The 121,896-nt window shown below is 43.3% G+C and overlaps 3 protein-coding genes across 3 annotated transcripts; all 3 read right to left on the reverse strand.

Moving 5' to 3' along the window:
* Window positions 1-11,685: 11,685 nt before the first annotated feature.
* Window positions 11,686-44,370, reverse strand: tet3 (tet methylcytosine dioxygenase 3; the record flags this gene model as incomplete). Its single annotated transcript, XM_083903185.1, has 10 exons — window positions 11,686-13,469; window positions 13,615-13,963; window positions 14,051-14,188; window positions 14,304-14,393; window positions 14,487-14,637; window positions 16,526-16,734; window positions 17,162-17,255; window positions 19,383-19,473; window positions 21,983-24,929; window positions 44,002-44,370. 10 exons carry the CDS (start codon window positions 44,368-44,370, stop codon window positions 11,686-11,688), a joined length of 6,222 nt encoding a protein of 2,073 aa, XP_083759311.1.
* Window positions 44,371-48,404: 4,034 nt separating this feature from the next.
* On the reverse strand, window positions 48,405-55,318 carry ap3m2 (adaptor related protein complex 3 subunit mu 2). Its single transcript, XM_083902935.1, has 9 exons — window positions 55,221-55,318; window positions 53,641-53,925; window positions 53,373-53,544; window positions 52,301-52,438; window positions 52,064-52,149; window positions 51,694-51,827; window positions 51,367-51,574; window positions 50,753-50,897; window positions 48,405-49,541 (listed from the first exon to the last, which is right to left on the reverse strand). The coding sequence occupies exons 2-9, from the start codon at window positions 53,911-53,913 to the stop codon at window positions 49,441-49,443; spliced, it is 1,257 nt and encodes a 418-aa protein (XP_083759061.1). The 5' UTR covers window positions 53,914-53,925; window positions 55,221-55,318; the 3' UTR covers window positions 48,405-49,440.
* An 11,583-nt stretch (window positions 55,319-66,901) lies between these two features.
* On the reverse strand, window positions 66,902-103,791 carry kat6a (K(lysine) acetyltransferase 6A). The gene is made up of 16 exons (XM_083903243.1): window positions 102,811-103,791; window positions 85,812-85,920; window positions 83,719-83,834; window positions 83,133-83,214; window positions 82,789-82,903; window positions 81,387-81,703; window positions 80,746-80,858; window positions 79,292-79,407; window positions 78,518-78,659; window positions 77,278-77,439; window positions 76,770-76,863; window positions 76,428-76,659; window positions 74,540-74,738; window positions 73,713-74,438; window positions 72,646-72,907; window positions 66,902-72,400 (listed from the first exon to the last, which is right to left on the reverse strand). The coding sequence occupies exons 1-16, from the start codon at window positions 103,531-103,533 to the stop codon at window positions 68,973-68,975; spliced, it is 6,936 nt and encodes a 2,311-aa protein (XP_083759369.1). The 5' UTR covers window positions 103,534-103,791; the 3' UTR covers window positions 66,902-68,972.
* Between the last annotated feature and the right edge of the window lie 18,105 nt (window positions 103,792-121,896).

The following is a 121,896-nucleotide window of genomic DNA, read 5'->3' on the forward strand; positions in this document are numbered from 1 at the left end:
TAACGTCATACTATACTATGTAGTACGTTATACTATACTATGTCTCCAAAATGTGACCATTTTTGGAGAAAAAATAATTTGGTCCAAAATTGGACAAAAACGACATACTATACTATGTCGTCCAAAATCTGAAATTTTTTGAGAAAAACAATTTGGTCCAAAATTGGACAAAACGACATACTATACTATGTCGTCCAAAATCTGACAATTTTTTTGAAAAACGTTTTTTTGGTCCAAAACTTGACAATAACGTCATACTTTACTATGTAGTACGTTATACTATACTATGTCTCCAAAATGTGACCATTTTTGGAGAAAAAATAATTTGGTCCAAAATTGGAGAAAAAAGACATACTATACTATGTCGTCCAAAATCTGAAATTTTTTGAGAAAAACAATTTGGTCCAAAATTGGACAAAACGACATACTATACTATGTCGTCCAAAATCTGACAATTTTTTTGAAAAGCGTTTTTTTGGTCCAAAACTTGACAATAACGTCATACTATACTATGTAGTACGTTATACTATACTATGTCTCCAAAATGTGACCATTTTTGGAGAAAAAATAATTTGGTCCAAAATTGGACAAAAACGACATACTATAGTATGTCGTCCAAAATCTGAAATTTTTTGAGAAAAACAATTTGGTCCAAAATTGGACAAAACGACATACTATACTATGTCAACCAAAATCTGACAATTTTTTTGAAAAACGTTTTTTTGGTCCAAAACTTGACAATAACGTCATGCTATAGTATGTAGTACGTTATACTATACTATGTCTCCAAAACGTGACCATTTTTGGAGAAAAAATAATTTGGTCCAAAATTGGAGAAAAAAGACATACTATACTATGTCGTCCAAAATCTGATTTATTTATTTTTAAACGTTTTTTTGGTCCAAAACTTGACAAAAACGTCATACTATACTATGTAGTACGTTATACTATACTATGTCTCCAAAATGTGACCATTTTTGGAGAAAAAATAATTTGGTCCAAAATTGGACAAAAACGACATACTATACTATGTCGTCCAAAATCTGACATTTTTTGAGAAAAACAATTTGGTCCAAAACTTGACAATAACGTCATACTATACTATGTAGTACGTTATACTATACCATGTCTCCAAAATGTGACCATTTTTGGAGAAAAAAAATTTGGTCCAAAATTGGACAAAAACGACATACAATACTATGTCGTCCAAAATCTGAATTTTTTTTTGAAAAACGTTGTTTTGGTCCAAAACTTGACAATAACGTCATACTATACTATGTAGTACGTTATACTATACTATGTCTCCAAAATGTGACCATTTTTGGAGAAAAAAAATTTGGTCCAAAATTTGACAAAAACGACATACTATAGTATGTCGTCCAAAATCGGACAATTTTTTTGAAAAACGTTTTTTTGGTCCAAAACTTGACAATAACGTCATACTATACTATGTAGTACGTCATACTATACTATGTCTCCAAAATGTGACCATTTTTGGAGAAAAAAAGATTTGGTCCAAAATTGGACAAAAACGACATACTATACTATGTCGTCCAAAATCTGAATTTTTTTTTTAAAACGTTTTTTTGGTCCAAAACTTGACAAAAACGTCATACTATACTATGTCGTCCAAAATCTGATTTTTTTTTTGAAAAACGTTGTTTTGGTCCAAAACTTGACAATAACGTCATAATATACTATGTAGTACGTTATACTTTTATATGACATTTTTTGACCAATTTTGATGATATTTGGACGACATACTATAATGTCGTCCAAATATCATCAAAATTGGTCAAAAAATGTCATATAAAAGTATGTAATCCAAAAATGGCCTAAAACGTCATAGTATAGTATGTCGTCCAGAAATGGTCAAAATTGGTCAAAAACATCATGATATATAGTATGTTGTCCAAAAATGGCAAAAAACATTATAGTATAGTATGTCCTCCAAATATCGTCAACATTGGTCAAAAAAGTCATACAAAAGTATGTCCTCCAAAAATGGCCAACAACGTCGGTGTATAGTATGTCGTCCAAATATCGTCATAACTGGTCCAAAATTTGCCTAACCCACCAAGTCAAAATAACAAAGTGGCAAGGTCGTAACACCTGCGCAGCGGCTTACTCGGGTGCTCAAAATATAACCACACTAATACAGTCTAATAAAAAGCTACTAAATGTTAACACTAAACACACTTAATTCACCTCATGGATGTTCAGATCTGGACCAATCTCCGGGAGCCCCGAAATGTTACATCCAGGCCTAGGGGAAAAATCTGATCACAACAAGAATAAAGAGACTTTTTTTTCAATTTATTTATTTATTTTTAATTAATTTAATTTAATTTTAAACATCAGTTGATTGACATTTAAATTTCAAATCACAACTCAAGAGTGAGTCTCTTATTGTTATTATTTACAACCAGGCTTAGGGGAAAAACGTGATGACAACAAGAATATAAGAGACTCCCTCTTCCAAACTCCCAAGAAACCACCAGCAACACATCAAACAAACCATTTTAAAGGTGTATTAAAACACAATATGTCTGCTGACAATCTGGCTGTGAGAGGCTTGAGGTAGTCCGCTGCAGCTGGGATGTTAATGCCATTCAGTTTCCTCCTGTGCAGGACCAATCAGCTCCCAGGATCCACCTCGACTCACACACGCAACTCATTCACTCAACCACACACACCTGCAACCCATCTTACTCACATGCAGACACATACACACAAGGAAAAAGCAGTGACAACCCTGGGGACGTAACGATGACATACTATACTTCACAGTTCAAAGTTTTCTTGGCACTCTAATTTTGTTAATTTTTGATATAACATGAATCATAACTTTGACTGTACAACACATGAGAATATGGGGAAACAAATGCATTTTTTAAAGCCTGAATATGTGACCTATAAACGCACACCCCCAGGATATCCATTAAACAAAGAAGTAATATTAAATCAAAATATAGGTTTAGGTATCCACAATTGATTCAATCTACAGTCTTAAATACGGTGGCCCAGAGGTGTCAGGCCAAATACAAACGCCACAACACAAATACAAACGCCACAACACAAATATAAACACCATAACACAAATACAAACGCCACAACACAAGTACAAAAGCCACAACACAAATACAAACGCCACAACACAAGTAGTGGCCACCATATTTGTGTTGTGGACATTTTAAAATATGCAGCAGTACTTCAAGCAGACTGACTGTTGATATCTGGATTTTGAGCATTTAAACATTTTGCAGACTTTTATCCATAGCGACTTACAAAAGCTACATAGAAGTAGTCTTGGAAAGAACTCCACTAGAAAGGAACAGTGGACTGATGGAGCGTGCCGAGGTGGACCCTAGTAAAGGTGGGGGGGTAATCAATCGATTGACGTGAAGTTATCCCCTACTCTCTTTGCTCAGTTTACGTATGATGCAAGTACGTCTGTGCATGCCCAAAGATCCTCAGTGAAAATGCATTGGAGGGTATGTTTTCCGGAAAAAATTTTTTTAACATGAGACTCAATGGGAGAAGGATGGGGCGATTCTCCATGTCAATCAAATTGCCCCAAAAGAGGCGGGACCATAAAGCATGACTTGAATCTGACGATTCTGATTGGACAATGACAGATAATTATGTCTAGAACACAATAACTGAGTAGAGTACTAAGGCTCTGGAATTGGTTAGGAAAAAAAAAATTCTTTCTCCACCTAGTTGGTAAGGTGTCTCCTAAATTCCCCATATAAAGTTTCCACCCATGGTCCAGAGGTATAGAGGTGGTGGAACACATTCTCAGTTAAGAGGATATCTATCCATTCTCTGAGACTCCACTTTCTGAGAATCCTCAGAAGAAATAAAATCAACCAGAGACAGCTTGTGTCCTTCACCACGAAGAGCATCCTCACCTACTGCCTCTGTGCGTGGTTTTCCACAGCTGCACCCTGCAGCCACCCTGGCTAACAGGACGGCGGAGCTCCAGAGGGTCACCAAAGTGGCTGAGAAGGTCATCGGGTGCCCCCTAACCCCACACTGGTGGACCTCCATGGTTCTGGCTGCCTCAGGAGAGCCGACACCATCCTAAGACTCACTCACACCCTGGTCATTCGCTGTTTGAGCCACTACTGTCAGGGCCATCAAATCCAGGGTAAATAGACTGAAAAGGAGAGGAGAAAAATGAAAATCTTCTATCCACCCACCATTAGAGCTGTGAATGCTACTTCGTCGTAATTGTGTACATCAGGGTCATTGTAAACAGATAAATGCAGCTTTTTCCACACACATTATATTTAACTCTAACTGACGTTCTGTATGCTGTTTTTAAATAGCTTTGAATTGTTCTATTATTTTTCATGCACTGAATATGGTTGCACTCACCGTTTCGTTGAACTTCATTGATTTTCTGATTCTGACAGCCGAGGTCAGTTTCAGAGCAGCGAGCCCCAGCAACATGGCAACGTGGCCCCCCGTCCTTGGTAGGTCCACGAGAGCATATAAGAAGGCAGCAGCAGCAGCAGCAGCATGTGGTCACAGCGTTCAAGCACTCAACCCCGGTTCCTCTTCAGGGTTCTGTGCTCAATCTGCACCTGAACACACTGCAGACACATGCAGACGCAAATACTGCCCACAGACAACAGACTGGCCCAGAGATAAACATTTTTACTCCGTCTGGGACATGCTTTCGTGTGCAGCTGCAGATCTGTCAAAGTCAATGTGGACACGCGTCTTCTCCACAGCAGGTGAGACACGTGATGACTGAGTCAATCACGTCTTTATAAACTAGTTTGCAACAGCATACCGTCACAGCAAAAAGGCAATACGCTCTCAAGGCCATGGAAACGGTCACAACAGCCTTTCTGAAGGAAAAGCTGCCACAAAGAGCATGCTTCATCTGCTACTTTTTTTTAAAGCATTTCAGCTGCATTTTTCCATTATTAAAGACTAAAGACATACAAAGACTGCAAGAATGTGTTAATGAGTATTTTATATCTATTTTTCAGCACAATCTAGGCAAATCTGATAAAAAAAATTGTTTTTAAAATCTCCAACTATAGAAACACACCTCAGCAAAAAGTAATTTAAATGTTTAAAATCAGATTGAATTTGTGGAATTTTGAAATATTTCACAGTTCAAAGCCCAAATATCCCAAGGCCCAAAAGAAAAAGGGTCTAATTTTGTTCCTTCTGCACAATTATTGCTGCTTTGTATCGCAACTAAAAATGCGATATGAGATGAATCAGAACTTTGACTCAACATCACATAAGAATATGAAAGAAAAGGATTTTTTTAAAGCCTGAATGTGTGACCTATAAACACACACGCACACACACACACATAGAATTGTTAAAGGTCACATAGAGTGGTCCTGTTGCACATATATGTTAGTTATGGAGGTCTACTTACATACATTAACTTGTTTTTATGGTCAAAAATTTCCTAGTTGCTGTAAATGAGCCGATAGAAATCTCTCCTTACTGACGCTCTCCTCAGCCGCGATATTTCAGACTGAAATCTCACCCCCAAAAGACAGACTGTGTTGTGATTGGCCAGCCAGTGTAGAGGCTTCCCAGCTGTCATGTGATTGGCCAGTACCCGGAAGTGACATAATTAGTACACCTGCTCTCAGAAGCGCAGCTCCCCCCTCTGGAACGGTGGATGCACTGCTGCTCATTATCAAAACATTGTTTTAATAGTGTTTAAAAATAGATTCTTCACGACTCCCCGCCGCAGTCCCTTTTATGACTTTGACCCAGAGTCAGAAGACACTGTCGCTCGTGAAACACCTCCACAAAGGACGTTATTCTTCTTCTGCGGTTCAATGTACGCAACCGGATGTGCCCGGACTAGTGCCCAGAGCAGGAGGATCTGCTGTTCAGGAGAACCGCTGTTTACGTAACCGGACCAGGTTTTTTCAGAGATCTCACTGAGCCCGAGATAACAATAAAACACAGCGTTCTCAGCAGTGGCTGAACTGTTTGTTTTGAACCTTCAGGGCTTCAAGGTAATGACACAGATACACACTAAAAAACAGCGTTAATTCTAACTTCCGGTCTAGGTCCGCTTTAATTGGTCACAGCTTGACCAGAAAATGCAGCCAAGTCCATTTTCACTTCAATGTTTTTATTTATCGTGTGACATAAAACAATATTGTGGCCTGTTCACCACATACACTATGTATTCACATAATACACCATACAGCTACAAATAGAGAGAGGCTGAACAAAAACACTTTTTTTTTTTTTTTTACATACTGCATCTTTGACATGAAAAATAAAGAACCGAGAACAATCCCAAAACTCAAAAAGGAATGTAGCTGCCAGTTGTGTTGGTTCTTCTTTTTTTTTCTTTTTCTTTTTTTTGTATGGGCCAGGGTCCAAGTCTCAATTCCAAATGTGTTAATCAAATGAAGTGTTGGTAGACTTTTAAAAGTGGGCCATACACAGTAAGATGCATGTGTATATCTATGTGTGTGTGTGTGTAAGTGAGAGAAAATATACAAGGTGTAAAGAGAAAGAGAGGAGTCGAGTAAAGGAAGTGCATGACCAGGAGGAGGAAGAGGGAGGCAGCGCACGACTGCTATTGTTGTATTGTTCCAATATCTTAGCATTCAGTTAACATGAACATATTACAACATACTCAAAACATCATTTCCATACACTTTGGTACTTGCGCTGTACCAAATGTCAACCCCAGATAACAGTCTTCATATAATATGACTCTATAGCTCGTCCTATTTTAAATGACTTCAAGTACAAAATGGAATGAATATTAATAGAGAGTGTGATTGACAGTCGGAGCGCCCCCTACCCTCAAAAAAGAGATGTCAATTTGTAGCGTTGTAACAAGACTTTTTCAGAAAGTCAGCACCAGGTGCAGCAAAACTGCTGTAATCAACAGGTATAGTTCTCTTGACATTCAGGGAACGCAGAAAAGAAATATTTGTGGTGGTCATCATTGATCAGATGTTTTTAACACACAGTGAATTCAAAGTGTAGCATCATAACAGCACCAGCTGACCAACCCCTTCCCCGTCTGCCAAACCTGACAGTCAGAAATGTACAGATATTAAGTTATCAGGACACTGTACACTGTATCCTCAGCACCCTTTATTATGCAAGTGTGTAATAAGGGCCATGCATCATGATTAAAGAGTAAAACATATCCAGTCTGCACCACTCAAACTACTGTTGCCCATAATATATGTGTGTAATTATCTTCCATTCTCTCCACACGCTTCAAACTCTGTATGTTCTCCCACAAGGGGGCACAATGATTAGTATGCTAAGTGCGTACTTAGTATATTACTGAGAAACAGATTCGATCACGGCTCCATGTCTATCACAACAGTGGCTGTTTTGCCAAAAAACGTGGCCCACTGATTGACTTCTCGACAGGCTCGGCCAGTGCGTTCCCACACGTGGCTCCGCTGCTGGTTTCACACGAAACGAACATGTGTGTAACATGTTGGGTAGAAGAGAAGATTGACAGCGCTTTCATGCACGTTTTGCTAAATGTCAGGAAAAAAACAGAGGCACACAGCTGTAGCTCCCATCTGTCCAGAGGTTTAAAGAAAATGACATGTTAGGTTATGAGCTGAACTAGCCTTAGCTCCGTATCACTAGAATAGGGGTAGTATTTTAGGAAAATTGCGCTTCTCAACCTCAGTTACCGCAGTTTTCGTTTTTTTTTTTGTTACATGACACTTGGTCACTTGAAAGTGCAATGCTAATTCTGCACATTTTAGGCCCACAGGACTGCATTCCCAGAATGTAAACAGTGTCCGCCATCTTTGCTAACAGTTATGCTAACAGGAGTGTCTCTGGTGGGCACGTAACAAAAAAAAGAATGAAGATGTTTCTCAACTCAGGGAAAACTGAGGTTGGGAATCACACATTTTTAAAAAATGTGCTCGACTTTTTTTTTTTTTTTTTACATGCCCACCAGTTACACTTTGTTACTTGAAACGGCAACGCTAATGCTGCACATTTTGGGCCCACAGGACTGCATTTCCAGAATGTAAACAGTGTCCGCCATCTTTGCTAACAGTTATGCTAACAGGAGTGTCTCTGGTGGGCACGTAACAAAAAAAAGAATGAAGATGTTTCTCAACTCAGGGAAAACTGAGGTTGGGAATCACACATTTTTAAAAAATGTGCTCGACTTTTTTTCTTTTTTTTTTACATGCCCACCAGTTACACTTTGTTACTTGAAACGGCAACGCTAATGCTGCACATTTTGGGCCCACAGGACTGCATTTCCAGAATGTAAACAGTGTCCGCCATCTTTGCTAACAGTTATGCTAACAGGAGTGTCTCTGGTGGGCACGTAACAAAAAAAAGAATGAAGATGTTTCTCAACTCAGGGAAAACTGAGGTTGGGAATCACGCATTTTTAAAAAATACTGCCCCTATTGTAGTATTACAAAGCTTAATGCAAATTGAAGTATTCCTTTTAATAGGTGTTACCCCCAAAGCTAAGATAACCAGCTGCTAGCACTAGCTTCACATGCAGACATGACAAGAGCTTCAATCTTCTCCGCTCAGGCTGTGCATCTTCATGATTTCCTAAAACAACACATACACATCGGCTCAAATTAAAAGTGAGCTTTAAAAGTGATATTTCTGTGCATACGTGATCGGAGAGTTACTGCTGTAAAATGTATAGAAAAAAGTTAATTGTCAATCGAAAAAGACTCAAACATTTGTTATCTTCCTTAGAGGTTTTGGTCAGACAGGTGTGACACGAGTCATGTTAGATGAGCGGGCAGAGGACTTGTCTTACGTGGGGTACAGTACTAAACAAAGCAAAAACAACAGTGTTACAAAGCACACAATTACACTCAACACACTGGGTTCAAGTGTTGTTTACTGTCGTTAAGGGCTCTCAGAGACTTCAAAATACCCCCCGTGTCATTTATGGTTCAGTTACTATCCTCACCAGTTAAATAATCTTACCTAAATATTTTAATATTTACATTTTTTCATCTCTCTCTTGAGGAAAAAACAAAAAAACAAAAACAAAACAAAACAAAAACCTAAGCTTCAAGTTGTCAATATTCGGCTCTTTCTTTTTGTCATTAAAATCAAGATTGAAAGTGCTTTTATAAAACATTTCTTCTGTATGTACAATTTGTATTAGCTATATAAAAAAAAAGAAAAAAAAAGATGAAAAACAAAAATAAAAACATTCAAGACAATCATTATTATCACCATGTAGTAATAAATAACAGTGAAAAGGGGCTGGGTTAAAACGAGTGAGGAGATCTAGAGCACAAAACGGGACATTATGCATGATTCTTTGCCCTCAGTAGCAAGTTGTAATAGTGACCAGTGTCTCTACAGCGTGAGGTAGAGAGCTGGAGACCCTCTGGAGAGGCAACAGGGTCTTTCACAGATGATGATGATGATGATGATGATGACCAGGGCCTTGACCCAAACAAACACAGCATCCGAGAGTTGGCATGTATTTCTTTTGTTTTGTTTCGTCAGCCGCTCATGTTCGTTTTTCATTTCCATCACAAAATGAAAACGAGTGATTTCACGGGGGCTTTGTCAAATAAGTCTCTCTCTTTGGTTCTTTCTCTTTTACAGGCCCATGCATTACGTCATTCTCTCTCACACTCACTCACACACACACACACACTCTCACACACTCAGAATGAGAGATCCAGTGACTGAATGCATTTGATGCCAACTCCTACAAGCTACAGTAATCTCTCTTCACCTCTCGGGACTATTGTTCTCTCTGTGACTGAGTTACCAAGAAGACATTGAATGACTGTGCTTTCTCCGCCCTGTACAGTGTACTTTACGCGTGACGCAAAAACCAGCGATTAACTGCAAAAAACACACACTCAAAAGAAATCAGGTCTTACGCCCAGTGACGAGAGCTGCAGCCACAAGGCAGGTGGACACACTGATTGGCTGGTTCTGTGGTGCCTGCAGAAGGGAAGGACACGCGTCACTCTGTTTGAGAGACGTCAGCACCGTGCAGAGGAAGGAGCTGGCCCTTCGCAGGAAATCAAGTGTCATTAGGAGAGCACCACAGTGAGTATACGAGCACCAAAAGCACCGTTTCCCTCTGCTCTGACCGAGGATGGAACGTGAATCACATTTGTGCCTCGATGGGTCAAAGATCAGCTTTACCTTGAGCTGCTTCGGTGAGGCCAGGCAGGGTGTGAGAGCCCCCTCCACAGGCCATAGATGGTCAAGGCAGCAATGCAAGGCTCCACTGGTTTCTGAATGGAACACAAGTGCGTCTAGATTTGTTTCGTATACACTAATAGGAAACGGCAGTCACCGCTGCCCTCTAGAGTTTACATTGGGAAGTGCTCAAACCGACTTGAACGTGATTGGAAGATTAAGAGTGCCACCTGTTGTATATCTGTGGTAATTGCTGATCTGTGTCAAATGGCATTTGCAATGTGATTCATTTGGTGGAATCTTTCCACACAGGGAAAACAATGCATGTAGGATCATTCTGTACATGTTTGCATGATATGTGTTTCCTGCATTCATGAACTGCAGAAATAATCCCAAACATGTTGTTGTTACACTCCGACTTGCAAATACTATTTGATCCAGATCTGAGCTGGAGCACCAGAACAAGTACGGCATCGAGTGCCACGAGGAGTGTTGGAATGAAAAATGATCCGAGCTAAAAGTTGAGCACCATTTGAAAGCTGGGGGTGAAGAGGAGGAGGAGGAGGAGCACATCATCTGAAGCCAAGACGAGCAGTAATGTGAGGTCAAAGGGCGGCTGCTTTTCCAACCATTTGCACCAGAATGATTGCACTTGTTTCACTTGAGTCATAAAGTCTGTGCAATTGAACGAAACATTGCTCTTCTGTTGTCTGTGTGGAGATTTAAGGAAGCAGAGTTTAATTTTGCTTTCACTATTTATAGTAATAGAAAAGTAGACTCGTGTCTTTGCAGACTGTGTCTGCGACATTGGCCATGAATCATTTTGGAATTATCCTTCAAATGATGCATTCACTGGCGTCAATACAATAACATTAAAGATATATATCATACTATTGCCGGTATGAAGAAATATATCTAAGGCAAGCCTGCTGCGAGGCAGTCATGTGATCACTGTAATATTGATTTGCTGTCTTGTCAGTCAGATAACGGCTCCTCCTTTAAGCACACGGTTGACAAAGAAAAGCAAACAGAAAACAGGGCATACATTGTCCAAACATGGAAAACCGAGTCCGACTGATTCAGACTGATTGCTTAAAAAAAAAAAAAAAAAAAATCACATCATTAATAACATTAATGAAAACAGTAATAATAAAAAGAAAGTCTTCATTATAATAATACCTGTAATGACAACATTGACAGTAACAATAGCAATCATAATAATATTGATAATAATAGCAATAATTAGAACCATTAAAATTCTATAAACAAGAAAAAGCAACAGAGTTCCTCTCCAGGGAAGAGAGAGGAAGAGCACCACAGGCAGTGTGTCTGAAGCCCAAACCACTGCCTGACATGAGGTAAAAAACAATAAAAATGTCCCCTCCTCCATGTAGACTGTGGAGGGGGGGGTGGGCAGGATGGAGAGACGCCAGATTGCGAGACAGCGGAGAGACATTCATCGTGTTCATCGCTCTCTCCAGCCTGCACTTCACTGCACCACTCTGTAGCCATCAGTCCATTTTTGTCTGTCTGACCTTAGACAAAGTGGCTGTAGGGCCCAGTGAGGCGGGTGAAGGCATAAGGAGACACAGTAACTGTAGAGGTGGTGTGGAAAGTGGGGGCTAACCGCGTTATTGGGCCCTCCCTCTTGTCTTTAGATTGTCCAGGTCCTGGACTGGCACCCGCTGCCGTAGCCCCCCACTTGCGTTTCTTCCCAAGGGCCTTGATTTCTTCCTGGGAAAGACCAAGCAGAGCCGCTTCCTGCTGCCTCTGCAGCGCTCGCTCTGCCAGAATCTTCATTTTGGCCTCCCACATTGCCAGGCCGTGCATGGGCTGGCTGAGGTTCTTGTGCTGGTAGAAGACCAGTGAGATACGCGAGGGATGGGAGCGATCGGGTCTTCTGAGCGGCGTGGTTGCATGTAGTTCACGACGGGCACATTCAAACAGAATGGAGCCATGAGCTGGTGCTACAGCTACTCCCCCAATATTGGGATCTAGGAAGTTGTGCTCACTGTCAGACCACACCTCATCGTCATCGTCTTCCCGACCCTTGTTGCTCTCAATATCACTGTCCATTCCCCTTGAATCCCACACCTGATCTGGCTGCTGCAGGGCATCAGGGAAGAGGCGGCCCTCAGGTGCAGGGGAAGGGGTACTGCCCGCCACTGATCCTCCACAAGACTTCCAAGCCTTCTCCTGGAGACCGAGAGGAGTGGAACACCGGCTTTCCCCAGTTTTGGACCAGATTTTGTCAGGGTAAGCTCCGGCAGGATTGCTGTGCTTCAACCCAGGGCTATAAGCAGCAGGACCCATGGCCCATGCATTTGGTTGAGGACTAGGAGCAGGACTGGGCCAGTGCCTCGGCGTGCCAGGGCCTGGGGTTCTTGGCTGTGGTGTTACGGAGCCTGAGTGAGAGGTGCCAGGCTGCGGTGTCCCAGGGGTGTTTGGGCGTGAGGTGGTAGAGCGTTGGGGGCCTTGGTACATGTTACCTGGGAGTGATGTGCCTGGGTGAGGGGAGTGAGATGGAGAGAGAGGTACCTGGAGAGATGTTGCAGCAGAAACCATAGCATTTAAACCAGGGTAGCCTGTTGACTGCTGGAGGAAAGAGGGGTGCTGCTGGTGAAGCTGCTTTTCCAGATCTAACGATGACACATCGGGACTTTGTTTATGGTTTAGATGGCTTTCCCAGTTTGTGGGGACCGTACTTCCATTAAGTCGGTGTCCTGGCCAAGCAGCAGGCTGGATGGTGCTGGGTGTGTGAGCCCTACCCTGGCTTGGAACTGTGCCTTCAAAGACTGGCACATCCATTGGCTCCTGCTTGATTATTGGAGTGCCTCTGTTGGAGGACTCAGAGGAGACAGAGGAAGGACGGCTCTGGTTGTACTCTGGTTGTACAGGCTGGCTATAAGCGCTAAGGTGTGATTGGTTGCTATGCTCTCGGTGGCTGGGGTAGGGCTGGGCTAGTTTGGCCTGAAGGCTCTGAATATCAGGCTTTCTGTCTTCTTGGACAACCTTACCACCTGCTTTGGGCGAAGAGCTATTTCGACCCTCGTAGGTCCTCAGTTTGGGGCGAAAAAGTGCATTGGGAGGGTAGTTGTAGTATCCATAGTGCACTGGGGGCAGATTGGACGGATGATGGTAACCATTCAATGGATCTGGTATAGAAGGCTGGCCAGTATGGGGGAGGCCTCCCCTTGCATAGTAGGGAGGTTGTGAATAAATGTTGTTGAATAGGTCTGCTGCCTGCACTGGGTACCCATCCACTGATCCGTTGAAGGGCTCCCTCTTCACACTGGGCTTCATCTCTTGTTTTATAATTGCTGAAATGTTTGAAAGAAAATAAAATACAAATTAAAGACTAAACCAGAATCAGCTTATTTAAGACATTTAGTTTTGTTGTTTTTTTTCTGTTAGTGGCTGGTTGCTGGTTAGGCTACAGAAGTTGATCACAAAACAATAACCCACCTCCATTGCTTTGGGGTTGAGGTGAACTGCAGACCTCAGCCTTCACCACTGGTTTTTCTGGAGTTTCCCCCGACTGCTGCAAGAGTTTGTTTTTCTTCTTCTCTGAGGCAGCTTTCTTAGCCTCTAAACGACGCTGTCGGCAAGACTTGGCAGGTTCAGGCAACGTGCGCACTTCACGCCGGAAAGCTTCAAGCACCTGGATGACTCCTGTCTTCATCTTGAGACGCTGGCCCTCCTCACTACCAAACTCATCTGTTGTAGAGACCTTGTACAGAGGCAGCACATGAAGCTGCTCATCGTCAGGGATCTCCCCCACCATACGGTTGTCTTCCTTAGTTAAAGTGCACACCTAAAAGAGAGAATCAAAATTCATAACATTATAGCCAGTATTCACTTCAAATAAGCCCACAAAACACATTTAAGTGGGGGATCTTACCACTGTGCAACCATTACTGAGGTTGTGCTGGTCCTTATGAGCGTGGGCGCAGAAATCCAAGCAAGCGGTGACTCCTGAGAACGGCCGGCCCTCCTTCAAGCCCAGTCTGCATTCTGAGGCTGAGGACTCTGTCTGGCACTGTGGAAGACGACAGAAACGAGAGGGAATTCATGCTTTAACGTTGGGGTAAAATGTAGGACAATCTATAACATTACAGCTGTAGTTAGTGGCAACATGAATTTATTCTACAAACCTGGTTACTGTACGCCTTTGGGGCCAGCTGTTTGTACACAGGAGCCACCCTGGTTGCGAGAGTCTGAAAGTTATCCCTGAGTTTGTCCTCCTGGCAAGAAAAAAAATGGACCCCTTGTCAGTTGTTGCTAAGGTATCAAACGGTAAATGAATTTATTACAAATGACTTAGTTGTGGTAAATACCTCTTCAGGGTGATCTCCTTGTAGCCTGAACTTGCGTGGCATTTTGCTTCGAGCGTACTTACAACCATTAAAGTACATACTCCAGGAGCAGCCGAAGGAGAATGAAGCACCGTTTTTTTCAGAATCTTTGCCTTGACATGCACAGGTACGACTGCAGGGGGAGACAGAGGGCATGCAAACGATGATTGTACATTGTGTGTGGACACTCAACTGTAAGTGGGATGAAGAAAACTGGGGCAGGAAATTTGGGCATTTCATTTGAAGCATTAATATAACACTATATTATAATAGTCTCCTGAATGTCAGGATATTCTCTTACACTTGTGATCCACATTATTCAGCGAGTCATTTGGCTAATACAGATTTAATTACACATGCAAACATCTGGTGAGGGAGATGTACAGTTCAGATATTTCACAAACAAAATGGTTTGTTGATTTGGCCGGACTTTGTGTTTTGATTTCTTACACTTTTTGTACAGCGCCAAATGACAACATACTTCATTTCAAAAATAGTAGATAGAGAGAAAACGTTTTAACAGGAAGAAATCTCCGGCAGAACCAGACTCGACGATGTGAAAAGGAAAAAAGGGGGACAAAAAGTGTGGGTATACGCTCATTTCCACATAAAGATCAGCATTTAGGGTGATGGTAGCACAGTGGTAGAGAGAGTCGTCTTTTAATTCGAATGTTGTGGCTTTTCGCTTATTTTTACATTTCCACAAAACATCTTTCTACTTCCTTTAAACAAATCAAAAATAAACTCAAAACCTGAGCACAGCAGAAAACTGTTTGCCTGTGTCAGCCTCAGGCAGAAAATAAGAAATTAAATAAAATGATAACGAAAACGAAAAATAAATAAAAATGAGACATGGCTCCTACAGTGTGGATAACTGTTATTAGATCATACTAATACGATGTCCGTTCACACAGAGGTTCCCAAACAAACTCAACTTTAAGTTTGTATCTCAGCAAAATGTTGAAATACAATGATGATTATGACCATTATAATTATCTACAGCCATATATTCAGCAATGAAGCATGCAGGTGACAGTGGAGCTGCATCGGACTGCTGAAGGGCAGAGGCCTGTGTCTGTGAGCAGAGGGAAGAAACCTGCTGTGAACTCCTGAGAAGGTGTGACATCATTTTAGCCTGAGATATTCACCGTTATCTGTCTCAGACACAGGTTGGGACTGCATTTTGGTGGTGATTGTGAGGTTTATCAAGTGGTGAATTCTCTCCACATTGTTGCCTTCTGACTTCCTTTGGTTCCACTTTTCAGGCTGACAAACAGAATCACCTTTGAAGTTTTGAAATTCCAACATTGCGATGCTTGCGGTATTATCTTCCAAAGTTTATCTTTTCGCTCGATTTCCACATCTCAGTGTTGTAAACTCATGAATATATGGGGACGTATAGGTATTCAAATTACAATCATTTTGCATTTATCAAAGGCTGGGGGTCACATAGTTGGCACTCTTGCCTTTGCAGCAAGAAGACCCGGGAACAACTGCTGTGGGTTTTCTCCGGGTTCTCCGGCTTCCTCCAAAAACATGCAATATGGCGATTAGGTAAATTGGACACTCCAATTGACCGTATGTGTGTGAGTGAATGGTTGTTTGTCTCTATGTGGCTCTGCAATGGCCTAGGGATCTGTCCAGGTGTGACCCCGCCTATTGCCCTATGTCAGCTGAGATTTGCCCCTGCAACCCTCATGTGCAGGATAAAGTAGTAGTCAATGGATGGTGGATGGATGATCAGGTGTACACCAGGATTAGGGTGGCATACGCACGTTTCATGAATCACACATGAGACTTGGCGTACGGTGATATTTACGCCTGAATCTGCACCAGTTTCTATGCAAGTTTGATCAATTAGGGCCAGGCACATTCCTTGGTGACACTGGTCCTCCTCACACACTTGATAAAGATTACTTGAGATAAAATAGTGGAGCACATGCTACAAAATTGATCAAATGACCAGGAATAATGCAGTGCACAAACACAACATCATGTCACACGCGTGCTTGGCTACTCACTCGTCATTCAGGCCACAGCGTCGGCTGGTGGGGTTGCCAAATTTGGTGATGGTGCTGCTGAGCTCACTGTACAGCTTGTCGGCCAGTGACCTCTGGACTCCTTCCCAGGCCATAATGAGGATGATGATGACAGCGTTTTCACAGTGGTGGCCCGCACGCTCACGCACCAGACAGAGCAGCTTCTCTGTTTCATTTTGACGGCGAATCACCTGGTGGGAAATAGAGCTTGGCGTCATTTCAGCACCGGCAGAGGTGGAAAAAGTACTGAAATATTGTACTCAAGTAAAAGTAGTAGAAGTAAAAGTAGTCATCTGAAAATGTACTCAAGTAGAGGTAAAAAGTAGTTCATTTGAAATGTACTTTAAGTAAAAGTTACTTAGTTACTTTGCGTGGGGTGTGAGGGCAGTAGAAATATGACAGAAGAGCTCAGAAATTCAAAACTGTATTTCGTTACTTTCCACCTCTGGACACCGGCTATATATATATTAATACATTCAGTCCTTGAGAGGAACTATTGTGTCACAAACACACACATGTAGATCTTGTCATTGGCAGTAATAGTCACGTTTAACTGTGAGTTTCACGTGCAACTCTCCTCTCCGTGTCATCTGCCAGGTGTGATGTGATAGTGCTTACCCATTTTGCAATAGGACATCCTCGTGAGCTCTTTCCCTCCCTGCCTGTGTACACCACCTTCTCAATCCGGACTGCTTCCCCTTTCTCTCCAAACCTAGACAGGAGACAAACGGTAGTTAGTTTAGGAGCTGAGTTCAGCTGAAAAACAGACGTACAATCAAACAGATAAGCAACGGCATCTTGAGAGTCTTTAATATAGTTTGAATTGAATAATAATGTGTTGAGAAACTGACACTGGCATCATGTGATCGACATATGTCCACAGTAAATAATCCAGAAGCACCTCAGCAGCTGCTGACTGTGGTGCAGCAGCGTTGTAATAGGAGACACGGTCTGCTTGTACAAGAGTTTATCAATGATTTATTTGTGTCATGACTGACCTCATTAAGAGGATTTCTTATTTTTTTTCCCTAGGTAATGCTAAGCTCAGCAGGTTGAGGCTGGAAAAGGAGCGTTCGCACGGCTCTGCCGAGATTCACACAGGCTTGTGAGAGTAAATCAGAAGCCACTATAGCCTGCACAACGCCAGCCACAGGGCTTCTGTTGGACATATTATTGTTGTAGTGTCTGCATGTGTTTACAAGAAAAGGTTTTATGAACGCATTTTTGTGCAGTTTATCATTTTACAATTATATTAGAGTGCACACAAGTAAGTATTTGCTTCTACAGACTTTTACTGGCCTTGACAGCTCGTTAGTTTTACCTGGGATTTGTTTTCCTGTTAATGAACACATTATCTGTAGCTCACAGAAGATAATCTAAGTGTATATTGTGGACTGTCCACATCCCTGATGGGATCAGACTTATAACTGCTGATAAAACCAGATCTGCACCGGGTCAAAGAGCTTAGACGGGCATGCGTCTTTTGGTGGCGTGCGGAGGTGTGCGGTAAAAGGGAGGGGTCAGAGGTTGCATTTAAAGTAGGGGTGGACCCTCACGACCTGTCAGAAGCCATATCACGTCCCCTGGCTGCCCACTACCTGCCATTGTGAGAGTTCCAGCTCTGACCAGATTTGGAATGACAGCGGACACAAGGGGCTACGACTGAATAGGACTCACCCTGGAGGGGGGTGAGGGAGAGTGGGAGGGGAGTAGGCTCTAGCACCACAGGGGTGACCTGCCTGGGTCAGGGGTCGGTCAAAGGTCAGCGACGATCTATGGGGTCTTAACATCTTACATCATCTCTCAAACAACAAAAAAGGGGGTCTCGAGCCTAACATCCTCTGCGCCCTGTCCTCTTTGGAGACTAATGACGATCAGCATTTCAGTAAATAACAGCCAAATATGCGCCAATGTGTACATTTCCATTAAGAGGCTGTAGCTGCACTGTGGTTATTGCAATCTTTCTGGTGTTAAAGTGAAACTGAAACATACTTTTTGTCCACTGATGCATTCTGGATCTACATTGCACATTGCAGAAATAGTGGATTGTTTACCGAGGCTGTATTTTCCACACTGTGTAGATTATAGAGTATTTGATTAACCAGAATGTCGTGTTTATCTTGTGCTTTGTCGTCCATGTGACTTTAAGATTGCTGAGATCGAGGTTAACTTTATGTGAACATGTAAAACTAAAGTGTTTTTCTCAAATCTGATCATTTATCTGCATGTGTATAAGTGAACAAATCACATTTGTGTGCCCAGACATTAACATGGCCTACCTTGCATGGGTTGTTTTGGAAACAGTGACGGTATAACCACATTTGCAATGCGGCTTTCAAACATGGATACAAGGAAAATGAATCATCATCCTGTGCTCAAAACTGCCTTGGAGGATTTCATGCTTTTGTTTTGCTGTCAAGTCCTTCAAAGCCTAACTTGATAGAATGCAAAACTATCTGAAGCCTGAACAAAGCCTAATACCAAGCTTCAGTCATCAAAGTAGAAGGTTATACACCTCAGCTTGAAAGTAGTGCCCAAAAATACACTTTATTATTTACATAAACTACATTTTATACTTTCTCCTACAATTAGGTTTTCTCCTCTGTTCTGCGCCTTCCTTCCAACGTTCCTCTCCAAGCCTCTTTGTCTTCTTGTCTCTCATTTGATTTCTAACTTTCCTTCCTCCCTCTGGTATGCTGATGAAGCTCTTCCTGCTACTACTGGATTGTGGGTTACAGTTTCCCCTGAGAGACAAATGTGAGGAAGAGGGAAGCTTGAGCTAGAGGAGGAGGACGAGGAAAAGCAAGGACAGCGGAGAGGAGAAGGAGGAGGCGCTCACCTTGTCTCCATCAACGTTCGTAGGGAGGCTACAGTTGGTCCAGATCCCAGGTGATTGTAGTAGGGCCCTTCATCTTTCTCCAGGATTTGTTCTAAAAAAAAGAAATTAGACAAAAACACAGTATAATAAGAACAATGTTGGCATTGACATGTACTCACACTCTTACAAGTGTACTCTTATTTGATATCAGTTTATGATTCATTTTCCACTTCTCTGTCTCACCCACAGAGGCAGTATGGCAACATTTGACTAAATTCGCCAGGGCGTGTTTTTCATGTGACTGAGTTTATTGTGAGTGTTGCTGACAGATAAAAGACCAGCGCAGTTAATGGTCACAGTCATTTACATAAACAGCTTTTGGTCACTATTTCTTCACTACAGAGACAATTTGGCATCTATATTCCCTTTGACGTGATTTAAAGACAATAAAATATATCACTTCAATTATGTGACTTTTTTTGGACTCTGCAGTCATCAAATCAATCATTTCTTTGCTGTGTTACTCGTGATTTTACTAGTAATAAAAACCTTAATGTGCCTCCTTCATCTGAGTCATATCTTGCTCATATTACAAACAACCAGTCAACCAGTAAGAGCTGATGTGGCTGACTGTTAAATGTATTTTGATTTATCTAAAAACCAGACACCCTGTTTAAGGAGAAGCCAAATCATAATATATGTGAGAAGCGTGGGAATGTTCCAGTGATTGCAACATCTAGGTCCCTGAATTCCAGTGGGCTGGGATTGCAGGGTGGTGCATGAGTGGAGATCAAGGGGAGGAGGATGTTTGAGGTAGCATCAGTGACTTAGAATATGTCAGTGTTAAAAGGGTCTGTGGGTGTGTCTGAGTGCACACTGTGTGCATCTGTGTTTGTGTTGTGTGTGTGCAGCTGCATGCATCCGACATGGACTATAATTGCAGTGTAATGCATTGCAGAGATACGCGAACAACTTCTGTCATCTCTAGTAGATACAATACGTTAAGACTTGTTTACCTGTGATTAATGTAAGTTTACACATGTTTTGTTTACAGATAAATGCTCCTAAGGATAGAACAACATTATGTTGTCATCCAAAGGTATATTTCTTTCTTTGATTAACGGTTTAATAACCTTTAACACTCCAGTGCACGGCTTCTGAGCAATTACCAAAACACTGGCAGTGTCTACGTGATCTTCCAAGTTAGCAGAAGCATTTATTCACACTATCATCCACTTCTTCATGTTTTTAGTGACAGTCCAACCGGTTTGTTGATGCCATCTTGCATTACTGGCACAATTTTACTGTTGTGCTTCCTCCTTTGCTGCCATCGGCCGTGATGTAAAACTAATTACTTGGTAGTGCCATTGGGAGACATGACATTCAAAACATTACTTAACCGAGCAGCGCAGAGAGAGACTATTATTATTTGCAATACTATTTGATGTACAATATGCCTACATATATGTACATATATGTGTTGTTGTTGTGTTGTGTGATCTGATTCAGCTGTGCAGGGAGGCACCAGGGTGTGGCTCAGGGCAGGAAGTGGAGGAGTGATACTAAATTCTTTTTGAGTGTGTATGTGTGTGACTGTACTGATTGCATCTGTGTGTGTTGAAGGCATTTTCATTCCACTGTACTAGGAGGATTAGACAGTACTATGTGTAACCATACATTACTGTGAAAACTTGTAGCAGCAAACAACTAGCAAGTGTTGCGCTGCAGCTGCTTTCTGCCTGCTGTTCACTGTGTGTTCAGTGTTTAGGGACAGCTATGCAACTATTCATTGTCCTATAGTTAAAACCCAACAGCAGCGTGAACTTCTTTGTTATATTATTAATATAAGATGTGGGTCATCAATGAATGACTTAATGGACAAAGACCTGCTGGGTCTTGTTAGGTAGGTGTACTGAAGAGGTGAATCCAGCTGGACTTGTTTTATCAAGCAGTAATTTGACTGATCACTTACAAAAATTGTAGTATTCCCTCTTTTATTTTTAATATTTAGTATAAAGTCGAGGTAACACTTAATATTAGGGAGCACGTATTCACCATTAACTAGGTGCTTACTAACATGCATATAAGTAGCCTAAATATTAAGCACCTTGTTTAGGAAAAATCTTAAATCATGTCATAACGAAGGTAGAATCAGGTTATGTAGAGTCAGGTGTTAATATGCGGTTAATAATTACTAATAAAGGGCTATTATGCTACTTATATGTAAGTAGGCACCTAGGATCATCTACATGTTTACACATCTGAGCAGGATTCTGCCAAAACCACAACACTAAACCCGTTTTCTGCTCTGTTCTGCTCTGTTCTGCCAGACTCAAAGCCACTTTTATGTCTGGCACAACTGCCGTCATTGCCTCAATGTCGCAGTATGGACGGCCAAAAGTCCGACAAATGCTAGATTGAAAACATATGACCTGTGCGGATCAACTAGTGGAATAGATTTTGTGAAATGAAGTAATTGTTGAAGTTTAGCTCTTGCTGCAGTGGAGCACTTCATTATAAACCTAAAATACTGACCGGTGATCAGATACTGATACTGAACTAACATTTTCTCCATGCAGCGAGATAATGCAGTCATTTTTGGAATGCTGTAACCGACTTACCCACACAGTTACAGACAGGGAATTCTGACTGTAGATCCTTGGAAGGAGTGTTCAGCAAGTTCTTGGTGGGGGTGTCAAGGTAGCGCAGAGGAGACTCGAGGAAGCCTCTGAGGGATGGGGAACAGGGCAGGCTGTCTTTAGTGGGCGTGTCCTCCTCAGAATAGCATGTGGTGGACAGTACTGCTATATCCCCTGAGGTTTCAATCTTCATCCGTTTAGGCAGCGGGAAAGGTGGGATGCTGAACTTGTCCTCAAACATGCTTGGCTGCTGCTGCCTGTCTAGGATAGACTCCTGGTGCAAAGAGACATGGTCTGGTCTCTCAGCCTGCTTCTCCATGGGGCTTTCTGTGGATGCCTGCTTTAACATTGCTTCACTCTGGGTACCGGACACATAATTTTTAACCTCCATCTCCTGATCATTTGCATGAGGTGTGGCGCTGGCTTGAGTTGTGAGACTTAAGGGAGCCGATTGAGGCATGGACGATGATGTGGTACTGAGGTCTTGTGGATTGCTTTTGGGCTGAGCACCAAGATGTGAGGCTGTAGTAGTTTCTTCCATGGGTCGACCAGAAGATAGATCGGGGCCAGAGTCCCCAAATTCAGCCTCAAACTGGCGTATCAGTTCTTCATACTTCGGGTCTATGTTGATAAGACTCTGTAATTGTGAGGTGTTGGATGGACATGTGGAGGTCAGAGGTATGGAGGTGCTGGTGATACTGGAGGCCATGGTGCCCACTCCTTTTGACTTCTCATTGGCTACAGGGGCCACAGGTGGGGGCAGCTCATTCATGAAGGCCGGAGTGTTTTCTGACACAGCAGAAACAGCGGAAGAGTGAGTCATTGAGAAACTGGAAATGGATACCTGAGATTGGGATGGGGCAGGGAGGCTTACAGCAGCAGCCTGAGTGGAGTTACCGTGGAAGGGTAGAGAAGGAAAACAACCTCCTTTCAGGCTGGTCAGGGCCGGGGCTCTGTCCGTCATGAGGACTGGTGGTTTTTGTACGCTGATCTGAGTTTGAGGCAGGAAGGTTGGCATGGAGGCTTTCTGCTTAGTCTTCTTGATAACTATCTGTTTGGGTTTGAGCAGGGGAGAGCCTGTAAGCATCCCACTCATAGCCTTTATGACAGGAGATCCCTGGTTGCTTCTTTTCTTCTTGGGTTCCTTAGGTTCCTGTTTGATGGCCAGATGTGGAAAACCTTCTCCCTCCATCTGTGGCCACCATTTTTTCAAGTTTTGGCATGTTGTAGGAGCATGTGGGACAGGTATTCCAAAACCAGAGGAGTGGTTAGAGAAGAGGTTCCTCTTGTAATGAAGGTGATGTTGCAGAGCTGCCTGAGTGGAGTGGCTGATGGTTGCTTGGCCAGGTGACAGCGGGCTGCCAGGGTAGTGCTGACCTTGCTGCTGACCATTAGCCATACCGTAATGTCCCATAGATGCAGTGTGATGATAGTGATCACCAGAGTCTTGCCCTTGCTTTAACCTGGATAGTGCTTGGTTATCCTGGGCCTGGATACTTTCATTTTGATTCAAGTTGGGCTGCTGTGTGACTGGAAGCTTGAAATGAGCACTGTTGAACTTGCCACTGGTGTCACCAAGCAGCTGTTTGAGCTCTGACATGGGGTCTGAGCTACTGTGAGGTGCGGCAGCAAAGTGAGACTTTGACTCAGACTTTGTACACATCCATGGGTTCCTCTGTTCAGAGCCTCTGCCTGAGCTCTGTTGCCATTTCTGGGGATTGGGGTTGAATCCTGGAGGCTTTCCCTCACCTGGAAAGGGAGAGGTAGAGGGAGGGAGAGGAGTAGCATGGAGCGGCTGACCCTGGGACTGGGGCCTTTGGTTGTCACAGGACATTGGGGGCTGCTTATTGATGTGTATTGGAGGAGGGACGGACTGAGAGCGTGAGGAAGATGGTAGGATTATGTTAGAACCGCTGAGGAGCTGGGGTGGTAGATTCTGGGTATGGTGGTGGTGGTGGTGGTGGTGGAGGTTATTATTGTAGTGGGTGTGACCTGTAGAGCCGGTAGCTTGTGGACTGGTACCAGATAACTGGGTCAGGGCTTCTATGGCAATGGCTGTCTGAAGACTTACGTTCTTTTCCTTAGCGATGGAGAGCACCTGGGGAGAGCAAGGAATCGGGGGTTTGGAGCAGGGCACTTTTTCTGGGTGAAGGCCTTGAGATCCCTGTAGCTGCTGAGAGTGTGAAGTATGGCGGCCACCATTCACCTGCGCATATGACTGAGAGGAATGCTGCAAAAGGGGTTGCTGTTGATGAGGCTGTAATTGTGGGGTGGCATTAGTGATCTTGTGGGCACTTTGATCCTCGTTGGTTGCTAACTTAATCTTCTTCTCCAGCCACTCAAGGTAGTCTGGACAGTCAGACCCATCGCAGTTACAGTTAGGGGGCTTGTGTCCATGCTTAGCTTGGTTTAGTGCTGTCTGTAGGGTGTTCAGGTCCCCTGGAGGTTGGCCGCTCACCTCCGGAGCTCGTGCAGCGTGTCGGACCTGAGCCCCCTCAGCGCCCATCTCCTGGATGAACTGCTCATATAACTGGGCTGTGTTAGGCTGCACACGAGGGCAGGAAGAGGAGGAGGAAGGAGGCAGGGAGCCAGCGATAGCAGAAAAAGCCACCAGGTTGTGGGCGTCCTCCATGTTTGCATGATGGAGAGGCTCACTGGGATTTGCACCACTGCTTTTATTCCAACATGGCTGCTGCTGTTGTTGGGTGTCACCGGCTTTGCCATGCCCTGCCGCCCAGCTTTGCCCTGGTGGCACACCTCCTGCCCTCTGCTGCTCTGTTTCTATAGATGCCTCATCATCAGTACTGTAGCGATTCACCCCATTGGCCAGTTCCAGGCTCAGCGCGCCTTCCTGGAGGCGGTCATGTGACCCAATTTCCATCTGGCCTCCACTTCTGAGGCCATCCACTGAAGTGACTTTGTGAACAATCTGGAAGAAAAGCATATAACAAGGTCAGTGAGGTTATAAGAAGCCTATAAATGCACATAGACTGTACTGTGATCACCCAGAGATGAATGAATATCACTGTAAATTAGAATCTGAGCAAAAGGTTTTCTCTTGAGTGTTGAAAAACGATTGTAGCAACAAACTGCAGCGAAACGCTCATTCACAGGACAATAAACAAATGATTTTCATCCAAAATAGACCTTTAAATGAAAACCAAAAATAAACATAACATAGAGTCATTAAGTGATTATATGAAGATCGACATAAATCATAAATCAACCACAGCCCCGGTTGCTAACAGTAGAGTCATAAGATGTTTCAGTGAAACCTGCTGACCCTAGAGTAGAGCTAGAAATACTGAAAAAGTACAACATAAAAAGTGAAAGAAAGTTTTGTTTGAAGATGACCTCATTACATTACTGACATTACAGTTATTTGGTCATGACACAACATTTGTAACACTGACTTTGTGTCATATTATTTCATATAATTATGTTAATTCTAGTACGCTGGAAGTGTGGGGTGAGTAAAACCACAATGATTGACAAAAGGCGTAGGGAGTCTACTCATTGTCTAAACAATCACTAATCTGAGTTTTCTGTTTAAGGCAGATCCCCTGAATTCTACTCGCAAACAGTATCCAGCCCAAGTCAGTTCCTCATAGATTACAGTTAAATGGATCTGGAGAAGAACAGAAAACAGAGATAAACCAAGGGCAGGCTGAGGAATCATTGACAGAGTTCATGTTGTGGCTGAGCAGTGGATTCTAACTGCTCTGGTGAAACAAAAACAATGGCAGACTGACAATACCAATGCATTTTAGCAATATTGAAAGGAGTCAGTGTACCAGTAATGAAAATGTTTGATCCCCTTTGTAAACATGTAGATGTTCCTAGGTGCTTACTAACATATATAAGTAGCATACTAGCCCGTTATTAGTATTAAGCACATATTAACACCTTACTCGACATAACATGACATGAAGATTGTTCCTAAACAAGCTGTTATTATGTGCTTAATGTTTACTAATAAAGGGCATAATAGTATGCTACTTATATGCATGTTAGTAAGAGTTTACTATAAAGAGAACAAAAAAAATATCCAACAAACAATCACCTTCTGTGTGCTTCACTCTACAATATAATATTACATTTAAACTGTACACACATGCCCTCAATCCGGCCAGTAGACAACTACTTCCTGATTCAGATCAATGCAAACTGCCCAGTATTCTATTATCTCCAGCCAGAAAGAAGAAAGGTGCATTCTGTTTGTAGATCCATCAGTGTATGACAGTAGAAGTGAGCCTGGCGTCGAGCTTCCACATCATTTGAATATGACTGAAATAAGCTTTTGAAGTGGTTAATTACTGGACAGGCTTTATGCTCAGCTCTTTTCAATCCACCTTCTGCGCCGGGTGTCTGATGGGGGATCCCGGGGGGGCAGCTATACTATTGGAGAGAGGTGGTGTGGGGTTGGGGGTAGCAGTGAACAGCCGGCATGCAATACGTGAGAGGCCTCATGTCTGCACTATCAGTGGCATCAGACGGGAAAGAGGAAGGAGGGGAGGGGAGGGGAGGGGGGGGTTGCTGTGCACGGCAGTTATGAGAACTGCAGTGTTGAAACAGAGCGACTGCAACACTGCACAACCAAACATCCCACAGTCATGTAGTGTCAGTCACACACTGACACTCTCTTTTCCTCTTTTTCTCACAGTTACATGTACAAAACAAATACCACAGCCTGAAGTCACATGGGTTTAGAGGACTTCTTGCAGAATATTTAAGAACGATGATGTTTTCCCGCTTGCGCCGGTGCAGAGGACGAATGTGACACCACGCATAACCTTTACTGACTTTTTTTTTAAATGAGTATATCCTGATCTTAGGTGAAAACGATATACATAATGATTACACCTTACCGGCTGCCTGCTACTGAACAGATCACGTGCTTGGACCAATATTTACTCTATGTCTGCCTTCCCTTTAACTGTGTCGTGCGCAAATGGACAAACATGCACATATTTGTCCAGGCTTGACGCACTAGATCCAAAAGCATCAACACAACAAACCAGATCAGCTCTCGCAGAACCTGGTAGACAAGGTCCTCGTGTCTGGGAGCCCTTTAAACAAGAGACGTCTTCAAAGCTCCATGTGAAGGCAAAGTGAGTTCTGTTTCACAGTGACCCTGACAACACTAGAAAAACACACACAGCTGGAGGGAGGCGGTAAAGTGTGTAAAGATACTAGCGGCGGTAGCGAGGGGGTTAAGTTCAACTCGTGAATAGACAGCTGAACCTAAATCCTAGATACACAACAACCCCTTATCCTCCCGCTTGTGCCTCTACCCCCTCCCCTTCCGTTGCCGCCGTGCTGAGCAGAAACATGAAACAGAGACGCTGACAATATGAAGCCGGCAAAGAGCCTGAGGACCAGCGGCGCATACTTACATGGTCCTAGACGTCCAGTCGGAGTCGGTTGTACAGCAGAGAGCAGAGGCGCACACAGAGAGGAGCATGAGACTCGTGTGCCGACATAGCAGCCTACAGGCAGTATGGCCTTAGATTAGATTGTTCCTTTTAATTTCTTCCAGTCTGTGCAGCGCACAGACAGCGAGAGAGCCGAAAGGCACATGCATGCACACACACACACACAGCCAAATACACACAGCACACCTTCCCTCTGCACAGCACATACGTTTCTTATTCCCTTGCTTCCTTATGTCCAGTGCTTTATGTTCTCTCCTTTTTCCTTTCTCATTATCTCTGTCTGCTCCTCCCTTCCTTTTTTCAATATCCTCTTTCTTTCTCTCGGCAACACATGCAGTCGGCTTCTCTTCGCAGTCCCCCCCCTCCAACCACCCCGGGCCCCCCTCCCTCCATTCTCCTCCCTCCCTCCATTCCCCTCCCTCTCACACAGCCTCTCCCTCCATCTCCTCTCTCTCTTCAGTGTGTGCAGAGCGAGAGGCCATTATCTGAGCCACAGCGGGCACGTACGATGGAATGGAGTATGCAGTGAGCAGAAACAGACTGAAATGCGAGGGATAGTCACTCGTAGCGGCAGCCTAGGAAACAGCACAGTGCAGCAGAGCTCTTAGCAATGAGAAAGCATCTCTCTTTGTATCTCTCCGTGCCCTTTAACACTACTTACTCTACTGCATGAGATGATGTTACATTTCGATTGTGTTGTGTGTTTGCCGAGGCAACAAAAGCCAAGCACTAGCAATTTCTGCAAAGACAGACCATCGCTGTTGATTCCAGAGGCAAAACCAGCGGCCGACGAGCAAAATTCACACACTCTCAACTCACAACGACATTTCTTCCTTCCTGCAGAAGGTATCTGTTTTCCTTATGGAGATTTCCTTCCTCGCGCGACGTCTAACCCTGGGCAAAAGGAGAAGCCAAACACAAATGGTTCCTCAACATCCGTTATCTTTCCCATCCACATTCACATCAGTCGCCCATTCATTGCGTGGAAAGGGAAGCGTAAATTTAACAAGTGGCGCAAAAATAGATCGTACACCAAGGCTTGCTGGTGGTCTCGCTGGCCCTTCCTCAAAGATCCAAAGGATATGGACAAGGTGGAAGGGTTCTCGCAGATGGAAGCTAAGGGTCGGTTGATATACAAATTAATTCTTCAAAGCTCTCTATTGTCAACTCCATCGCCTAAAAGCAGGCAGAAAAATGGAACATTGATGGCAAAATGATTAGAAAACGAGCAAGGCGGCTATGTTTGTCAGAGGAGAGAACATCGCATCACACTTCGACATCGGCAGGCAAGACCAGCAGGAAGAGGAGAAAAGGAACGGGGAAAGATACCGAGGAGAGGGAAAGTCTGTAGCAATAACATGAATGTCAGAGTCACTCAGTTTTTCGTGTGACTGCTTCTGCGACAGAGAAGAAAATGATGAGAAAGCGGAAGAGGTTACAAACAGAAAGAAGACTGTTTGCTGTTGTCGAAACGCCACCAGCAAACACAAGTGTTCAACCCATCCGTGTTTGCGAGGGACGCAAGACTCTCGTGTTCGACAGCCTGTGGTGACGTCCTGTAGTTCTCTCCTCACCATTGCTCTGCTTTGGTGTCACTGCCTGTATCATCAGCATCATCATCATCAAAGTCGTCATGATCGCTGGATGTTGTCGTCTCATGTCCACTCGCTAGATGACCGGACTTTACGGTACCTCCTCCTCGCTTCTCTCCAACACTGCTGTTGGGTTTTTTTCCGAGCAGATTTTTTTACGAGGAGGATGAGGGGAGAAAAAAAACATGGCTGTTTCCTCCATCTCAGAGTATTTTTTTTATGTTCCAGAGCTTACGCTGGCTACACTGCGCTCTGGCTGGATTAACTTCAGCAGCCTTTTCCCTGCTTTTTCTTTTAACATTTGCTTACCCTGTCTCATTTTCTCAATCTGCCTCCCTCTCCCTCTCTCGATGTGCCTCTCTGTTTTGTTTCCTGAGCCTTTTTTTCCCTCTAGCATTACCGTACGAACACTTCCTAACGCAGCCGCTCTCTGGCCCTGTAAATTGTGCACCGTCTGCCTCGCGATTGCCACACATTCGTATATGTACGCGCACACACACAGATGAGCGTCAATCCCCGAGGGGAAACGCGGCGCAGCCGAAGCCGTCTAAGAGAAGGAGAGAAGTAGAACGTTTGGGTCACGTGACCACGGGAGAGCCAATGAGCAGTGAGCAAGAGAGGTGGGAAATACATGTGGTGGTGACGTAGCTGCAGCGTCAGCAGCGGCTCCCACCAGGATCCTCGCCTCCACCACTTGGGTGGGCACACGTTTCATCTGACATACTGTATATTATGCCCACTCTTAAAAACCACCAACACCACACACCTACATGCACTCCAAAAATCACCCTCGCCTGCGGTGACACTGCGTTTCTCGCTCAAAGCTCGACTTAACCCCTGAGTCACATGCTGTCCACGCACAGATCATAACAAAGACCTACTGAGCACAACACGCCGTTTCACACAGTTAGTCCGCTCTGTGCAGGGGGGGGGGGGGGGGGGATCTTGAAATATGTTTGCTACACAGCATTTCCCCGAATAAATGATTTTATCAAACCCTGCTACAATGAAAACATGGTTATCACACTTTCATAGCTTTTAAAAGACCATAAAGAAACAGAGGTCAACCACAATTCACACATCAGAGCAGCCCGTCACTGTCCTTGTACACAGCTGAGTCAAGCGGTGTTCAATTAGACTGAAACGTCACAACGTTAAAAGGAAGCTCCACCGCAGCACGTGACGTACCGTAGATACTCGGCGTGTAAATACGGTGTAAATGACAAAATTTGTCTCATTAGAAGACTGAGCAGCTTGACTGCCACATGAAGCTCATTGTAAATGTGACTTCAGAGGCGTTCCTGCCTTCAAGATGTCATTGTTTAATCAAACAGAAGCAAAATCCCAAAGCTGAAATTCAGGTTTGCCAGAAAGAGCTGTCCTGAAATGAACCGTGACACACAACAGGTTGCATCTCCACTCGATAACATGAGACCGGCTACATCATAACCTCAAGGGGGAAAAGCAGTCTCCCATGTCCTAGTTAACTAACACAAGACTGAGATTCAGCAATTCTGAAATGACTACAATTAACAACCTGAACACCTTTAACCCTTGAGAGAAAATGAAATAAAAAAAAAAACACTTACAGTGAACCTGTTGTAACCGGGCATTGAGATGGAGAGGACGGTGCAGTCAGAGAGAAACAAATCGATCACTTCATCTCACAATGTAGTCAAAATGATCAGTGAAGGGAGTTGATTCACGCCCTCATCTGCCTCTCTCTCTCTCTCTCTCTCTCTCTCGCTCTCTCACTTCTCTGTATCTTGCTCATGGTTTCTCAGCAGCATGGAGGAAAGATTTTTTGGTTGTAGGAGGGATGACTGACAACAAAAGTCCAATCCTCAGCAGTGTGTGACTTACATATGACTAAACCTGAGTCATCGTTCTCCTTTCTCCTCAACAAAGCCTCGACATGAAACCCTCATGCTGAAATAAGAGCTTTTGATTTCCTTTTTACCAGAACATCTCACGTGTGTGTGTGTGTGTGTGTGTGTGTGTGTGTGTGTGTGTGTGTGCCTGCATTTATTTGTTACCCCTTTAGAAACTGAAACAGTGACCTTGTCAGAACTTCTTCAGAACTGACTAAGTTAAAGATGCCATACGTAAGAATGTGGCCAAAAACAGTTACTACATTCAAATTCAAAATACAGAGTCTTCTTTTAGGTTTTGTTTTCTGACGTAACTGGCAACCCGTGGTTGCGCCGCAGCTGAGACTCTTCTGACTGCAATGATTGGTAGACGGCGGTAGGTGGCGCCACATGCTAAAAACATGAATTCAAAACATAAACATGATTTGCAGTCTGCAAAAAAACATTATTCCTGAGTCTCTGTGACATATTAGGAGGGTTTTATGGCCGGTTGCTTTAGATTTATTACATAATGCACCTTTAAGATTTGAATTGTCATTAGCTTAAGGTTAGAAAGCTGGGGTTGAGGCTTTGTTTAGGGCTGTCCAATTGAATCGAGTCAATGCAGTGTCCAAAGAAGAGTATCTGTGCAAACCTGTGTGTGTGTGTATACAGTATGATTTGGTGTCACAGGCTCAGCGCGAGAACTGACGTGATTTGACCTCAGCTTGTTTCATTTAGCTCGATGACAAGGAGCCATTAAAGGACTCACATGAGCATCACGGTCATGACATGAGGGTCCTTTCTCCTCCTCCTTTCTCTTCCTGTCAGCTGACTCCACCTCTCTCCACCGTTGCTGCAATAACCCACCCCCCACCCCTCTAGCCTGCAGTCTAATGGCATCAAGGTCATCTGATCTGACACACTTTGTCACTCTCTCTCTCTCCTGCTCCCCCCTCTTCACCGCTCTATCCATCGCCTTCTTTACACACAACAGTCACGCCTGTCCCTTTAAATGCACACGCCAAGACACACGAAAAGCTCCGGCAAATGCCCGAGACATATTTTTGGAGGAATTTCCCACTACACGTACAGTCTGTTGCGAGCATTCATACAGTATTGGATTGTTCAGTAAGGATCACGGGGTTTATTGGTGGGGGCGGGGCAAAGAGGGTACTGGGCTAGAGTGTGTACAACGTTCAAAAGAGCAAAACAAAGAGTTTGAGCCCGGCTGAACACATTAGGGACACATTTCAGTTAAATATCTCATGAGTATTAGCAGTTGCATACTTCGAGTGAGTGCCTCTGTCTCTGTATTCCACTACGCTGTAAACACATTGTTAATATTTAAGGTTTCGTCACCGCGGCCGTTTGTCTGTTTACTTCGCGGCCAGGGATGGTATTAGGTTCAGGGTGTGTTTGGGTGTGCGATGTAGTAACGAGTGTAGCGTATCCAGTCTGAGTAGTCTGAGTCACACCGCCTGACATTTGGCACGTGCAAGTCAGCACGAATCACCCAGCTGGGGAAAGCAGCCCCCCCCCCCCCCCAACAAACACACACACACACACATATATATACACACACGCTTCACAAAGAGAAAGGGAGGAGTGGTTGTAGGAGGGAGGAGGGAAAAAATTAAAAGGTGGTGATGGGCAGTGGGGTGGGCTGTTGGGAAGGGTGGAGCAACAGAGAAATAATAAGGAGGAGGAGAAAGCGTGTGTGTGTGTGCGTGTGTGTGTGTTTGTGTGTGTGTGTGTGTGTGTGTTGGGGGGGGGTAAAAGGCAGCTCTTTGTGCTTCAGGTTTGGCAGATGAAAAGAATGAGAGGGAAGTAATCAATAAACATAATACGTGAGAAAATGCCTGAAACAAAGAGAGTGGACAACAACCAGAAGGAAGCACTACACTACAAGAACACAATGAGTGTGTAGCTTAGCAGTCAAAGCTGAGCGCACGTAGATGTAATGATTAACAGCACGTAGTCTTGGATTATAATGTTCGACAATAATTCAATGTTCAACAACAAACGGCTCGAGAACGAGAGAGAAAGCCAGACAAACCGTCCTCAGCCCTGCGCAGCAGTGGCTGGTTGCCAGTCTTGTCCCACTCAGGTCGTGGGCTAAGATTAGCTTCCCATATGTTCAAGTCAGGCGAAGCCGGGCTTAAAGGGCCAGTCGTCAAAACAGGGGGGAGAAAAAAAGTCAGAATGTAGTTTTCATTGCAGGGGCAGATGGGTTTGTAGACAACGAGACAACAAGTCTTTATTTATGCCTTAATGACATCGCTCCCTCACCTTCTCTGGAGATATCAGCCTCCGCCACATCCTTGTAAACATACTAAAAAAAAACAAATATTCACACACGTATGTGTGACGATCACCTGACACAGCTGTGACTCTGTGTTACATAAAACCTGGTCGAGTCTTGCGGCAGCAGTGGGATTTCGGCTGAATGAACCGCACGTGCCCAGTGGGAGCAGCAGAGGAGCGCTGAGCCAGTGAGGTGAGAGTTAAAGAGCTCCGGCAACAGCTGAGAGCTCCTCCCCCCTTCTCTTTCCATTCATTTTTTATTAACTGCGGCACCGGTGGCGGCTGACATAAAACACACACCGACCACCGATGATGACGCCTACGAGACCCCGAACACAACGTCATCATACCAGGAATCAGTGTAGGTTGAGAGAGACTAATTCCCTGTCGCTGAGTATTGATGATTGCATGTAAATGCATCACCTAATGAGGATCTGCAGCAGCTGTTTTCATGTCCTCCATAATAAACCTCTTTTACATCCATTACAATAAGCCCAGAGCAGCTGATGCAACAGTTGTTCAGTGATAGATATCAGGTGACTCCTCCTGGATTCGCGTGCGGGGTTATAGAGGACAGTTAATGGTTAACGTTTACTTGCTCACAATGATTACACCTAAATGTTATTATCATGCTGAGGGGGAGATAAAGACAGATACAGCTATGACTGGTATCAAGTGAACTTCCTCTGTGTCCTTAAGTTACATGAAGAGTTCATCTCATCAGCATCAGTGAGCCAATAAGCACGCTGCATGCTGTTTGACCAGGATGTTATGCTGGGTCAGGATTAGAGAAGAGTATGTGTGTATTGTGTTTTGCCAACTGCCAACCCTGATGAAGAGTCAAGGCAAAAAATGACAGGTTTATATTTTAATTTACTTGTTTACTTTTGTTTATGAAGCCACTTTGAGTCCGTAAAAAAAAGAAAAATGTGTGTTTCACCGTACTGTATTGTTTAATAAAATCGTTATTGAAAAAGGTATCATTGAGAAAGCTGTATCAAAATCCAGATATCAATATTATATTGACACACAGACATATAATAAGTATGATTATATAGTCATATTATATATTTGTGCCAATGTTGCCAACTTAAGACAACACAGATATATATTTTTTATTATTTTGGATAAGAGTTATGTTATTGTGCCACCTTTATTATTCACTATCTCTGAGTAAGGAGTGACAATTTAGAGCAATTTTAAATCAATTTTAAATCTAAATTACAATTTGGAACACTGTAGTAAGCTGCAGTTGCGTTCTTAAGTCCTCACATTCCATTATAAAAGTTCAGATTTTGATAGTAATGATCCAAACTATAACACAGCAACAGTGAACTGAGTCTTGAATTTAAAAAGTCATATCGCAAACCAAACCACGACACTGTTCAGACAAATCACTGACACATTTTCCCCCAAATCGATAAACCGTAACGTGAATCATTTCAAAACACCGTGACGTCAAGTCAAAACCAAACAAAGCCCAGAACGACATGACGTCAGAACAAAAACACAGTGATACAGCGTGTGCTGCTGCTGCAGTTCTGTACAGACCGAGTGGAAACCTCACAGAGCAGTAAACACAACCAGAGCCAACAGTGAATGGAAGAGGTGATGTCAAACCCTCCACTTCCTGACTCTCTACACTTACTACACACGCACACACACATCTGTGCGCTGCCGACAAGTCGGTCATGTGACCAACCTTGGATGCCGGACTTGAGCTAAAATTAAAACAATGATGTCATCAGACACTCAGTGTTGCCACGGAAACTAGGTCAGTGTTAACCCCTCGTGAGCGAGGGCCGGGGATTCCACGCGCTGCCAAACATATGATTAGCGAATGTTCCGTCGTCTGTCACGTACGCACGCACGGGTACTGAGTGTTTCTACTCTACACGCTCAGCTCTTTCCCACCAAGAGACGTTCACCTCATGTTGAAAGAGGATATCCTGTGCATGGGCGTGGAAAGAAAAAAAAATCACAGGAGTTCAGACTGTCTGTCTGTCTGTCTACGTTGGCAACCTTTAAAGTCAGAGAAATCAGCGTGTAACACTGTGCTGTGAAACTGAAACAGTCTTGTTTTCTATCGTCTACTACTGCACTGCTATGTTACTATGTTATTAACACGTGGATATCTTTAGAGTTAAACATCAACACAACTTTGACTCAACAGTCTTTATCCGTGGTACACGTGTACAAGCAGCTTGTTGGGTTTAAACCAGGTTTGAATTTATGGCTGAAAAGAAAACACACCTTCACACACACAAAGAAGACAGACAATGTCACAACGGCAGAGAACACACGTTTGTATAAGTCAACAGCTTCGCTCACAAACCACACGGGTGTATATATGAAACCTTTGTTGATAAAGAGACAGACTGCACGCGAGTCGGGATTAGAGCGGAGTTACAGAGAGAGCTATGTCACTTAAACCCATTCGTGCCACGCGTCATGAGACCGACTGACCTATATTTCCCGTCACTACAGTAACACAGGTCGACATATCTGGTGTAAATTATCAGCACGTTTGAATCCCGACTCGTGTCTGGGATTTGAAGGACTGAGACTTTCTTTCCTCTGCTCAGAGAGAACAGTCACAGGACTCTAATAACTTCACAGCCTTGCCGTGCTTTTCTCTGTGAATCCTCGCCCGCTCACACTTCCTCTCCACATAAACACACGCGCGTGCCCCGACTCGGCGAGTCGCAGAACAGCAGCTCTCAGAGGCCACGCGCCGCACGTTTACTACGCGTGGCTATCAAACACCTACGCATGCGTGACCCACTAACTTTTACTCCCTTTACCTCATTTGACTCCAGAACCTTGGAGAACAAGGACGGCCCCCTCGCTCCTGAGCCAACACACAGGGTTCCTCCTCCTCCTCCTCCTCCTCCTCCTCCTCCTCCTCCTCCTGCCTCTTCTCTCTGGTCTCTTATATCTACACATGCCTGCCTCTGGCACCAATCAGTGGGCAGCGTGGGACACTTTAAACTGAGGATGCTGCCACTTCATGGCTAAGGCGCTCAGCTCAGCGCCGCGACTTGGAGATAAAGTCAAAGTAGCTGATTTCATGTCGTCAGCTCAGGGCGCGACTCCGATAGACACAACCAGGGGCAGCTGCCACCTCGCGATGATATCAGGGATTATGTAATGAGCTCATGACTTCGCTGGAGAGCGGAAACAAACAACCTTACTAACTTGGCGACGTGGAAAACACCAGCCTTTTCTGTGAAACGGGAATTACTGGATAAACCAATCCATACCAACATTAAAACAAAAGTTCTTAAGGTTAAAAAAAATAGAGGAACTGTGTGGACGAATAGAATCAAAGCAACTGATAATGATATTACACACACACACACATACACAGACAGAGACAGCAGTGAAACATAAACCCAATGCCCTCTCTTACCTCAGCTGCCAGTTTAAGGTTTCCCAAACAGCCTCGATTGTTGTCTTCAAAATATTCCACCTTTACAGCCATTAAACAGAGAGAGAAGAGAGGAAGAGGGAGAGGGAGAGAGAGAGATGGGAGAGAGAGATGGGAGGGGGAGTGAATAACAATCAATAGAATAATGCGACAAAGGCCTGTTCAGACAGACCCATCATTGAGGACAGTTGGACGGCCAGGTACGACGCGCGCGACACTCTACGTCTCGTCAGCGCTGTCAACCTCAGCGACCGCCGAGAAGCAGCCGTGTGCACACAAATCACTTTTCTTTGATTTGCGCTCAGACGGTGAGCCGGCACTTCCCTCTACTGCCGGCACTGAGCTCACAGCGGTGAGAAAGCAGAGCCGAGGGTTCTATTTCATTTATACAATTATGTAATGTCTGTACACTAACCTGGCATGGCCTCTCTGATGAATACCTCAGACAAGTTGGCAGAGCCTGGTTTTTTTTTTATTATTAAAGGGTAACTTTAAAAGAGTGTCTTTTTTTTTAGAAAAGAGTGAGGTGTAATAATAATAATAATAATAATAATGATAATAATAATAATAATGATAATAAGGGGTGGGAAAGGCTTCATCAAACCAAAGCTGAGGCTGATAAAACAAAAGCATCTTCACATTTTGTCTACACGGTTTCTGGCTGGACTCAATGTTAAATAATGTGTTTTGTCTTGAGCCGCCCCCCCCCAGTCCCGCCAATCCCATATCTCACCCCCTCCATCCATCACCCTCCCACCCTCCCACACACACACACACACACACACAAACTATCAATCCTAAAATCGTCTGGACTGATGAATATTTACCCTCCAAGTCTCTGAGCTGCCTCGGTTTGTACTCCTCCGTCCGCTGGCCGTATCCCCATCAGAAGGCTCCAACCCCCTCTCGTCTTCACCTCTATCCCTTTCTTGTGTCGCTCTCTTTCTCTCTTTCCACTCCTCTTTCTTGATCTCTCTTTCTCTCGTCTGTTCCAGCAGCCCATTCAGGAAGCCATCTTGTGTTTTTACTATGGTTTTACATGAGCCCTCGTATGCACGTTCCCCTCTCTCTCTCTTTCTCTCTCTCTCTGTCGCTAACACTCTCGCTCTACCCCCTCCCTCCTTCTCTCTCTCTCTCTCTCTCTCTCTCTCCTGCTAGTATGCCAATAGGTTTACCGCACACACACACACATACTCAACAGCAGTGTTTTTTTTTCTGTGATCACTATCACTCCTTCCTCCCACTCGCTCAGTATTTTTTTTTTTCTTCTCCTTCTGCATACATGATGTGAATGCCCCCCCCCCCTCTCTCTCTCTCTATCTGTCTCTTTAAACATATACACTCATGGACAAATGCACACACACACACACACAAAACACACGCACACAGAGGTCGCCGGGGAGACGTCACACTAGAGATAGCACACAAAGGCAGTCTACTTCCACCAATCAGAGGCCGGGCCGGGCTCTGCTGCTAGGGTGAAACTGAAGGAGAGCCGGGGAGGGCGGCGACAGAGCGCCAGAGAGAGAGAGAGAGAGAAAGAGAGCGAGAGAGATGCTTAAAAGGAGGTTAAATTACAAAAGGGAAAGACGGTGAATTTGTTTGTGAGTGTGTGCAGACCTGCCAAACAGAAAAAGAGAGTAAAGGTGGAAAGAAGGTGGGTGTGTATATGTGTGTGTGTGTGTGTGTGCACGCGCATGTGTCTATAAGGGGGGGGATGGGTCCTCTATATGCCTGTCAATTATCTCCTCGAACTCGCCTTCCCTAAACAATGCCTCTGGTATGTGGTATGGCTGAGCACCATCTGTGTCAGGGCTGCCTGCAATAACTGGACTGGACTGCACAGTGCACGCGCACACACACACACACACACACACACACACACACACACACACACACACACACACACACATCTTGTGACAGGCAGAATATGCTGACTCAAAGTCACGAACTGAAGACAGAAAAATTAGTTAAACGCCACTTTTAGACTCAATATGACCAGCCAAACGCAAAGATCGACCCACTTTTAAGACCTCTGTAATTCACACACGCGAGCACTTCAACCTTTCACCAAAAAGAATCACATTTCCCGATCTGTACGAGAATGACATCCTTCCTAAGCCATACTATTCTGAACGGCCGCCTTCATATCGTTTACATTTTGCTCTCCAGCATGAACATCAGCGCACGTCGATACCAAACGGATCACCTACAAGAGTCGAGTGGGAATGGTTTCGTCCAATCAAGTAAGCGGATATCGCTGAAAAGATGCATTAGTTTTGCTAAAACCGGAGAGGATAAACAGAAGCAAAAGCGCTCCGTTAGGACACGGACGACAGCAGAAACGAGTGAAAAACGGTGGCTGTGGAAAACGAGAGGCGTCTCTGGGAAAAAAGACGAGACAAAGTCAGCGAAAGTTCACGCAGCCATGGCGAAGACGCGAGCACATCGAGGCGGGAAAAAGACTAGACGGTGAGCGGCAGTGAGACAGAGACACAGAGAGGGGGAAAAAAAACGGAAAGAGAGAGCGAGCTGAAAGTGTGGTGTGGGGAGGTGAGGCAGCCACACAGTGACACAGCATTTCTGGTGTCTGTTTGACGCGCTCGTGCAGCATGGGAAATCCCCTCTGATGACGTCTGATGGGCCACGTGTGTGTGTGTGCGTGTGTGAGAGAGTGAATGTGTGTTTACGTGTGAGCAGAGGCGCGTTTTTGTATATCCGGACGGCAAGAGCCGCTGTCCGTTTCAGTGGACTTCGTTACCGGTGGGTTCGAGGCAGCAGTGGTTGAGACACTACAGTCGTTTTCAAGGTAGCCGTGGTTTGTTGTTATCAGAAATGTGAGAGATTGAAAGACCGAGCGTCTACGCGAAACACGGAAGATGCAACGGCGAGCGCGTCAACCAATCAAACCTTCATCTGACTTTCCCAGCCTTCAACACACACACACCTGCCAATTACGAGCACACACGGATGCATATCTGATCCACTCACAGACAGCACCATGCCCTTCATTCAACTTCCTTCTTCCCTCCTTTCATTCACTCGCTTGTCTGTTGTTGCCGTTACCAACCGGCTCACATTCACCAGTCCAGCACATAGACAGAGGGGAGGGAAGCTCATTAAAGCCGCCGTGAGACCCCGTGTTTGTACAATTGTGCATTTGGCTGCAGGAGGATGAATGTGCCGCACTTAAACCTGCTCTAATTAGTGGCATTATCTGTCTGTCACGCTCTCTAAACTGACAAAACATAGCACAGGATGACTCTTTTCCATACATGTGGACAAGCACACGGTACCTGCACGAGACACTTTTGCAGAGAAATGTTAGCACTGCTACATTCTCATTTGAAATGAGCATTTCCAGCTGATTCTGAGAAAACTACACAGATAATTGTGTTCTAGCACAAATACATCTGCAGCCACACTAGCACACACAGATGTGCATTTGTTTCTCTTCATTTCAGAAAGAGCTACTAACGAGGCGCACCAACACTAACACTAACCGCATCAAAGCTCTACATTTCTGTCAGTGCAGATAAAAACGCTGCCTTGAGAGTTTTTGTTTTCGAGGTCTCTAAAACCCCACAGTGTGAGATGCAGAGTGTGATGTGGATGTAGCCGAAGGGTGAAACACACATTCAATTGACTGGATGCAATCGTATTGCATTATATTCTCAACAGGCAGAGGTTAAGAGCTGCTGCTAATGGCAGTGCAACAGTGAGCTGCTGAGCAGTCACAGGAGAAGATGGAGGATGTGGTTACCAGGCAATAAGGGACTAAGCTGCTGCATCTATTCAGAGGTTAGAAGGCACAGATGGAGGGATTGCGGGGGAGGAATATTGATGGATAGATGGAAGGATGCTTGGTTAAAAGCATGTTTATAGAGGAAAAGCTGCAGTATCCCCTGCTGTTCCGAGAGCAGGAAGAATGATGTGTGGGGGGTGATTATCATTCTGTAACAATATCTGTTACAGCCTGGCTCGGTGATGATCTGTGATGTGCTGATGGCAAATTTACAGCTGCATATAATGCTCAGAATTTATTAAGGACAGGTGAGGAAGTGGAAGAAAGGAAAGCAGTCTCATGATTAATTGAAATAAATAATAATGTGACAGTGGCACATCTTGTTCTCACTGACAAATGTATTGCAGTGTTTACACCTGACCTATAAAGGCCCTGGTATATTTCCGCACCTTTAATAAATAAACCGTAAAGGGTCAGGAGACATGCAACGATCATGCCCCTACTCAGTAATGCTTTACATTCCAGTAATGCACACTTTCCATGCAAGTTCCATTTCCTTTAAAGCAGAATTATGCAGGATTTGTACCCTAATGTAACATCTTCAGAGTCATTGTGATGTTAAATGACTTGTTGTGGGGAGACTGAGGGAGGTCTGCACTCCCCCTACTGTCTGTAGGTGGAAAACCAGCCTTGTAAATATCAGGGACGCCGATCCGGAGTCCTCAGAATCACAGAAACACAAATGACTTCACGGCACTACACAAACACATTCACACACACACCTTAGGCCAGGTACCGGCTATAAGATTGAGGCAGTGAAAAAGAAGCAGATAAAATCTTTGCCAGAGGAAGGAAGGACGAGGAGGAAACAACTTTGTAACTTCTGGAGAAAAAGGCAGCTAGTCTAAGCTTTTATTTATGCAAGTTATTTTTTGTACAGTAAGTAAGTTTCTATTTGTTTTGAATTAATAAATGTTAACTTTTGTCTTAGGTTTGCCTTTGTGTGATCACATTATCACATTATCTTACACAAACTCTACTGTTTTGATGCCATAATCTGCCTTAACACACTACGCATTGTATCAATTTTTGAATCGAGAATCGATTTTGAATCGAATCGTGAGCCACACAAAGATTCACATCCCTATGCACAAGCATTTTCAAGGGTTTTCTAATCATCCAATAGCCTTCTAACACGATTAGCAAACACAATGTACCATTAGAACACTGGAAATGGGCCTCTATACACCTATGTACATATTCCATTAAAAACCAGACGTTTGCAGTTAGAATAGTCGTTTACCACATTAACAATGTATAGAGTGTATTTCTGATTCATTTAATGTTATATTCATTGAAAATAGTGACCCCAAACCTTTGAACGGTACTGTATCTTCTACAGTATCTAATACAAAGGGGAGTTGAGGAGGATTTGCTCAAATGTTACTGCTGGTATGAAATGAAAGGTTGATGACAGACACTGGAGGCAGATGCTCAGAGGAGAACAGAGAGGAAAGAGGGGGAAAGTTTGACTGAAAGGAGTAAAAGTTCCCTCAGAGGTCACAGGTTTGGAAACATGGGGGCTATAAATATCTATTATGCACCTCAGCAACAAAATAAAAAAGACAATTTAAAAACCCTCTTTAAACAAGACTGCGTCCCTCAGCTGCTGAACTCACGTGACCGACAGTCAGATTGTACGTCTAAATGTCTCGTCTCTTCTTTTGTGTTTCTACAAAACGAAGCTTCATTTGCAGAAACCCGAGTGCAGACAGGGCAGGGCCGGCCTGCAGAAGTGCTAATGACAACCCTCATTTCCTGTTTGGGACTAAACAAACCCCGGGATCCTTTCCTGCAGACTTTGCCGTTTGTGCTCGTCAACAGTTAACGTGTCCCTGCGTGCAGAGACATACACACCTCTGAAGTGCTGACGCGCTGAGCAGCAAGAAGGTGCAGTTGCTCCGTGGTCTTTAATTACACACATATTATCTTCATAGTAGTTACAGTGTGAGTCAAACAGCAGTTGATGAGTCAGGCTGATAAAAAAAACCTTTCATTTAAGAACTCAAATCTTGCCCAGGTGACTCCATCCTCCAGGAAACGATGATTAGAATGTGTTTTTGCCTTCAAAGATGTGTTAAAAACGTATTCATAAGCCATGTAACAGCTCCTGTGCTTTCTATTTTTTCTCATTTTAATAAAACAATGTTCCACTTTTATGATGAGCGTGGGAATGTTCAGAGCTGACGTTCTTGTTTTGCTGTTTAATGGCCTTTGGAGAGGCCGCACGTGTCCATTGTTTGTTCTCTAAAAGCCTTTTCTTGTTTTTCCTGCTTCTCCTCCTCCGATGTGCTGATCATCTACCGCTTTTTCCCCGTCCTCCTCGACTCCACCGCCCATCCCCCGGCCCCATTTAACTGTGACGCAACACACACACACACACACCGGCATTAACGCAGCACTGCACGCTCTTAAAAGACAAGCACGTGCACACACACGCACACGCGGAGGAAGAGATAGAAAAAACGGCCTAAGGTTAACCCCCGCTCTCACTCACAAGTCGCAGAGGTCAGAGCTCAAAGCTCAGGCAACTGCAGGAATTCTGCAGTGCTGCTGTTGAGTGGCCACGCAAACACACACTCACACACACACACACTGAGTGTCCACTCAGACAAAAGTTTTTCACAGGGTCTTAAAGACTGTGAAACAATTGGCTTTGGATCAGGATTCCCATCTCTATCCTCCTCAGTGAGCATGCGACTGAGTGTGTCCTCCTACTTTTCTGACTTTAAGTTAAAGTGCATCAGTGTTGAGGCTCAGCAGCAAAAGCAGCTGCTTGAATTACAACCATTTCACCAGTGTATGACATGTTCCCTGTCCAAAAGACAGTGATACAGCAGCTATTGGACTTTTCTTGAGGTAAAGATGTTCATAAAACATTGTAGACATAAGATTTTATAAAAATTAGCCGTTGGTTAAATCTAAAATATGTTTTCACACTTTCCCTAATGGCAGCCAAAATGTCTGGGTCGCTGGTTTATAGAAATAGCAGTACTTGAATGCTGATACACTACCATTCAAAAGTTTGGGGTCACATAAATGTTCTTATTTTTGAAGGAAAATCACTTTTTTTTCAATGAATATAACATTGAATTAATCATTAATACACTCTATACATTGTTAAAGTGGTAAACGACTATTCTAGCTGCAAACGTCTGGTTTTTAATGGAATATGTACATAGGTGTATAGAGGCCCATTTCCAGTGTTCTAATGGTGCATTGTGTTTGTTAATCACGTTAGAAGGCTATTGGATGATTAGAAAACCCTTGAAAACCGTTCAAGGGCTGAAAACAGTTTTGCTGCTTCTTTGACGAAAGGGCAAAATGATTATTTCTTAATAAAAATCATTATTTCTAATCTTGTCAATGTCTTGACTATGTTTTCTATTCATTTTGCAACTCTTTTGATGAATAAAAGTGTGACTTTTAATGGAAAACACAAAAAACTTGTATAGGTGACCCCAAACTTTTGAACGGTAGTGTATGTCTAAATCGGAACCAACCATTTTCACCACTACAGTATATCCCAGGCAGCAATGGTAATATTATCACATAACGAACACATATCCTTACCTCGTTCACCTCCCACTCGCCGCGTCTCCTCTTCAGCTCGTCACACTTGCGCAGCTTGCAGATCTGCTTGCCCGTCTTCCGGTTCAGGCAGTTGCCGCAGGTGCCGCAGTTCTTCTTCCGCAGACACGGGGTGCACTCGCCGCATTTCTTCCTCCGCTTCTTCTGCAGGTCAACGGCGGCGTCGTCCGGGGAGCCATCGAAAGGCGAAAGAGAGAAGAGGCCCGCTTGCTGGTGTTCGCTCTCGATGTATTTGCTCAGAGGAGACGTCTCCTCCGTGGGTTTCCTGCAGAGCTGGAGAGACTGAGCCTCCTCTGCGTCCATGGAGAACTCGTAAATGTCCTCAGGTGGAGGATCAGGTCCGGCCCTTGGCCTGGGCATGGTGACTGTGATGCCTGATGTGACCCAGAACTGGTTGAATTTAAAAGAATCGGGAGTTTAATATAATAACTGGCTATACTCGGAGGTCAGATCTGACTTTGTCCATCTATATAATAAAGGTACGCCTCAGTCCCCTTAACCCTCTGTGCTGCAGCCATCAAACGTAGTCTAGTCTGAGCCCTCCAGGGTCAACTCAATCATTACTCTGTGTATATGGTGGTATCCGTGTTGGGGCCCTGGAGAACTCTGGTGGCAACGACCAGGATGGAGTCCATGTTTCCCCTGCTACCCCAAGGGGCGGTCGTTGGACCAGGACAGTGTGGACAGTATAGCTGGCTCCTGGGGACTCATGGCGGGGTGTCTGCCCAGTGTGGGTTTTCGGGTCTAGAGACAAAGACAAAGACGGATTAGAGTTAAAAACACAATACATACACTTCATTTCACCGACATAGGGAACTCTACCCTCGCTCGTTCACATACGGGTGTCATTTAAATGAAAGAAAAGCCCAATTAACCCTGTAAAAACGTCAGGGGAGGAGTATTGTGACACCAAATGAATTCACATTCTGAATTGACCTCCATGATTATTGTCTGGATTCTGTCTGCTCTCGAAACACAGCTGTCAGCGCTGGGTCTGCTTGGCTCATAGGCGCACACACACAAGTGGGTCTGGTGTGTGTGTGTGTGTGGGTCCTAAATTAAAGACGGGGGTTGAAGTCAGGGAAAAGTCTTCTTTGTCTTGTGCTCACACGCTCCAGTCAACATGAAGTGGATTGTGCTCACCCAAACCCAGAGTTTCTGGTCTTTATCCTGATGAAGGAGGGAAAACACAAGACGCTTCCACCACAAAGCCAGTGGATTTAAAATCTACATGGAGTTTTATCTGTGGGTTTTCAAGGTGGGGAACACTAGCTTTACTTACGTTTTTAATAAAGTAGAACAGGAAACAGGCAACTTTCATATCCCTGTAGTTCCTGTTAACCACAACAACCAATGATGTGGTTTCTTCCTCACGTATACTTCACACACTGGTATGGAGTGAGAGATAATGTGACTAATTATTATAATTTAATTTATTATGATCTATATTTGTTCCGTTTTCCACATGATCTGGTCAAAATTCCTCACGCGCCCTGCTCACGTACCAGTTTGAGAACCATGGGGGTGAACGTTATTGTCGCCTATTGTGGATGTGGAATAACACAGCACCACTGTGCCATAAATCAAGTGGTAATTCTCCTGCCAGCGCGCTGACTCAGTGGTAAAAGAAAAGCAAGACTAACAAGAGGACGAATATAAATGTGTGACGTTTTCATTCGGCGAACATCAGAACGCTGTGAAATCAGTTTATCTCGTCACAAAGACAAGGTGAGGACAAACTGTTCTTATTTACATAGTTTGACAATAAGATTACGACAAACTTTCTGTTATTATAAAAAAACACATTTATATGTGAAAAGGAGAACTGCATACTTGCATCCTTGTTATTAATATATTCTGTGTTGTTGTTCTCTTATTATACACAACAGGGTAAGTATCATACTGTATTCATTTGGATGGGATGTAATAATAATAAAAAAAAAATATATGTTTATTAAACTGTAAGTACTTTAATTGCTTATGTTCCTGTCCACTAACAGAAAAAAGCCCACATGAACAATCTGTTCAGTTCCTATATAAGTTAAGACTGTGTGAACAGTTTACATCAGGAAGCAAAATGGAACTCAGCCATCATCCATTTGATTATTTTACACAATGTGATTTTCCTAATCCTAACCTGTCAAAATGGCGGCTGTTCAAAGAACCCATGAACACAAGCTGTAACTGACTCTGTAACAAAGTCATCGCACAAGTATAACGAATGCTGCTTCGCTAACTCGCTAATGTGGACATTTCTGCCCTAAACGTCGGAGATTAATGCAATAAAGTTTTCAGGGATTTTTTTTCAGGACGTTGCGTTCGTGACCCTTCTACTGACAACACTCAGCTCGCTTGGCACATCAACAGAGCGGGTACCAGGTACTGGTGTCACTGATGGAAAAGCAAAAAAAAAAAAAAGCTGTGCCGAGCGAGTTGTGCCTGGACTATGTAGTGGAAAAGTGACATAATACTGTACATGCAGGTATAATGAATGCAAACAAAGTTAGTAGAGGATAAAAGCAAGTCTTACCATACAAGAGGCCATAGGAACTTGGTTGTTTTGATGTATTCAGTTAGCAAAACGACTTTCCACACTTCTGTGTGACGTGAAGTTTGGAGGAAAACTGGAAAAACTATAAGACCAATTGCTGCGCTACGTTTAAAAATGTATTATATGACATATTTGTTGACGTAAACTGCTAAATCAGGTGCAGCGGCGGCAAAAAAAAAAAGCGCCCTGGCGCACGCGCCATAAAAGGCGCGAATGTCTCGAGACGTCGCTGGAGCCAATTTAACTTTAAACATCTGCTCTGAAATGTTTTACAAGTACACTTTTTTATTATTATTATTGAATTCTTACTCGTCAGCGTGAACATTTGATTTCTGGGACAAATGACGTCACTGTTATTATCCATAACTCACCATTTTGGAGATACCTGCAATTTACATAAATAATTGCACTTCGCGCCCCACAGTCACCGTGGATATGATGTGATATGACGTCACACGGCGTCGTTATTACTGTTCACCTACTGCGCGTCCACGTGGTCCCGCGACAGGGAGCTGTTGACGTCACAGCAGGGAGTCCCTCAGTCCACCCACTGTCATTTAACTGATATGAAAGCTGGGATCTGTTAAGGGCTAACTGACATCCTCAGATTTACACTCAGATTAAGCTGCTCGTCAACACTAGAATACACAAACACACACACACACACACACTCACTCACACACTGCATTAATTGCTCTGAGGCGACAAAAGTCGCACTTTCTCCTGGTGCGATTCTGATTTACATCCACGAGACACGAGCCTGCAGCACTTTTATTTCTTACTGTCGCTCATTAATCTGTATGATGTTTACCATAATTTACCATAAATAAGACAAATACACATCTTGTCCGTGACTTGTAATAAGCATGTTTATGTTTTCCTGCTCAATTAACAACAATGAGTGACTTTACACAATGAAAAGCGGAAAAAAAATGTATGTTGTTGCCAAAGTAAGAAAAAGAGACAAACCTCACCTGAGATGAGTGGATCTTCAGAACGCCTCGATGAATGTGCCTTCACATGCGTGTGCAGCAAGCAACGCAATGAAGTCACAAAAACACACTTATTAAAAAAAAAAAAACTGTAACAAAGGTTAATGAGAGTTAAAAATGCACCAACGTTAACTTTTTCCTACATGAAAAAGGCTCGTGCACAAAAAGTGGGTTAGGTTAAAAAAAAAAAAAGTTGGTGCTCATGACAGAACTGTGAAGACTTAACGCTGCTGAGTGTGGTCTACATGCACGAGAGAGAGAGAGAGAGAGAGAGAGATTGTGAAAGGGTTAAAGCCATCAGTAAATTATGGAGTGGACTCCAGCCAGCTGGAGCAAAGGGGGAGGGGTGACGTCACAACGAAAGAGGAGAAGCAGGGGTTAATCTGGTCCACCATGGTGAGGAAGCTCTGAGGAGATAAGTTTTGACATGCAGGTTTTTAATTGAACCTTTTTTTTTAATGAAATGAAGGGTCACAAATAAAAGGTTTTTAAAGAAATCATTATCGTAAATCCCTTCTCTATTACAACATGCATATTATTTACATTTACACACATTACCCAGCTGATAAATTGTATTTCCTGTGTCCATTTCAAACTAAAAGTCTGGCTCTGTTTTACTGGTAACATGCTATTAATGTGAAGGTGCAAAAACCCTCACATACCAAAATAAAAGATGCTATGAAATTATCACTTCTGTGGAATATCGGTGTAATTAGAGCCATCACTCCAGTTATAACACATTGAACCTTTATTTATTTTTATTTTTTAACACCAGTTTAACACTCCACTGGAGGCTGTAAAACAAACACACCGATAAAACTCCGTGAAAACAAAATGCAGATCTTCCCAGAGTTGTTCATCACTCACTGTACAGATACATAGTTGAATATATGAACCTCAAATCCAGTGGATACGATCGTGAGCCGAGCTGCGGTCGCCTTGTTTACTTATCAAACTGACTCTCGGGAAAGGTGTATCCAGATTATTCCAGTTTCCATGGTGACATTCATAAGCTTATAAAGAGATATTAGGGTTGCACATTATACAGTTTCTCTGGCTGCGAGGTTGTTGTGATGCAAATATTCGGCAAACCGTTTGTTTCGTTCAATAAATAATAAGTTAAGTGGAATAAAAACAGGTGGACACAGGCACCCAAAGTTCTCCTTTGGTGCCTCTACGTTAATATCACTTGCATCCATTAGGGAAATGTTAGTACCAGCGTCACAGACGTCAGTGTGCTGAGAGGAAACCGTCGCATCACAGTGACAGAGGGAAAAGCATCGACGTTCACCGTGGGACGCGTTGATGCGTCTCATTATCAGGACACAAATCAAACCGAAGTTTATAGAAAAGTCAAATCTTCAAAGACAACATTTTTACATCCAGCAAATCAACAGACGCCTGCTTCTCCATTGTTAGATCAAATATTCATGTAGCAGAGGTCCGTCGTGGTCACTTGGGGAGCTTTATTAGTAGTCCTACGTATATATCTCTTGTTTGGAGTGGAAAAACAAATGCACACACACATTTATCCAGACAATCACGACAAATAATAATAATAATGAAATGAATGTTGACAAACTTAAGCGTCACACTGCTTGAGTGTGATTGGGGCTCAGGATTTAAAGTATACATGGAAAATAACTAATATACAGTACATGGGGATGAGCGGTGTTCGTCCTGTACTCATCTTAGATTTAAACAAGTGTTTTATGACGTTTGTAAGTGATAATGTCTCCTTTTCCACCTCCACTTTGTGCAGGTAAATCCTGAAATGCATATACACAGGGAATGTACCAACCCCCCCCCCCCTCCTCCCCTCCTTCACATCACCTTCTCAGTCTCATTGTGGCGTGGTTTGGTCCGATGGTCACACAGCAGTAGTATTTATGTCCGGACCTGGAACTTGCCAGCCTTTGTCATGTACTTGATGCCTTTGAAAGGTTTGTATTTCTCACCGTACATGTCCAACCGATTCACCTTCAGCCCTGGTGAAGGACACAGTGACCGTTTGAGTATCAATGCATCAACAATACACAATCATGGAGATGATGGTGGATTTATGGACCTTCAACATGAGAGAGAAAGAGATTTAAATCTCAAAAGTGTAATGCAGAGGAGGGAATATAAGAGGAGTTAACAACAGGAGTTGACGCTTTAACTAAATGTCAAATTTAACCCATGAAAGCTGGGGTTTAAGTAGTTTTTTAACATGCAGTAAATTGTAAATAACTGCCAGATATTGAAAGTTATTCTGGAAAAATGGGCAAAAGCACTTAACTCACAGTACATTTTCTGGCCCTTTTAAAGTTAAACTATAATGTTGAAGGGTTGTTTAAGGGTTAAAGTCATATCTTAAATGATTTAATAAAACATAAAATCAAAAAGCAAATGCTTGTTTTAATGCTGTGGCTAATGTATATAAGGCAAGGTACAGATAGAAGTTAAAAAATATAATCCATAACAACTAAAGAAATCAAAATATTCAGAGGAAGAAAAAGACGAAAGAGTGGTTAAATAAGCAAATTAATTAAACACAGACAGAATCAACATTCAGAACAAAGTCTGCATGAATAAAATTAAAGGTTACAAAGAATAAAACGTTGTTTTCTTACATTTTATTGCATCATCATGTGCCAGTAGTGGCTTTTTTTTATTACAGTTGGCACCATCTAGTGGCTGTCATGTGACCACACACACAGTCAGGTGATAATCAGCTGAGCAGGCCATGAAAACCTCTATTGTACGTAAAGGCTTTAGAGGTTAGAGTTCAAATATTCTCAGTTCAACTGAGTAGAATATAACAGATACACAGAATAATGATACAGTTGTAGTTTAGCAGGATGGTTGTGGGGTTTTTTTTATTTCCCATTTAAAATGTATTCCTGTAAGAAATAATGTGTGTGTGTGCCCATGTATTACTGATGTTGTGGGGACCTAAAACTGTTTACACAGTCACATTATGGGGACTTATCTTCCTTGTGGGGACAAAAAGCAAGTCCCCATAATGTAAATGATTAAATTTTAAGGTGAAGATGTGTTTTAGTGTTATGTAGAGGGTAGGGTTAGGGTAAGGTCAGGGTTAGGATTAGGGCAGTAGTAATTATGGTTAAGGTTAGAGTCTTCAGGAAATGAATGTAAAGCAAAGTCCCCTGAGGTCATGAAAACCTCACATGTATGTGTGTTTGTGTGTGTGTACCTGAGATGGCCATCTGTTGGATCTTTAACTGGATGTTGATGGTCGGGTTCTCATCAGGCTTGGAGGCCCCGGCCTGCAGGCTCATCGTTCCTTTCAGACTAGGCAGCTTCTGTGGGTTGATCTTACCGACTTCCCATGACAGCATCTGGACACGGCAAAATGAAACACGGCAAGTATTAGATCATCACTTTACCAATGATATCATTTGTATCATGACGTAGCTGGGAAAGCTCCGGGAGCCGAGATGACTCATGTCGCTGCAGCCTCACTGAATTAATGCATTTCAACGATGAAAAAATTATAATTTCCCTCACAACAGCTTTGCTGCTCAGTGCCTGTCTGGCAAACAGACAGTGTGTCTGGGTGCATCCTCTCCTGTTGCTCTTTGTCTGGACGATGATGGCAGTTAAAGTGGAGTAAGACCATTTTGACCTACTTCTTTGGCAACAAGTGTCAAAAATATCCTGACAGAAAAACAGGCACGTCACAACAGATGCACGGTGCAAAGGTGGCCCTCTCGTCTGACATCCATCTTTCTCAAACCTGACCTCTAGCTGCAAGACGTACTCACTCTGAAATTCTGTCAAAGTGTATTCTTTTTCTGTGCAAAGTACCTTTGTGACTGGGTCAAAGGTGTACGTCCCCTGGGAGGCGTTGAGGTTGGCGTTGAGGACGCCGCGGGGCAGCTGGCTGGTGACCAGCACCGCCTCCACAGACTTGCCCATGGTCTGTTTGGGCCCCAGGGTCAAGTCGAATCGTCCCTGAGAGCTTCCCTCGCGGAAGGTGATGTTGTGCTTAACGTACACTGGGATGGCCACCAGGCTGAAGAAGCAGCAGCAAACGACAAACAATGCTAAGGTTTTCGTGATGCTTGTATTTTGAAAATATCCAGTTTTATGCATTTTCACCGTAATGTGACATAAAAAAAAGAAAACACTGACTTCTGAGAGCTGACATGATAGGAGAGCAACCGGAAGTTTCCATCTGGTGGAATGAAGGAGAGAATCCTCTCAGCTTCCCAGCGCTTGAACCTCACACAGGGGTGGAAACTGACATCATCCAGCAGCCGGGGATTCTGGGAGAAGAACGCAGTAATAGCAATAGTTTGGTCAAAGAAAAAAACCTAAACACATTTACCTGTATATTTCCAGCCTTAATCTTTTAGACCATATTTGGAGTAGAATGTTTCCATTAAGCTTTATTAATCCACAATTCAATTAAGCTGAGGCAGAGTATTAGAGGGACAGCTGGTGTTTCTGACGCTGTTGTGTTTGTCTGATCCACTCAGAGATAAAAGCTTTGTGAACTCACCATGAATGACAGGGTGAGGTCTGGCATACCCGTCAGTTTTACACATGCGTCAATAACTCCCTGGATTTCTGCTGTAATTGTGGAGCCTGAGGAGAAAAAACAAGTGCTTTGCTAAAAACATTTTTCCAAATGTTTATATACATATACGTGTATACATACATACATATATACAAACACACATACGTGTGTGTGTGTCAAAGTAATCCATGTAAGTCTTTGCAATTACTGAAGTCACACCTGATTTGTCAATGATGGCATCGATCTCCTCCACCACATCAAAATAAGCTTCGTTGTTGGTGTATTTGACCCCAGTGCGTCGCCATGGCACCACTGACAGCTGGCCTGTGGGAAGCTGTTCACCAACATTTGTGCTGCCTGGAAAACACACATTGGTGTGATATGAATTAGTCGACACATTTACTACTATAGAGACTTAATTAACTAATTCAAACCTTTATTTTACTGGGAAGTTACATTGAGATGGAAATCTCTTTGATAAGAGAGACTTATTCTATTATACAGTTCTAGCACTTCACAGTACCTCCTGCCCACGTGGACTGTGTGAGCCGAGCAGTGCCAGAACTGTATAATGGAAAAGCGTTATTATTCTGAGTGAATCTACAGATAAAGTTAAATTATGAATATGAGTTTATTTGTCTGTTTGTTTGTGTTCATCCTTGGGTTTAATACAGAGGTCAAATTCACTATCACTAATTGGTATGTGTGCAAAAATGTATAATTCAGCAAAATTACAGCAGTAATTGTACAACTTGAGCTCTAAAACAAAACACAGCGAGTGGACAGACTTAATCAGCAGTTCGTGAAATTGTGGCGATGGTTTAAAATTAGTGGGAATTTGTTCATATTTTAAAGGCGCCAGATGTAAGAATGTGCCCAAAAACAGTTACTACATTCAAATTCAAAATACCGAGGTCCTTTGGGTTTCGTTTTCTGATGTAACTGCCAACCCGTGGTTGCTCGGCAGACTCTAGACTCTACTGACTGCAATGATTGGTAGACGGCGGTAGGTGGCGCCACATGCCAAAACATGATTTCAAAACATAAACATGACTTGCAGTCTGCAAAATATTTTTTTTAATGCAAATATTTTGGCTGTACTGTTTTGTTGTTGTTGTTATATGAACATTATTCCTGTGTCTCTGTGACATATTAGGAGGATTTTACAGCCAGTTGCTTTAGATTTATTACATAATGCACCTTTAAAGTTACACATGACAGCTTTACTTTTATCATCAGCTGTGGCTTTCACTCTGCACTGTGAGAATCATGTACTGTAAATAGTTAGTACCTGTGATGGTGTTGACCATTGTGCGGAGGATGGTGGGAGGCTTAATGAGCTCTTTGAGGATGTTGGATTCTGTGGCCAGAGGAAAGCCGTTGTCCAGCATCTCCTCCAGCAGCTCATACACCACCACTACATTGTCTTTGATGGCAGCTTCTGTGCACACTCCAAAATAGTCCTGAGGACACAGACAACATCCAGAACACCAGCACGTTAAGTCAGATTGAGTCGTTAAATAAACTGAAAGTGCACCAAAAACAACCTGGAAAGGTACCTGGAAAGTGTCGACAACTCTGTGGAGAAACTCGATGACAAACAGCGGCGGCACCTCGCTCTGGATGACTGCCACAAAGAAGATGCGATGCCTGAGCACGCTGATAAGGTAGTGGTGTGGTGTGGGGATCACTGGCGGGACATTCTCTGGCTCTGTGGCGCGCTCTTGTGCCTCGAAGAAGTAGTCACACACCGAGCGGCTGACCACGCTCTTCCAGTGCTTCTCCAAGAAAATGTCTCCGGAGGCATTGACTAAGAACAGGCTGTGGATCATTTTGGCTGAAGGCTGAGATGCAAATGACAAAAAAAGAGAGAGATTATATTTTAAATTTCTGAGTGAACGACAACACAAATATCTCAATGTCTAAAATATCTAAAATATCAGTTTTTCCCCCAATGCAACTTTCAACTCTGATAAACTGCTGCTTAAGACTTCTAATTTCTTCTAATCTATTGATTACATGTGGCCCCCCACTTAATATCATGTTATAATGAAAACATGGCCCACGACTTCTCCGTCATTTAAACACAGTGTGTAGCTGAGGCACAGCTGCCAGCGAGGTGTTAGAATATATGTTTGCTAGCAATGTTTTTTTTATAACAGTAACAAGACATCCCATTAATAAATGTATCAAATACAACATTCAATTACATATAAATACGCTTGTTAGGGCAGTTACAGTTACTATTATTGATGTAATTGAAAATAAATGTCTGTTTCTGATATTAATACATTCATTTTGCATCATAAATAGTATTATTAAGTATATGTGTGATAGTGTGAACAGTTAGACAGATATTGCGATGAATCGCTATATGATTGTCCTGCAATATATCGAAACACAATCGACAGTATTGTTGTATCGTGATACGATTAGTATCGTGGACCATGTATCGGTACCCTGTGATTCTCACCCCACCTGACGAGTCATAATTGCAGTTCATAATATGTTTGCCCCCAGGAATTCTCAGCCGTCTGAATTAAACTGTAAACATCTCAAACCGGAATAGTAGATAGTTACAATTTAGTTTAGATAGATATCTGCAATGATAAACTCAATACACGTGATTTGGAATAGTGACGTCATTCGTCCTGGACAGAGTAACGGGATATCGGAAATGTTCATTTTAACTAGGAACATTTAAACTATTATATGTTGAACAAAGCAGGGTTTTAATTCATACACTGTACCGTAACCAATTTAAGTAAAACTTGGTTACAGTAACGTGACACCGGAATATTCATGAATTATCTATCCGGTTAGCTATCCGGTTTATAGCGGACTGAGCGCGACGAGACCCCGTACGAAGTGCATCTACGCTTAATTATGACCGTGTTAGAACATAAAACAGGGTGATTGGTTCCTATCACACAGTGGTTGAAGGCCTCCATCTCCTCACAAGATGCTACATCAGTCAGCCCCTGTTCCTCCTCCTCCTCCTCCCTCACGGTCTCATGACCAGAGGAAAAGCCCCGTCACCCGCTTCACGAGATGGAAATACATCAAAATAACCTCGCTGTTGTGAAGGAAATGTCCACAAACAACCACCGAAAATGTCCATAAAGTGCAAATAACTCACCGAAGACTGTTTTATTCCGTGCCAGTCTCGCCTTTAACCGTTTTTACCAAATGAAACACGAAGCTGCAGTCGCTGCTTCCCGTTTGGTGAAGCGGATCCTGACGCGAGGAAACGAGGGGTTCACGTCGAACCAATCACACGCAGAGGCGATATAGTCCCGCCCACTCAAATGAGTCATTGGTCAACAACACGGAAGTGGCCGACTTCGAACACGGCTGTGATTGGACGGCGGAAGGAGAGCGACAGTAAACACCAGCAGAGGTGAGCGCTGATTGGTTACCAGATGGAGCTGGTCTGACATTTTGTTTTCAGTATCAGTTTTCATCTTGTGTAGTTTTTTGTTGTTGTTTTTTTTTCCATTCAGACTTCACAGAGTTGACACTTGACCTTTATATAATATCTGTAGAGAGAATATATAGAATATAGTATAGAACCTGACATCCATGAAGATGTAAAACATTTTTGGAGATATTAATGAATGCGTATACAGAAAATGAGCATATATATATATATATGTTATTTAAACTTGGCAGCAACTTGACCTTATTCTGTACTTGGATCAAGATATACTAAGTATTAGTACTTTGTGGCAGAAAGAAGTAAAAAGTATAAGCTGTAGTATTAAAGTATAAGTGTAAGACTTAGTATTCATGTACTTAGTTTGACTTTTGTTTATACTTTTCAGTATAAGCCAAGTATACTTCACTTATTCACTATAAGTATATAAAATATAGTATATAAGAAGTAAACTTCTCAGTTTTAGTATAAAATAAGTATACTCGTAGTACACTTGAATAAACTACTCTTCTGCTAAGGGAGTATGTGTGCCTTGACATCATTCAGGCTTGTGCCCTCATCTCCAATGAAGGACAATAATAACACTTCAGTATATCAAGACATTTTGGAAAATACTGTAAGAGACATACAGGCTGAAGATGAGCAGCACGGTGTGTTAGAGTGTGTGTGTGTTGCAGAGGGGGTGGTTCACCTGGGAGTGGGCGTGTGTGCGTGCGGAAGTGTGTGTGCGTAAAGGTGGGCACTCACCGGTGACGCAGATGAGAGAGAGAGAGAGAGAGAGTCAGGGTTGGGAGTAGCCGTAATTTTTGTTGACCGCTACCGCTACTCATTCATTCATTTATCACCCTTTTTTCCTGTTTAATCCGCCAGTCTCATTTTCACGTTTATCCATCCTTGCTGCGCTGTGATAGCTCTGTGCTGTTTTGTTACAATAAATGCACCGAAGCATATTTGGATCTCAGCGTATCTTTATCATAATCTATTATAGCGCGTCACAAATCTACGTACCTGAGGACCCAAACCTCATAAACTCTCAGCGGCTAAAAGGTTTGTGTTTGGAAGCCGCAACATTTGTCAACAAAAAAGGCGTTTAATGAAAATCATCAAGCCGCATCAAAGAACCAAGTCGTCCCGCACCGACTAGACCGAGAACAAAGGAGCCACAGCTAAGTGCCACACCACGCCAAACATTTACCTGGGAACAGGTAGGCCTGAACCTGTTAATGTTTGTGGATTAAGGAATCCGCTTCGATTGGAATGCATTGAGTCAAATGAGGACAATGTATTAAATGAATACGCTGGTTGCATTGGCGCATTGATGGTGGCGCATATTCTCCGTGCTTTAATGGATTGTGATGTCGGGACTTTGTGACTGCGGTCACGCCAGCCGTCTTTCGTTTTCCCGTGGTCAAGCCAGCCGCTCCAACATTTCAAGTGCGCCCTTACTGCCAACACTATGGCAAATACTTTGGGACAACTGGGAAAGTCAGCGCGTTGGCTCGCTTACTGCAGCGTATAGAAACTTCCGGTTTTCAAAATAAAACGTGGGTATTGAATGTATGAATATATATATATTTTTATTATATATTTTTTCATTTTTTTTAAAGAAAGAAATAATGTGTCTCATGAAGCAAGTGTGATCCTGCACTGATTTTGGGAGAGCAGCTGAAATAACCTGGAAACTATTGAGCTAAAATGCTCATATTTAAATTATAAAAATTATAAAAAATATAAAATTACTATAATGGAATAAAAAAAAAGGTGTGTCCTGACTAGGCAGTCTAGTACTATGTGTCTGCACTGATTTGGAGTCTTTAGGTCACATGATCTGGAAGCTATTGAGCTAAAATACTAATATTGACATTAAAAAAATTATTAAAAAATATAAAAAGGTCTAAAATGGAATAAAAAAAAGGTGTGTCCTGACTAGGCAGTCTAGTACTATGTTTCTGCACTGATTTAGAGTCTTTAGGTCACATGACCTGGAAGCTATTGAGCTAAGATGCTAATATTTAAATTATAAAAATTATATAAATTATAAAAAGGACTAAAATGGAATAAAAAAAAGGTGTGTCCTGATTAGGCAGTCTAGTACGATGTGTCTGCACTGATTTGGAGTTTTTAAGTCACATGACCTGGAAGCTATTGAGCTAAAATGCTAATATTTACATTAAAAATAATATAAAAAATATAAAAAGGACTAAAATGGAATAAAAAAAAGTGTGTCCTGACTAGGCAGTCCAGTACTATGTTTCTGCACTGATTTGGAGTTTTTAAGTCACATGACCTGGAAGCTATTGAGCTAAAATGCTAATATCTACATTAAAAATATTAGAAAAAATATAAAAAGGTCTTAAATGGAATAAAAAAAGGTGTGTCCTGACTAGGCAGTCTAGTACTATGTTTCTGCACTGATTTGGAGTCTTTAGGTCACATGACCTGGAAGCTATTGAGCTAAAATGCTAATATTGACATTAAAAAAATTATAAAAAATATAAAAAGGACTAAAATGGAATAAAAAAGGGTGTGTCCTGACTAGGCAGTCTAGTACTATGTTTCTGCACTGATTTGGAGTCTTTAGGTCACATGACCTGGAAGCTATTGAGCTAAAATGCTAATATTGACATTAAAAAAATTATAAAAAATATAAAAAGGACTAAAATGGAATAAAAAAGGGTGTGTCCTGACTAGGCAGTCTAGTACTACATGTCTGCACTGATTTGGAGTCTTTAAGTCACATGACCTGGAAGCTATTGAGCTAAAATGCTAATATTTACATTAAAAAAATTATAAAAATTATAAGAAGTACTAAAATGGAATAAAAAAAGGTGTGTCCTGATTAGGCAGTCTATTACTATGTTTCTGCACTGATTTGGAGTTTTTAAGTCACATGACCTGGAAGCTATTGAGCTAAAATGCTAATATTTACATTAAAAATATTATAAAACATTAAATTTGAGGATTGAAGCTCAATAGCTTCCAAGTCAGGTGACTTAAATACTCCAAATCAGTGCAGACACATAGCACTAGACTGCCTAATCAGGACACACCTTTTTTTATTCCATTTAAGACCTTTTTATATTTTTTAATAATATTTTTAATGTAAATATTAGCATTTTAGCTCAATAGCTTCCAGGTCATGTGACTTAAAAACTCCAAATCAGTGCAGAAACATAGTATTAGACTGCCTAAGCATTGTAGCTTCCAGGTTATTTCACCTGCTGGCTCAAAATCAGTGAATGATCACACTTGTTTAATGAGACACACCTCTTAATGTTTTTGTTTATTATTTAGAAATACAAAACAAATCTTAACACTCATATTTAAAAAATAAAGTTTTGGCACATTTAATACTCACTTTTATTTTGAAAACCGGAAGTTTCCACACGCTGCAGTCAGCTCGCAAACGTATTTGACATAAAGTCGGCAGTAAGGGCGCACTTGAAATGTTGGAGCGGCTGGCTTGACCACGGGAAAACGAAAGACGGCTGGCGTGACCGCGGTACTTTACGGCATGTGGCGGCTGATGTTGTCTAAAGACCTACTGCTTGTTGAAATGCTTGGATCGAATCCGCTCTGTCAATGAATTTAAATGCAATGTCTATGGATGGATTTGAATACGCTCTTGAATGAAATGTGATTGTGTTGCTTCATACAAAAATACAATCTAACGAAAATGAGTCAAATAAACGCTGATGCTGAATGTTCAAACATGGAACGTGAAAAGAGGGAAATCAAACTGACGGCCAAAGCAATGGAAAATAAAATCGAACGGTTGCAGCATGAGCGCAAAAGTGCCGTTAATAAAATCAAAGAGCTTATTCCGCAAATAAAAGCGCACATGAAATCAAAAGAAAATGTAACTGAAATCCCCTCACAACTGAATAACTTGAATGCACTGTGTAAAAAGGCCACTGACCTGCACAACGAAGTATTGCAACTTCTTCCTGATGATGAACATAAAAAACAAAAAGAGTGGTTTTCTAGCATTATGGATTACAGTGATGCATTCAAGGAACAAGTGGAAAAATGGATAAAGGAAAATCCGCATGAAAACTCAAATGAATTACCACTACAGACAAATACTTCTGAGCAACCAACAAAGGAAATAAATTATGCAGAACAAATTCCTGTCGAAAAAAGTAAGGATTTGTCTGTTGCTGACCCTCCAGTACCTGTTTCCACTGGACAAGATCCTCAGGATGAACTACAGCCCTGTGACAGCATCTCAAATGCAACCAAGAAATCACGCTCACATCATTCCTCATCCTTGGCTTCACGCTCATCTGCTCGCTTAAAAACTGAAACAAATCTTGCAATTTTGGCAATAAAACAAAAGGCATTAAAGGAAAAACATGCATTGGATGAAGAGGAGTTAAAGCTACGCAAAAGAAGAGAACAGCTTTTACTGGAGAATGAAATCGCTGAGTAAATGGCAAAACTAAGTGTTATAAAATCACAAAGCAGTGTTGGCAGTAAATCAAAGTCAAAGGTTTCAGATGGGATGAACTCATACTATGAAAAGACATGCTCAAAACAACAACTTAACATCAATGTTATGGAATTTGTCCCATCACTGCCAGTTAAACTAAAATCCAACCCAATTGAAACCACACAGACAGTTGTGAAGCCTAAAGTCACTCACTTACCTGACATAAAACATCTCCCAGGTCCTTCTTACCTGCTCCAACGTTATCTAACCACTCCTGAAGATCCTGTGACCAATGTTACACAAATTGATGCATCACAAAATGACAGTGTGCTGGACATAATGAGAAAACAAAATGAAATTTCAACACTCTTGATGCAACAACAATGCCTCTCAGCACTCCCAAAAAGGGAAATTCCCATTTTCGATGGTAACCCACTCAAATACCATTCGTTTATTAAAGCATTTGAAAATGGAGTTGAGCGAAACACCAGTAACAACTGTGACAGACTCTACTTCCTTGAACAATACACCAAAGGGCATGCAAAGGGACTAGTGAGGAGCTGTCAGCACATTGAGTCGAGCAGAGGATATGTGAAAGCGAAGGCTCTATTGAAAGAGCACTATGGCAATGAGCAAAAGGTGGCAGCAGCATACATGGAGAGAGCTTTGTCATGGCCCACTATTAAAACAGAAGATGTGAAAGCCCTCCAGGAGTACGGCCTCTTTCTGCGTGGATGCTGCAACGCTTTGGAGGATGTGCAGTATTTAAGTGATCTGGACACACCCACAAACATGGTGGAAATCATTAAAAAACTGCCGTACAAACTCCGAGACCGCTGGAGGTGCGACGCATGTGACCTGCAGGAAAGGTACAATAGGAGAGCAAGGTTTGTGGATATTGCCAACTTTGTTGAAAAACAGGTAAAAATCTTGACAGACCCTGTGTTTGGAAACATTCAGGACATTGTTATAACAACTAAACAAATGAAACACAAACCTCCCCCTCGCTCCAGCATCAGAGGAACCAGCTTCGCTACCACAGTGAATCGTGTGGAGAGAACAGCTCAACCTGTGAAAGCTACATACATAAAACCACCAGCCAAGAAGATCTGTCCCTGCTGCACCGGAGGACACACATTGGATGTGTGTGCGCGGTTGGGAAAAAATGGCACACAAAGAGAAAATTGACTTCCTGAAGGAAAATGGTGCTTGTTTTCGCTGCCTGTGTATAGGACACATAAGCAAAAATTGCCAAAGGAAGATTTCCTGCTCGAAGTGTGGCCTAAGACATCCAACTGTGCTCCATAAGGATAGTGTGGCAACGGCAGAACCAGCTGAGAGAAGCATCCAGGTTACAGTGGACGACACCTTGGTTTCCAGTGGGCTTACAGGGGCTGGTGAGATGGATTGCAAGCTTCCTATCGTGCCGATCCAAGTGAAGGCGAAGAAGGGCAATAAAATCATTCTCACATACGCCTTTTTGGACCAGGGAAGTACTGCGGTGTTCTGTACTGAGAGTCTGAAGCAGAAGCTCAATTTGTCTGGGAAGAGAGCCAACATTCTTCTCAGGACCATGGGGCAGGAGAAGGTGGTCAGTAGCTACATTGTGCCAGAGCTGGAGGTGGCAGCACTTGAAGATGACAGCTTCATTGAGTTGCCAAAAGCGTATACTCAGTTGTCAATGCCAGTCCACAAAGCAAACATACCCACAAATAAGGATCTGACAAGGTGGCCATATTTAAAACACATCTCCTTACCACAGATTGAGGCTGGAATTGAGTTGCTGATTGGAACGAATGTTCCACGAGCCATGGAACCGCTGGAAGTTATCCGCAGTGAGCACAATGGACCCTACGCTATAAGGACGGCGCTGGGCTGGACGGTAAATGGACCACTGACAGGAAACGGTGGAGAGGCCAATTACTGTGAGCAGCCAGTAACTGTGAACCGTGTGTCCATTGTAAATTTGGATGAACTGTGGCAACAGCAATTTAAGATGGACTTTCCAGAATCTGCTGTGGAGGAACAAGTGGGTCTGTCCAGGGAAGACCTGAGGTTCATGGACATGGTCACAAAGTCAGCCAAACATGTCAATGGTCACTACCAGGTCGCCCTGCCTTTGAAAAATCCAAACGTCAGCATGCCAAATAACAGGAAAGTGGTGGAACAGCGTCAAAACCATCTGAAGAGGAGGCTCCAGAGGGATCCAGTGTTTTACATGGAGTATAACACCTTTATTAACGGTCTACTTGGTAAAGGTTATGCTGAAAAGGTTCCTGATGCAGAGCTGGAAAGAAGTGATGGCAGGGTCTGGTACATACCGCACCATGGTGTCTACCACCCGACAAAGGGAAAGCTCAGAGTTGTTTTTGATTGTGGTGCCAGTTACAAAGGACAATCTCTGAATGAAGAGCTGTTGCAAGGGCCCGATCTAACCAGCTCACTGATTGGAGTTGTGACCAGGTTCAGGAGGGAACCTGTGGTCATCATGGCTGACATAGAAGCTATGTTTCACCAGGTGCAAGTGCCCCCAGATGATGCTGATCTGCTGCGATTCCTCTGGTGGTCACAAGGAGACTTGAACCAAGCACCATGTGAATACAGGATGAAGGTACATCTTTTCGGAGCTACATCCTCCCCTAGCTGCGCCAACTTTTCCCTCAGGAAATGTGCAGAGGATTTTGGACATGAGCATAAGGAGGAGACAGTGGACAAGCTGCAGCACTGCTTTTATGTGGACGATTGTTTGGTGGCAGTTGCAACAGAGGAGGAGGCACTGATCCTCTGTCATGAGCTCATGTCTCTGTGCGCTAAAGGGGGATTCTGTTTGACCAAGTGGCACAGTAACAGATCTGAAGTGCTCAAGACCATCCCAGAGCCCCGCAGAGCTAAAGGCATGGAGCAGTTGGACCTGGACCGGGAGTTTGTGCCCATTGAAAGAGTGCTGGGTGTAGAGTGGTGTATCAAGTCAGACACCTTTAAATTCAAAATTGTATGGAAGGACAGACCACTCAACCGCAGAGGCATCCTTTCTACTGTAAGCTCCATTTATGACCCTCTGGGCATGTTAAGTCCCCTTGTTCTGACAGCAAAAAGGATCTTGAGGGATTTGTGCAGAAGAGGAGTTGGTTGGGATGATCCCATACCAGAGACTGTCTCCAAAGAGTGGCTTAAGTGGGTGCAAGGGCTCCACCTACTGGACAACTTTGAGTTGCCCAGATGTCTAAAACCTCTGGAGTTTGGAGATGTTATTACTGCACAACTACACCATTTCTGCGATGCTTCTGAGGAAGGCTATGGTACAGTCACTTACCTGCTGTTACAGAATGAGCACCTCCAAATGCACAGTGCTTTCATTATGGGAAAGGCTCGTGTTGCTCCACTGAAGACAGTTACAATTCCAAGAATGGAACTGATTGCTGCAACAATGGCCAGTCGCATGGATGTCCTGTGGAAGAAAGAACTACACATGAGTCTTCAGGAATCTGTGTTTTGGACTGATAGTGCTTCTGTGCTGAAATACATTAACAACGAAAGCTCCAGATTTAAGGTGTTTGTTGCCAATCGTGTTTCGGAGATCCTGAAATCATCTCACCCCGCTCAGTGGAGGTACGTGGATACAGCTTCAAATCCAGCAGACGCAGCATCCAGAGGGCTCAAAGTGGAGGCATTTCTGAAGGACAGACTCTGGTTAACAGGACCTCCGTTTCTTTGCCAACCTGAAACAGAATGGCCTGTGAACCCTGAGCCTGTGAGTCATCTCCCCCAGGACGATCCAGAGGTGAAGAAAACTGCTGTTGTCAATGCTGTACAAGCTGAAGAGGATCCCACTACTCACCTGATCCATCATTATTCCTCGTGGATCCGATTAAAGAAAGCTGTGGCGTGGTGGCTGAAATACAAGGAATGGTTGTCGTCCTGTATCAGGAAGAGAAAAAGGCTAATAGCCAATCAGAGTGAAGAGAGCATGCAGCAACAGAGAATGATGGAGCAGGAAAGGTGCACATTTAAAGGTGCAGCTGTTCTGGGAGCTCCTACAGTGGAGGACATTGACAAGGCTGAGCTGGCCATAATTCAGTTTTGCCAGAAGAGAAAGTTTTTTGAGGAGCTCTCGTGTCTGGAAAAGGGACAAAATGTCAAGAAAAATAGTCACCTGCACAAATTGTGTCCAAGGCTGGAGGATGGAGTCTTGCGTGTGGGAGGACGGCTTAGCAAAGCAGCACTGCCTTTGGAGTCTAAGCATCCTATCATTCTGGCAAAAGACCTTCATATTTCTACCCTGCTGCTGAGAAATATACATCAAGAGGTAGGACACAGCGGCCGCAACCACGTTGTCCAAGCTCAGGGAGAAATACTGGATGACAGGAGCAAGTACTGCCATTAGGAGAGTTCTGTCCAAGTGCACCATCTGCAGAAGACTTAATGCCACTCCAGTTTGCCAGCAGATGGCAGACTTGCCCACAGACCGACTCAAGCCTGATGAACCTCCATTCACATGTGTAGGGGTTGATTATTTTGGACCCATCGAAGTGAGGAGCAGGAGGAGTACAGTGAAGAGGTATGGTGTCCTATTTACCTGTCTTGTATTGAGAGCTATTCACATCGAGGTGGCACCTTCTCTGGACACTGACTCCTTCATAAATGCACTAAGGCGTTTTATAGCCAGAAGAGGACAGGTCCGCGAGCTGCGCTCTGATAATGGGACAAATTTTGTGGGTGCAGAACGTGAGCTAAAAACAACGATTGCGCAGTGGAACCAGGCACAGGTGCATGATGTGTTACTTCAAAAGGGCATTAAGTGGACGTTCAACCCCCCTGCTGGATCACATCATGGAGGAGTGTGGGAAAGGCTTATTAGATCGGTGAGGAAAGTCCTGAACTCCACTCTCAAAGTACAACGCTTGGATGAGGAGGGACTCCACACAGTTCTTTGCGAAGTCGAAGCCATTATTAACAGCAGGCCCATCACCAAGGCCTCCACAGATCCTAACGACCTGGAAGCACTGACGCCGAACCATCTGTTACTGCTTAAAAACCAGCCTTCATTACCACCTGGAGAGTTCCAAGCAGCAGACCTGTATGCACAGAGAAGATGGAGACAAGTCCAGTACATATCTGATCTGTTCTGGAAGCGCTGGACAAAGGAGTACCTGCCTCTGTTACAGGAACGACAGAGATGGACTGGAGTCCAGAGAAACCTTGTCGCAGGAGATCTAGTTTTGCTAATGGACAGTACTGCACCTCGTAATTCTTGGATTATGGGACGTGTCTTGCAAACTTTTCCAGATCGCAAGGGATTTGTGCGTCAAATTCGGATTAAGACAAGAACCAGTTGCTTGGACAGACCCATATCCAAGGTGTGTTTGTTGCTGGAGAAGGAGGAGGCAGCATGAGGACGTTGCTGACCTCTATATGGACTTTGTGTTTTCGGACGTCAGATGGACTTTGCACTAATCGGTCATGACGACCAGAGGAAGGAATATTCGTTGTAATGACTTTTCATGGACTTGAGCAATTTATTAGACATTTTTGCATTATCGTTGAAATTGATATGATTTATTATGTCTCCTATTGTGTTTTGAAATGTGAATTATTATGTGGGACCTAATAATTAGGGGCTGGTGTGTAAGAGACATACAGGCTGAAGATGAGCAGCACGGTGTGTAAGAGTGTGTGTGTGTTGCAGAGGGGGTGGTTCACCTGGGAGTGGGCGTGTGTGCGTGCGGAAGTGTGTGTGCGTAAAGGTGGGCACTCACCGGTGACGCAGATGAGAGAGAGAGAGAGAGAGAGTCAGGGTTGGGAGTAGCCGTAATTTTTGTTGACCACTACCGCTACTCATTCATTCATTTATCACCCTTTTTTCCTGTTTAATCCGCCAGTCTCATTTTCACGTTTATCCATCCTTGCTGCGCTGTGATAGCTCTGTGCTGTTTTGTTACAATAAATGCACCTAAGCATATTTGGATCTCAGCGTATCTTTATCATAATCTACTATAGCGCGTCACAAATCTACGTACCTGAGGACCCAAACCTCATAAACTCTCAGCGGCTAAAAGGTTTGTGTTTGGAAGCCGCAACAAATACTATGCTAATATTTCATTCAAAACTACTTTATTGACGTCAATGACTTCAACAGGCTTGAATCTTTCCCATCATAAAGTGTGTGGATGTATTACGGTAAACGTGAAGCTAAGTGAGACAAAAAACATCAACAGGTGAAGAGATGAAACCCGTGTCCCCACTTTAAAGTTTTTCCAAGAACAACATGCTTGCTGATACTCACCTCCTACGGTGACATCTAGTGGCCACAGGTGGTTATAGCAACCCTTTACAAAGACTGGAGGGACAACCAATAAATTATATTTATAATACACAGTATCATGAACACACTTATTTGCTTATCTGCTCAATTCTTTAACTTTTAAAAAAAAAAAAGTTTATGTTTACTACAAGAGACATACAGAACTTAATGGAAGTTTAAGACTAAATCAAACTGTCATAGCTTGGCGCCTTTTAACTTTTGTTATGTTGTACGTGTTCCAGAGACTTGGATACTAAGCGGGAAGAGTTTAGTTTCTTTCCGCACGAGACATCTAACGACAGTCTTGTGTCCTTCCCATTAAATATTAAGCTTATGAAGGAAGGACGTCTGTGTCAGAAAATGAGCTTCATTTAATTAAGCCACAGGTTCAGAGGTAACTCTCGCAGGAGTGAACTGTGACGACTACTGCAATCAAACTGAAATTATAAAAGGCTCGAGGGAAACGTGAATGGCTCAACATAATTTATTTTCATTTTATGTTAAAATGTACAGAGTTCTTTGAAAGTACTTGCTAAGAAAAGGAAAAAATAATAATAAACAAATAAATGGAAATACATACAGGGACAGAATCGAGAGTCGAGGCTGCTGGGTGCAGATCAACCTTCACTGTGTTCCCAGCTGTCCCTCCTCTCTTTATTTTGCGCCATCTCTTAGCATACAACGCAACATGTACAATTACAAAGGATACAAAAAGGGAAGCGATATAAACAGACAGAAATATACTGAGCTCATTTTTACATGCCTCTTAAATGTAAGGAAGTCATCCTATACACACACAAGTAAAAAAAAAAGAAAAGAATGCCAAGTGACCTTTAGATATTTGTCATTTTGTTTAAAATAGCATTAATATACTACACAAAGATAGAAAAATTCTAGAGATGAGATGGAATGGAGAGGTTAAAGGCATCTTAAAGTCACTAAAAGTGAGTGGTAATTTTTTAAATTTTGAATTTCTTAGTAATCATTACCCAAGAGGCGAGCTAAAAAATATGTATTGTATTTTATTTTTTTTCCTGAAACAGAAGTGGAAAAAAATGACAGTACCAATATCAATGTCAGAATTTCCTTTTTATATTATAGAAAAAACATTTTCTCTACAATAGGTTTTTCTAAGTCAAAAAGAGTCAGCTCGTGTCATAAAAGAAAGCTGCCCAGTCTGATAAAATTCAGAACGAAAAAAAAAAACAATACGTACGTACAGAACGCAACAGTACACACAAATAAAGTATGCAATGTCAGGTCTGTAAGAAAAATCAAAACTCCTCTTTTGACTTTGAATACTGGTACATGGAACAACAAGGTCTACCGTTTCACCCGCGAGACTTGGACGCCCAAAGCCAACGGGACGTCGAGCACCGACTCACCTCTGACGCTGCTTCTGTATGTCGAGTGTGCCTTATATGTGAAGGCCAGACCATGCACTAGAGCAGGCATTTAGGCACACGCCTTTTACAAAGGCTAACCGTCTACTGCCTCATTTCTAGCCAACGGGAGTGCAGAACTTTTGGAGAAAGTAAACTAACGTAGAGATTTAACAGAATTCAAAAGCGGACTCCGCCACCTTCTTAGGTCACTAACACTTAAGGGAGGGAGAATCGGCCGTAGTTTCCTTTAAAGCAGCTATGAAGAAGTCTCACCGTTACTTCTGCGTTTCCTAAACTGCTAAAAAAAAAAGGTTGACATTGTTTACACTGTCTGTGAGTGGAGTGTGGGACAGCTGAATGCTTCCCGAGCCAGCCGCCTGTTGGCGACAGCTAGCCCAGGTCTGTGTTCATTTGTGTGTATACATGTGCTGGATATTGGGAAGTACCAGAATATTTACATCTAAAACGTTTCAGAGAGGCGGCAAACTGGAAAATAATGCTACTTGTTTCATTTATGGACATAAAAAAACAAAAAAAAACAAGACAGTAACGCGCTCGTGTCTTTGCCGTGTTTTGGTACAACACTGTCTATTCCAGGAAGACCGAGACCGTGGAAAGCGCTCAACACCTCAAACCCCTGGAACCGGGTGAAAAGCTGCCTCACCAGGTGAGACACAGAGATGGCTGGGTATTTCTGAGAGAGCATGAGGATGTTTCACCGTCACAGAATGACACACATATAAAGACAAAAGCATATAAAAATGTCGGACTGCACACGAGTATAAAAAAAAAAAAAAAAAAAGAACAAAAACGACAACAACAAAAAATAATTCAACATCATGTTGAGCAAAACAAAACAAAAACGTCCACCTACAACGTTTCACTGTCTCTTTTTTTTACGGTAAGGCTTCCTATATCAGTTAAAAGATTGTGTGCATGGTTGACTATGTTCAGTTTTCATTTGCAGTCTGACAAAGCAAGGTTCGCCCTGTGCGCTCCGTCTCTGTGGAACCTTCCCCGTCGTCCCAGTTCTCGTGGACTGTGTAGGCCTGACCTGAGGCAGCGCGGCACAGTCGTGGCCCATGTACACACCATGAATCCTACCGACTTGCCCCCATACACAGCCAGCTGGGAGGGGAGAGGATACGAGTCCAAATTAAAAGGGACAAAATGTCAACACAGAAAAACAGGAACCCCAAAGACCCTCTCTGTTTCCTTCTCCTGCACTCACTGGTGCCTGCTGAGGCACTGGAGAGGGGTGAACAGGAGTTATGGACATTTAGAGTACAGCGAGTATCAACTCTGGCCTCATGTCTCCTTTTTCAGTTCAGGATTGCTCATCTACTCATGTACGGCGACTGCTTTGGGACACCAGCGTAGCTGTGATGGGAGGGGCCGGTGTACATCATGTTGCCATGGTGATTGGGCTGCATAGGCTGCTGTGGATAACCCTGCCCTCCCATCATACCCATCTGCATCTGCATCGGGTACTGAGCGGGCTGGTTCATGTAAGGGGGATTGCCATGATAACCACTGTTCATCATCGGTTGGGGCATCCGATAGCCGGCCGACATGGCGTTCAGGGGCGTCATGTTCATGGAATTATACGGTGCCGGCGTCGGCATGAGGTTTGGCATCATACCGCGCTGCACGGCCAAGGTGCGCGGCGTGCCCTGCATGGCCACAGCCCCTGAGCTGCGACCATAGAGCTGCTGCTGGTGTGGGGCAGGGGCCAGTTGTTGGGTGGCTTTGGACCGGATGGAAATATGGCCTTTGACAGTGGCCATCTGGCCCTGTAGCCTCTGAGTGTGTGGCGGTGGTCCAAGGCCAATATTGGTGGTAGGCATGTTGCACTGCAGCTGCAGCGAGCCCAGATTCATGGAGCCAGAGCTGAGGTTAGGAGGCGGGGTCATGGTGGGCTGGCCCTGAGAGAGGGGGGCATGGGGTGAGGGGGCCAGCCCAGGACTGGACAGAGAAACACTGGTGGCGTAGGACGTGACGGAGGCTGAGTGAGAGTAGGGCATAGCATGGGGGTCCATGATGGTGTTGGTGAGCTGCTGCAGCTTGGCCAGACTGAACGTGGCCGAAGGCTGCGGGTAACCCCCTGTGCCAAAGTCCTGACCCATGCGCTCGTAAAGAGTGCGGCCCCCTCCTCCTCCACTCTCTGGGATCTCCATGATCATGGGAGTGGATGCAAAGCCGTTGCCCATGCTACACTGGGACAAGGCTTGCTGCTGTAGTTGTTGTTGTTGTTGTTGTTGTTGTTGTTGTTGTTGTTGCTGCTGCTGCTGCTGCTGCTGCTGCTGCTGCTGCGGTGCCGAGGGTGGAGGCTGAGGGTTGGAAGTTTGCTGCTGCTGCTGCTGAGAAACCTTTTTTTGTGACTGCTGCTGTTGCTGCTGGTTGGTGCTGGGAGGTCTTTCAATAACACCACAGCTCTGTGGAGACTTAATGCCACAGCTGGGGGTGTTGGATGGCGGTGGAGGTGGTGGGGGTTGAGGTACACCACTGCCTACGTTATTGGAACCAGGCCCAGTGGGACCCGGACCGGTCTGTTGAATGAGGCTGCAGCTTCCCATCGCGATCTGGGATGCTCCAGTGCCTGTGGATGATGCGAGACTGGGGGTTGGCACAAAGGAGCAGCTGTTTGACTGGGATGAGGAGGACGGGGTGGCTGAACTGGAGGAAGAGGAGGCTGATGAGGAAGCTGTGGAAGCTCCTGCAACTACAGCAGCGCTCATTCCCCCTCCGTTGCCCCCACTCCCTGTTCCATTGCCCCCTCCACCCATGGTAGAGTCATAGCTGCTGGGGTTGTCGTAGTTCTCTGTGGTGCTCTCTATGCTGCCAAGGTCACTGAAGCCACTGTCCACCACCTGCTGTGAGTGATCGGACACAGACGGCACGTCCATCATTGGCGATGTCTCCATGTTCTGCTGGGATGGGGCAGACAGAGAACTGGGGTGCTCTGGTGTGATTTGGGTGTAACCCGTTCCAGCACCTCCACCATTGCCCCCTGCTCCTGTGGGTCCAGGAGTCCCTCCCCTCTGCCCTGCTGGTCCTGTGTCCATGATTCCTGATGGTAACCCTGGACTGTTCACTGAGCGTACAGACTGACTGGGCAGGGGTGGCACTGGGGGATTAGGAAGGGGACTGCTGTGTTGGGAGGCCCCACACTCTTCCACTAAAGCCAGGGCTTCCTCCTCTGCCTCCCCCGTGTGGCTGTAACTCTGCAGTGTTCGGCAGGCAGCTAAGGTCTCCTCACAGTCCTGGTATGCCCCGTGGTGTGGTTGGGGCTCCGTCTCTTCATCCTGGGCCTCCCCCTGTGTCAGGGACTGAACAGCCTGCATGGTCTCCAGGTCCAGCTCATTAGAGTGGTGATGGGAGTGGTGCGAGTGATGGTGGCCCAACTCCTCTTTGAAGTCTGAGTGCTGGTGGGAGTGCGAGTGTGGATGCGTGTGCTGGGGTTCCATCAACAGCGTGACGTCCTTGTCATCCGGGTGCAGAGGCTGGAGCTCCATGGGCTCAGAGGGAACAGACATGGCCGTAACTGTTTCCACGGCTGCAGCCGCTGCAGCAGACTCCTCTTGCTCTCTGCGCCGCCTCTCCTCCTGCTGAGGGTCGGCCGAGGAGGGCCGACACTTGGTCTCCTGCACCTCCTCAGCCTCCTCCTCCTCCTCTTCTTCCTCCTCCTGCTTGCTGACATAGTCCCTGGCCACGCTGTTCTCCATGTCTAAAAAAGCCTCTCCACCTTGTGGTTCTTCTTTGACGGGAGGAGAGCTTGCGCGGGAGGCAGGCTCCTCCTCCTCATCTTCGTCGTCGTCGTCATCTTCAGAGTCCTGACTCTTTCTCTTCTTACTGCTGTTGTTGCTGCTGTTGCTTTTCTCCTCTAAGTGCCCATCACCTTCATCGTCCGCATCGTGGTCTTCACTGCGCCTGCTCCCTGAACCTGTTGTGACAGCAGTTCTCCTGTTGATATTCCCACCACCGCTGGCCGTGCTGCCACATTCCTCTTCCTCCCTGTCATCATCGTCATCGTCTTCTTCTCTGTCGCCCATATCTGTGTCCTGAGGCCGTGACTGTGACTGCGGGGGCCGTGGTGCTGATGTGGAAGAGGAGGAAGAAGGGGACAGCAGGGGACGTGACGGTGGACGGCTAGGTTTCTCCTCCTCCCACACTCTTTCATTGTCCTCCTCTTCATCCTCCTCATCCTCCTCCTCTGGCTCAGAGGTGGGAGGTGGTTTGGGGGCAGGCGGAGGTGGCTGACAGAGAGCGCGGTTCTTGGGCGGCCTCCCTCGCCTCCTGGGCACCTTCGTCTCGACAGGCTTTGGGAGATAGTCATCTTCTTCGTCTGAGTCTTTCGGTTTGTTGTCTCTGTCCGTGCTGGTTCTGCAGACTCGCTTGCTGTTACGATCGTCTGTCAGCAGCGACTGGGCATCTTTATCCAGATGCGGCTCCAGCAGTCTTTGTCTTTCCTGCTCCTTCCTTTCTGCCTCCTCTTGCTCCCGCTGCAGGTACCAGCTACGGGGCTTGCGGCCAGGCTTCATCTTGATTTTGGGAGGCGGAGGGTCTCCACTTAAGCCCTGACTATCTGCAGCAGCACTGGGCCCACCACTAGGTGGTTTACCAGGTCCACGTTTCTTCCAGTGCAGTGGCTTGCGGCTCTTTCCTTTGGGCCAGCCTTTCTTCTTCTTGACTGGGACTTCAGAATTGGTTGTTAGGGTATTTGACGGAGTTACAGGCAAAGCAGGCTGCAGCACTGGCGTTAGCTCTGACAGGAGAAAAGAAGAGAAGCCAGTGTTAGACAAAGCTCTCCACCCTTCTCATGCAACAGTCATTAAATATAAGTTTACATCGGTCATTCCACATCAACTCATGGGGAATTCCATAACAAAAACAAGTTCTCTACTTTGAGCTTCATTAAAGCTTTGGTGTCTTTGCTTTACAATGACAGTAAACAAGTGTTGTTTTGGAAAACAAATGGGATGGATGAACTGGTTGGCTGCATATACTCACCATCCTCCTCTGAATCAGACAGTGTGGAGTGTCGCCCCCTTTTGGGCGCTGGGTCCGACAACCTCAGAGCAGAGCGGGCTGGAGGGTAACGGCGCAGTGGGTGGCCCAGAGGCGTCTCCTCTTCCAACCTGGGCATAGGCCTCTCTGAGTCCGAGTCTACGAAGGGCTCATCCAACACCTCTGTGGTCTCAGAAATGGTCTCCGTCACCACGCTGCTGTGAGGGTGGCTGCGCTGGCGAAAACGACGTTTCCTCAGAGGCTTCTGGGAGAAACGGAGAGGAAATTAGGTGTGCTTTCGAATATTAAAGCCTGCAGACATTTAAGTCTACTGGACTAATTGAGATCAAGATGATTATAGTAGATTTAATGGGATGGACATAAATCCTTTTTCAAGTAGGGCTGTCCTCATACTGATCTCAAGTGTCAAATTAGGGCTGATCCAGGGCTGATTAGATATTACCTGTAAAATTTTCATATGATGCCATATTTTGATTAGGGCTGCAACATTTAATCAATTACTTAGTTAACCATTAACAATTTTAATAATCGATTTAACTGGCTTATTTGAGAACGTCATTGTTCAACATTTTCTGACATTTTTTAGAACAAACAAATTGATTATTGATTAATTGATTGTGAAAATAATCGTTAGCTGCAGGCCCAACACACACTCTACTATCAAAGTGATTGTATATAACATACTACAACATACCAACATGTAGAGAAGCAACATTTTCACCATTTTGGCTGCCGTTTAATGAGATGTTGTCGACAAACAGCAATGGTTTAACTAACATAGAGATTGTGACAGACCCACCCCCCCCCTCTCTCTTTTTCTCTGCCAACAGTATAGCAGCAGCAGCACAGGCAGATGGTATAATAGAATAGTTAGTCAGTTCTTCTATCCAAACTTCAGTCAGGAACATTATTTATATTACTGACAGAGACCATATAAAAAAGGTCTACTGTGCAGCTCTGTTATCTGGGCAAATACAAGCATGGGATTGATACTCAACAGTAAAGAGTAACAGAAAAAAGAAAAAATACTCAGTTTAAAATCTTCTTACCTTGCATTTTAACCCCATGGCAGGTTTAGTGAGGATGGGTGGGGAGCATGCCCTCCTGTCGTCGTCGTCATCTTCGTCGTCATCGTCTTCGTCATCATCCTCTTCTTCGCTGCTCTCACTGAAGCAGCTCTTCCGGACAGGTGGAGAGTCAATTAACTTAGAGACCACAGGAAGCTGCGTCAGGCCCTCTCCAGGTCCCTCAGTCAGTCTGGGCTTTGGACCTCTCTTTTTCCTCGGGGGTCGCCCTCTCCGTGTGGGGGTTATGGGGGAATGCCGGGCCAAGTCCAGTGAGCGAAAAGCTGTGGATTCTGTTTGTCTGTCCAGGGAGAAGAGCGAGGGGGGGCAGCTGGCGTTTTTCCCTCCCTCTGTTCTCTCCTCATCTTCCTCGTCCTCGTCCTCCACGGGCCGGATCTTTGGTGGCCTTCCCACCCGTGCGCTGTCTTTCACCTTGCCCCAAGGCCAGTTCTTCGGTGGGCGTCCCCGTGGTCTGCGCTCTCCATTGGTCGGGGGAGTGGGTCGTGGCGGTTCTTGGACAGGGGGTGGACAGCGGAGCGGAGTAGACGTTGGAGAGCTTTGGCTAAGGGGAAACCCTAAGAAGGTCTTCCTTTCCTCTTCCTCATCATCTTCATCGTCGTCGTCATCGTCTTCCTCCTCCTCCTCCTCCTTCTTCTTCCTCCCTTGGCGCATGTGCCAGGAAATGGGTGGGACTTTGTGACTTGGTTTTATCTATTTACAGATAAAGCACACAAAATTGAATTAAAAATCCATAAAAACAAGACCATCAATCTGTAATCTCCAAATAAAGCATGTAAACAGATTAAAGTTACCTCCTTGTGGTTGTCCCTCTCTGGCTCTTCGTCCTCCTCATCGTCGTCGTCATCTCCATCGGCGTCAGAAACCACGGTGTTGGTCACGATGACAGGAGTCCAGCGGAGGCACTCGGGGTCGACGTCCAGCTGTCGCGGCCGGGCCTTCAGACGAGTCATGTGGGTCGACACCAGCTTGTCCCGCCGCACCAGAACGAGTCTGATGAAAGCCGTCACAGAGAGACGACAGCATCACAACTCTGTACATGTTTTACTACACGCTGAATAAGACAGTATGCATGTATTTCCACACCAATGTGAAAAATGTTATGACGTTTAGCTTGCATGAAGATACAGTAACTACATACATGCATGTTTACAGTACAGACTATGTGTATGTCCCGCCTATGCGTACCTACATATGAGGGACGAGTGTATGTGTTTCTAAACAAAGCATCAATGTCACAGTACAGTGACAGGCTGAAACACCCCGTTGCATTGGTAATTGTATTTAGTTAAATGGTGTAATGTCCTATAAACTGAATACTTAAAAGTGCATCAGTGTCACGCCATTACCCAATTTGCATAATTGACAATGTGTATGTAATTGTAATGGACGCTGTAGGAGAGGAATTGATAAAAAAAAGTGAGTACAAACACCCTAAATATGTTCAGAACTACAATCTTCTGAACATTGTTCTTTAGAACGATACATGCTTTCACTTCAGAGTCTCCAAAAGTGTCTAACAACATCAGAAAAGGATGCTAGATTTGTCGTTGGTCGCTTTTTTTGAAAGAGTTAAAGTGATCTGAATACTCGGTAACTTAGCAACTTTGTCACTATATTTAGCAATACTGTTTGCCAGCTCGACAAGCGGAACAGGAAGTCAGCCGCCGTTACAACAAAGCGTTTTATTAAGAATAAAAGCCTTAATCGTCACTCACTACAGTTTACCACATGGCATATTTGTGTGTCATATAAAGTTTATTCTTGTTGGAAATAATTTAAATAAATACAAATGTATATGGAAAATTACAAAAGGGCAACCCTTCAAATTGTGGCGCTGAAGGCAAGACGTTGAAACATTTTGTTGCACCTAGATTTAAGAGCTAAATAAAAAAGTTAGGCGCACCAGTGCAACCAATGCAAAAAGTTTGTTTGGAGCCTTGTCTAAATATTTAAAAACATCTTTGTGAACAGAAATGATGTCTGTGTGTACCTACATGTGTGGGGGTAATAGAAATCACAAGCGGACACAGGAGACACATTCCAGGTGCATTTTAATGCCAGCTATAAACAGACGTACTCAGGCTTCTACTCTGCTTTAATTTCTGATCTGGATGCGCCTCCTGTCCACACTACCCCAGTGTTTTAGAGCTGCCAAAACAGAAGGTTAAAAATGCTGCTGGCTTTGTTTTCATTTGAATACTCAAGGGCTGCATTTCAGACTGGACCGGCAGAAACTGGGACCTTTGGAAACAATGACGCAGTTACCTGCATTCACTCCCTAATTGGTTGCGACAGCTGCGACTGAAAAGCTCTGCTAACATTTAATTTCTGTTTTAGCTCGCCGACAGTCTAACAAAAGAAGTGCCTACGCTTACTATTCATCGTTGACATTTCTCGTTGGTAGTCATTTCTGAAACTAAACAAACAACTGCAGAGGAGAAAATCGATTTCCTGTTTACACCAACATGTACATGCCCAATGTCTGCCTAAATGATCACATGCTATATGTTTTCATGTATGGCTGCAGATGACTTCTAATGCGGAGACGAAAAGCTTGTCTGGATGCGTAGTGTAAGTAGTGTGGATGAAGCTTCACAGATGTCAACTCTCAGGGCTAATGCTAATAATACCAGGTCTGAACGAGGTCATTTGCGGGATAATGAGTGTCCTGTCTCTGACCTGTCTCCTCGCTGCTCCAGCATGTTGAGGCTGTGCAGTGTGGTGGTGATGTCCTGCGGGCAGATCCCCGTCTGTTTGCTGAGCTGTCGTATGGAGAGCTTTTGATCGCGGACCTCGTGGAGACATTCCAGCACCACACTGCGCCAGTAGGCCATGTAGGATAGCCGACCCAGGTCCGACAAAGGCTTCTCTGGAGACCCTGGCTGGCCCTCGTGCTTCGACAGTAAGTAGCCTGCAGACAACCAAGGAAAGACACAATATTCAATGTTGTATACAAGACTATTTCTTTGTTTTCTGAGTTTCAGTTGTCGCCAGTGCTTTGTTTAAGCCTGATGCCCTTACTGAAGTCGATGAGAAAGCGTCCATAGCCCTTGCGCTGGTATTGTGGAAGAATCATGATGCATGATACGTTGTATTTCTGTTGACAGTGTTTCTCCTGGAAAAGAGGCAAAGACACGGGCACACCACAGCATTAGGAAAGAGAACATTGAGTCACAATACAAAGAGCTGTGTGAGTGTGCAGCAGAGATGGTCTTGTATCCGTTCAATAACTGCAGTATTTTGGCAGTGTGGTGGCATTTTAATTAGAACACCTGCAACTGCAAACTGAGCAGAGGAGCAGCATTCACAGCAGTCAGTGTTTATCTGGGACACACGGGCATGAGTGTGTTGGAGAAATGTGTCAGTGTGGGATGATGTCAGTACATTTTTTTTTTGGTTCCTTTAGTTATTTCCGGTACGCTTTTGCAGGATGATTCAAATACAGAAGCTTAGTGGAGTGGACACTTGACTTACAATAGTGAAATTGCTTGACAGCACAGAATTGATACCGGGAGCGTCACACACATACCTTTGAAAAGTAGCCGACGAGGTGACACCCTTTGCCGTCGTTCTGGGTCAGGACATAGAAAAGGAAAGGCTCCACGTCATAGTACAGTGTCTTATGGTCCAGGAACAATTTGGCCAGTAGACACAGGTTCTGACAGTAGATTGTGCTCACATTCCCATCCACCTGTTGTGAGATTAATGAGGAAACACATGAGTGCAACACATACACAGAGAAATGGTCCTAAGCACATCTTTAATCCTCTGTTTGAGATCCGAGGAGCAGAAGTGAAAGTGAATGGTAAAGACGTTAGTGTCAAGCAATGATCTCAGCCGAGTCTCTGGAGAGCCTGACAGATAGATAGGGCAGGGGAGAGAAACAAAGAGCTACAAAGAGAAAGAGCAGGGAGGTTCAGATTGGCAGCTCGCCAGTCATTTCTGCTCGCCTCGGAGCCAAGATGGACTGCAGAGCAGAGACACAGGAGCTGCAGAAGCCATGGCCGGCAGGCTACAGTCCACATTATGAGTCCCAGAGGAAGAGCTTAAGTGGAAATGAGTAATTATGAATTATTCTAATCCTTCCAACTGTGGTAGGTAGGGGATGCCAATTAAAGATCACTAGGCGTTTGACTAATAAACAGTGTATTTTTATAAGGAGGTTGGCAAGTGCCATGCATATCTTTAAACTCTGATGATCTATGGCCCCCTTTACACCTGGCATTAGGATGCATTTTCCCGTGATCGAATGGCGCTTCACTGCATGTATTTACACATGATATTAAGAAGCATCTCCGGCGTTCACATCAAGATCCTCTTGCTATCCCGTCACGTCGTCCAGACAGTTAACTTCCATTGAAGTCGATCTCATTCCTGAGACGAACAACACTGGGAGGCGTCATTGAAGTAGTGACACTTATGTTTCCATGCACAGTTGAGCGCATGGCTGTGGTTGTAGCTCAACTACACCATTTAGAAGAACTGGTGTCCACGTCAATCCTACCATCCATTAACTGAAAAACATCCAATCATTTAAGCTGATAAAATAAGCATAAATTCAGTCTCGCTATCAGTCCAAAACAATGTAACAGTCCGAATGTCACCATATTTTAGTTGCTATTGTCTTATTCTTCAGTAAAAGGCTTCTTTTATTATTTCAGAGTGAGCCTAGGTCAACTCGAGTCTGCCTCTGGTCGAACTGCAAGTATACGTGCATGTGTTTTTGCCATTGTTACTCATTCTGTTCATCTCTCTGAACAGTTCCTCACCTCAAATACAGAGACTTCGTCCTTCCTGTAAATCTCGTTGGCAGGAGGGTGGAACCAGTTGCATTTCTTCATGTGCTGGTAGAGGATGCTGCGACTCTTCATGTAGCGCAGGCAGAACTCACACAAGTAGAGCTTGGGTAGTCTTGAAATGGAAGGAAGACGATGATTAAGGCAAGGCTGGAAAAATTCACAGCTTCAGCTAAAATAAGGACGTAAAGTGTGTAAAGTGAATCACCAGATCAGGTCTCCACAACTAGTTTACCAAAAGATTCATTCTTTATCAGTTCCAGTTTCTTTGGTTGCAGCTTTTCAGATATAAATATTGGGTGATGTCTATAAAAGTTTTATTGAACATGTGTGAGGTCTGGACAGTCGCCCAGGCAAAAACGCATCAGGCATAAATGAATTGTGCATTTTACTTCTGAAATTCTACAGAGCAAACGACTGAATGATTAACTTGAAAGAACAATCAACAGACAAGTTAATAATATAAGTAATAATTCATATTCTATATGATCTGCAGGGCATCGTTCACTCCCTGTATTTTGTATCTTTTACCGTTTTCACATAGAAGACTTGACAAGAATTGTCAAAAGAAAAGCTTAAGAAAATCCATTTGGCTCTGTGGCAGAAGCTGAGCACCAACCTAAGTGATACTGTAAACAACCATATAACTGAGCTCCATTAAACTGGTGTTAAGTTCTGTGGCTACGAGCCGACTGCGAGCTTAACTACATTAACGTTGGTGGGCTTTATTACGGTGCATTAGCTTACCTGCTGTACTCCTGTGGGTACGGAGATGAATACCACGTCTGGATTTCAAACTTGCCAAATTCGATGACCGACGGACATCGCATCTGTGGGTCTGGCGGACCCGTCACCCCGACTTTCTGTTTGGGTGAAGATGGAAGGAAGAAAGTGAGAAGGAGGCAGGGAAGGTCACTTGCAGGTTTACTACAGGAGAGATTAGCTGTTAATTCATCAGGCAGATTGGGCATTAGTGGTTTAAGATCTCACACATCAGTCTGACAGGTAGGAAAATCGATGAAGCTCCATACAGGCAAAGAGCCAAAAGCAACACTTTCTCCTCAATTTCTGATCCATGGAATGTCTGTATCTAGTGAAATTGTCAAAAATGCATGATTGAAGAATGTAAACAGACAGTTGTGGACATCTCGGCCTGCCTTCTATGAACATCATGTACTTGTCTCCACTGTTACTCAGCCTCAATAATCACATCAGCCCTTTTTACACACCATTAATTCTTAGTGCTCTGCCTGCATCAAACACTTAAACACTGGTGTGGATGTTCCAGTCCGGATCTGCGATGGTGTTTTAATAGGACTTCGACGGCCGTGGCCAAACACACACTCGCCGGTCAATCTACTGCTGCAGTGACACCTTGAAACAGGCCACTAATGTGGCTAACTTATGATTCCTCTCTGCCACGTTTGGCTAGACCAGCCAGAGCAGACGCCCTGATCGGTAATCACACCATGAAATATAAGATGTTTTAACACCAATGCTAACTTTATGTCTCAAACTAAGACTTCACAGCAGCCTTATACATTCTAATCTACTGGGTATGATACAGTAATTGATTATGCAAGCGCCAAAACAGGAAGTAGGATTTATATTACAAGTACAATGTGAAATTGGAGTAAAATTCCAATAACAACACTATACTTACATGCCCTCATGTTTAAACTGCTGTCCTTCAGTCACCCAGTGTTACTCACAATTACCGGTCATTTAAAACCAAATCTTTCAACCTCTCAAGACTCCCACAATGATCAGCCAGGTCTGCCTTACGTGCACTGCACCTATGGTAATGGATGATTTTAATATACACGCTATACCTGGCAGCTGTTCCGTGGCAAATTAATTTGTTTCAGAGGTGAAATACAACGGCCTCTCACAGCTCATTGACTTATCCACCCACAACAGCACTGATCTGAGCCATCTCTTACACTTCCAGCTACTGTACACTTCACCGCTAGAATCACCTTCTCCGCACATAGTACATCCACACAATATCACAGCCACTGACTGCAGCCTGGCAGCTTCAGTCATCGTCTGCCAGGCATCGCCCAGGTTCCCCAGCTGGTGCTTTCCCATGTGAATAATTGGTTCCTATTCACCTCCAATCATCCCATTGTCACATATCCACACATGTCCATTCACCACATTTGTAAGACATGTAATATTTTATCTTTTTGTCAGGTTACCTGCAATGCCACCTCTTGGATATGTCTGAAGAGTTCAATGTCTTTTTCTGTCAGGTTCTCATGGCCAGGCAGTTTTTCATCCTCTTCACGCCAGTCACTGCCTTCCTGATTGTCTGAGGATTGAAAAAAAAAAAACAGAGCTGCCGTTAACGCGAAACTAGCAAGAAGATTGTTCAATAGAGTGCCAAGATATTTGTCATGTCATGTTGTTCCTCCCACAGAAAGTAAACTAATGCATTTCAGCCTTTGTGATTTGTCAACTGGACTATCTGAAATTGTAATTTTAATGTGAAAATGATTAATTGCTCAGCAGCACTACTGCTGTTGTTGTTGTGTTTTCCATCAATTCAAAGTGAAGACAGAACTTCAGGTGGTTGCTTCAGGTTACACAGCAATTTGTTGTTTATATCAGCAACAATTTCCATGTGCAGAAAATGTCATGTCACTGTTTTTTTTGCTAACAAAAAGGGCTGGATATTCTATTAGACTTTAAATGGGACAAAGAGACCCAAAGCACAGACTCTGACAAAAGTATTACAAAAGGATTTATTGTTGCTTTTATGCAATGACTTTAGTAACACGTTAATTTTGTCAATGTGCTGTTCCAAACTTTAGCTAAATGCCTCTTTCAGTGAACGTACCCCCCCTGTCATCTCCTTCTCCCTGGCGACCAGATTTCTTACGGATGCGGCACTGCTGCGAGTAGTCCACCACTTCCTGCCGTGCTTTGCGGCCCTCGGGTGACGGCGTGAAGAACTTTGTGAGGGCATCGATGAGGCCCTTGGTCTTGTTGTTGAAGCGAAGGCCGCTCTGTGACATGTCATCATCCTCCCGCATCGAAAAAAGCAGCCGGTCGTCACCAGGGTAACCCTCACAGGAGGAGCTGGAGGAGGAGTTTGCCGAGGCCGAGCGCTTCCGTCGACCACGCCTGCCAAGCTTCTTGAAAGGCCGCCCGGGTCTGTGGAGAAAGACATGAGTGTGGTAAAGCCGAGTACATTCACAGTGTTGTATACAATTGGATTCAATCTGTGGCAGTAGAGGCGTTCAGGTCAATGAGGATTATTTACTGTGGCATCACAGTCTCAGCTACACAGAGAGAGCAGGGGGCATGTGTTATACCAAGGTCTGTCTGCCTGCTGAGAACTGCGTGCCTGTTGCCAAAGTAGAAACTAATGAGTTCTGTTAGGCCACTGAGGAAGGTAAAAACTGTATGGGTTTGTAAAATGACCCCGCCAATGCTAAGGGGATGTCTCACGGTGCAGGAGACGGCCATCCTGACTATGATCAATAGATCACTGCATGTGTAAGAGAGAAGAGAACGCTACTGGCACAGCGACAAGAGTGTGAAACAACAAACCAATCTTCCATAAATATGAAGCTATAGCTTCCACAAATACATTACCAATGGGTACAGATTTTGTTTTCTGTACCCATCTGCTATTGTACCTCTGAAACATCCAATCTAAGACATTCTCTTCCTGCTCTCCTTTCCTTGACATGGTCAACACAAGGTAATAATGGACACTGTGTTGAGTGGACTGTGTATTGTATTCCGTGTATTTACTATAGTTTTACTATATCTACCAATCTTTCAATTGACAAGTGTAAAACTGTGGCAGAGATAAAAAACCAAGACAGGCTACTGTAATCTCATCTTTAAATCTTATTCTTTGTGGGGAAAATCAGCTGCCAATCCCAGCTGACTGAGAGAGGAAGGATTAACCTTGACTGGTCACCAGTCACAGATCTAACAACCGTTCACACTCACACCTCCAGTCATTTTAGAGTCTCCAATTATCCTAACCTCTATCTGCGTGTCTGTGGACTGTGGCAAACTGCACACAGAAAGGCCCATGGACCCCAAACAAGAGGACTCTGCAACCCTTAAATACATCACTATGTTTTAATGATGGATAAATAAATAGAAGAAACTGATATCAAAGGAAAACACAGCTGAAACCTTAGAAGCATGCCATATATCTGCATTTCTCTATTAGGCTGACAGTGAATACAAAAAACCATAAGCTTAAGACAGTTTTTTACCTGTTTTTAGGCCGCCCCAGTGGTGCGCTGTAGCGCCGTTTGATTTGTGCTGCCTTTTCATGTAAAAGCGTCTTTCCCTTTTTCCTGGGTTGGCAGATTTGACAAATCCACATGCCTTTGAGAGGAAAGAGAGGAAAAAAAATTAGATAGATTCAGACAGGACAGGCTTTAGTGCAAATGCTAACACAGCCTGGGATGAATCTTAAGCGCTTTTCCGATGTAGGCAACTAAAATGTCCGCAGAAATTAGTTTTGTTTAGTTTTTTTTTTTAAGTTCACCAATCACATACAAAAGAAAACACATCGGGTGGGTTATTAGTTAAAGGACCAGTCCTGTTCATTTACCTTTCGGCATTCGCGTGAGGGGAGGATCGCAGCACTCCATGTGGAAACCCCGATCACAGGAGTCGCAAAACAACATGTTGTCCTGGAATGCACAAACACACATTTCAATCATTATTAAAGCCTTAAGATGCAATTCTTGACACAGTGATGTCGTCATCAATAATACTACAACTGCAAAATATTAATAATAATTTGGACTTAAATAGGATAGGGGGAGAGTAAGAGCTCATTCTTATGAAATCACCACAGTGAAACAAGACTAAAAACACAATACACTAACAAAAGTACAAAGCATGTAAGGCTTTGTTTCAATTCTATCAACCTTCCTCACAGATTTGTATCACTGTGCATCATTACAATTAGTATATTGTTTATTTTATCTCATGATTAAGCATCTGAATGATAAGGATTCCTTAACAAAATGGGAACAGATTGGAATTGTGCAGAGTCTGACTTAAAATAGCTCAAACTCACGGCCACAGTTACAGTATGACCATCAGCATCTCTATCTGGCACTTAAGCAGCAAAGAGATCGCTCACAGATGCTGTGTGCCTGCCAGGCGGCCATATTCACTCATCCACTCACCGCATTCTTCCCTTGATCCTGACAGCTGCTGCAAGTCTTGCATTCGATGCACTGCCACCAAAGAGCCTTGACACGTGTAGTGAGTTCTGGGGAGAACTTGAGACAGGACGGGTGGCCTGCAGGTACAGAGACAGACATATACAAATGAGTGCATTAATGTCGCACTCCTTTTCTTTATGCCACTGTTGACTGACAGCTGTGACCCACTTGCATCATTGGAGGAGGGAGGAAAAAGCTCCTTTTGGAATTAAAACCCTTACTGAATCAAACCTGGCTGCGAAGAGAGTGTTCAAACATAAATGACAATCTGTCAGAGCTGTGCTTTTGCTCTGTTTGAGGAAGAGCAAACAAGACAGCCTTGTCTGGGAAAGAAACCCAGTGAGGAAAGAACAATCTGTCCTCTGCTTTCACTCAGCAATGTCAGGCTTTGGCAAGATTTCTACAACTCTTGGTGGAGAAAAAGATTTTTATAGAGAATCCATCATATCTCAGCTTTACTCAAAGCATAGGCAAGGACCAGTGTGTGTTCAATCATTGTCTTCATATTTCTTAAAGATAACAGTTTAAGAAAAGTATCCTGGGAATTTAATGAGATGGAGAACAACAGGGGGTCCTTATTGCTAAAAAAAAAAATAGTAAGCTGCAATGACCAAATGGGTCAAAACAAGTGAAATCTAAAAGAGGATTCAAGTTTCCGTTCAAGCAAAAGCCCAGAAAAAAAAGTGCATGTGTTAATTTAAGCCTGGTTCGCACTACATCATTTTTATGTTGGCTGACAAGTTTTGCAACTCGCAGCCAATCCGCCCTCAACAGCGTGGATGTGTGGACTGTTGAAAGACATGATTAAAAACAACAGCTCAGCGGTCAAAATCGAGCTAAATTAAGCCCTGGTTTCTCCCATAATTCCTGGCGCCACGTCACACGTGTTATTTAGAACCACTGGCGTTTTCACGGGGAGAAATACAAGTCAACGGCTCCTCCTTTTGAAAGATCTTTTTTTGCCCTTACAGTTTAAGCACTGAATCGTGGTGTGGTCGATAGTGAGGGTTTATTGATTCACATGCAATGATTATTCAACACATTTATTTGTGTCACTGTTTAAGTGGTCCAGGGTGTCAAACTTAGGGGACAAGTTAATGCGGCAGAAATTGAAGATAGAATAATTATACTGAATTTTGAAGTGCACTTGGTTGTATAAATTGTTATTTTCTGATAACCTAGAATGAGCCTTTCATCGTTTTATCAGGGGTTGGGTCAGCTCTTAGGAGCACCATGTTTTTACATTAGCCCACAATAGACAAACTAAACATTTTGAGATGCCACCGATGGGTACTTATGCAGTTTGCAGTTTTTACATGACATCCGAGACAGGAATCAAACCGAACAATACCGAACTGTAGATCAGTTAAAGACTTACAAATGCAGGAAACACGCATTAATCTCCAACAATTAGCAAGGATTTGACTAAAATCTTAATATTTAACCGAGACGTCTGGTGTGATCACAATCGTGAGCTGAATCACAACCTGCTCCGTTGTATTTTAGTTCAGTGACTGTGTCAGACAGATGCACTGAACTAATCTTTTTAATGAACTGATTAATGATTCAGTACTGCTTTGCCCGACACTAGTTTGTGTCGCATATAAAACAACGTCAGTCACAGCAGTTTCGTGCAGTCGCGCTACAACGACCACGCCCACGTTGAGGAGGTACCGTGAAGTCATGGAAAATGATGTGCAACTTCACCTATAAATGTTGCTTGATTTTTCCCCCCTGTGCACCTGTAAGTGCAGAGTAAGTGCTAAGTGAAGGTGGAGGAAAAGCAACTGTAAAAAAAAAAACATCAGCTGAAGAGTAAATGATGAAGGCAGAGGAAATGACTGTTGACATGTAACCACTAAAAGTAGCTGAATTTTTAAGAGCAAGAGCGAAGGATAAAAGAAATGTCATTTGAAGAGTGAGCTATGAATGTAGCAGCAATGACATTTAAAGACAGGCATAAAGGAATTTCAAAAGGACAACATCAAGTGTGTGACGTTAAAAAGTGAAGCTTCGTGTGTCTTTATAGTCTAGAGTTACAAATTACCACTCACCACTATTGCCACAGTCGGCGCAGGAGATGAGCTCCTCGGGCTTCTTATCGCGATTCTGCTCCTTGGTGCCCAAACAGAAGCTGCAGATGGGGATGGGTTCAGCCACAGGCTGCCAGAGGGAAAGAGCAGAGGGGAGGGAGGGGCGGGGACACAAGTTTAGACTGTCAGTCAGTTTAACAGCTTCATTGTACAAATGAAAACAACACAGTGGCCTTGTCTATCCTGCCACAGCGGACGACTGTTGTAGTGTGTATTAACAAGCTAACAGCAGACTGGAAACGACAATGACACCATGGAAGAGAGGCTCTAGATAATAGAGAGCTACTGTGATGAGTGAGCTTGTATAATTTATGTGACTGTGTCATGTTAGAGGCTGCCATTATGGGCTCGTGCCTCTTTTCCGACTCCTGAGCGGCCTGATCAAAAGTTGTGTTTCATATTGGTTGAGGAGTTGCAGCCATGTCCCACTGTCCCACTTACTAAAACTGACACATTCAGTTCCGTGGCTTCATCAATCTTTTAATGTGTCCCGAAAAAAAAGCTGTGTACGAAACCGAACAGTACCTCCAGTGCACACAAGAAAAAAAAAAAACTTAGTGAGGTTTGGGTGCATGAAAACAAAAAGGCTGTGCAACACTTAACACGTTTTAGAGCTATCAAATGGGATTTGTGTGAAAAATAATCCTGAAAAATAACAACCCTGAAGCAGTGCAGGTGCACTTCACACACTTGACACATACACAACACCAACAGAGGAGGTGTGGCCCCGGGGCTAATCTACTTTAAAGTTTCTCATGCCTGAACACGAGCAAAGTGTTGGCATACTGGTATCTGACAGTGAACAAGTCATTTTTGTTTACTTTTGAGCCGGCTGCAACAAATAGAAGCCAAAGTCAAATTTGTACTGCTGCCACTTTAACCATAAAAATGTTATAGTCTAAGCTGCAGTATTTTACAGCTCACATAAATGTTGTGTGTGCAATAGAGCTGTCACGGTAACCCAAAAAAATTAAACACTGCAGTAGGAACAAGGCCATGAGGAGGTCAAACGAGGATAACGCCACCGCCTCAACTGCACAAGACGTCACCTCGTATTCACACCAGTTCAAACAGAAACAAATGCAAACACACAGATAGCTTTACAGGTGGTGTGGCCTTTTAAGACCAGTAATGAGTCGACTTGCTATAACAAGATATTTGGCGCTTTCCCACTATACAGTTATATACCTGTTTTTTTTTTTTTTTTAGTATGTGCTCTGGTGAGGTTCCAAGCGAGCTGAGCCGATACTAAAATATGATGTCACTGGAAGAGTCATGAGCGTGGCGTCCGACACAAGAATCAAACCGAACAATGCCAAACTGTAGATCAGTTAACAGACTTGAAAATAATCCTGTGTTAATCTCCAATATTCAGCAAGGCAATGTCTAAAATCTCTGTCTGGTGAACACGCCGATCGTGAGCTGAATCACAACACCTTCCGCCATATTTTAGATCAGTGACCGGCAGACGGAGCCTGTGCTCCAGTCGTGCAGGAAGTACTGAACTAATCTTAAACGATTCAAAACAAACACAAGAACAAAACTTAGTGAGGTGTGTGTGCATATAAACAAAAAGGCTGCGCAACACTGAAGTTTTGGAGCAATCGAATTGGATTTGGGTGAAGAATAAACGTGAAAAATCACATCCCTGAAGCAGTGCAAGCGCAATTCACACACTTTACACAGATACAACGTCAAGGGAGGAGGTGTGGCCCTGGGGCTAGTAAACAAGACATTTTGCTTACATTGTTTATTTTTATTATGAAATTCTTGGAAATGGCTCATATTTTAACTCCTACTACTACTGATATTCTATCATTATTTGATTTTAAGCTTAGCAGTGATGACTACTTGCTCTCCCTCTCAGATGTCCATGAAGTCAAACATCGTGACAATGAAAGAGGACATATTAGAAAGTGGGACAGAGGGAGACGGGGGACAGCACACTGCACTGTTAAGCTCCTCTCAGTAATTGCAGTGGAAATTCCTTAAGTGTGACAAGCCTGGTGTACAAACCCATTTTACGAGCAATAAATGCCAGGAAACAAAAAACAATGCTGTAACGGTGTTTGTGTGTGGTAATTTAAGACAAACAGTCAAAACATTGACCTTTTCAAATTCTGTTTAACAGTAATGATATCCTTGAGTGGCATTACGATTTTATGATAAGAGTAATTAAACTCAATAGTTATGCATTTATAATGCAAATGCCGATGGCAAGAGTAACCAGCTGCTTATAGATGGACCTCATCAGACTCATTGAACACTATACGGCACAGTCTTTATGTCTTTGTTTATCCAAGTTGGTATTGCTTTTATTTATGTTTCTCACTAATTTACTCAATATCACTGCAAATGAAAGTCTCCCTTCAGTGATATCTTGAGTATAAATAAAGGTTGTATGTATTTACACATCTGGCCAATCCTGCACTTCTAATTTACAAAAAGTACATGTTCTTCCGATATTTACACAAACACGAGGACGGTGCCACATCGTATAGTTCGCCATAATGCCGGCAACATTCTAATAAGACAACAAGAAAAATCCCATATTGCAAAAAAACACAATATAACTGCATGATGACTTCATTCTTCCTTCCACTCATTATCTCGCTGCGGCACACAGCTGCTGTCCTTTACCAGTGCAGTCTCTCATTTCCCCACCGTGCCTCACTCTGCCCTCTCTCTCTTAAATATCATTATCATAAATTGATAATACAAATATCTTATTTTAAGCACACCGTCAAGCTACTGCTGCTGCTCAACCTGCACCTTGCAACGGTGCATCTCTGAACAAACAACCTGAGGTCAATGAAGAACACACGTGTGTAATCAAGTGTACACAGAGTACGTTCAGTTTAAATACAGTCCACCTGTCTCTGAAACGATATCAATCCAAACAATTCAAAGGAACTTTACTGAAAAGCGCTTCTCAAGACAATATTACAATAAGTTAAACTTGTTACAATATATAAATCACAAATAGCAAAGAAGGACTCACTATCACAATGTCAGTTTGTTCCAAAACGATGCATCTCTGATAAACAGACTCTTAGCAAGTGTCATAAAGATAAACAACACCTGTTGGAAACAGGAAGATGAAGAAGCAGCATGCTTATCTTGAACTGCATTAACAACTGATCAAATTATAAATGTACCTCATCATTTTCAGTACCACTCAAGTCCCACTAAGTGCAAAACATCATGTTCATCAGGAAAAAAAAGGGTCAACATTTACAAATAAATATCTGAGAGAAGTGGTGGAGAAAAGTAAAAAAAGCTACACGTCTGAGAGACAAGTCAATGTGAACACAACACTGCCTCCCACTGCACGACTGCTTTCACATTCACACCTTTACAGCAGAGTGACAAAGAGAAATACTGAGCGAAAACAACTCTCATGGCATCACATCTGGGCTGGTGTTTAGCAGCAGGCGTGAAGAAGCTTCTGTGATCTGATCACAGAAGTCCAGGTTTTTAAACACAGCACTCTTTTTCTATGGACCACAAACACTGCATGGCTGTAGAGCTGTAACAATTACTCCATTACTAAATTTATATCCAATCTACCACAAACAAAATCTCAGATTTTTCTGTCTATTCTTCGCTGCAAAAAAAAATAAAAGAAGTAATTGAAACTGAATACTTTGGTTTTGATCACAAAACAAGATAATTGAGAACGTTAATTGATTAGTTGGTTGCAGTATGGGTGTTTCTCTGCAGCATGCTGCAATGATGATACACTAGTTAAAGGGCTGTGTATTAAATCCAGATACAGGAGTGGCCGTACAATATACTGCGATATATTGGGATACTATGAGCAAGGTGATTTGCTGCAATTATTTTGCCCCATAATGGTTTATTATGAGAAAAACACTCATAGTAAAAATGGCTTTGTTACATACATAAACTATGTTGTGTTTTCCATTTGAACACCAGGCACTTATCTTCACACATTTGTAATGCGTTTAGTCCAGATGCTTGACTTATAAATATTTTATTAGTTTAGCGTTCTCTTAATTTATTTTCCCAATATTTTCATATGTTTTCAAAGAAATGCCACCGCAATTTTGTTGTGATGTAAAATTTGAGAGTGCTCGGCTGCTGGCTTTACATTACAACTAAGCAAACAACTGCAGAATAGACGATCTGTTTTCTTTTTAAGTGTGCATACACCCAGGCTTCATGAATGGTCATGTGATAAACACTTTCAGCTGTGGGATGCAGATTGCCTCTGATGTCGAGATGAAACGCTCATCTGGACACAGATGGCAGTCGTATTGATGCTGCCTTGTCTGTAGCACAACAACGACAATAAGGAATCAAGAGTTGTTTGTGGGCTATTGGTTTTATGTGTATAAAAAATGGATGTAGACTTAGCCAGCAGCCACAAATAACAATTTTCCTGAGGAGTTAATTATAGTAATTGCTAGTTTAAGGTCTTCTCCAATAGGGTTATCAATTTTGCAAATTAAGTTCCCATTGACAGTAAAACAGATGATTTAATATGGCAGATATAAGTGGACCAGTGTGTTTTCCTGTTTGCAAGTGATGTCTCTAAACTGTTTGGAAAACCTCAACACGGCACCGGCCAACTCACGACTCAGGAGGCTTCAAGACAGGAGTTCAAATTCTTATACACAACATCACAACCAGTGGTAACACAAATTGATTAATTAATTTAAAATAAGTGCTCAGGTCAGCCTAATTTCATATACTTACAACTACTCCTTCGCCTGTGGTACCTTACTACTTACTACCACCTTAATACTGGGAGCTGTTATTCAGGAACAGCATTGACATAACATTTAATTGTATTAGAGCTAATGCTCCATGACATACATACCCTTGCACATAACTTTTATCACAACTTGCAATGAATTTCGCAGGCTGAAAGATTAACGAGGGCAAGAGGAAAACCTTCTACTCAAGCACATCTTTGGAATCTGCAATGAATCAGTGGAAAAACACTCATCTGTATGTTTAAGATAATGATGTAATGATCTGCAAACCATGAAAAGGCTTTTCTAACAGCCAAGGTCAATGTCATCCCCCCCAACCCACAATCGACCATCTAATCCTTTATTTAGCCAGTAAGGTTAAAAAAAACAAAAAAAAAAACAATGTGACATTCAGTGAAATTGGTGAGTTTTTTTTTTTGCAGGACAGTGGTGTAAATGCACAGAGCTGCAGAGAGCTGGGTAGGCACCAGGTCCTGGCAGGGAGGAGACAGGGACAAGGGCTTGATTTATTGGGTTCATTTCCTTCTTACTCAGGCGGCTTCCAGCAGCCCCCACTACACCTTGCACACTAACACAACGCAGCACACGGACCGAAAGAGAAACAAAAGGGATGGAGCCAGGAAGCAATGAAAAAGAGAGGTAAACAGAGAGAGAGAGAGAGAGAGAGAGAAGGGTTATATAGGGCCCTATGATTTCCGTGTTAACGGAATCGCGGACGGAATCGCGGAATTGGCCAATAAAAACGGAATCTAATGTTAAACGCGGAATATCGCGGAAATTGACATAATGTGACTGAAATGCTGTCATCGTGAGGAGAAGGAACGTTTGTCTGGAGAAATGTTCCGGGGAACGCTCATTCGTGGCACCACCCGTGCATCTCCTCACAAACACTCACCCGGCCAGGGTTTCCACCAGTGCGTGTTGCTTGTTTATTTACTTTATATACACTTTTTTTTTCTAAACCGCGGAACAAATGCGCTGCGCCCGCATGTAACCGGCGAGCGTCCCCTTATCCAGGTGCCGGTTGAAACTCAAGTCACACCATCAAATACGCCATTATTACGGTTATATTGTTATTGTCAATAAATATTTTATATTTAGGAATGCACCGATAATTCGGCGGCCGAAACACGGCGAGTAAACTGTGGAACATCGCCTATTAAATGCTGGAAAGTCTCTGCACAAAAGTGAAACTTATGAACTCCCCACGACTTTCACTTCACACCAGAGAACATTCTCTCTCTTTGAACAGTTAACTAAAGACATCAGCTCATCTGATGCATCTGTTATTCCCTTAATTGCAGCGTTGTAGGGGTAATATTGCGTGTAGAGAAACGATCCAGTCGGATACGGAGAAGCGCATGGCGCAGGAGAGGGAGAACAGTACAGCGCAGGGGCGGTGCGCAGAAATCCGTCTGCACCAGATGAGGGGGCACTACCACTTTTTTATTTATGTTATGCATGGCTTGTTTTAAGATTCACTGGCATTTACTTAATTAGGATTTAACTTAAGTGAAAGCAATTGAACAATTGAGAAGTCAGTGGATTCAAGAAGAAAGTTGCATTTCAGTGGACATTTTATTCACTGACACAAAAAGCACACATTCTATGGTGGTAAAGTAAGTATAAAAGGTAAAAAAAACAGAATAAAAAATAAATAAAACGGAAAAAACGGAATTCTAAAAAATTAAAACGGAAAAAACGGAATTTGGAAAAAAATAAAACGGAATTTGGAAAAAAATAAAACGGATTTCATAGGGCCCTAGTTATAAAGAGTGAGTGGTGAACGGAGAAGTAGATAGGTAGAGATATGCAGGGTGCAGAGGAGGAGAATGGCTTCTCGCTGGCTCTCCATTTCTCACATTTTCACTGATGAAATCCTGATCATGAAATTAATTAACATTTTTTTAAAAAGTCTACAAAACTAAAAAGTCACTGAAGAGAAATGGGTCTCAGTGGCAAAAAAGAGAGGAGGAGGGGAGTATTAAAACAGCAGAACGGGGAAAGAAATAAGAATTCAGAGGACACGAGAGCAAAGGAAAGTGTTAAGAAAAAGAGAAAATCTGCAGCAGCAGTGCTCATAGCAGCATGCGTGAGACCAGCACCTCAATCATTCTTGACGCTTAACCCCTTCTCTGCCAGAGGAGGTCAGCTGCTTCCTCTCACCCCGAGAACGCTCGAGTAAACACGAGTCGAGTGCGAGCGAGTGAGGGAATGAGCGAGCGAGAGTGTGAGTGAGCGTTGCCGTCAACACAAACAGACACTGTGTGTGTTGAGATGCGTGTTACATTGAAGCTTCCGTTACTGGCTCCCACTGTAAAATGATCCCCAACAGATACTAAAAAAATGAAAGGCTAACCCCTCCCTTCATGACTGAGAAATTGGAACGGTGAAACACAATCTTCAAATTCCTCCTGAGAGCTTTCTTTTCCTCCTTGTTCCGGCCTTTTTTTTTTTTTTTTACCTCAGTCAGCTTCCTCAGCTGCCTGCCCGGGCTGCTCTTTCACCACAACAGCTCTCTGTAAATTTCTCACATTGACTAGCTGTTCCAGTTAAGCGTCATGGCCAACATTTGACTGAAAATGCGCATGTGTGTGGTATGTGTGCGTCTATTTTAAGGCTGCGAGTGTTCATGTGTTCTGTCGGCATGTGGTTTTCTATTTTTTTTTTTTCTCCCCGACATAAGCAGGTTTAAGAAACAAAACGTTGCTCAGTGCTGAGATGACACAACTTACGGCAACTATTAGCATCTGGCTGCCTTATCTGTAAACGTGCCATACAAGTTCCTCAGTCAATGGACGCCTACACTCAAACAACAAGCAGTAGGACCATTCTAACACGCCCATCCATACGGTTATTTTATAGCCGACTAATCTGTTGATAACTTTCCCGATTAATTAAGTACTGTTTTATTTATTTGTTACATGGAGTAAGAAGTTGAGAAATAAGAAACCCATATTCCCTGGCCCTCCTGTTGAGGATGGAGTGGTAGAAAATGGATGGATGGATACAAACAAATTTAGTAATTCATTAACAATCAATTAATAAAACAATCGCTGCAGCCCCACACTCCAAGTAGCACTGTCCTACCTACTTCTTTATTTTGCTTCCTACAAAGGGTTGTAATGATATCATGACCAAACCAGTCCATGGAATAGTATTTATTGCAATATTGTGATGGTATCCACTGTATGAAACGTATTTCTATATTGTGCAAGCAATATAGGTTGGAGTAGTTTGTTAAGTCCACCCAATCATAGAGAGTGAGATGCATTCTGATCATTAGAGGTTCTGTATAATTAAGCTTCCGAATCTTTTGCCGTCAATGACAGAAAAGGGGTGTAAGCATTTGGCTAAATATTCAACAAGACATCTCGAGCTCTTGGGCCTTTATAAAGAAGTGGAGTAAATGGTTCCTTAAGAGTGTTTTGGACTGGCTGGAATTTTTTCTTCGAAATCCTTGTGAGGAGACAATTTGCCAAGTGGCCTCTCAAATTACTCGTATTCCCCAACATGTAGGTCACCACTCTGACACTGTCTGTTTTTTGCTGCTCGTCATCTTTCTCCTTTCTTATTTCCCAATAACATTCCCCTACCTCTTGCCCAACAGGTAGTGGTTAAAAAATGTTATGTATATGAAATGGGACACCGCTATAAGAACATGAAACGTCATCAGGATTTTGCATAAGCAAACAACATGTTAATCCCAGAGATTCAACATGCTGTCAGCTGTTGACATATCACTCACGTGGACTATTGTCATGATTGTTCTCTTGTCTGCAGAGACACGTCACCTGAGAATACTGGAGGACCAGTTTCTGGTACGTACAATAGACTGCAAACCGGTTTCGTTAGGATTAGCCTTGCTACATAACATGGTGACCAATGTCAACTTTACTACGAACAGAAAATATGCAAAAGGCACACACATTTAATCTTAATTAACACTGGGTGGTGGGCGGGACCGACAAAATGACCAACAGCAAAAAGTGAATACACACTAGTTATTCTCACAACCCCGTTTGAATAGTGACCCTGGAAAACCTCAGTTTGAAGGTCCAGTTAGCCTTTAAACTTCACTTTACCCCTCTACTTCAACAAGAATCGAGACACACTACATGTGAATGTCCAAAACATAATTAACTGAAAGAATTACAGGTCATTATAAATTAGTTAGAACTAAGGCGTCAGGATCGAGACCACCACAGAGGATTACATCTTCTGCCACAACTGCACATGGCTTTGACTCCTGTCACTTCCTGTTTCTCTGGTATTGTGCTGTGTTTACGACTGTGCTCAGGGCTAATGTTGACTAAATGTTGCATTGGTGCACTGATGAGCCTAGCTGTTTCACTTCGATGTAGCAGCAAAGAAGTTGTGCCTTCAGCACCACAAATGTAAAAGTTGCTTTTTTGTCACTTTCCATATAAATTCATACTTATTTAAATGATGTGTCGGTAAATGTACATAAACACACACATTAAATGGTGACATAACTTCACTGGTTAGATCAACAGAGAAAATCCTGACCATTTTGTAGTAGTTATATGGTGAACATAGGGGCGACATACAAACACACAATAAACGGCAGACTTAAACCAATTATTACTGACTAAATGTATTTATAATGAATACTAGTATACTATACTGTGGTGTAGTGTGGTCTGTGGTAGCGAGTATGTTGTCAGTCAGAGCCATCAGAGTGATGGCGCTTCACTCCCTATCTAATAAACAGGGAGGAAGATGATGTTGATACTGTGCGGTGTCTCGGTTTACCTATAGAGAGGGTGGTAACAAGCAAACGCCATCTAGCGAACATACAACCGGAGATGCTCGTAGAAGTTTGATTTAGGCTGCAAGCACTGTCTGAGGAGGGGCAGACAAATCAGTTGTTTGTTTGTGTGTGTGTGTGTGTGTGTGTGTGAGAGTTGCCTTCTGGCCACATTAGGTGCACCCTAGAGCTCTGGCTCTCGACAACACACATTTTTAATTGCGACTATCAGTCCACTGGACAAACACTCATTTAGTTCATTTAACTCATAAGAGCCTCATCCTGACACGTTCACTAACAATCACCAACATACATATTCATATAAAGTGGTTACCTTAGGAGCAATGGCCACTCACTTTCCTTCTCAGTGAAGTCAATCTCAACTGGAAAAGGTATTATTATTAGCATTATTGTTGTTGTTGTTGTAATATTAGAAAGAGGGGGCAGAGGGAGTTAAAAAAAGGACTTGTGATGCACAGCAACAACAGAGTAGATATCTGCAGCTGCTGTGCGTGTGTTGTAGAGGTTGTGGTATTAGGGAACGCCGCGCTGTTAAGCCACTTTCATTAACTGCAGAGAAAATTCCTCCATCGTGACATCCCTAGTTTCTCTCTTTTCTCTGCTGTGCTCCACTGCAGCTGAAACAAAAACGACAGATTTGCCGTGAAGATACCTCCATAAGTCTTCATCTATCGTAAAAACCAAAAAATACCTTTACACCCCAATTGTTTTTTTACAGTCAACATTAATATTTGTGTAACATGTAGCATCGTCTGGACCTTGTAAAGGGATATAAAATGTTGTAGGTACAAAACAACCAATGTCACCGCCTCCCTCATATAGAGACAGGAAGGAGAGCACAAAGGCAGAAGGACAAAAGGAGAAGCAGAAATGGAGAAGGAGGAGGGGAGAAAGGATAAAAGGCAACAGAGAGAAAAAAGGGAAAAGCCTTAGTGTTGTCCTTGTCTCATCTCAAGTCAAGGATCTCATTAACATGGGAGCCCAATCTCTGAAACACACCCCACCAACTCCACCACCACCCCACCACAGATCCTTATGGCTGCCCCCACCTCGAACACAAACTCATTGATCACCGTTACAGGACAGGTCACACAACCAGAGACGATACACAAACATGTACGCACTTGTCCCAAAAAAGCCATTACATGCTCTTCAAGTTAGCAGTCATGAGACACAGCTCCATACTTCATACTGTTACACTGTCAGTTAAGAACACACACCCATGGGCATTCGTAGAATTGCAATTGATTTGATATGTGACACTTTAAAACTTCCAAGAATCAAGTTGTCCAAATGTGACATCTCTAAAAAGGCTGTGCAGTGCCAGTGCATCCTCTTTTCAGCCAAGCATCATCCTCCATTAGAATTGAGGCTATCCAGGGAGCACAGAGCTAAATCACTGCATCAAACAGAGCGGAGTTGGCCGCGCTCCAGCCGTCACTTCCTTCCACAGCTGCTCAACACATTGTTGGGCTGGTGAGGTTAGCCGTGCACAAGGCCTCACACAGCTACTCTTCCTGAGCCAAATGTTATTCACATCTTAGCCGCTAGTGAGCTTGAGGTAAATGCTCACCCCAGGCACTGACAACACTGCTAATACTGTTTCTACGAGTGTATGAATATGTCACAACATAATTATTGAGCAAAATTATACCTATCAGCTGAATGGCTTTATTAAAATGTGCTGCAAATGTACCAATTACCATTATTATTATGACGATCATGATCACCATGGTGTTATAACATGATCATTACTATCACTCACAAATTGGGTAAGGAGAAAAAAAAATCAAGTTTCTTCTATGCATCGTTATGTTCCCCAGTCTTAAATGATGATCAATCTGTGTGGGAAAAATCAATAATTGAAAAAACATCTCTGCCACCTGTATTGCCTCTATTTACTTTTGCTGATGCCATGGAATAGTCAAAGAGTTAAATAACATTTTATGAGAGTACTAAGAGAAGAACACGACTACCAGAGCGGTAATTATTGTTTACATTTATTAATAATTTCAATAATGGCTGCTTCTCTCTGCTTTTGTCAGCAGGACAGTGCTGCTCTATAGCAGCTATAATATTTCCCTTTTTGTCAATATTTCTCAATGATGCATAAAAGGCGGTAAATATTGTTTAACTTTATGAATGATTTTCCATCAAAATGACATCTCTCTCTCTCCTTTGCAGCAGTGTGGCTCTACATCGTGCCAATAATTCAGTAGATGCATCCAGATACTAGAGGCTTTTTTGAAATTAAAGATAATGGCAGTCAATAGATACAAAAAACATTCCAAAATACAATGTCTCAGCAAAACTTAAACAAAGTTAAGAGGACAGCTAGCCCAAACACAGATATAAACACTGAGGCATCTTGCAGAAGCTACATTTTTACACACAGTTCCAATCGTATGAGAGGAACATCTTATGCACTCTTCAGACAACACCACAACAGTGGCCCAACAACATGTCACCCATTGCCCTCTTTTGCCGTGACTTAGTTTTCTGTGGTGTGACCAGGATTCACTCACAACAGAACCACTGTATGATCTCAGCGACACTACTTTACCGAGAGCGGCTGGAAAAACCTCTGCTGAGCTGTTACAACTCTGTGAAGCCTTCTACACCTGCATCCGAGGGCCCTTTTACACATGACCTTACATTAGAATGCATTTTCTGTGATCAGAAAATGATGTGTGATCACATGCATTTACACCTGATCAACATGCGTCTCTGATGTCCACATCAGGATCTGAAAGAACATCCTATCACGGTCACCCCTCCTTACATCACTTCTTTGCGTTTTGACGAAGCAGAGAGGAGTATGTAGTATATCGTAACATAATAAAAAAGTTAATAACTATAACTCACAACGTAAGCAAAATAAATAAATGACGAGCGCTTTTCAACAAAGTAAATTACATAAATTGTTGTTAAAAGATAACCTCTTCCACAATCTGAGGTAAGAGACTTCCAGTCTTCGCTGTAAATCAGATATTTAATAACCAACAAAATGTCTTTAAAAAAAAGCAACATCTCTTTTCTCTAACAAAATACTGTTAAAAAACTAAACAGAACTAAACTCCATTGTGGAGATGATTTAAGCTTAGGAAACAAACGTGCCGTCTGTGCCATAAACCACAAATATGTAAACACTGACCACATATACCAGAAGTAAACAAATTAACAACTCTTTTCTGAAGAGAACCAAATGTGTTGCATTGCAGAGTTGATTCAAGGAAGATGAAAACTTGTCATGTCCACGTTGTCTGGTGAGAGGCTTGTTCTCTGCGTGATGTTATTATTATTATTAATTACATTTCTAGAGCGCTTTTCTAGACACCCAAAGTGCTTTACAAATGACCCATTATTAATTAACACATTCTCACTGGTGGTGGTAAGCTACGAGTAGCCACAGCTGCTCTGGAGCAGACAGACGGAAGCGTGGCTACCAATTTGCGCCAAACGGCCCCTCCGACCACCACGATCATTCATATATACATACATTCATTGCATGTTTTATTTAATTTCTCCTCATTAATGTCTTTTCATACTTGTTGCAGTTACGAAGGGAATGTTGTAAATAACTTTTTCCATTTCTCTGACATTTAGTGAGACATACCAACAAACAACAACTGGGCCTGTGGTAGCAGCACAGCCTGAGGTTAAAGCTGGTGTCACCACAGAGGAGCCAGGCTTTTTTAACTTTAGTAAATAATAATGGGTCAACTGGGGCCAGGGCTCTGGCAAAATGGAAACAATAGACGCCTGTGTCAAGGAAATGGGCAGCAGAAATGACAAATATCTTCATGTTTCACCTCCTCTTTTAAAAATGGCACAATCCAAAATCTGAAATTTTAAGAAAAGATGACAATAGATCCAAGGGAGCCGATTTCACGGTACCCAACTTCAGTAACTTTCCCAGCATTCCTGTGGTGTAGCACTACAACCCTGAGAATGTTTCCATCCATCCAGCAAAGACACAAAATCCTCTCCTGTGACTACATAATGTAATGTAGTGGTGACGGGGGATGGGAGAGTAGAGAGAAGAGGATCGAGAAACAAATGAAGAGGCAGGTTGGAAGCAAGGCATATAATCGATGTCTGGGGACATTTTGTATTCATGGTCCTCTAAGTGACGATACATGGTGTCTTCACCTCCAGCAAACAGGCAGAGGTAAAGGTGTGATGTCACAAAGACAGGTGGTGGACAACCCAATACAGGCTAAGAGGGATACATTTCATAGGATAAATATCTCCATTATGGTTCATAATGATCAAAAATCTCATGCAGCAGCTGCCGTACAACTGCTTGGAGCAAGTGAACTATTAAACCTGTTAAGGGGTCAGTGCAACATTTTGGAGGGAAATCACCAGAACATGTTGCATGCGACAACGAGAACGCGGCTCTCCCTGTGTGGATGTTGTTCGAGTCGATTTTTTCACTCATCCCTGCCATGACACTGCACATCGACATCGAGAACTCTGGTTCACCCCACTCCAGCTGTTGAGCAGAGGGCAATCGCGGGGCAGAGAGATTGTGCTAGCCCATTATGACGGAATGAACGCTGAACGCGTACACACACACGCTCAGATGAATATACACACACACAAAGGCTCAGCTTCAAGCCCATCCCACCTAATGGCTGTATCCTCATACTGCTAACGGGTGCTCAGGGAGGCAATGAGGTTTGCCATCTATATATCCATGACCCCTGGATGACTTCACTCCCCCATTCAACTCCCCCTTCATGACCTGGCAATGGCACCCTATGAGGGTGAGAGGGGGGAGACAGACAGAAATAGGGTCCAGGATCCCGTTTGAGGAGAGCGCTCCAAAACAAACATCAGCGTATTAGAGTACACAGATCTCCCTGCAAATGGGGTCAAAGCCAGTGCTTATCCATTTGTTTTGATTTTCCTCCCCCTCAGCCTTCATACACACACACATACAAACACACACACACACACAAACACACACATATACTCGCTCTCTACTCTTTCCACTGAAAAGCGTGACTATAAGCAATCATGCAGAGCAATACGGTAATGATGCACCAGTGGAAGAGAAGACGGCAGAATGATCGTGCAACACCCGTCTCTTGTTTTCACCCACACACGGTTTTCTAACTCTTTCATGGATGTGCCGCTTGCACAGGCAAAAATTGCTTATATATTTAAAGAACACACCGGTGGGTAAAAAACACACATGATGGAGCAGCAGTATGGTTGGTCTCTCTGGAGGGAAATAACAAGGCAACATCACAAGAAAAATAGAGACAGAGAGGGAACAGGTTTATGTGAATACCAGCGACAAATGTCAACTTCCTCAATGCTGCAGCAGCTTCTCAAAGACCTAACTAGCCTGAGGAGGAGTGTCACAAACAAACAACAAATCACCTATATTAATAACCGAGTAATTACACTGGTGCAACTCAAAATAATCACTTGTGCTGAGGTTCGCTCTCTGCCAATATTTACCTGCTTTTACGAGACAAGCATTCATTTCTGTTTCGTCTTTTCGTGCCTTTGGAGAATAAGCTAATCAGTAGCTGAGTCACAAAGGAGGAAGTGGCTGAACTGTGTTTGTCTTGAGAGGTGGACCATCTGCAGCTAAGCAGGTCACTGTGTTAGACAGAACCCATGAGACTCCAGCCGGCTCTATAGGCTAATCCTGTGACTGTGTGTGTGTGTGTTGGTGTCTTTAACAGAAGGTTGTGTGGCTACACACACATACCCACTAAGGGCCATATAAAGCCAGGAGCCAGTCAAAACAGTGTTTAGGAACCGTCTAGTGTCCTACTGACTGTCTGCTAACCTGGCTGACATATGACCAGCTAATGGGCCTCTAGGTTGGCACACACTTGTCTGTAAGTCTAGCAGGTTTATTTTTACGATGGGTGTAAAACTGAATGTTAGCAAGATTGGAGGCATTTAAAGCAGATGAGGTATGATATGCGAACCAATGTGTGAATGGGGTGTGTGTGAGATGTCGAGGCATAATATGCCCGGCTAGTGTTGGCTTTTTTCTTTATATACAGCAGCATGGGTACGTGTGCGTAAGTGAGTACATGTCCCTTACAACCAGAGGTTAGCAGGCGGGTGCTCTCTGTGATCAAGTTACAAAAGTGGGTGTGTTCCTGCTCTCCACTGTCGCCTGCATGTCTGCCTCTCCCTCTCCCGCTCTCCCTCTAACTCATTCTGTCTCTCGATTTTTTTTTTCTCCCTGTATGTCTCTGCCTCTCTCTCACTTTCTGGATACAGAGGCCTGAAGCTTGCGTCATCCAGGCCTCTTCCTCACCACAGACCACCTCTCCCTCTTGTTCCCGTCTGCACTCCATCTTTCCTTCTTTCTTTCGCCCCTCTCCTGGCTGCTCTAAACAGGGAGCAGCCGTGGAGCTGGTCCACACTCCCTGCAGGAGGCTGTGAGCCATGGGACCCTCTCCTCCGACCTCCTCCTCCTCCTCCTCCTCCTCCTCCACTGCTGTAAACTGGTACTCCAGACGCCCACCCAGCATCACTCCTGTACTGCCAGCCTGGACCATAGCAGACGTGCACTAATGCTGACCAACTGGCTCTGTTGATGTATCTCTGCCATGTATTACAATACCCCTTGCCTTCCAACAACTCATTGATTTAAAAAACAAAAAAAACAAAGACACACACTCTGCAATTTGTGGAAACTCACAATGGTATGTGCCTGATCTTGTAACTGCTGCCCAGCCCTACTCAGCTCAACTTCTAAAATAACCCTGCATGATGCTAACTATAAACCACAACACCATATGCTGGATGAAATCTCACAATTTACAGTCAGATATTTAAGGACTTTACAGTACTATCGGTAATTACACCTTTGTTGGGCAAGGCCAATTTCAACAAGCAGTAAAATGCCTCGGCAATGTTTAGAGCATTGCCAGTTGATCAATCTGGACAGTTCTGGGCACGCAGCAGCTAGTTTAAGAGTAGAATGCGAGTGCGAAAAGAACCAGCATATTGGTTTCTCTTTTTTTTCTCCACAGATGATGCTAAAAACTTTCAACTGAGAAGCACATTCACAACTAAGCTACAGTCGTATTAACAGGACATCTGTGATCTAGTCTAGTCGACATGCCAATGTGTCCCTGGGCAAGACACTTAACTCCAAATTGTTACTTGCTGCTGGCTAGCAGCATATGAATGGGTATGACGGAAAGAAAAAGTACTGCATATACTGTAGATGCACTTAATGAATGGAAGTGCAAACAAGCACATGACAAACTTGAACTGTAAAGCATTTTTGAGTAAACATCATGAAAAAAGTCTTACAAAAACAGAGTAATATTTAAAATAAATGTGATTAGATGTTCATCATTCAGTGCATTATATCAATGTATAAGTTCTACAAGCATGGACACAGTTTACATGTTTCTTTGCTGTGCGTGTATCTTACCTTGTCTTTCTCGTGGGGCAGCAACCGAACAGGTGGCAGAGATTCCAGAGACACTGTTCCAGTGCCATCATCCTGGGAGCTGCTGCGACTCATGAGCTGGAACAGTGGACCCTGCTTAACCACACGTCCATGGGCCACTGCTCTCTTCAAGGCCACCCTCAACTGCTGATGGAAGAGGCTAGTCCCAATGGAACCACTGCTCGACAAGTAGGCTGCCACATCGGCCTGGCACTTGAGAAAGCGCTCAATGTTCTTCAAGCCTGAGCCACCAGGCTCATGGAGCCCCTCCAGTGCCCGCTTGATAAGCTTGTTCCAGTCAAGTCCTGGTTTTTTTCCTGAATGAGAATGGGAGCTGCCGCCGCCACTGCTACTGCCACCCCCAACACTTCCACCTCCACATCCACTTCCTCCTCCTCCATTTCCATTACCACTGCCACCGCCACCTCCTCCAGAGCTGCTACTACCTTTGGGCTTGGGCAGAGCAAAGCGTCCAGGGTTATCAGGGTCCTTGAAGGAATTTAGACCTTTGTTGGTGACCTTAAGGATGGTTCCATCCTTGACACTGAGGTCCAACTGCTCCAGAACCGTTTTGCGGTCCAGACTATGGGACATATTGACCGCATTGCAGATGCGCTCCTCTGATGGTCGCTGCTTCTGCTTCTTCACCTTCTTGATGGCCTCTAGGATCCATTGGGTGTATGTTGGGTTTGCCAATTTCACCATGGCTGCGGTCTGGGTGGGTGTGAGGGCCCTGGGGGCCTTACCACAATGACCACACGCAAGAATAGAGACTGTAAGCCAAGGAATACCTGGCCTGCGCCGTAGCGCCGCCTCCTCTCCTTTTTGCCCCCTGCTTGTTTACTATCCCTTGTCCTGGGGTCGTACAGAGAGTCCCTCAGAAGCCGAGTGTGAGGAGCACGGAAGGGAGAAGGTAACCATAGCACAAACTCCCCGTCAACCCTCTACCCAGTAAAGTCAGGTCCACCCACCACCCACTGCCAGGCAGGTGACAATCCCTGGCAAAAAGTGGGGGAGGTATGGAGGGGGTAAAAGGTCTATTAGAAAGTTATACTCCCACAACACACTTGGTAAGGTAAAGTAGTTCTCAAAGAGGGAGGTCCCACTTTGCCCACAGCAAAAATACAAACACAGACAATATCACCTATTCAGTCTGTGTTGTGTTGCTGGCAAACGAGCCAGTTCTTAGTGTGCGCTGTGAATGATGACCATGGTGTCCACAATAGGAAATTAGTGTTTTAACAATAAAGGTGGATGCAATGCAGAAAATATGTTTTTGTGGATTATGACATTCCAGATGATGGAGGATTTTCCCGTGTATCCACGTTGTCCACTTGTCTTAACTTTCCTGCTTTCTTGTCCGCTTCTGATTTACAGGCAGTCTGGGCTTCTCACCCCAGGGAGCAGCCAATGCCAATCACCTTCATGCCCAGTATACTTGAGTAGCTGACAAACCCTGCAGACAAGAAAGGAAACAAAACAGAGACAGACAGGGGTAAGTAAAACTTACAGGGAAAAGTGAAACTTTAAATAAAATAAAAACAATTACATTTAGGGAAGTGCAAAGCAGGACATTGGGACAAAAGGGGTTTTAAGAGCTATGACCCGGGCTCATATTGAGGAACTACTCAATAATAAAGACAGTTGTCTGTAAGACTATAAGACAATAGCTGCATCAGCTATGTAAATAACGCAACATCATACCAGTACAACACAGTGTAACCCGCCATTCTCTGTTTTAATTCAAAGTTTGTCTGTCGACTTGTGTCCGGGTCATTTTGATGTCATGGCAATGTTTTGGTGTCATGGTAACAAGTGAGTGTCGTTTTGATGTGTGCCTGTGCCATGCACGTGATGTTAAAGCCTGAGATACTTGGTCTGCTTTTTCTGCAGAAATTTGGTGTGTTCAAAAATAGAAAACTATGAAAGTATAGTTTATAAATTCCTCTGATGTAAACTGTGATAGCAAAAAAGTGTGATATTACCCACTAGTAAACTCTGCTGATGTAAAATGTGACTGCAGAACATGCCAGTTTAAAAGAAACCTAAACACTCTTGAATTCTTTCTCTGCTGTGGCCTACGGTGTATTGTAAAATATTATGGAATATTATTCTATTCCCATTGTCAGAAAGCGTAATGATAGCAAAAAGTTATTTTGATACACTGCACAACTTTTAACAAGAGAAAGGCAAATAATATTGTAACTAACCCTGTTAAGTTTGTGAGCTTCACACAGGAATACAATTATATTCATTCCTTATGTTCTGCTGAACAAAACATTTCATAAACTTTTGTTTTTTAAAGCATCAAATATGCAATAACAACAAAGTTTAGGTTTTCAATGATCATGTGTTTGAGGTAGATGCAGAGAATCTTAAATAGGGTAACAGGCTGTTCAACAACACTGGCACAGTGCCCACACACAGATATATAAATAAAGCCATGCTTTCCCTTAAACAGCACCATGAGGTTTAGCCATGCACTACAAAACGAAACTGGGAAGAGAAAAAAAATACTACACCGACTCCTGTTAGCTTTTAACAGTTTACTGTAACTATGTCATGCTTGTGTTCATAACACAATGGCATTATTCTCAAAATCATAGCGAATGTGATACTAACACTGTAAACAAACAAGTACGACCAGAGTCTATTAATAACTGACATAAATGACAGAACGCTTTAAAAGAAGACACAAAAGAAAGGAGACGGGTCGTAACAAGGTAAACAAAAACATCCTCATACATGCAGCAGCAATGTTGACTTCTTGGGTTGCTAACGTAAACATGATGAAGTGAAAACACAGACTGTTAGCAAACATTAGCTGGGGTGCTAACTGAAAACGAAGCAGTTTAACTACTGCATAAATATACTGTTAAACGTGGTGGTGCTGCCCTCCCTCTCTGACATGACGTTAATCAATGAAGTATCAACAACACGCTTTCCCGCTAACTGTTGTTGTTTAGCAAGCTAACATGAGGAGCTAAACAGCGAGCTAACGTTACGATTAGGTTACTAACGTTAGTTGCTAACACGAAACGTAAACAGCACGAACTGTGGGGTTGTTCAGCGCTCCTGTGCGGAAAGACAACATCCCCATCTTCCCAACCAATGTTATACACAACACAAACACTCGCACCACAGCACGCACAGCGGATAATGTGATTTTTCCAATGTCATTCGGATAATAACGTGAAAGCGCGGCCTTGTAAAAGGCACAATGCAACATGCAGACGGCCATCTCCGCTAGCGGGTGCGAAAATGAAGACGTGAGAGCGGCGGAGTCCGCAGTGTTAGCATGCTCCGCGGCGTCGCTCTGAGCCTTCTGTTTAAGAGAAAAGTCTCCGGGCGTTAGACGCGTCCCCACCTCGCTGACTTCCTCCCTCCAACAACCGCCCTCCCACGTAACGCTAAAGCTTGCTTGCGGTGCGGTGAAGACAAGGCCGCTGGAGCGAAGTAGCTAGGCCTCGGCTCCCCCCTCCGTGTGCCCCTCTAACCACCCTCCCTCCTCCGCGATCATCATCCCTCCGTACCCCTCGCTTCCTCCACCTCTCGCGGTTCCCCTGAAAGCCCGAGCGGGTCCGGTTCTGCTTTGAGAGGGAAGCGCGAGTAAAAGCGGAGCCGAGAAAAAATAAAAAACCTCGCACTCCCCTCCATCTGGCTTCCGCTACTACTCACCGGAATTTCTTGTCGAGCCGCCGAGGAGAAGGTGCCAAAACCGTGTGAAACGGAGACAACAACAAGCCTAAAAATGCAGCCAGAGACTAGGGGCTCTGGAGCCGCCGCCATCTTTGAGTGAAACAGGAGCGCGGCTGGTGGGGGAGGGGGGAACAGTGAACAGCCAGGCAGGACCTAGGGACCGTCTGCATGGTGCGAGGCGAAGATCCAGGGGAAGAAAAATCCACTGCAAGGCGCGGAGGGGGGCGGCGGCGAGGCGGCGACGTGCTGTTGCTATGAGAGGGGTGTGGATATTGCTTGAGGACATGAAGTGGAATAAAGGGACAGATGGTGGTGGTGTTGGAGGGAGAGCGAGGCAGAGGGAGGGGGGGGAAAATAAAAAGAGAGCACAGATAGAGGTGCAATGTATTCTCTGCCGTACTACAGTGATTCAAGGGAGCGTCTGCATTTTTCCCCAACAGTTGGTTAAAAGAAATCCAAATATCAAAGCCAATGAGCACGCTTTAACGTTAGAGGGTATTTAAAGATCAAAGTGAGACACCCCTGCACACTGCAGTCTATTGTAACAGCTGTGTGGAGCTGGAAGGCAACAGATTAAATCTGAAGAGGTGATCAGATGTTGCAGTGTGGCTATTACACCACACGGTAAAGCATGTTATTATCTACCTATATGCAGACTAGACCACTGATGTGTTTCCCCGTCAGACTGTGAAAGAGACGACCATCTTTCCCGCAAAGAGAGCGATTATGTAAACCATCTGCAGGAACCCTCTTTGTTACATTCCATTAAATGACAGCTGAGTCTAACACCTTCGCCTCATGATTGTAGTTCTTACACATAAATCACAGCATCTGGTGACAGACGGAAGCAAGCGACATAATGCAAAGGTGTATTTGAGACTGCGGCGTGCTCAATTTAAAAGTCATTTGAGCTGAAGATGTGCAGGTAATGGATACATTCAGCCCTAATGTGTTGTAGAAAATGAAAACGACAACATTAAACGTGAGACACTATTAATTACGGCTCATAGCGCACAGTCAGACAGGGATTCACAGTCAAATATGGACAGTGTGTCTGCTTTTGGGAAGTTTGAACAACTTAACTACAGCTGTCTTCTTTCTTCTTTTTTTTTTAGTCATTAGAAAAACAATCAGTGCATGGAAACTGATTTTCCTGCTTCAGTTTATGATCATAGCGATACAGAAGCACCGAGGTTGGAAATCTGGCAGCAATCTTCCTTTTCTATTACACGCTAATGCTGAAAACTCCCAGGGTGGAAATTAAATTATCTACAGCTTTGTGTAAAATGATGTGTACAGCCGTCCTCGGAGACAGATTATAGACTGCCGTATAGGAAGCAATTAGACCTGAGGATTTTCCCATGTTGGAGGTGTTTTGTGAAGAGGTGGAGCTGCTGTCAAGCATGGTGGCGATCAAATAAAAAACCAGTAAGGTCACACTTTTTACATCGCTGTTTGTCTTGGCCTTCTTTGGGGAAAGATAAATCACACTGCAACGACAAGACACTCATTTTAATTAATGATAGCGTTATTACACAGATGAACAGTGTGAAGCGCTAACACATGAGCGGCTATTAGGACGGCCTCCTGAGGACTCACATATTACATTAGCGCGTACAGTAGTCCAGCCAACAGATGGACAAATATTCTGGGGGGGGGGGTGAAGCTTGCACACCACGTCTATCGTTCCCTGCCATGAATAAGTAATGTTGTGTACAATGATCCACAGCAGAAGTCGTGTTCACCATTACACAACAACAGAAGTAAACTATATGCAGCTCGGGGGTGGGGGGGGGGGAGTGCATGGAGTCATTTCACTGCAATTTTTATATAGATCGTATTGATTTTCAATCAGATGAACTCAGTTAGAGGCACAAAGTGAAGAGTTTTACTCATTCCAAGTCAAGTTTATTTATAAAGCACATTCAAAGAGTATAAAGGCAATATAATCGCACACAATATTATAATAAATACAAACAATAAAGGAAAAGTGAGAGCTTGATTTAAAACAAAAACTAAAATTAGAACAAAAACAAATAAAAAGTAAAAAATGAAATAAATTTAAAGTAAGAAGCCAAGGATGCAGACGAGATTCATATTTGGAGTTATGTCAACTTTAAAGGTGCCATATGTAAGAATGCGGCCAAACACGCTTACTACGTTCAAATTCAAAATCCCGAGGTCTTTTAAGGTTTCGTTTTCTGACGTTACTGGCAACCCGTAGGTTGCTCGGCAGCTGAGACTCTACTGACTGCGATGATTGGTAGGCGGCGGTAGGTGGCGCCACATGCCAAAACATGATTTGCAGTCTGCAAAATATTTTTTTTTAATGCAAATATTTTGTCTGTACTGTTGTTGTTGGTGAGTTCAGTTTGTTATATGAACATTATTCCTGAGTCTCTGTGACATATTAGGAGGATTTTATGGCCAGTTGCTTTAGATTTATTACATAATGCACCTTTAAAATACAATATAATCACACACAGTATAATAATAAATAAAAACAATAAAGGAATAGTGAGAGCTCAATTTAAAACAAAAACTAAAATTAGAATAAAAACAAATAAAAAGTAAAAAATAAAATAAATAAAAAAAGTAGGAAGCCAAGGATTCTTGCCTATAGCTGAGTGCTGTTAACTTCTATCCAGGAGGGTGGACACATGGATGCAGACGAGACTCATATTTGGAGTAATGTCAACTTTAAAGGTGCCATATGTAAGAATGTGGCCAAAAACGGTTACTACGTTCAAATTCAAAATACAGAGGTCTTTTAGGGTTTCGTTTTCTGACGTAACTGGCAACCCGTGGTTGCTCGGCAGCTGAGACTCTACTGACTGCGATGTTTGGTAGACGGCGGTAGGTGGCGCCACATGCCAAAACATGATTTCAAAACACAAACATAATTTGCAGTCTGCAAAATGCAAATATTTTGTCTGTACTGTTGTTGTTGGTGAGTTCAGTTTGGCCATTGTAAATGTATATATAATAAAAATTGTCTTGATTGAAAGATAATTTTGAAATAGTTTTTTTTAAAGAAATATTTCTGTTGCCAACACCTTCAATACAAAGCTACAGGTAGTCGCTCGCCAGCATAGTTTAGTCAATGAAAAAGGTGTAAGCCGCTCGTGTTTCTTTGTCTTTGTCAGAAGCGTCTCACAAATTAAATTGTAACACGCTGTTTGCTTAATTGGGACGTGAGCAGCCTTGTTGGTGACTTGTTGGTGTCACCGCCGGGTTGCTAGGAAACCAGCAGAGATCAACGTAAATCCTCAAAGAGCCGTTTTTAGACCTCAGCTTTTGTATTGAGTAAACAAAGAAGTGACATGTTAATCAGTGATTAATACATCACAAGTGGATTTTGTTACTGGCTGTTGGCTGTTGGACCAAGGTGAATCATTGTGTTTTTTTGCAATATATTTAATTATAAAGCAAATATTATTGTCTGTTGGGAGAAGAAAAACATGTCACAATTCTTTTGACTAACAATTAAAATAGAACATATTTGTATATATGCAGTACATATATTTTAATTGCATTCACTGCTACATCCCACAAAGAAAATTATTTTAAACGTTGCTTTCCCAAATGGGGAGAGTTTGCTGTCGTGTAATCAGTCATTCCCACAGACTGGGTCATGGTGTCAAGTGTTCCCAAATAAACTTGCAGAACTTAATTTTTTTACTGCCTTTTCATCAAGATTCATATCTGCAGTGCAGTCACATGAAGAGGCTTGTTTGTTTTCCACCACATTCCTGTTTGTGCCGTAATGATCCAAACTATCAGCTGTGAACTGACCCCTGCTTTCGGAACCTATAGTTAAAGAACTGATGGATGGATTATTTGTAAAGCTCACATAGAGTGGTCCTGTTGCACATATATGTTAGTTATGGAGGTCTATTTACATACATTAACTTGTTTTTATGGTCAAAAACCTCCTAGTTGCTGTAAACGAACCGATAGAAATCTCTCCTTACTGACGCTCTCCTCAGCCGCGATATTTCAGACTGAAATCTCACACCCAGAAGACAGACTGTGTTGTGATTGGCCAGCCAGCGTAGAGGCTTCCCAACAGTCTTGTGATTGGCCAGTACCCGGAAGTGACATATTCAGCACACCCGCTATCAGAAGCGCAGCTCCCCCCTCTGGAACGGTGGATTCATTGCTCCTCATTATCAAAACATTGTTTTAACAGTGATTAAAAATAGCTTCTTCACGACTGACTTTGACCCAGAGTCAGAAGACACTGTCGCTCGTGAAACACCTCCACAACGGACGTTCTTCTTCTTCTGCGGTTCAATGTATGCAACCGGATGTGCCTGGACTAGTGCCCGGAGCAGGAGGATCTGCTGTTCAGGAGAACCGCTGTTTATACGTAACCGGACCGGGTTTTTTCAGAGATCTCGCTGAGCCCGCATCGTTCTCAGCAGTGGCTGAACTGTTTGTTTTGAACCTTCAGGGCTTCGTAAACAAGGTAATGACGCAGATACACACTAAAAAACAGCTTTAATTGGAACTTCCGGTCTAGGTCCGCTTTAATGTTTTCAATAAATTTAACTTGTTAATGTATCCAACTTATATCTTGGTTGGTTTGTATTTAAAATGACATGACGTGTAATGGCAGTAAAAACAGTTAAAGCCAATCAACTCATGGATGTTTTGGTTTTAGATCACTGGTTTGAATTCTGTCCTCAGTGCAGCAAAAGAGACAAAGTCATTCTTAGTTTCCTTTCATCCTTCAAATCCCTCCTTTTTTTTTTTTCAGTTTCCAATCTCCGTTCATCCACCTGCTCAGGGCCCTAAGTCCTCAGCGAGCCACACCAGTGTCCACCTGCCCCCCGCTACCCCCTCCCCATCTCTTTATCTCACACACACACACACACACACACACACAGTCCACATGATGCACAGCAGCACCTCCTGTCCTCCAGGCTGTGCATCATGTCAGGCTGCTGGTATTAGCTCTCCACTTTTTTTTCCTGTCTCTAGTTTGAGAGGTGGCTCTTTGCCAGGGCAAATAAACGCACGACATCTCTTTCAGTTTATTTAAAAAAACATGTTGTGCTACAGTCACCATGTTTGTTTTGTAATTGTTGTGCTTCTTTGTTTCGGCAGCGTTTTTTAATTGCGAGTTCCCTCGCTCCCAAATGGCCCTAGACGAGTTTTTTGCCGTTGTTATAATTGTGAATCCTTTGGTGTCAGATCCCTATTGTGACGTGTGCTTGAAATAGCAAATGATCGACTGTCTGCTTAGTTTCAGTAAATGAGGATGTTTTATAGACCGAGCTCAGCTGAGAGAACATTTTTTATAGTATAGAATGAAAACTCGGCAGCCAGGTGAATCCACGCTGAATACATGAGATCGGAACAATTTCAGAAGGAAGTCGGGGAGGGATTCAGCTGAAGGGGAAAAACAAACGGGGCGACACGTCCTCTCTCGCTGATGCTTTTCACTTTGTCAACATAAATGAATAAATATGAGTATATTGACTGCAGCTGTGTGGAAGCTGCACTCAATCTGTGCCACCGTCAGCGCACAGACCACATTTTCTGAGTTCCTGTTTTTTTTTTTTTTTCGGTGACAACAGGATTGCTTCGCTCAGATAGCCAGGCGGTGTCCGAGGCTGATTTTGTTTGTTTGTTGTGAAACTAGCAAGCTTCCTGCTGTGGCTGGCCTGTAGCCAAGTCCCCAAACCCTAACCCAACCACCTCCACCCTCCAACCCAAACCCAAACCCCTCCCATCCTGAAAAGGGCTGAAACATGCAACGGAAATTTCCAGGGGCCAAGAGCATGCCCCACCCGCCCAGTAATCCCCCCCCTCAACTTCAACACCACCACCACCACCCAAACCACTCCTCTCACCCTCCCTTCCTCTCCTATGGCCCCTGCTTGCTCCCACCCCTGCTTTGAATCCAGAGAGCAGCTGGAAGGTGAAGCAGTACAGCTTGTGAGTCAGTCCAGACACCTCTCCAACTCACCTCCTGCCTCTGAATCTGTCTGAAAACACAGACTCCTTCACTTGAACCCAGGAGTGCCCCTGAGTGCAGCGGAGGGCACTTGTATGGCCAGGCGTAAGTAGCGGAGGAACGTGGAGGGGAAATGCTGGTGAATTACTCTGTGTGACAAATCAATTGTCCAGCTGGTGGTTAACAGTCTCTGCAAGTGTATGCGCACCTTAAGCAGGGGGCCTTTGACAAGGCCATTAACATGCACAAATAGCTCTGACTTTAACACGGTTAAGAGCAGCAGCAGCAGCAGAAGAGGACAAAGTCACGGTGATAGATGGCGCTGAAGCAGGGAAACTCCTGACACGTCTAATTCACCATTCTCCTACACCCTGGGCTCGGTTAAACCTCGTATTGACACCGATCCTCAGTAATCTGATCACATGTGGATACAACACTAAGACAGAGTGTTCACACCTCGCGTTTAAAGGTGCATTATGTAATAAATCTAAAGCAACTGACCATAAAATCCTCCTAATATGTCACAGAGACTCAGGAATAATGTTCATATAACAAACTGAACTCACCAACAACAACAGTACAGACAAAATATTTGCGTTAAAAAAAATATTTTGCAGACTGCAAATCATGTTTATGTTTTGAAATCGTGTTTTGTCATGTGGCGCCACCTACCGCCGTCTACCAATCATTGCAGTCAGTAGAGTCTCAGCTGCCGAGCAACCACGGGTTGCCAGTTACATCTGAGTTACAATTGCGGAGACAACGAAACCTAAAACACCTCGGTATTTTGAATTTGAGTGTAGTAACCGTTTTTGGCCACATTCTTACATATGGCACCTTTAAATGCGTCCTTTAAAAGTTTCTTTTTGACCACATATGATCAGATCAGGCTCTGTACTCCTGCAGGTGCATGGTTTCGTTAAAACTCTTAAACGAGGGTCCACACATTTGTAGTGGATCTCAAGTTCCATTCCAGTTGTGGCAATTTCTCACGAGGAAATCGCCCTCATTTGTGTTTCCTTGTATTCCATGAGCGTCGAGTTGTGCGTGTCAGTTGTGCAAGTTTCCATGGTTACCACCTTCTTCGTCTGCACACAGGCTCAAACTGGACGTTTGTATGGATGAGCACAGAAGTGGGGTGGGGGCTGACAAAATTAGTATCACTCACACCCTAGTGGACGTTTGCGTGACTGTGTGAGTGAGTGACAGGGAGAGAGAGAAGCTTGAGTAGTTCAAGGCTCTACTTACGCCGTTATAACATGAAATCAGATTTTTAGCATTAAAAAGAAAGCAATCATGGAACTGTCAGGGTTAATATTAAGGCTGGAAATAAAAAATGGATTTAATACGTGTTTTTTTTTGTTTTTCCATTAGTGATAGTACCTGGTAGCTGGTGTTTTTTTTGTACCTGCTCTGGTGAGGTTCCAAGCGGGCTGAGCCGAAAATGTGACGTCAACAGACTGGTTGGTCAGAGAGCGTCGTCCCTGGGAGAGTCATGAACATGACATGCGACATAAGAATCAAACCAAACAATGCTGAACAGTAGATCACTAAAAAAAATCCTGAAAACGTTAAAAGGCGTTAAAGTTGCCATATGTGCCAAAAACGGTTACTACATTCAAATTCAAAATACCGAGGTCTTTTAGGTTTTAGTTTTCCGACGTAACTGGCGTCCCATGGTTGCTCGGCAGCTGAGACTCCACTGACTGCAATGATTGGTAGACGGCGGTAGGTGGCGCCACATTGATTTCAAAACATAAACATGATTTGCAGCCTGCAAAAAAAAATGTTATTCAAATATTTTGGCGGTACTGTTGTTGTTGGTGAGTTCAGTTTGTTATATGAACATTATTCCTGAGTCTCTGTGACATATTAGGAGGATTTTATGGCCAGTTGCTTTAGATTTATTACATAATGCACCTTTAATCTCCAACATTTAGCGTGAAAATGTCTAAAATCTCAATATTTAACAGAGGAGTTTGGTGTATTTGGTGACAGCGGATAGAACTCAGTGGTAATAAGTGATACTGACAAAAGTTAAACAGTAAACAGTTTTTTTTTACAGTTAGCTGTTCTCCACTCGTCAACCAGCGACTGATCCAGACCAGATCAGTCCTGAGTAATCTCAAGTGGGCAGCCTGAAGTTCCGCTGAAAGCGTTTGAAGAGGCATTTGATCCGATTACTCAGACCACATACGGAGATGATGTGTGATACATGTGGCCACACTTCTTCAGCTCAGCGGCGTGAACCTCCTACTCAGCTGACGTCTTCTCACCTACAGCTACAGTTTCACTTGAACCAGAGGCGTTTTGCCACAATAACAACACTGACTGACATTTATTGATTTTCAATCTTTTCACCAAACAAGTATAATCTTATTTCACAGCGGAGCTGTGAGCAGCACATTGATTTCTTCTGCTCGTCTCTCTCACATTCACACACACACACACACAGTTCCGTCTGTCTGAAAACCATCATCTGGTCTTTGCCAACAAAAGTGATTTACATGTAAATGTGCGTACATCTCAGGTAAGTGAAATCTGCTCATTAGTGATAACTGATCACAGGAGACGAATACGGAAACACTGGAAACTGACACAATTTTGATCACATGACTCGAGACATGTGTTACAGTAACACCAGCTCTGAACACAGCGTATGTTTTAGTAGCACCGTGGTAAAGCACTGTTTGCTGCTGTTCCCAAGTCTTTATGCTCTTAGGGACACATTTAGTCGAAAGTGGAACTAATCTTCTCATCTAACTCTTAGCTAGATAGTGATTAAGATTATTTTACGAGATTTTCAAGTTTTTCCTCTGGTGGTTGCGTTGAACATCACTGAGCACTGACTTTGACGTCAGATTAGCACCGAAAGAACACGTGCATGCAGGAGTAATCGGACTATGAATCGCATTATCAAGGTGCGTTAGTCCGACTAAGACTGGCTCGAGTTTAGTCAGACTAACGTGTTTACATGACATTTCGAAAACCGAATTATTGCCTTAGTCGACCTAAAATCAGATTTTTAAAAATACATGTAACGATGCAGGATACGCAGACAAATACATTAATAGATGGTGAAATTATGGTGTTTCATTTCATGCAGGAGTTAAAGGTGCATTATGTAATAAATCTAAAGCAACTGGCCATAAAATCCTCCTAATATGTCACAGAGACTCAGGAATAATGTTCATATAACAAACTGAACTCACCAACAACAACAGTACAGACAAAATATTTGCATTAAAAAAAACTATTTTGTTTTGAAATCATGTTTTGGCATGTGGCGCCACCTACCGCCGTCTACCAATCATTGCAGTCAGTAGAGTCTCAGCTGCCGAGCAACCACGGGTTGCCAGTTACGTCAGAAAACGAAACCTAAAAGACCTCTTTTTTAAAATATTTGAATGTAGTAACCGTTTTTGGCCACATTCTTACATATGGCACCTTTAATGCCAATTCCCATTTCAGACACGAGCCAGAAGTTTGTGGACGTCACTGAGGTTGACCAGTGGAAAAGGGACGTAAAAGGAAGAGATTGTTAGTAGCAGAGTAACACTAGACATAAAGTTTTCAGAGAATATATACGAAACTGGTCAGGCAGACATTGTCGTATCATCTGTATAAACACTGACACGAGTACACTAATCTGAGGGGATGATGTTTTTCATCTGTGGTGTGTAAAGTAATAAACCAACAGACTAACCTGTTCCTGATGACAGAATGGCTTAAATCAATTGTAAACTGGTTTTGTAGCGACAGATTAAACAACCCGAGTTATATCATGTCAAATTCTCAGCCTTTGAGATGCTGGAGATCGGGTTTCGTTTAAACTGACACTAGACTTAATCCACATGTATTATTCAATGAAAGTAAATAACTACATTTTTTCCAAATGTTAAACTGTAATACTTTAATACTTTAAAGTAGATTAAAGGGTTTATTCCGCTCTTATTTTCCTGTAGTCACATCTCTGGGTAATGTGAGTCATTTCTTTGCCTTATTATTATTCAGCAGCGCTGTGTGTTAAACAGGCCCAGTTCTTCTGCTCATACAGTCGTAAAAAAGGCACGAAACGAAGGCAAAATTGAGACAATGAAGAGGAAAAAAAGCAAGAACTGTACACACAACATACTGCTGTGCTTGATTCACTTACAGTGGAAGCAATAAAGATGGGAAGCGGGATAAGCGCAAGACGGCAACGATAGCCGCAGCCTTGCCCCGGAGGTTTGTGGTGTTCGCTCTGGTTAAATAGAACCAAACCGTACTTTTTCCCTTTACACCGCGAGAAAAAAAAAAAAAAAAAGAAGAAGAAGAAAGGCTCATCTGTGATTTAACAACCTTTCTTCGCTTTCACACAACAAACAGTAACTACATCACATCACATGGCAGCGCTCTGTTTTCGAACTGTTTGGTATTCAGACCTCCCACAGTACGGGCTCCTTCCCAAGTCCAAGCGTCAAGAGTCTGCTGGTGTGTTTGCCGAGCAGGATACACCACAGACAACAATGCAGCCTATGGGACGCTCTCTCTCACACACTCACACACACACACACACACACACACATACATTCCTGTGGGCCGGGTGTTGTGTGTGCGTGGGGTGGTGGGGTGGTGGGGGGCTTAACCTCTGGAGCTCACCAGGCTTTGTTCAACTCTCCACCTCCATGCCCCCTCACCACATTTCTCTCAAACACACCTCCTTACTTACAACAAGCACTTCTCACATTAGAGCAGGAAGATGTCACTAATCAATTCCGTTTAAATCAGGGGTTCTCAATGTTTTGATACCTGAGGGCCAATTTAGGAACCCAACATTGGACTGAGGGCCGCCAAAGGAAAAAAAAATCCCATTTGTAATAATTTTTAATGACCAGCATTAATATAATAGCGCTTTATAATTTACTGGGTAATTACCCAGTATTTTGGCCATTGTTCTTACCTTCTAATTACAGGTTAATACCAAGTAAAGGCCACATTATACTTCTCCGACTGCGTAATGCGTTATCCGACTGCGTCACCACGGAGACGCCTCGAGCCTTTATACTTCTGAGTCGTGACGGACATGCGCTGCAATTTCCCGCCCGATCAGTAGGGGTCGATGCGCAAGGTTGTTGTGCTTCTGGCTACAGTGAGCAATGGCGTCGAGAGAGAAAGAGAGAGAAAGACTGTTGTTGTTGAAACAGTGGCTGTTTCTCAATTTTCTGTGTCACGGAACGCAGTTTTAAGATAATTTGAGGCGAGAAATTGGCCATTTAGAGTCTAAACATGTGCCGTGTGTGTTAAGATATGACGTATTCATAGTTTGGCAGCGACGTTCTCGGCGGGGATCAGCTCCGCCTCTGTGGACGCTGGGTGCGCACAGTGAGCCGGCACAGAGCAGCGCTTCCTCGGTCTGTCCTGAGGACCAATCGCAGCTCTTGCCGTCTCCGTTGTCCCTTGACGGAGTGACGGACACTTAAAAAATATTTCGTGCAGTCAGAGACGACGTAGAGGCTCTTCGACAGGCTCTGCGTCGACGCAGAGTCTCTGCGTAACCTACTCAGAGCACTTTACACAGAAGTATAAATTGGGCTTAACACATTTCTGTTACCATATATTTACTGGGTAAATAGCTAGTAATTGGGGGCTGTAGCTACCTGCTTATTACCAGCTTATAACCCAATAATACACTAAAATTCACCATATAGAAACCAGGTAAATACCCAGTATTTTTGTTTACTCTTATTGGTCTGTATCCAGTAATGTCCAATAAACATTTAACAAGCTTAGTAGCTCCTGGATTAAAACTATCAACTGTAATTCATTGCGGGGCCGCCAGAAATGTTTCTGCGGGCCGCCATTGGCCCCCGGGCCGCACTTTGAGAACCAATGATTTAGAGGATAGATTCGGGATTTATGTCCAGAATGACACATTGGCTAATGGGCGAGTGAGCACGAATGATACGATACCTTCGTTTTTTCGTCAATATCAGCTACAGCGATATATATATATATATATATTAAAAGCCACTCAGGTTTGCACTCATTTATTTTAATGAGACCACTTTCAGATTACTGCAGGGTAATGGGGGCAAAAATGGTACATTGTCATGAGTGATGAGTCCTCCACGCTCGCCCATAAATTGCATTACAGAAGCAGCAATAATTAGCGTTGTTATTATGTAAACTGCGGTGAATCGGTTCCTCATTCAATACGCTCCCTAATTGAATAATTAGATTCTTGTCTGTGTAAAGATATGCGCGTTTGCGCCCTCGCAAAACAGATGGAGCGTATTACGCAACGATACGGATGTAAATTAAAATGGCAGATTATCCTGTGAGACGCGGCGTGCTCGTGTATATCACTCTGAAGGTGATAAATACCTTCAGTTCTTTTTTTCGTGGGGGAAAACAGTATCTGGCTCAGGTTGACAGTGACGGAGGGCGCGCTGTGTTTTTCATATGGAGAAAAGCAACAGAAAGTGCTGCTCGGAGCGCAGATTATATCACGTCTCATCCATCCAGGTTCTCCTCACACACACACATTCCTGCCTGGAAACAGGCATATACGGGGGCGGAGTGTTTGGCAAACTCATGTCAAATCAGATTTTCCGCCTATTTGTGTGAGCAACACATAACCGCTTTCATTAACCACTTTTTTCGGAGTCTGACATTAATCTTACAGAGGGAAGTATTTTAATTGACTTTTAGTTGTATTGATGGTTGTTTGTCCTCTGCAGTTTGTCTTAATGCTATTGCAATATCTGGTATGAGGAGCACTCTAGACGCTGAAAAATAGCTCCCGTCTACCTGCACAGCGACTGAGCCAATGTGCATGTTAGTATTGTGATGTTTACTGCTGATGTTATACTGTTCTTAATCGTGAGATTTAGAGGCAGTGTCAGTGGATTAGTGATCTCTGAGCTTTCCTTGAGCTTTTAGGAAGGAAGGAAGGAAGGAAGGAAGTGAACGTAAGTGTATATACAGACATGGTGAATTACAGGGGGGTGAAGGAGAGGTTAAAGACTTTAGTAAAATGTATCAATATGTGTTTATTTGCCGATTTCAGACCAATTTGTCTCAACTAATAAATAAATAAAAATGCTATTCCCGCTGTTCACTCAAATCACTTACGTTTCAATGCTACATTTCCTCTTCCTACATTTTTTAGGATTTTTTTTTTAACCTTTATTGGACAGGACAGAGTGGAATGAAAAGGGGGGAAGACACCTGGCAAAGGACCACAGGTGGAATTGAACCCAGGTCACTGGAAATGGGCTCTATGATCTATGGGGCACCAGCTCTACCTCCCTCTTGAACTTCTCTGTGTTTTCATGCACGTTAAAAGTCCAATTGAGCTGGTCTTAATCGGACTAAGGGCCAATTCCAATTCCTATCTTAACCCTCAAGCTCAACCCTTAATCTTAACTGGCCCTCAAAACCAAGTGTTGAGGGTTATTTTGTCACTTGGAAATGGGACACCCCTTAAATGCAGATACGTCTTCAGACTGTAGGGGGCAGAATAACGCGAAAGCTGCGTCCAGTCTGTCAACTCCAAAAAAGAAGAAGAAGAACAAATTTACGTCACGATTATTTATTACAATCCGTTTGTCAGTCAAGTTATTAGGTAGTTAGTTAGTTATAAGATGATACTCATACAAATACCACAACCACGGACATATTCAGCTGACAGTTACCACACACCACGACTTATTGAAAAGTAAACCATAGCAAACCATCGCTTGTCCGCAAAAATAAATGTCCATAATCCATAAAATGGGCCTAAACTAAGATAATACAATGGTTTTCGTAATTTTTATATCCCTATTAACAAAGAAAATATAATAAAGAAGATATAATAATTTGTAGCGTACTCGTTTCGCTGCTTTCGGCGCCATCTTTGTTATGTCAAACCACGCAATGCATTCTGGGTAGCCCTTGCTCCCAAGGGTGGTCTCGGAAAATCTCACTATGTAGGGCGATACAGCCCTTAAACAAATTTTTCTGAGAATCTGGACAGCACTTGCACTAGCGGGAGCGCGCATTTTTGAAATTGGGGGTTAAGCAAGGAATTGGAATTCACCCTAACATACCAAAGTCCAATTACTCCTGCATACGCTGAGTCGGACTGGAGTGGACGTCAACAGGAAACTGATTCAATACGCACTAGCACACAGAGAGATGCAGTCGGATTCGGCAAGTAGTCCGATTGCCTGTCTTAGTCCGACTATGGCCTTAGCTTGATGTAAACCTACTGTGCATGTAAACCTACTGAGTTTAGTTTGTTGTGTTTTGGCCACGCTGACAGACTGCTGGCTTGTGTCGTGGTTTTAAGACGGTAGGAAAATGACAGGTGAGTGAAATGATGCGCGACAGAGAGGCACACACGCATTTTTTTTCCTAGTACTCTTCCATGTGTGCAAATGACTGCGCTGTCACACACTTCCATGTGTGCAAATGAACAAACAAACAACAGCACATTGGCTCACGCAAGAAAGCAGCTGGCAGACATGTCATGCAGTTGTCATTTCCTGTTTGGTTTAGTCAGAGGTTCAATGCAGAGAGTCCATGAATGTCTATGTCAGAATGGAGGCAAAGTCATGCTTCAAGTTAAGACGAGTTAGGATTTAAAAACTGCAGTGTCTTACTTTTTTAAAAACCAAATGTCTGTAACATTTAAACCATTAATAGACGAGTTCACGCTCTGCTGATTAAACCTTTCAGCTACACATGACTGTTCTCCTCAGTATAAGCAGTCAACGTCAAGGTCAAGGTCGACTTTATTTAATATAGCACATTTAAAAAAAAAATAAACGACCGCTGTTGCCCCAAAGTGCTGTTCATGCTCAAATGAGCAGGAATAGTGAAGTCACAAAATAAAATTGAATTGCACCCATTAAAACGAGCTCAACTCAAGTACCCAAGGACATTTCTATGCTGCGCACAGGACGTGATTTGAAGACAGACAGAGGCGACGACAAAAAAATTGTGCGATTACAACGTGACGGCTGCAAACAGGTTGGAAGTTTGACTGAAAACACAAAGAAAGAGAGGTTTCAGACGTGAATTTTACTGCTCGTTCAGCAGTTTGACAGAATTATTGCTTGGTGTCACTGCTGCTGATGCTGCTGATGTGCTGCTGCTGTATGCACACAAACACTCCCTCGGTCAGAAGGTATTAACTTCTTCCTTATTTTTGCTGTGGTCTGCTGGTATGGACGTTACAAAATCAATCACTAAAACAAAGTTAGAAAAGCCACTTATTCTCATTGTAGTAACTCAATTCTAGAAGAGCGTTGGGTAATGAATGGGGATGAGAAATGTAATGGACCAGTGAATGTGAAGCATACGCCGACTCGTGCGGTATATATTTGCTATTTATTTTTATTATAATGATTGGTATACGGTTACTGATGTGCACT

Source organism: Microchirus variegatus (genome assembly GCF_963457635.1).
Source record: "Microchirus variegatus genome assembly, chromosome: 16".
Classification (NCBI taxonomy): Eukaryota; Metazoa; Chordata; class Actinopteri; order Pleuronectiformes; family Soleidae; genus Microchirus; species Microchirus variegatus.

Coding starts and splice junctions, on each gene's coding strand:
- kat6a (XM_083903243.1), bottom strand. CDS start 103,533: ATGGTGAAATTGGCAAACCCAACATACACCCAATGGATCCTAGAGGCC. Junction 76,660..76,769: donor ACGCTTTCTCATCGACTTCA/GTAAGGGCATCA, acceptor GGTTGTCTGCAG/GCTACTTACTGTCGAAGCAC. Junction 72,401..72,645: donor GTCTGATTCAGAGGAGGATG/GTGAGTATATGC, acceptor TTCTCCTGTCAG/AGCTAACGCCAGTGCTGCAG.
- ap3m2 (XM_083902935.1), bottom strand. CDS start 53,913: ATGATCCACAGCCTGTTCTTAGTCAATGCCTCCGGAGACATTTTCTTG. Junction 52,150..52,300: donor TGCCATCATTGACAAATCAG/GTGTGACTTCAG, acceptor TTTTCTCCTCAG/GCTCCACAATTACAGCAGAA. Junction 51,575..51,693: donor TATCATGTCAGCTCTCAGAA/GTCAGTGTTTTC, acceptor CTGCTTCTTCAG/CCTGGTGGCCATCCCAGTGT.